The sequence below is a fragment of the Synchiropus splendidus genome, chromosome 3 (genome assembly GCF_027744825.2).
Source record: "Synchiropus splendidus isolate RoL2022-P1 chromosome 3, RoL_Sspl_1.0, whole genome shotgun sequence".
Lineage (NCBI taxonomy): Eukaryota > Metazoa > Chordata > Actinopteri > Syngnathiformes > Callionymidae > Synchiropus > Synchiropus splendidus.
This window is the reverse complement of record NC_071336.1, coordinates 18659295-18777500: the sequence shown is the minus strand read 5'-3', so window position 1 is coordinate 18777500 and position 118206 is coordinate 18659295. Positions and strand designations below refer to the sequence as shown.

Below are 118206 nucleotides of genomic sequence, written 5' to 3'. Positions count from 1 at the left end.
TAAAAAAGACAGCACAATATTAGTATTGTCTATTTGTTTCCTAACATGACGTGTTAATGCTCATCCTGGGGTTGTTCCGCTCAGTAATTTCTAAAAGCAGCTTTCATTTATCAGGCGCAGAAATGAAAAAAAAAAAGTGCCTGTGTAAGTGAGAGAAAGTAATGAGGAGAGCATTTAATTCTTCATGCGCACCATGCAAACATGAAGAGTTAATTCACAGCTCCTTTTAAACATCACTAATAAATATTTTGCACCGCTTTGTTTATTGCATCTCACACTGAGGGTGGGATTCACATTTCGCTTGGCAGCACTGTTTGTTAAAATGTTTTATTTCTGCACAAACTTTCCGAGCCTCCCCCGTCTGCTGTTTCCCCCATTTATTTATTTATTTCCCTTCTTTTTCACTTCACGAGGTTTCCTCCAGACTGGCTGTGATGGTGCATGCTGGAGCTTTTCCATGCATCATAATTGTCTCGCTAATTTAGTATGCTAATTGAGTAATTAATTCGGGGAACAGGAGATTAGAAAAGAGGGGGGGAGAAAAGACAAAAATAAATAAACAAGTAAAGCGTTGAGTGTTACCGCCGGGCCTAACGTTTCGCTGTGACATTAGGGATGCAAACCCAGTCATATACTGCGGTGTGTTTGCTTGCTTTGCCCAAGGGCAGAGACTTAACACCGCTCACTTCTCACCATGGGACTTGCAAACATTCCGCCACAAATTGCATGGAGGAAGCCATCAACTGCACTCCAGTGGTGTGGTCAAACTTAATAGTTATCACTGCGTGTACTTTGGGTGATTTAGCTACTATTTTAATGCTGAGCACAGTAAAAATGGGGTCATTTCTGTGTCACAGTCGTTTCCACAGCGCCACTTGTTCTTGGCGATGGGAAGAAGCAAGGAAGGCGGGAAGGAAAGCCACGGTATGTACATACTGAGAGGGAGTTTCTTCGACAGAGGAGTAGTAAAGCAATGAAAACATGCCACCAACTGTACAACCCGCTCATGGATGGGCGATAACAGATCACTGATCATTCAAATAGCGTCACCTCTACAACTGGAGTCAGACAACCACAACACCAACCAGGTAATTGTTAGAGTTTATTTGCTATGACAAAGACGCTTCACTCTCCCATGTAAGCCGTAATAAAAAGAATTCAAGTTCCGCAGCATCCACAGTGTGTCCCTACTCCATAATGTCCCAATGTTTTTCTGCTGTATGCAGAAACTATTTGTGTATTTTGTATTACACTTTAGATTGGGAACACATATTAACCATTACTAAATAAATTACATGCTTGGGTACTGCTCATAAGCATTATTTATGGTGCTGTAAACAGTGGCAATTCCAAGAGAAAATATCGGGAAGCTTATTAAGATGCTCATCAGTTCTTCACAATGAATAATAACTGGCTAATATGCTACTATTACACATAAGAATAAGTAGTTTGTATATGACAATATACAGTTCTACAATCTAAAGTGTGTACTTCTAAGTCTGTATTTCAAAGCTTAAAAGGTGGGACAACTCTGATTCATAGCAAAAGAATACAGGATCTATCTATTACAAACGTGTTTAGTAATACTTGTGATTTATGATATTGGTAATGTTTAAGAACCCTCAAAAATCCTTATTGTTGTGACTTTTCCCAGTGCTCGAAGAATGACGAATGAGTAAAATTGGTGTGAAGTGATGGGACGACACTTCATCCGATGCCTTCGTTCCCAGTAGGAAATACTAAACATTCCTCCCCAAAAATATATAATACCACAGCACCTTTTCTTAGTACAACATAACGTGATCTTCAGAATAAAATCTTTAAAAATTATTTTTTTTTTTTTTTTTACAAAATTATTTTCATTCCTCACAAATATGAAGAACACTGTGTTGCTTTCCACTCAGATTACACTGAGAACAGACTGAGTTGATAGCACAGTGAATGGCTAGAATATACAAAATTTCCACCCAAGAAAAGACTATACTTATATACTTCTTGGATGGATATACTACACTTATATCAAATTTCCCTCTTGAGGGAAAAAAATCCTTCGTCTGTAGTTGAGTTTAGAAACCACAAGATGGCACTCATTAAATCTAAATGTTGAGTAGGCCGCAAGAAGGGGGTAATAATCTATAATTACACAGCAACATTAAGACACTATGCTTTATTTAAATGTGAAACAAGAACATTTGTGACCAGTAATAAAAAAGAAAATGAACCCAGCGCTATACTTCTGACTAGCAAATATTATTTAAGAACTAATGAGTGAATTGGCTGGTTCTGTGTGACCTCAGGAATCCTTCACACTGTGAAGCATATTCTATCTATCAAGTATGGAATACCTGAGCAGGTTCATCTCAGGATAATAAGAAATTTAAAGAAAAATTCTGAACATGTTGTTCTATTTACTATTATATATTTTTTTTTTACATTGAACAAGGTTAACAGATCTGACTCTTAGTTCTTTACATGAGTCCTAAACGTACGCATGTTGACTAAAACATAATGTGCTGCACTAATACATTTTTTTTCTCTGCAGAACATTCAATGAGTCGATGGAGTGTTTGATAGAATGGAAAAGTACAAATTGTGTCAGAGGAGCAGAGCAGTACTGTGCTTCAGGTTGTACCTGGAGCTCAGCAAGATACTCACATTTCCTATCATCTACTCAGAAAAGAACCTGCTTTCTGAGTAAACAGTGGTTGCGTTGTGACGCAGTGTTGCAAGTGACATCAACACAGCCTGCGCATGCAGGGCAATAATGCGCTGTCCCCTATATTTCAGTGAGTCAGAGGATCAGGGCACTCACGGATAAAAAGCTCAGATATGTGTGACAGAGTGCAGACCTTCAAATGTCAGACAACAAGAGCCCCTGTATGACGCTGGTGTTATGAGTATTTCTGTTGTCACACCAGATGATGGTGAACATCAAATAGAAGCAGTGGTCATGTAGTGAGGTGTTAATGTGTTAAATACTTAACATGAACATTTAAAGAACTTCACGTGAGACTCTCTGTTCTCTAACTACTCCATGATTACTGCTGAGGAGACACACAGCACTGCTTTACAGCACTCCTTTCCGTACAATATCAATGTATGTTGACTTTACTCAACTAGAACAACAATTAGAGGTATTTAAACCGTCAGTTTGACTTGGCTCCAGAAGTAAAGAATGCATGTTTTGCCATTTCCTCCAAAGGCTGTCAAAAACAATCACAAAAATGGGATTTTAAACGGTTAAATGTGTTTAGCATTTCTATCTGATAATACATTGTAATTACATAGTAACACAATCTATGCAAGGAAGAACATTGTATTAATCCAGATTACACACCGCTTCAATGGAAAACTACCACTCATATACATGTTAGCGTCAGTTGTAAACATATGTTTTCACAAAAACACCAAAATGCATCCTCAGCATTACACAAATAGCAAGATGCCTCGCAACTGTCTCCAGATATTAGTTGTTGTTTTTTACCAGAACACATTCATGCCCGGGGTTGTGCATGTTATGATCTATATAACATGAAACAGATGTACAGGAAAAAAAGGAAGTGGCCAGTGGGAGTATGAATAACAGATTTTGTTTTGAAGTTCCCAAGTCTTGTTTGCGTGTACAGAACATGAGCAGAGTTTAGTCTTTGGTGAAAATGTGAAGGCGGCCTGCTATTTGATCCCTACTGATCCTAATGATCCTGAGTGGTTGGATAAACTTTGTACAAAAGTGTTTTTCTAATAGATGTCAAAAGCCGCAAAAACATTGCATTCGGAATCTATTCTCAAAACCAAGTTTGTGAGACATTCAACAGAAACAAGGTGCTGAATGTCATGCCATGGCTCATGGATGCATTCAGGAACCAAAGTGGTTTGGGCTGAACAGACACAAGCTGTGCAAGCTAATGCTAGTGAGAATCTATTGAGTTTCAGGAACGGAAGAGACCCATGTCCACCGCCAAAATATACAGACTATGTATCACTGGCTCATCTGCTCTTGTCCGTTACTTTAATAAGAAAACTATGGATTCCTTCTGCTATTTCCAGTGTACAGTATGCATGTGTTATACCTGGGGATCCACCAATATCGGTATCGGTCTGATTGACTTTAGTACTCGTACTCATCATATGGCCACCAATACCAAGAAACCAATAGCACTTCACGGCGGTGGGCAATTTTTGAATGTTAGTTGATGACAATATTGTTAAATTTGTGTTTCTACTGCAGTGAAACTGGTGACAATCACCCATATATATACCAGAACATACGGAGGAATGATGTACAAATAACAGAAAATATATATGGAAAAAAAAAAAAAAAGTTAATAGCGACATTTGTGTATTGGAATAAGTACACTACTTGTTTTGGGGGGAAAATGATATTGGTGCATCCCTTGTTATAACCTATCTATATGTTGGTTCGGTGCCATGTTGACATTCTTTATTTGTTCATTAATAAAGGACTTTTGGTTCCAGTTTAAAGAGTCTTAATGTCTCAGAGAACAACGTTTCACTGGCCTGGATGTTGTTGGCATTCAGGGGGGTGACAAATAGAAATCTTGACTCCTGAAAGAGCCAACAATGGGGCTCTGAGTGTGCCAGAGTTACACAGCAAAGCAAAAGAGGAAGGTGGCCTCCTCTCATGACTCATGCATTTCACGTAATTAAAACAGCTATATAAGTGACATGGAAAACGATTCAAAGTCAGTAGAGCAGTGGGTAATGTTCTGTGCGGAGCGACGCTCCAAGAATGGTTGGATTGCCAAAACAATAAGCACAAGGTGCTGCCGACAAAATTCTCCAGATAGCTTCGATCAAACACGTATGGTATGTGTTGAACAAACAAGTCACGGAGGTCCCACCCGGCTCACGACTCGGACCTGAAGGGTCGACCTTGATGCTGCAGTGGTTTAAAGAGACAGCCGTAATAGTGAACGGTGAGCACTACTGCGTGTTGCCACAGTTTCACAACAAACCTTACCAATGTGTTGACTTTTGAGTAAAAAAAAAAATCTTCATATATTATGTGGAGTTGGATTTTTTTTTAAGAAGAGAATATGCAGGATGAGGGCTACAATAAATCTAGAAATGGGTCAAACAGGGTATTGACTCAACACACACTAATACATAAGTAACAAGTAACTCAAGTGACTCACTCGACATTGTCACATTGTTTTTTAATATGTGTTTTCTGGCTGATGTGACCCACACCAGAAACAAGGCATGACTTACGGTGTCTACTCTGCAAGAGCTTTTATTAAGTCTGAGTCACGGCAAGCGATCTTCGTTAGCAGCGCTGACCCCTTTTTAACAGAAAGCTGAAGGCTAATGAGTCTGTAATGACACCGTGGTGATTTGGAGAGAGAAGCGAGATAATAGGGAAAATAAGAGAGAGAGTGAGTGTGTGTGAGAGAGAGAGACCTGGAAAGGGCAGGTACACTTGGGAATTGATGTGCTGCAGTGTCTCGTGTTCAAATCTATATAGGCCTTTTAATTCAATGAAAAATGAGAAGTGTGCAGTAACTTTGTTAGAAGTGGGTAGAGCTGCCAGGGGAAACGGGGCTGGGGCCAGTATCGCAGGCCTCCTGCACATTCAGTGAAAGAACTAACCTGATTTGGACTCTGCTCGCTCTGTGACCAATATCAGCCTCAACCAAAGCCCATCGGAGCTGATCAGATAAACTTGATGGACTGTACTTCGCTGAGATCTTACCTGCGATGTCACATTAGCATGTATCCGCTCAAGGATAATTCTGGGCCACTGCTTTAGACTGAGTACAAAAATAACATAGTACGCATTACTCAACATATGAAAAGGGACTGAAAGAGATACAGTTATTATGTTTGGGTGAAACAGCTTCAACCTGTCGTCTTGTCGTGGCTTGAGGCAACCAGTCATGGTGAGCAGACATCAAATAGGGGTGCCACAGGGGTCACTCTTTGGTCTGTTGAAGTTGAGTGTTTATGTGGCCAACATGAAGCTGACGAACAGCTGCGGATACATTTTAAAACGTATGTTGTGACGCTTTTTAAAACTGCCCTTGAGTGTACAAGGACAGAACATAAACAGCTTTACAAAAATTAAAAACAAAAAATATAATAGTTCATCTACACCCACTAAAATAACCTTGAAATGTAAGCAGTAGTAGTATTGCTTGGCTAAGCATTGTATGTGTTTGAAGTGGAAAATATATGATCATGGTATTTAAATCAATTTACTGAACGGGGGCAGGAGTCAGCATTTGCATGGATGCGGTTGGCAAGTCGTGGTGAAGTGTCTGCTACCCTCACTTATAGTCATGTAAAGTGGCACAAGGTACAAGATGTTGTGTGGTTGGGAAAAGAGTTGTGACCCTCATATGTGGAGTGAGTTGAGGCAGCACTCCTGGATCACAAGAAAATTGAATCTTTCAGGTCTCATATGAAGTGCCACTGTCTGAAATCAGCTACTTCTCTGAGATAAGGTCAGAAAGTCTGGCATTCAGCTCAGAGTAGAGCCTCATGTCTTGTTAGGGTGCAACCTCTTTTTCCTCTTTGGTCACGCTTTCCTGTGTCACCATGGCAATCCCTGCCTCTCCACTATGAAATATTTGATCAGTGGATGAGTTTAGTATTACTGTACACAATTTCTGAGCACCATTTTCAGGCAAAATAGTTTTCTTGATTCAAACAGCTTCTTCAGCTAGTGATTATCTTGAAAACTGAATTCTCTTTTAAGGTCTGCAAATGAACATATAGTGGCAAAAAGGGTATAATTCAGTGCAGGAGTACAACTGCCAAAATCCAAATTTCCATGACATACAGCAGCTCATAGGCGGGACGTTTTCTTTAGCATGAGGTGAGCACTGTGTTTGTGGTTTGGTTTACCCCGTGGTAAAGCGGAATCTAAGCTCCTTCAATCATCATCCGTGTCTTAGAAGTTCCAATTCACATAATCTGGGGGGAGCAAAAAACATTTTGGGAGACGGAGTGAGAAAATCCATGTACTTTTTTTTCAGTCTCCCACCGGTCATAATGGTTATTAAGATAACTGATGGTTACTGAGGAGCACATCCATGTAATGTCAATGATTTATTTCTCATTTGATGATGAAGATTTGGAAAACAGATTTTCAATTTCTTGGGAAATAGTTTCTTCCAAATGGTTTCAAAACAGCTTGGCCTGTGGCTTGCAGTGAACATATCCTAATAAAATAATAAAATACCATAAAAAAGTGCCTCATAATCTATTCAGCTCTACCAGCTCCAAGTACTTCTCAACATTATTTTTTTACTTGTTGCGTATTTCAGTGAGAGAAGGTCAGGATGTCTGGTCAGTGGTCAGATATGGTGGGCAGTGTGATCAACAGACTGGTAAAATCCCAGCACAAGTTTGTCCTGACACAGTCACAACATGCCCCAACAATTATTTTCTGCTACGGCTTCCAATGGACTAAAAGACGATGAGCTAAATTTCCATATTGACACTGACAACATTCGTAAAACATGAATGTAAAGACACAAATGAAAGGCATGCAGTAATACTTCCACTGTGTTGGTTGCAAGCGTCCACTCCAACAACAGGCTGTGTTGACCTTGTACTGTAGCTGGAGGAAGTGGCTGCCAAAAAAAACATGTCAAGCACGGATCTAGGAATTTAGCTTGTTAGACAGCGCGATGTTTATGGACGTTGAGTATAATGTGAGTATATAGTAAGGAGGTATCAGTTTGAAAAACAAGATGACATGGTATATCAGGGGTCGCAGAGGGGAAAAGGGGTCAAGGTATTTCAGCCCCGGGAAGAGATGAGATGCAATGTCTCCTTGTACGTTGGACGTGAATTATTCCGGAGACATCCGGACAAGTTGGCTGAGCCACCTGTTGAAGTGGAGCAGCAGTGGCTTTAATTTGATCCCCCCTGGATAAACAGCTTCTCACTGGCCTTACAAGTATATGCAAGTTATTCAGAGTGAGAACAGCATACTCATAGGAAATGATCATTCCAAATCTTTTCTCTACAGTTTCGAAAGTCACTCTTGATAATGAGATGGACTCCATGCTTCATTGTACTTCTCCTGTGTTGCCTGTGATTTCAGACGTGCGATAAGGTTTCATCAGTGTTGATGTGGACTGTTTCCAACAACAGCCGTGTCCACTTATCCAGCTCCTCCCGTCTGAATCCCTCGCCACTTTTGGATGATTAATTAGGAAAGTGTGTGGAATTAGTCCATCAGCATGTCGAGGGAGAGGAGGAAAATATTTACAGAGCACCCCGGAAGAGTTTTCATTAGGAGTTGCCTAGAGGCGCGATGCCTCCTCTCAACTCACGCCAATGAAGAGCAGAAGCTCTCGGTGAAACCTGATTCTGAATGTCGCTGGGGTTTATAGCATACAGGACACATGAGCAGATAAAAAGCAGAAAAATAATGTGTCCTGATGATAGATTCTCATTAAGAAATTCTTTTTATTTAAGCCGCTACTTTTTTCTCGCAGTCTGAACCCTGTGGCTTATACAGCAGGGCTAATATAAGGGTTTTTACAGCCTGAAATCAGATGACATTGGAGGCGATGAAATCAACATTCTTTACCATACAGCGCTCAAGATGCGCTGTTTTCGTCCGCATGTCCGCAGCTCCGACAACAGAGCTGATCTCCTGGAGGTCTGGAATCGAGAAGAAGCTGCTGACACCGGCTGTGGCGTCAGAACTTCAGACACACGAGCAAACAGCCCATTTTGAGCAGTGAGACAATGAGACAAGCGCATGATTCCAGTTCAGAGCACTGGCAGGTTTGGTTCAAAACTAGCTCAGAAGTGACCTGCATGCATTTTTAAGAACCGCTGACCTTTCTACAGCACAGACAGGAACCACCGCACCTGCGGATTATAAACCGGTGAGGCCGATGTATGAACTTAAATTTAGTGGGTGTGGCTAACATTCCAGTGCGCACTATAGTCCGGTAATTACGGTAATTCAAAAGTCATGAACAAATATCATTCAATTGACCCAAAAGCGGATGTTTTCAGTCCATTGAATTAAAGGTTGATTTCATAAAACTGCAAACCACTGACTGCAGCTACCAATGGTGCTCAATAACACACACACTCCCTGCTGAAAATCCACTCGACAACCACGATCACTTCTGTGTAACGCGGACAGACCTCCGCCAACATGTACTCTCCCTCAGGCAAGTGCACAGAACTTTCAGGGTAGCAAATATTATAGTTGTTGTCGCTCATCACTGAAACGATGAGGTTTAATGGTCAGTCGGACAAAAATAAATGACGCATGTGCAAACTTCAGAGCACATTTGCATATGTCTTGGTTGTAGAGCAGAGTTTCCTGTGATGCCAGAAGTTCACTATAAACCAGATTGTAATATTAAACGCAATAACAAGGTAGTTAGATCAACAATGCAAAATATCTCAGTAAAATGTGTTAATATTCTGGTTGAATTGGTGAGTTGGTTGGGATTGCTCACCTGTCTAATGCACAAATAAAGGCCCCATCAGATATCAAAATACATTTGTGTGGAACTGCTGAGAGAGCAACTTTTTTTTAGAAACCAAATACTGGGTGCGTCTCCAATACACTGAGCATTGCACATACAGTATTGTTGAATGACTCACAATGTGTGATTCACAACCAGGAATCATAGTAAACCAGCTCCTCAGAGATGTGAAGTTAAAGAACCCTATCAGTCCATCACCTTGACAACATAACCATATAGAGCAGTCAAGGTCACTCTTTAGGCATCACATAACAAGTGAACTCTTGAATCTGATGTTGATGCTAAAGTCCACCTTCTGTGTTGCATGTTGATTGTGTTGCTCCTCCTGCGTGATACTCAAAATAAGGTACTGGAGTTAGGACATGCAGCTCAGACGGATGAGTCTGAAAAAGTCCACTTGAAGAGAGTCACTATTTGACGTGTTAGGAGAGAGAATGTGTTGGAAAGACAGCAAAACATGTTATCTACCAAACCCTTTTCATCCAGTGGATTCAGTAAAGGATGCACCCAGAAGGTCACCTTCAATGTACCTTGGGTTCTGCCTGCTAGTGATTCGCTGACTGGTTTGAAATGAGTTAGACAGTGTGCAACAGGTCATCAGAGGTGAGCAGGGCGTTTCAATATGGTCGGGAAAAGGGTTGTGACCCTCATATGTGGAGTGAGTTGAGCAGCAATATCTCCTGGATCAAAAGAAAATTGAATCTTTCAGGTCTCATATGAATTCTGGAAAAATAAGCTAAAAGTAATAACTACACTCATTTCTATTTTCTTCCAAAAACAAAAAGCACTGCAAGCGTTCCCTGTTGAGCAACTGCAGCCCTGCTTCCAGGACAAAAAGGCCAATAAAACACCAAAAGCACTGATGCATCTGAGCTCATTCCTGTTTTCAGTTACTTTTTTCCTCTCGCAAATATCGGGCAAATATGAAACCAAGCCCAACCACCAGGCTGGGAATTCAGACCACAAGTGGAAAAACACTTCATATTCCACAAGTATCTACAACTAAGGCTAATTCCAGCCAGACTGAGCCCAGACAACGTTAACCACTCAGCGCTCTCAAGGGTGAACACATCCACCAACACAGCTTTGGGAACTCCACGAGCATTAGTCGCTGGCTAATGTTTCTCACTTTGTTGTATGTTGATTGGCATGAGATACCCTGCTGCTGCGTTATTTCCTCCAGCGCTACTCCTCCTCCCAGCCACTCCAGCTCTCACAGCAGGGCTCCACTGACCTCAGAAACACGCCGTATGAGCACCAGAGAGGCCTCCCCACGCTTCTGTGACTATCGGTGGGGAAGGAAATGCTACCAATTATGGACCCGATCAATAGACAGGGCAATATTAAATATATTTTATTTTTCTTCTCTTTGAGTATGGATTGTAACTGTGTTAATATTGATTTTTTTCCTTTAAATATCACTTCCGGACACATCTGTAGTTATATATATATATATAGATAGATAGATAGATAGATAGATAGATAGATAGATAGATAGATAGATAGATAGATAGATAGATAGATAGATAGATAGATAGATAGATAGATAGATAGATAGATAGATAGATAGATAGATAGATAGATAGATAGATAGATAGATATATAGATAGATATATAGATAGATAGATAGATAGATAGATAGATAGATAGATAGATAGATAGATAGATATACATTGTTCTCAGTGACATATTAACACGCAACAAAAAATGTCTTGGTTCTCTTGGAAAAGTGACATTTTAAAGCACTTGGGAGTAATCTGATTAATTTATTTATTTATTTCCAAAACTTGGACTCCCATTTAATACAAAAGTAACAGCAATGATGGAAATATTCCATCTGTTTAAAATTTGGGAGACAAGTCTAAAACCTCTGACAATGATGGATTTGTGGAAATATAATAAAAGTACTGGCACAATAAGCAAAGCTCAACATCAATTTCTTGTGTGGGAATGAAAGTTTCTCTTCAGGTCAGTAAATCAATGTGTTACAAAACCTTTGCTGTTCTGTTTTCTTTCTTGGCCTCCATTAAGTTTCCATCAACTATGTCCGCCACATTTTTTTATTATCATTTTATTATTTCAGAAAACTTCCATCCATCAATGTTCATTAACCGACTTGGCACTCGTCCTATCTCGTGTCGCAGCAGACTACAATAGCGCTCACGGGCACCATGGTGGTACCACGCCAATTTTCACACAACAAACAATCCATCAATATTGCACTCCAGTCCATAACAAAAAGGCGAACACATGACTTTAGATTTTCTCCAGTACATCTACAGCTTGATGACCACTTTCTGGGTCACTCATATATTCGATTATTCCTTCATGATATTAGGGGTACTGGTGGTTTTTTCAGCAACACACTGTAAGATGATCCCGGGAACAGGGTTGCCAGGTCATCACAGGGCACAAAGAGACAGACAGCCACTCACACACAGTCACACACTCTGAAGTCACCGATAAAGCACTTCGTTTTTGGACGGTGGAAGAGACTAAGTGCTCTGGGACCCAGCGCTGGGAGAACATTCTGAACCCACAGACAGGGCGAAGGCTCTCCCCGAGCCAAGAGGAGCCTGGAGCTGATATCAAATCGGGGGCCTCCTATGACATAGAATCTAATTTCTAGACAACCATACAAGCCACATAGCACACATGACTAGCAGGTACGGTCCTCGAGTTTGACTCATGCCTGGTGTCACACTGGTGATGACACTGTGCTGGTAAAACTGACTGACTAAAACACGAAGAAATCCAGGGTCAAACGATGAAGGAAAATACCAAAGAACAGAGCAAAGACTTCCAGAAAGTGTAACATCTGTACCAAATGATTTGCTTCACATCACTATTCAATCAAGAATTCCCTCTCTTGGCGCAAAATGAGTTCCTGGAACCAAATTCCAAATGTGATCGAACTAGCGGTCCTGCAATACTCAGTAAGCAGGAACCAGATGATGAATAAAAGAATGTTTTCATAAGAGGCAGAAAAGTAACTAATAAATGCTAGGGTACGATCACGTCAGGCTCCGTCGCTCCCATTTTGTCACAGCGCTACACAACACCCAGGGGATGAATCTGGGAGAAACAATTACAGGAAAATACGTTCTACAGGCTGAGCACTTGAAAAAACATATGATAGAAATAAGTGCAACAGAGGAATAGAAAATGTTTGGGCAGGTCTCCTAATATGGGAAAGAATGAACCACTTCGATGTCTGATTTCATAGCTCATAATCGAGTGTGAGTACCAAATATATCTCTGGAATTCAATTGTGACTGATCTTGGCGAGCAGTTGACCAACATATTTAACCCCCAAGAAAATATCTCTGTTGTGTGTGTGCTGTGTCGATTGAAACAGACGTGATGCAGTTAAAATATTGACTTGTGATGATGGATATTGAGAGAAGGTGAGAATAGTGTGTTCTTTCTAAATAAAACCATGGTGGCATGTTCATGAAGAGAAATGATACATATGCATTCTTTTTCATTTAGATGTCTTTAATTTGTTTTCTTTGTGATGCTTGAACACATGATGAAGTTAAATGTACCTGGTTGTGTGCGCCACAGGAAACATTTGAAACATAAGTTCTGAAATACATCACAGGCCGATACCCACTTCTGTCTTCTGCTATGTTCGCGACACGCTCCTGAGCACATGGGCTTAGCATGGAGCAAAGTCTGGAACAGAATGCTTGTACAGGAGCCATCAGATTTTAGATGCAGACTGATATCAGATTTTTTTTTTTTTGGTTAATATCAGACCAATATCAACTAGGACACACTTAGCAGTTCCTCATGTAGCATACTGTTACTGTATTCTGTAGTGGTGTGGATACATTAAGGTTTGTGCTTTAGTTATGTGACATTCATGTAGCTCTAGTGATAACTACAGTGATCCAGTGAGTATTGTGATTTCTTGACCACAAATGGAACTCACATATATATATATATATATATATATATATATATATATATATATATATATATATATATATATATATATATATATATATATATATATATATATATATATATATATATATATATATATATATATATATATTCACCACTTTGGTCCAAATTATCGTCGTAAATCCTCATAATCTTTGTGTGTGAATCAAATTGAATTATCAGACATCACTTATCACGTAGCATCTTTGTATACAGCTATGCTAATGGATGAGGATTAAAAGTAATCCAAGCCCATCCGTCAAATCTGTTTGTTCTAGAGACGAGGACATGACAAAACATTGCCAGCACGGGGCCAGTCACCCACTTCCTGGAGGACGGGGGTGTTTATATGGTCCGCAGGGCCCAGGAGATATTGACTCAGCTAAGGACACGACTCCCTTGCGGAAAAACTGGGTTCAAGTTCAGTTGAACTCTAGACCCTCTTGAACCGACTGACATAATACACGAACATATAGATTTTGGCAAGAAATGTTTTTTTGGTTAACATTGTTTGCTCTTGCTTATAATTCAAAATATTTGTTTTTCTTCAGTGTTTCCCAGCTCTTTCACAAGAGTCATGGCTGAGAAAGAAAACTCAATGTCGTTCACACGCTATTTACTTAAGGAAACCCTGGCAGAGGGCGGGAACAGGTTCCAGACGCTTGACGCATTGGTGGACACGCACTGACACACACTGACCAGCACCCGAGCGCACAGTAAAATCTCCATAAACACACGACGTCATATCTCCATGGCCCTAAATGGTCAGACAAAGACCACCTGGTCTGGTTTTTTAAGAGTGTATATGTTTTTACTTTACGATCTGCATTGTTCACAGCAACCGCACACACCTGCACCATAAATCCTACATAGGTACACAGTGAAGCTTGTCATCTCCTCTTTGAGCTTAACATATTTGCTCTTAACTAATGTCAGAAAACTAAAAAAAAAAGTATATGTATTGTAGTAAGTAGTAAGAATATGTACTGGACACTTAAAGTATATGATGGTATATGTATTTTGCTTCAACCGTAGTTTAACAGTTTATAAGAATGAACATTATTTGGTAAGTGGTTCTGTTAACTTTGCATTTATCTGAGCTGATTTTATTTCTGCTTCTAGTTAGTGTGGTAGTATTCAACACGAATCAAGTGAACCAATTCTTTCAGTTTGAAAACACTTTTGCAATGTTTTAATGGTTTATAAAGACTTGAGGAGAGGAAAATAAAAGATATTGAGAAGAAAAAAAAAAGAAAGAAATCCCCCAAATATTAATTTGATTGTGGGCTATGAGTCTAATGGAAATCGATGAACATACAGTACATAGAACAAGTTCTGTGCCAAGAGACGGTGGCGCAAATTTAATGTCTATTAAAGTGACCGCTGATGGAGGAAGCTGTTCTGGTGCATGTTTGTTCTCGTCCGTAGGGATCTGAGGCGCCTACCACACGGGAGCAGTTGCAGAGTCCATGTGTGGGGGGGAGGGTGGGATGCTCCCTGCCCTCTTTTGAGTCCTAGAGGAGTACAAGTCCTCACAGTGATGAAGGAGCACAGGAAGGACTCCATGACTGCAGTGAAAAAAATACAGCAGAAGTACATAGGTCACACCACATCTCTTCAGGCGCCTTTAGGAAGTACATCCGTGATGGGGACTTCTTGAGAATGGAGCTCAAGTTCTGCACCCACTTTAGATCCTGGGAGATGCTCAGGATTCACTGGGTTTCCAGGTTGGCTTCTAGTTATTATTAAGTTATTATTGACCCAAATGCCAAATCTGTCACTTGTAAATGTAGATTTGGAATGAGATGACAAAGAAGGTCAACAAATGGAAACACCATCCAGAATCATGAATGACCTCCCAGTTTAGTAGGGCTGTGTATGCTATACGTGTCCTGATACATTGTTATATATTGTGATACTGTAAGTTCAGCAATATACTGTAATAAGAGCCATCATTTTAAGGGGCAAATCAGATAATGCAGTACAATACTATGTGCATAAAAACGAGTTACTATGATGTCAATACATTTAGAATTGTAATATTTTCAGTTCCAACAGAGGAATGAATCCCTGTAAAGAAATATAGAAGTAAAATAGAAGCAATATTTCTGTTAAACATGTCCTAGATGCAGTAACATAACCAAGTACCTATGTATTAGATATTTATTAAGCAGACTTAGAATACCGTCACAATATTGCATCACGTATTGCGACATTAGAGCGAGACACTAGAACAGTTTAAACCCTGAATATTCCAAGGTGAATTTTGAAAACAATAAAGCCATTTCAAAAAAACATGGTAAGGAAAAGAAAAAAAAAACAACATCCAAAACGTTTACAACTGTGGCTGACTTCACTGCACCTCTTTTCACTGGCGTCACTATTGATCACTTCAGCCAGTAGCTGTCATGTTCAAGATTTACATTCTCAATGATATGTAATTAATAAATGGCCATCCAAGCGGAAGAACACAGCTCATTCACTTTATTTGTTAGCCATCTTTGCTTTGGTAACTATATTAAAAACCTATCTTGTGACACAGATAAATCCTTGGGTGCAGCTTCCACACATCCTGTCTTGAAGGCAACATTACCTCCTCCTCCATCGCTCTGTATAGCAGCTCTAGCTGAAACTCAAAAGTACCTGAGGGAAGTCAGCATAATAGCCCTCCATGACAGCTCACTGTTTTATTAAATCCAAACGTCAACCTGATAAACCTCACACTGCTGGAAAGAAGAATAAATGCTGTTTTTATCATTTGCCGATCTAATAAAGTGCATAAAATATTCATGAGCAGTTACAGCAAAGAACAACTAGTCCACCTCCCTCAGTGCCCCGCTCAGTATTTTCTCATCCTTCCCCGAGTGGAGATTTTAAAGGGCAACCTTGGGGAACTCGGCCCTAAACAATGTCACTCTTGGAGGCCCATTACTGGACCTTCCCACCACTTTTCCCCCAATCTCCAGGGTGCTTCCTGTTTGTGCAAAAGATTTGTTGTCTTTGACATATCTGTTCAGCAGCTCCAATTTAGAGGAGTGAGGAAGCCGCTCGCTTTTACATCACCAGAGTCGAGCTCGGGTCAATGATTTCCGTGACGTTTAACTGGAGTTACAAACCAGAGGAAAAGTTCAACCCAAAACCAGTTTGTTTACTGGTTGTATTACTGACTACAAATAAAATTGAAAACAATTTTAGCAGCTGCGATGCGTAAAAAAAACACACCGGTGTGGTGAAAGCATGTTGTGGGTTCAGGATATGGAATCGTGACAAGGTTTGTTTGAAGTGGGCGACGTCGTAAATATTTTCAGAGCCTTGACTGCACAGAGTGGGTGCTCACACTCGTCCTCCGGTCTGGCACAGCAACAGCACTGATAAGACATACCTGTATGGATCTGCATTTGTGCTCGGCAGGGTTGGAAACAAGAGACAAATGTCACGTGAACAGTGGCATTATTTAACTATTTTGATGTATGTATGTGGTATAAACAACTCTTATTGGTTATTACAATAACTTTAAATAATATTTGAATTTAGAATTAGAGAAACTGTGAAAAGTTGGTGACTGTTGACTACCATGTGTAGTGCAACAATTTTGGTCCTATTAAAGAAAGCTGAAAGTCAACGTGGTTCTGAAATCGACAGTTTTGACCTACTCACGGTACAAGTAGCTATAAACACTTTTAATTATGCATAAAGAAGCTTGGAAACTATATCAGATGAAGCTCTTTTGTGAAGTATGGCCGGATGTGACGGCAGCACGCCGAATCCCTCGGGAAACGGCAAAGAATATATAACAAGTAGGGTCTCATATTATTACTTTTGCATCTGTGTGACGTCGACAAGGAACTGTGTGTCCTCTTCCTGTACAGAGCATGTCATGTGCAAGTTACAGGAAGAACTCCAAAGAAAGTTACAAAGAAAATCATTGTGGTGCAAAAAGGAAGGCTATATAAAGTATAAATAACAGTGGAGACTATTTCAAGACCTGTTTGTTTGCGTTAAGTGTCCCTCAAGACCGTAATGGAAAGCTCATTGTTTTCGACTATAATGATGTCATGTTGAATATTTTGCTTCCTTTGTCTTTTTTCACCAAACATCTCATGAAAAATGGCCCAAAATGGAGTTAACAAGAAACTGGGCCAGAAAGCAAGATCACATAAGTTAGAGGTAATACAGCTGGGTCGGGCTACATGTTAATGTTCTGGGAAGGAGTAAGTACTTATTATGCAGCAGTCTGAGTCAAAAAATCAATTTGTTGCAGATTAGTTGAAACCAAAAACCAAACAATCACACTGACATGCCCATTCCTGCTTCAGCGTAGTTACAGCTGGACACTTAATTTACATATGTTTCGCAGACAAAGTGACAGAAATAACTTAATGTGGCGATACAGAAATGAGTAAAGACATGAATTATGAATGCAGAAGTACGGTAATACAAAAATAAATGAAGTATCCACATCCAAAACGTGAATTGATGAAATATAAAAATGCAAGCATAAATAAAAATGTAAAATGAAACATTACCATGTAATACTTTTACTGCATGCATTCATTTATTCATTTATTTGTTTAATTATTTATAATAATTATTTATGAATTATGTATTTATATTAATTTTGTATAAATGTTACCATTAATGTGAAAAATGCACATCCAAAACCATTTTTTATTTTTATGTTGAGGTTAAAGGGGGTTGTATTCAGCAGCTACTGAAGGCAACCAACAAACTAGCCTCTAATCTTATTTTTATTATTAGTTTTAAAATCAAGTAATAAATGAAATAAGTTCGATTTTTAAGGCAGTTATCTGTAAGAAGTGATTCGAATACTTGATCAAGGTGGTTGTACAGACAATAGAGATGTACAACCTACATATATACATATATATACAAATGAAATATAAATCGAGTCACATTTATTGAGGTAAGATTAGAAACAACACATATTCTGTCTGTTACGTATCATACAGTGCATTAACAATGGTGAAACATTTTAAACTCCTTCAAAAGTTACTTACAGTAAATAAGTTATTTAAGCAGTAACACTGGTTAGTCATTGATCTAGTCTCTCTTCAAGACACATCGGCTTATATTGAAATGAAGACTGCGCTGCAGCCTGCACTGTCCAAGCACAAACTGATCATCAACCATCATCATCAGGTGGTTCGGATGTGGTTTCCCATCACAAGCATTTCCAGTTAGTTTACGTCAGAAGAAGTTACTCCTTGGATTATGAAGGTTCAACACTCAGTCCGGAGTTTCGTTTCATCGTGTCGAATGACGCATGGAGTGCTTGGTTTATCCACCACATTCTGAAGTTGAGCATGAGCTCCCTCTGTGGTTTATCAGCCACATTTTGTCATTCATTGAGAAACAATAGATTCTGTTTTAATCAGACAATCCCTTGATTCTGGCCCTGATTCTGTGAAGCCAGTGCAAGTCTATAATCAAGAAAAAATGGTTTCATTTTTTTTGTTCATCTTATTGTAGGCTGTGGTTATATAAAATGATGTATGGAGGAGGTGCGCACTGTCTCAGCACCTTTCAAGGTTTTTGTGCTTCTTGTTGTCTAATGCATTTTGTTGCCACGTCTGTCTTGTTATAAAATACTCCTTATTGTTCCTATGTATTGTTTCTTATGACTCCAGATCGAATGGGTTAATTCACTTTTTTCCATTATGAGGAAATGGTTTCAAAACTTTCTGTCTTTAAGCAGCTTCTGGAATAAATGACATTCGAGGTCCGACAGTAAATACAACCTGACCTTGCGCAAAAAGTCTTGGATGAGCTCCAAGAAGACAAAAGCCCTGGCAAGTGGGAAACAAAGAAGTTCAAGATAGAAGGAGACTGTTTCGTAACTTTGACTCATATTAATTTTTTTTTTTTTTTTTATATTTGAAGTGTACTATGTGCTAACGTTAAATGAAGAGTTAATCCAGACGGATTGTTCTTTGAATTCCATGAACATAAATGCACAGCTTTACAGAAGGACATTAAAAGAGAGAAAAACTTGTTTTATCAAATTTGACTGAATGTCACAAACAACAGTTTCAGAAGTTCGACAAACCTGATGTTTATTATTCAGAAGTACAACATGAAAGCTTTCGAGTTTTGTTTCACTAATTCAATGTGTTGCTTCGGAATGTGTTGCATAAGAGAACTCTGGAAGAAGGTTCTAAAATTACACGGCGCAGGAACATATACCTGGCAGGATTTCTCAGAAAGAGGCTGAGGCTTAAAAAAGGGTAACTACTTCTAACCATGTTTCACTGAGATGCTGGTCAAAACAATGAAGTACAGAACATATATATTCTGTTGTTGTCACAAATATGACAAGAGTGAGTAGTTAATAATTTAGTAGAGCTCTTCATAACTTCTTGCTTCTGACCGTGAACATGAACTGACTGCAGATATTGCGAGGACAGACATGATCCTTTTGCTTTAAAACAATGCTGGCCTTGTCACTTCCGTCAACCTTTCGGTAAGTTCAACTCTGCAGGGGGTGAGGAGCAGCAATAATAAACTTCCCTCAGAAGGGAATTCAGAGCTGACATCTTCATGGATGCTCTGTCAAAGGTGAATTACTCGGAGAACTGATGGAGGACCAGTGACATTTCGTCAGAATGAGAGAGAAAAAGCACCAAAAGACTCTTTGAAAAAAATAAAAGAGGAGCCAATGATATAAAACAGAATAGTAAAATCTGTAATAAAAGTAGTATTGTACAGTATAAATCCATAAGTCATAGTGTGATTTTTGTTAGTCATTGTTGTCATAATAATAAATTGCATTTAAGAATTGCATTGGCACAGAGCGAGAGCTAAGTTACCTGACTTGGATTTAAACTTGTGCTACTTTCAAGATCAGTTTTCAGCAGCAGTGAGAGCCATACAAGTGACAAACCTTCAAAACCACCCTCGATCCACGTGGAAATACAGAACAACACACAAATCCAGTCCCAGAAAAAAACATGCATGACTTGAGTTATGTTTATAAGATATAGAAGATGCTGACAAGCACCATCCAAAACATGACCACCGCCTGCTGTATCATATTGCCACGACACAGAGCGAAGACTTCGCTTCTAACTTAACATCACCACAGCATTCTGCAGCAAATTACAATATTAGAAATGCAAGGTAGAGGTGTGGGACTAAAGGGTCATCAGAACTTTTTCAGGTTCCATACCCCAGTTTTCTGAAAGACAAATGCATTGCATAGTTTAGACAAAGTCTGTGTTACGGTATGTGCTCATCCATTCACTTAAAATAACCACGGTTAACAGACTGGCACCATTCTTGTTGACATTGAAGAAGTGCCACTGAGGGGTTCAGCGCTATGTGTGAGTTACTTGTACCAGTAAATGTACATTCATGAATCCCTCAGAAGCATTCAGATGACTATAGTGTTGGGATTGCAAAGGTTAACTTATGTGTTCACATAGTTTTTTCTAAAAAATACATATATATAATATTTAAAAAAAAATCCGACTGTTTGTCCTCCATGCTACTCTGCTTCTCGGTCTGCGACGGACCCACTGGTGTATTGTCCCTGGCGTGGTAGGTCTTGATCCGAAGGTTACACGTACATTAGGCAGAAAAAGTATAAATTACAGTTGAGACCTATCCAGGCTGAGACCTTTACATAAACCCAACAACATTAATACTACAGCGTGTTCCCCACTCCCAAATGCACACCTACACACACAAGAGAGTGATGGTGAAAGAAGAGTTTTAGACCAGCTGTTTACTTAACCGTTAACTCTAGATCAAGATCAATTGAGACTTACTTCACCATGAAATGGAGAACAGATTTCGCTTGCCATTGCATCACTTTCACAAAAGCTGTCCAGCACACTGGGCCTGATCCATTTGTTTTTTTCCACCGTACATCCACTCCGGATGACCTACTTGCCAGATAGTGATCCATTGACAGGTTACCGTAAGCATTATTTTCACAGAGTATTGCGTTTCTTTGGCAGGTGGTCGTTTGGCATTTCCCGATCATTTTGCTGTTGTTATTCTCTTGGGTCCGTTCTTTCCTGCAGTGATCTGTGCTCGCAGTGATTACCCCCGTCAACAATTCATTCAACTAAAGACGCGGCGCTCAAATGTTATTAAACTGCTTGGATCAATGAGAACATTAGTCACCATCAGACCTCTCGGATCTGAGCAATATTGACTGCTCAACATCACTCTGGCCCTATAACACATAGCTGTGCCTTCAGACAAACACCAACTCATGTATCTGCTCCTTTCGTTGCTGCTGGTGTGGAGCACCACAACAACCATTTGAGCCCACCAAGGTGAGGTCAGGAAGTAACGCATGGATCACCATATTTGGTCAGATTGCTATTACTGAATTTACTCCGACCACGAAATAACAAGTATCGGTTGTGCATTTGTAGATTCCATTTGACTACATTTCAAAGGTGCCAGTGGATTGAGATCGGAGGAGCCACTTGAATACATTCAACGTAGACCACAGACCAAGATCACAGAAAAGAAAAGATAAATAAATGAAGCTTTCTCCACTGATCTGACAAGATACATGAATAAAGTTGTAGTGAAACGCAGACTGCCACAAGTCATTGTATTGTAGTTATGAGCCTTAAAAGTTCCTCAGTCATTATGCCTTGCCACATCAACTCTTGCTTGCATTGAAAGGAAACAAAACACGAAATCATTATTTTCAATTTGGTGAAAGTATTGAAAAATAATGTCATGCCTTGCAATTTAAACACCGTAATGGACCTGAAATAACAGTAACAAGCAAGCAAATAAGACATTCTGTTTTTCAAGCAAGTTCTGGTGCCTATACACGTCTTTTAACATGATGCCAGTGCAGTTCTCAAAACTTCTTTGAAATTCCTCAACACTGCACATCACACATTCCACAACCCACCATCATTTGTTCTTTCAGAAAGAATTATGGAGTCCTTCTTCAGCAAATGATGTATGACTGAGCAAACAATCACAACCAGAGAGGAGCACAACCTCCTGTGTCAAATAAAAAGAAAAATCCTAGGGGTAGATTTCAACACCTCCGAAGTATTCTGGACTCTGGTTTTTTTTAACTATTAACATCTGTTTCTGTTTGAGTGTGAAAGAGCAAAGTAATGCACTATGTTGCAACAACATCCTGCCTCCACTGGGCCGATTTGTTTTGTTGGAGACCTCAAGCCTGATACATAATTTGCCACTCGCTTCCTGAGTTATCGGGATTCTGCGTCGGATTATTGCTGCAGACAATTCGATACCTCACGCTAACTGCCACCAACGCAGGATAAAAAACAAGATAGCGATCTCTTAATGGAGGAGCCTTATCTGTCACAGTAATTTAAGACATAATCGGGTCTGACAGTGATAAGGTGGAGGTGTAAATGTTTCTGTTGCGGCAATTCCTGCTCTGTTCTTCTGAACAGCGCGTTTTCTTTAACATTAGAGTTTAGTGCGGTCAAATAAGTTAGAAAGAACAAGGCAAAAAAAGTTGGAACGTGATTGCTCATGGTCCCGAGGGACATCATCATTAAACATGGCAGATGAATGAAGTTCCCATGAGCAAGTGGAATTTAAATAGAGCTCATGCCTTTTAGAATATTGCATAAGAGCCTATTTAATAAATCAAGAAAAAATGTCTCATGTCATTGAAGTTTTAACAGTCAGTATTAGTCAGTTGGATTGTCACCTGTACTTTCATTAGTTATGGTTTGCTGGACTTCATACTGTCAGGAGTCAATGGCTCCTATGAAATATTACTGACTAATTCACATAAAATAATGAATTCTTCCATTATGACACTTGAAAACCACCTCCATTTAAATCCCAAATCCTCAGATATTTCTAAATACTGTGATGATACCATACTATCATCAGTATCTAGTACATGCACCCTGGGCCAGTGACAGTCTTTGTACTTGTTGCCATTTGACCTAGATGGCCATTGAGGAATCTCTCAGCCCAAGTGAGACTGGTAAAAGTGATCAGTCAAATGGCATGGTCACCCATGAGTGCACAAAAGCCACCAAACAGGACCTCCTCTTAGACCTAAGTGTTTGTTTTTCCTTTCTTTCCTCATTTGCCTTAAACACAGGTGATGGCTCTCTTCACTTTCAACACGATGGACACTGAAACTGGGGGGGATTTAGCAGATGACAGCAACGCCGCCTCATCTGTCACTATCCATCTGGTTGACAGTTGCAATAGAGGCTTTGGACCGCAGCTCAGAGGTGAGCATGAGACCTACTTCTTAACAACTGTCAAGGCCTCATGAAAGACAAGAATACGGATAAATATCTTTAGCAACAGGCTGCATGTGATGAATGTTTGGCCATGCTATAAATAGAAACGCCTTTCAGACCATTTACAATCATGCCTATGAGAATTTTGAGCATTGTGTCAATAAATCAAGAGGTTACACAAAGTGGTATCACAATATAATATAATATATATATATATATATATATATATATATATATATATATATATATATATATATATATATATATATATATATATATATATATATATATATATATATATATATATATATATATATATATAAAGGGATCAGTAAGGATCTAATTATGTTAAGGGGTAGTAGTAGATTTTCACCCACATATTAAAATAAATAATAATAATAATCATAAGGGCCAGATTTACATTGTGCGTGTACATGACACACAACAACAAGGTAAGAGACAGTAAGCCAGCCATGCGTTTCTGAGGATCTGCCTCCACTGAGGAGGCAACACATTACCCTCTCCCCCAAAACAAATACGACCAAACTACCCAGCAACCCAGTCCACCCTGGCTCCAAATCCGCTTCAGGCTTCAAGGGAGACAGATGTCAGGCAGAGACAAAACCAAAATTAGATTTTGGAAATCTATTAAAATAAAGGTGTAGGAAAGAATGCATGCATTTTTCAATCTGACATCATACATATTATCCCCTTTCAAAATCATGATGAGTAAATTATATTATATGTATATAGTACATACAGTACTTCATCAGCTATTTTGTCAGTTTGTGTAACATTTTTTGTCAACTAAATCGTGTTTGCGTGAATCCATATTACACAAAGCAAATCTGTAAACTGCTTTATACACCGCAGGTGCAGTCGTGCAGTATACTCCGAATAAAGGTCAGTGAATACCATCTTAAAAATGCACAAGGATGCATGAAGTTGTTTCAACTTAGACTGATTTATGACGAAAGCAAACTAGGTGATGTTCTGAACACAAATCACGCTGCCAATGTAATTGGACCAATGACATCAGACTGCCTTCACATTACAAGCAGTTTATATCGATGCTCCCATGTGTATCCCCAATGGGGCTTAATATCTTGATGGCATTCAACGCGTATGATCTGTATTCTATAGGCAAACCACTGTGAATGGTTGACTGGACTGCAGGGTATTTGGCCAGCAGTGAAAAGGAAGGTTGACAGGTAGCCAGGAGCCATTTTCAGACTGTTATATTGAACTCTGTAAACAGTGATGGTGCTGACTGATGAACTAGATCTAGGTCTACAAATCGGTGCTTCACAGCGATGGTTCACAGCCATCACCATCATGGAGCATCATCGTCACCGGGCTTCCTTCGGAGGGATTATCTCATAAGTTTCTGACTGAAATATTCTTGAGATTGTGTTTTCATGGTATCACAAGAATGGTGGCTGTGGAGTGCCCCACTAACTTAGCAACCATGCTGACAGTTGCAAACGTGGTGATAATGTCATCATCTGAAACCAACAAATGAAATCTTCTTGTGAGAACGTACGATCAAAAAGACCTGAGTTAAGGACTTTGAAGACAAATCCACATAGCTGTAGAACATGGTCTTGTGAGTGACAAAACACAGGTGATATCGGGCTTATGTATCAGGTTACACACACCCGACTTCTCCATTGTATAAAAGTTATAAGACGTTATCATGAGACGGTGATTAGTCAAGGCGTTTGTTTACTTCCTCTGCGTAGCTGAAGGTGGTGCAGCCGCACTTCACCCAGTCCAGTCACCCAGTACACGGCTGGAGGCTCGCTTAGTCGAGCTATCAACCGCATTAGTCAGGTCATGTAGTCTCTCCAGTAGCCGGACCAAGCTGTTTACATGCATTTTGAAAGTCCAAACTTAGCAGAACTAACACAATAATTCAGTTTTCTGGGCTGTCAACACCCCATTCTCATTCAGTTCATTCTAATAGGCAGTAGATCAGAAAGAGCACAACTTTTCTTCAAACCATAATCAAACTACAACTTCAATAGAAAGGTACGCAAATAACACTGCTTTTGTTGATCATCTGCGTGTACAGTGCACAAGCTTTTTCATGCACACGTGCCATACCTTAATCTTGGTAAGACTTTTTGCAAGACTGTCACAATCCCACATGCAGGCCTTTCAGTGGTTTCTTGTAAACGGCCTCCAATATTTCTGAGGAAGACAGGGAGATGAAGGGCTTTGATATCACAGGCAGACAGAGATCTCACTATTAAATATAGAAAAAAAGAAAAGCTCATTTTAAAATGGATGGCAGTTAGAATCCTGCATAAGACATAAATAGCAGAAAAGGGTCTCCAGAGTTCTCAGCCATTTGAAGAGAGATTTTGAAAAACTGAGGTGCTACACAATCCTGTACAACACCCTCTACCTTGCTTATCATGACTGACATTTCATTCCAGTTCAGCTAATATTTTCCACAAATTGCTGTGATATGTTGTTGATGGCGTTCTACAGAGAATAAGTATGAATTTATATTTTTCTGTTCTGTATTGTTCTGCATTCCTATCAATATATATTTGATACATGGTATTGAATTTTCTGGGTGGAACAATACAAGATCAAAACAAAGCCCACTGAACGTCAAGCCTCAGTGTGTTTTCGACCATTTCTTTCCTAGGTAGCATGATAAAAAGTGTTTTTTTTTCTTCTCCAAATCCAGATAGCCAGGTGATTTCACCCACAGCTGTTCCAAAACAGATGGCACAGTATCCTAGGGACAACATTGCACCCTTTCCGAGAAAACTCTTCAATGACGCGCAGACAATCTCCAGCATCAATCACGAAAACAATTGACAGATGATTGAAAGCTGAATCACACAGGAAAAGTGGGAATATCCTCAGGAAGCTATACAATTGAAAGGAAAGCCAACTGTATTGCCCCTAAGAGAGCACACCAATACACCCAGGTCTGAGTCAAGGGCGAGCTATTAATACAGAGTGGTGACAACTCTAATCACAATCAGAGTCTAGTCATTCCTCTCATGCTGGGCTGAGGACAAGGATGAGAGACAAGCATTAGCTGGTGAAGAGCAGTGGCCACAGAAAAGTGAGCCTCCAAGTGTATGATCACATTCATGTGTGACTGCTTTAGAGAGGCTCACAATGTTGGGCAACAGGCGGAGAATCTGTGAGAATCAAACCAATCCAGTGGACAGCTTGGCAGCAGATAGTGAGAGTTCAACACTATTAATAGTGAGCCTTATGAGCAAGCTATGAATATGAGTTGTCGGCATATGAAAAATATGACAACAAGACACGCACACGTCATGTATTCATGTTTCATAGGTGCATTTCGTTGACTTTTACACATTCCCAAGCCACTCACCCTAAACCTAACCATCCAAAACAAATGACTAAACGTAACCAGGACTCTGAACCAAGCTTTCATACTCATATTAGGCTTCACCTTGTGGGACCGACAAAAGGTCCCCACAAGGAGGTGTGTATCCCACCAGTATAACTATACAAGTTTGCACACACACACAGGTATGTTGCACCATCTTTGTCGTGTTCGTTCATTGACCTAATGCTGTCACCCGCCTCTCAACCTAAACCATCCAAAACACATGGCTAACCTTAGCCAGGACTCTGAACCAAACTTAAACCTAATGACCCAGTTATTTTGAAGTCCACCTTGTGGGGTCAGGCAAAATGGCCCAACAAAGACCTAAGTACCCCTTTAGGGGGTGTTTTACCTACAGAAAAGACATAAGAAGTTTTGTTTTTTTGTATTGTTTCAGTGTTTTGTTTGTTTTTGTTTTTAAGAATAAATTCTTTCTCCCAAGGAACCCATTTTTCATGATTTGTGACTTCAAGGAACCTTAAAGTTACTTATTGAAACGTATGTATTCCATGTAATATTTAACTCATGCTCATGTATTGAGGTACCAGTCTGTAATCATTTAAAGTACTGTACATTTCTTTTCGAAAAACATCACATCAACAGTCCAGACTCACTTAAGTAGAAGTAAAAATAAATTTACATTATTCAATGTTATTCAACAATGAATAAATCTTCACCAAACTGCTCATTAAATGTGAAGTTAAAACTTGGGCAAACACTGTCAAAGCCCGTTGTTTTGGTCTAAAAAGAGTATATAGTGTTGAGAATAACCTTGACTGTCTGCTATTTGGGCTTGGAAAATATGCCATATAAATAAAGGGAAAGGAACGGGAAACGAAGAGGAAGGAGAGAAGGGGAGGATAGGTATTGTGTAAGATTGTTTGTGTGTCACCGGAGAGAGATGGTCCAGGACAATACGTGGCTGACGGGCTCTAACTCCAATATAATTCATTCATCTTTGTGTGTGTGTGTGTGAGGGAGAGAGGAAGAGGGAGAGAGAGAGAGTAGGGGGTGTCAAAGAGTGTTCCTGCTCGTCTCGCTCTACAAGTTAAATCAGAAGCAGCAACTGGGACTCCGTGGCCGTTTCAATCTCAGCTTGTCCTGAAAGCATCAGCCGCCTCCCTGTTCAGCGCCACAGGTAAGACCTCACATTACCACCTACTTGTGGTTGCTCAATAACTTTTCTTACAAAGTTGACTTAAAACTGTGACATGTGCTGACGGGTTATTTCAGTGTCTTCACACCTCGTGCTTTGGCTTTTGCTGCACATGGACACTGAACAAGCAGAATTCTCAAAAATGAAAGACAACTTGTAAATACAGAAATACATCTGTTTGAGTTGTTCATGTACACCCAAGTACAGAAAATCTCAATGTTAAAGATAACCTCAGGCGAAACTTTGAGTGGCGGATCATGTCCATCAACTTTCAGAGAGAAAGAAAGAGGCAGCACGTGCTATAGTCTTGTCAAACAGGCAAAGGTCAACACATTATCACATTTTAAGAAATAGAGGCAGTAGCTAGACTTCGTCACCGGCACTGTTACAAAACTACTTGGACTCAATCCGGTCAACTCCAACTCACATGGTTAATAGGAAGAGTGTATTGCTATCTCTTGAAGTTCCGCACCAGTGAAGAGGCAGTCATGGGTTTAACAATGAAAAAGTTTTCTAACCTCATGAGGAATAGACTGAGCCGACCACACACACAACTTAATGCTAACACGCACTATTTTATTATTATTTATGTTTCCTCCAATGCCAATATGTTTGAAAACACAACACATTGCTATAGATGGCCTAAAGATAGATAGCGAGAGATACATATAGTCAACTCTTCAAATGGTTTGCCATCATTTTAAAGCAATGAAATGCTCTTTGTTTGATTTTTCTCCTGGAGGATTATAAAGAATAACCCTGACACCTGCTAGTAACCTGTGTGGGCCTAGAGTAGAGAACAGGAAGACTTTCCAGACTGAGTTTGCTCTCCAAAGGTGAACGAGTGACGGGAAAGTGCAGCTTTGTAAACAGAAAAAAAGCAGACATGGTCTCTTAAGCTCATATTTCCATTAGCTGCACTCAGAAGTCAGGTCTTCTTCGAGTTCATGGACACTCACGGAAGCACAGAGTGGAAATCTGTTGCTTCTCTCTGCAAGCAAGAGCTAATCGAACCATTTATATAAATATCAATGTCAAAGTTAATAGTGACGTTTCTTTGGCCATATATTTCAAAAAGGTCTTGGTTGTACTACTCTATATTGCTTACACTATGTTTCAGGAAAGCAAGCTAATTAGCTTTTTTTCTGCACGGTAAATCACAAAAAAGGTCAAAAAGAATGGAAAACATTAAATTTTATATAGGACATAAACCATACAGTTTGTAACCAAATAAATAGTTCTCTTTATTCTCTTCACTCATGTTGGTCTTAACCAAAGGCATTTCATATCTGTGTATGTTTGCATCTGGCATGTTTATTGATTTTGGCCCGTGAGGATGTGTTTGACTCCCTAAAAATGTATATATCTGACCAATAAACAAGTCGCACTCCAAAAATATACTATTCATCTACTGCCTGTGTCACATTCACAAACCGTTCATTCATTTATCCCCCATCCATCCGTTCATACAACCTCACTGAAAAGTGAAGTCTCTGTGTTTTAGACTGCTTTTCATATTGGAAATGAATAAGTCGATACAAAGTTGTCTTTATTGAGACAAACAAGAAGCTAAGAAGCTAATGTGCTGGCACTGTCAGACTTATGGTTGCGCTGGTGTTCATTATCTTCTCAATGGTGAAAATCTGTTTTTCAATGTTGCTTTATAGCAGAGCTGTGTCTTCTTGCTTTGGTGATGACGTCTGCATCACAGAGACCATGCGTAACACTCACCCACTCCAGTGAGTCAACTGCAGGGGCTTGGGCACTCATCGAGTACATTTTTTTAAGGATTTGGCTCAGAGGTGAAACATAGCTGAATGACCAATAGATAATGCTCACGATACCATTGTTAGGAACTGATTTCAGTAGATTGTGCCAATGTGATCTATTAGAGACCTCACTACTGGGAAAAACAGTTGCACTGTCTATCTATTGATGGAACCAGGGTTAGGTTGGAGGTGTAGAAAAAAAACCTGGATCTGGAATGATTGCTTGCTTTAAACCATTCATTTTAATAAAGTGAAGTTTTCAGAGCTTCAACACAGCGCATTGAGGGACTTATTTCACAAGCAGTGTTTGAACAGACAACGATCATTAAAAGCAACTAAACAATATGTTGCATACAACCAAAAGGTCAAATACGAGTTAAAAAACAACCATCAAAATGAAGGGCAAACTAATGCTGAAGTCATGGGGGAAGATGGTGTGCTAACAGGGTGATGAACTTAGAGTCACGATGGGTCAGAATAAATCATTAACTCCATCAAGCCGACATGATGCAGTCTCTGTCCTCATGAAGCTCAGCAGCAGAGTGGTCAAACAGAACACTGGCTGCCTGAAATACCTCTGTTGATATGAACAGAACTTTGTTGTCACTTTAAGCCCAATTAGATTCGGCCAGGCCCCTTGCTTCAACTTCAAGTCTTCTGTGGCACATACCTCAGAATGGGATTATTAGTGAAATGTTTCCATTGCCCTTCTGGGGCCATCTGCAAGCAATGGCCCCAAACTTCCCCTGCTTCTTGATTTTATCATCCACTGCTGCGTTTACAGTCCATTGTCTAAAGAGCCAAGGAGGATGCAGCTTGCTCATTGACCTTGTGAAGTAGGTGTTTACCTTCCTGTCTATGGTCACCCAGGGGTTTATGGCTGTCATTCAGCAATGTGCCATCTTGCTCCAAACAGTAGCCTGCTGGACACCGCATCACCAAATCACCTACTTAACAGTATCCACCGCATTTACGATGCACACGCTTTCATATAGCGCCAGTCATAACGTTCAGTTTATGCCCACGCAACCCACATGTGCTGAAGCCCTTCATGGAAAAGTACTGATTCTGGTTCCAACCTTCCAACATCTAGAATTAAATTTCCCCTCCACTTCCATTTGTGGGCATCTAATGCATCAGCACATTGTCAGTTTTGTCTCAGTGAAATTCGAACCTGACTTTGTCACGCTCATCTCCAGAAGAACAGATAATCCAGGAGGTGATGTTTGGGTTGGTGGGTTTACCTTACTTGCACCAGTGTGTCTTTGCAGGAAACCCTCCGAGACATTTAATCGCCTGTTGGGCTTGGCACCCACATGTCTTCCACACTCGCATATTCCCCACATCTGCAACCGATATGGCTTGTTGCTTTAGACCACAAAGGTTTGCTTCTGTGGAAAATGAGAAGCCTCACTTTGAGATAGAGTAGGTCGCAGGCTTATATATGCGTTACGCCAACCAGAGATGCATAGGAATTCAGCCAAACATTTCCAACAAAACCAATAACAGAATAATAATGACACAAATTCACATACATCATATATGAAAAATACCATTGGGGTTACATTCTGGAACTACACTTCATGTGATCTTTCCAGAATTGAAGTAACTGCTACTCATAGCTGCAGAATGCTGCTGTATTAAAAACCCACAATATCTCTTTCTTCCAAATAAGTGTCATCATAAAGAAAGATAAATGGCTAGAACGCTTAAGAAACAGAAAAAAAAACACAAGTAAGCCATTTATCTGAGAACGGAACCGACGATAGAAGCGATAGACATTACTATATTCTTATATCGTAGCTTTTTTTTTATGTTTGGTTCAAACAAAGCGCACGGACGAAGACAAATTGGCTCTGGTGGGCTGAAGTATTCATTTGAGTTTTAGAGCGCCATCTTGTGTTCAGGATACAGAATCGCAAGTCACTTTCCGATCATATTAGTACCTGCAGTATCGACAACGACAGTACTTGCTCGTTTCAAATGTGATCATTCAAAAGTTTCACTACTATAAAAGCAAAATCGCTTTCCAAATTGCCAGAAACCGAGGGGATGAGTTATAGTGTTGATCACACACACTGATGGTTTCAAAGCCATGAAAAGACAATTAAATTGAAAGGGAAAATTAGTCTGTTTCTTTTTTTTTTTTTTTTATTCCATTTCGCATTCTGTTGATCCAAATAAACAAGGAAAAGTTGCCTCCGGCAATTTTTCCGCAGCACGCAGGTTTGATTTTCTCACAGAGCAAAGTTTCCGTGGGATCCCTGCTGTCCTGTTTGTTTAGGTGTGTGCTGATTAGAAGTTCTCATGCTGAGTACGATGCATCTGCACACCATGGGCTCCAAACGTGACATGTCTTCTACAGTGACTGGAGCTTCAACCCGCTCTCGCTCCTACCTCCGTGTTTAATGGCGTCATTACCAAACATTGCACTTTTTACTGCAATGTTCATTTACGCTGGTCGTAACAGCTCTGGCATAAATGCTCTTCCTTCCGGGTGCTTACAGTCCACCCAGATGGACCCGACATCAGCGCTCTACTCTTTTACTCTTTCCATTCATTAACCAGGGCTCCTTTAGAGAACGGCCGGAATAATTATTTCTGAAGACCATTTTTGCAATATTGAATAACACAGGACATCTGTTTTTCAAGAGCATCTTATTTGACTGAAATAACATTCAGACGGCTTTAATGTGCGGGCCTTTAATGAGCTGGTGTTGGGCGAGCACTTTCATGGCCGCTCGTGTGGATTAGCGTTTATGGGCCGTGCCGACGTAATGACGCTTCCCGAAGACTGACATTTGGCTTGTTTTGTGTGTGTCTGTCTCTTTTATAGGACTCACCAAGGCCCGTGCCCAAAGGCCCGCTTTGCCCGCGCCCCCCGCTGTCAGGGTCTCGTCTTCAAAGTACCAGGACCCGACGCTTGAAAGGCAAAATGCAGAACGTAACGACGGAAGCAGGGGACGGAATCAAACTGGCCTGCGGCATGTCTGGGAACCATGACTTCATCTTCACCCTGGTGCCTATTGTCTACGGCTGTAATTTCATCATTGGCATAGTTGGAAACAGTATGGTGGTCGCCGTCATCTACTGTTACATGAAGCTGAAGACAGTGGCTAACATATTCGTCCTCAATCTCGCCATGTCCGACCTCACCTTCCTCATAACGCTGCCCATGTGGGCTACTTTCACAGCCACGGGTTATTATTGGCCATTTGGGGGATTCCTCTGCAAGGCGAGCGCGGGGTTGATCATATTTAACCTCTACACCAGCATTTTTTTCCTCACAGCGCTCAGCATTGATCGCTACCTGGCAATTGTTCACCCTGTGCAGTCCCGTAGATTCCGCACCGTTGTGTACGCACGCATAACCTGTGTGGTCATCTGGCTTTTTGCATTCGTCCTGAGTGTGCCGACCGCAATGACCCGCGATGTCCACATCATCGAGAACAAAACCGTGTGCGCCATCCTCCACCCCACCATTCAAAGTCCCAGGATGAAGGAGCTGCTTCTGGCTTTGTCTTTGATGAAAAGCCTTCTGGGTTTCTTGGTGCCGTTCATCATCATCATCACCTGTTACTGTCTAATTGGTCGGGCGCTTCTGAGAGCGAGACATATTCAGAAAAGCTCCCGGTCAAGGGACGACGAGGTGTTGCGCATGCTAGCAGCAGCTGTTTTGGCCTTCTTCCTGTGCTGGGCGCCCCATCAGGTGTTCAACCTCATGCAGACTCTGACACAGCTGACACCCGGGGAGAACTGCCCGATCCTGGAAATCATCGACACGGCCATGCCCTTCACCATCTGCATCGCCTACTTCAACAGCTGCGTCAACCCCATCATATACGGCTTTGTGGGACGCAACTTTCGGAAAAACCTACTGCGCTTGTTGCGCTGCTCGCCCAGCGGCGCTCCTGGGCCACACCCCAGCATCAGTTCCAAAATGAGCACCTTGTCATTCCACACCACCGAGGCCCTGAGTCTTACAACCAAAAATAAAAACTCATCTGAAGTCAAGTGAGAAAATTGTAGCACGTTTTGGTGAAGGGGCCAAAGAAGGAGGGAGGTCACGTTATTTAAAAACCCCAACTGAATTAACAAGCACTGAACCATGCCGATGTTTATGTCAAGCTGAATATTCTTGAATACCTCTACACAAAGGTTGTGTTGGAGTGCAGGTTTTGTACACAAAATTGCTGAAAACACACAAAAGCAATCAGAGCTGATGTGTTACTTCCATCTACTGAGTTTGGTGAGTGAGCTACAGTTTGTCCTCGAACTCCAGATTCCAGTTGCCAGAACACCGGCCCACACCAACCTCTCTGTATGTTAGTCTGATCTGTAATGTACAGCTACAATATAAAGTCAAAACTTATTTTGGTTGTAGCATGGAGAACAGAATCACATAGATGTTGCTTGTTTGTTGTTCTAAGCAGTAAACAAAGATGCTAAAAAAATAAGTCAACAATATTGTGCCATGTACTATTGTGCTAGTGAGAGTAAAGAGGTTTGGTTACTGATGTTGACAGAGCTAACACACACAACAACCACCAACAAAACAGAGTCTTCGATCTATATATTTCAGATATGTGTCAAATATGAACCAAGCCTGGATGTGTAAGTGTAATGTTACACCCTCTGCATTGCATGTAATTATCATGTCTATAGTGGCTAAGATTGTAAATGTGAGTCTCTCAACATGGTGAGGATCCAGAAATCTGTCCTGTAATTTATGTACCGTGTGCATGCGCTGCAGGATTTAGCCGCAAATGCGCCTTGAGGACACCAAGCAGTAATACATCGTCCAGTGATGACCATTTTGTGAGCTCAGCAGCTCTTTCATCATTCCAAACAGTGATCAAATGCACAGCAACGACGCCAAAGCTAGAGAGAAATAAGTACACCAGGCATGTCTTGCTAGTAGCTTTGAAACAACTGGAAACAACTTGGTGAACATTCATATCGGCCATAAACATAACCTAACACTGTGGTATTGTCAGTGGCAACATTATCTAAAATGTGTTTGGGAGGCATGTGAGGCGCTTGTTTATTTGACACTTGTATTTAAACACGTTGATGTATATTTTTGTTTTTATTTTTTGTACGTTTCAGTGTTCAGATTGTGAAAATATCATGTTATGAATTAAATGTTTGAAAATCACAAGCATCGCATGGTACTTCTTATTCTCGCAATGGAACAGTGTGAGAAAACTAAAACACTTTCAGATTGCATTCAATGAAATTTCAAGATGCTGCATAGAAACTGAACTCTAGAATAGGCTGCAAACAACTGAAATTTGTGTAGACAGGAAATGGAGCGTATTGTTGTATGCTACGAAACATGAGCGTGGAATTATTTCTTTAAACTTGTTTTTATCTCACTTGAAACACCAAGGTCAGTCTCTGGATAAACTTGTATTTGCAGAGGTATTAATTATTGACTTGTCATCTTTAGACCTCACGTGGAACATGAAACACCTGATGTGGCTTTTTTTGGGATGGAATATTGATATCACTCTGTATCACTGACTGCGATTGGACAGTAGGCTGTGGATCAGGGGTTATAAGTGTGGTCCTGAAGTGACAGCAGTTTCACTGCCAACATGAAGGTTCTCCTGCTTTTGGGATTGGTGGCTGTTGCCCTGGCTGACGTCACTCGCTTTGAGGGGTACAGTTTTAATTTGATCAAATTTTATAAAGTGATGTTAGATTTTGATTTTGCACTCCGTGCTTGTGGTCGTAAAGAATTATGTTTCCACAACTCTTACTGACTAACTACTGATCAGCTTTATTACTGAGCATAATTCAAAAATGTAAACACACAACTTACTCAAAGCGGGAAAGGCAATGAATATTTTGAATTATGTTAAATAAAACAATGTACATTTTCACTCTTCAAGCGAGAAGGTCTTCCGCCTGAAGCCTGTGCTTGATGAACATGTGACCCTCATTAAGGACTTGGCTGACAGCATCGAGGTACGCACTGAATAATCCAGCGATGGAAAATATTATTAGCTGCTTAAACCTATTTTCTTTTCTTTAGGAGGATACTAATTTAAAACATGCCACTTAATTATTGTATTTAAATTTTCAGTCAAACATAAGCAATAATGATGTACAAATTGATGTGTTTGTTTTTTTCTAACGATATGACCAAATTGAAGAAATATAACAATATCTAACGCGGTATTCAATGCCGTGTTCAAACGTGGGATTGTGGCGCCCCCTGCAGGTCGATTTCTGGAGGCCCGAGAGTGCTGAGATGGTGACTATCGATATTGACGTGGACATCCACGTTCCCGCCATGTACCTGGACATGGTCTACACCATCCTGCAGCAGAGCGATATGGAGCACGAGTAAGAGCAGACATTCTGGATAGTTAGAGGTGTCTATAGTCACCAGCACGGATCATCTCCAGGGTCCTGATTGAGGATCTGCAGGCCTCCATTGAGCATCAGGCTGACAACGGTCCCACACCCAGGACTCACAGCTACACCAAGTACAACACCTGGGACAAAGTAGGAGTCCAAACATGTCAAAGATCTTTGCATCCAGCATTCTTTGAATGAACCTTGCGTTGCTTTTTAGGTCCAGTCATGGATCGACTCCATCTCTGCCTCCAACACCAATCTGATCAGCAAGCAGCTGATCGGACACACCTATGAGGGACGTCCCATGAATCTTCTCAAGGTGAGGGGCGCTGGGATTTGTGGAGGTACATAACACAAAATATTTTATATTGTGCAGCATTAGTTGTTGTTGTTGTTTTTTTATCTTTGAGGGAAAACCTGTTAGTTTCCATAGATCTGATTGATTTAAAATGTATATATATATATATATATATATATATATATATATATATATATATATATATATACCTATTGGTGCATCAATTTAAAAGCACACGTTCAATACCGTTGTCATGACACCCCCAATGAAAAATGAGTGTTCATATCAAAACCATTTTCATTTCTGCACCAAAGCTCGGTAAGAAGTCCAGCTCCACCAAGCCCGCCATCTTCATGGACTGTGGTATCCACGCCAGAGAATGGATCTCTCCTGCTTTCTGCCAGTGGTTCGTCAAAGAGGTGACGGCCTCAAACATCTGATCCTGTAGTTCAGGAATCAATCGGAACTGACAGGTTCTCCTCACTCTGCTTCAGGCTCTGTCCACCTACGGCTCCAACTCCGACATGACCAGCCTGCTCAACCAGATGGACGTCTATGTTCTGCCCATCTTCAACATTGACGGCTACGACTACACCCACAAGAGCGTGCGTAACTCACTGACGTCCACTCGGCTGTTAATCTTGCATTGCTTTTGCTTGACATGTTTGTCTTGTCCACTTGGGGACTACAGAACAGGATGTGGAGGAAAACTCGTTCCAGGAGATCTGGATCCAGCTGCATTGGAGCTGATCCCAACAGGAACTGGAACGCCGGCTGGTGCAGTAAGTGTTACCATATGGATTATATCTTAATGTGGCACGGCAGGACATGCAGTGGTGTGTGTGTTGTGTGTGTGACGATATATATATATATATATATATATATATATATATATATATATATATATATATATATATATATCTTGCATTGCTATATATATATATATATATATATATATATTAAAAAGCCCAACGGGGAAAGAGGAGGAGAGTAAGTTGAGTGATTATGAAAAACATGAAACATAGTTAAGTTGGAAAATAAAATAAAAAATAAACACTGACCTACTGATCAAACTCGATCTAAAATTAAGATGAGTGAAGGAAATTTCTCCTTCAACCACAGTTAATCAGACCGTGCTGCCACATTTCCGACGAATTCTACCTTGGTTTACATCGCATCATCTTCATCCAGCCTCTCATCTTCCTATCAGGCATGGGCGCCTCCAGCAACCCCTGCAGCGACACCTTCTGCGGATACTCACCCGAGTCTGAGATTGAGGTCAAGAACGTGGCCAATTTCATCCGCAAGAACAAGTCCAGCATCAAGGCCTACCTCACCATCCATTCCTACTCCCAGCTGCTGCTCTTCCCCTACTCCTACACCTATGAGCTGGCTGCTCACCACAGCGAGCTGGTCAGTAACCACCCATCATGCAGGGTTAAAAATAAAAAGACGATACACGGTAAACAGGGTGCCGGCAGCAGAATGGCTGTGCAGGTGCTGATGTATGTAGGATATTTTCATTCAAGAGATTTAATCAGAAGCTCGCAGAGATTGGCTCTCAGAAAGGTCGTAAATCACCTTTTGACAGCTTAATGAGTAATATAATAATAACTTAAATAGCTTTAATCCCTACAGACGCCAGTGATGATCTATTTGTGATACTTAGGGGGATTAGTATCTGGCTTGGGAACATATCAAGAAGGGAGAGTCATGAGAATTTCCAACTAAAACAAGAGACCTCAAACAGATGAGTAGTTTACGAGGATGATGATGATGGTGGTGGGCATCGAGGGTGGCATAATTCAGTTCATATACACATGAAATGACATGGATAACACCAGCAGTGTTGTGAGGAAAGATGGATTTGAAGTCTCAACTTTTAACCCGAGTGTTGGTGCCTCCGAGTAATGGCATCAATCTGCATCTGTCAAAACATGGCGAGGTAATGGGATCCGACATCAGACGCAACTTTGATCATTTTAAGATCAAACACAAGATTGCAGATCATTTTGGAAATATATGAGGAAATAATGACAACGTGAAATATGACAAGAACGTATGCGTTGTGGAGTTCCTAAGTGAGAACTCAGCCTGGTCCCAAAATGACTGTTATCTAAAGGCCACACTTAACTGCTGCAGAATCATTTACTCCCCACCCGTCTGCCTCATTCTCATGGCTCTTTGACTTCTCACCGGGGCGTCCGAGGGTGCTGCGGTTAACACTCACACCCAAGCTCCATCTTTCACACTCTCGCTGAGGCAGATCACGCATTTCTGACTCCTCACTTACAATTAAATCTGTCTTCTGACACTCTGAGCAGAACAAAAGAACTCTGGCTTTCTTGTCAAAACTTATCTTCCTGCTCAAAAACATCATTTCCTGCAGGGGCACTTCTCTCTGGCTTTTCATTTCCTTTTGGAATTACCTCAATATTTCCACTGGAATGCCCTCAGACAGACTGTGGTGTTGGCTCCCAGACCATTTTTTACATAGCTGGGGAAAAACAAATGCTGCAACACATGATTGGTGTATTGTATGAAATCAACTCCCACATCACACCTTGTTGAGAAAGGTGCTCTGAGTGGCAATCGGATTTTATTCAACGTATTTATATGTGCTGTGTCACCAAGAAAGTAAACAATAATCTGGTAGCTTCTCACACTTAAACTGCTAGAGCTGCGATTGTTATGTGACAAACTGCATTAATTGTATTGTGCATATTTTTAATACTTCAATATCTTTTTACACATCTTCGGAAATCAAATGTGTTTACCAGTTTTGTTTCCCTCTGATGTTTATTCTTCATATTCCAGATGAAGGTCGCCGTGGACGCCTCTAATGCTCTGCGTAGCCTGTACGGAACCCGCTACACCAGCGGACCTGGAGCAACCACCATCTGTAAGCACAGCATCATTTATGCAAAATGTATTCAAGCTACTACACAGTTATCAGTGAGGCTTTACAATGAAGTACGAGTTAATATATATGAATATAAGACAAATGAGCAGAAAAAAGGGGCATAGTGAGAAAGGTTCCTTAATCTCTCTTCTTCGCATGTAAATGCTAGTTTGCCTGTGTAGCACTTTTGGAAAAGTGATCTGAAAGGGTCTATATACATTTTTTATTATGATGGCAAATATGGGAACAGTGTACAGGGTATTAAAGTACATCCTGTATGTCGTGTATTACCATATCAACACAGACAAAGAAAATTATATCAACAAAGATTGAAGAAGACGAACGGTGACAGAAAGAACAAGGAACATAAAATGCTTCAATATAATTTTATATAACTTAAACATACATTTTTTTTAAATTGAAATAAAAGTCTCCTTAAACATCTGGATTTTTCAATTCAACTTCAGACAGCTGAACAGTTGAAGTGGACTCAGAGTCAGTGAACTGGCAGCCACCCTTATTAACAGATTTTTTTTTTTTTCATTCACAAACTACAAACGCAAATGATGCCAGAGACGTGAAATCTCCAACAATCAAAGGGTTTCTGCACCTCAAGCGCTCTGCTTCTTTGAAAATCTATTCAGAACACTGGTCATCCTCCTCCCTCCACACTGAATAATTCCCTCTCTTGTTACGTGCCGTCAGACCCTGCAGCCGGGGGCTCGGATGACTGGGCCTACGACCTGGGAGTGAAGTATTCCTACACCTTTGAGCTGCGTGACACTGGCCGTCACGGCTTCCTGCTGCCCGAGTCTCAGATCAAGCCCACATGCGAGGAGACCATGCTGGCCGTCAAGCACATCGCCAAGTACGTGCAGAACCACCTCTATTAAAGAGCCCAACTGCCAGGACCCCCACCAACTGAGCTCCTCCGCACCAGCCCCCGGCCCTGCCAACCTCTCAGCCATCTCCTGCCAGTAACCATGGTTACGGCCACCTCCTGCCATGTTTCCTTGCTGTGCTTGACAGAATGTCAAGATGAGTGCAAACAATAAAATCAATGATCCATCTCTAGGTGGCGAATCAATGTTGTATGTGCAGAGATGATGTCTGGTGCTGCTTTGTCATTTGCAGGGGAAACACAGTATAGAGCAACGATATATCATGTGTTGAAAAATGATACTTTACACATCATCACAACGGGAATCTTCAGCGATGCAAAAACAACATTTTTGTGCAAAGAATCTACAAATAATTTTTACTTTTCTTATATATTTAAATTTGGTTTTAAATCCATGATATATTCCAGCAACTTTAAATCCCCTTCAACTTTACATCCTAACACTACACTAGAACCTTCAAAAAAAAATGTTGTATGTTGTAACTAGCAAGGCTGATGTACCTTATACTTTTACCCATATTCAGCATTTAATGAATTAAAAAAAGATTATCTGATCTGAAAATATCAGCAATACTAAATTGCAAATTACCCCAGTGTAAAAAAATGTTTACTTTACATGCACGGACTTTTGTTCACATCATTTTTATTCATTATTCAAGAAGAAATATTAATTTCAACACAACTTTGAATATGTCTTTTTGCATTCTCAGCAGATACACATCCATAACAAATTACAGCTACAATATACATTAATCTAAGCAGTAATTTGAAAAATATTTCTATGAAATTACTGATTGGCGGCAGATATGTTTCTTCAGATATTTTGAGAAATTGTCTAGAAGCTATCAGGATCTAGCGGTACTGTAACTATACTAATATTAATAATCAAATGCTTTTATTTAATGAATACAGTAAAAATAATATTGCCAGATTATGGTCATCCTACCATCCATAGTTTTGGACATATGCAACTCATTGGTCAATATGAAATCAACAAAATATAAAAATAAGTGGACTGGAGCTTTCGACTTGAACCCTGCTCATCCTTCTTGGCCAGTGGCAGTGATCCAGCAGCCGAGGCTGGGAATAACATGAAGAACACAGAACTCTCCTTGGTGACTGTTAACACAGTGCCAAATATCTGTCAGTGTCCAGTAAACGCAGCAACAACAACAAAAAATCTGCATGTACACTGAAGCTGAAAATGAATTGATAAATTCCTCAGCTATTTTAAGGAGAATTTCCAAACACTATTCATGCAATATCCCACAGAGTTCAGGTCCAAGGCAAAGCCTTTTTACATCTAACTGTTCTAATGTATTTTTATTTACCGAGTTTATCCTCATGTCTTGGTGTTTAACATTGCTAATCATTGAACGTTAAAAAGGTGCAGCATTCATGAGTTGTTTATTGTTGAGTTTGTGTTTTGTTTGCTTTAAATCACAGCTGTTGATTTCCTAGCCTGCAAATAAATAAAGTGAAGTGAAAATAATGCAGAAGCACAGAAAAAAAAATGCAGAGACATCACTGTAATAGTTGTGTTTCCGTTTATATTGTGCTTCTGAATCCGATGTTGCACAGTTCAATGGGATGAGAGGTCAAATTGAGCTCTAACCTAATTGTTTCCTGTCAGTTGCCATTTCCACCAGCAGATGGAAACAGCGACCAACATTCCACCGGACCGTCAGCAGATCGTCGTCACCTCTTCCGAGCATCGTCTGAGTTAAAATGACCGCAGCGTCAGGCACTACTCTCTGGGAGATTTCCACAGTTATCATTGGGTCAGATTAAAATTGAATCCTTCATTAAAATAAATGACAAACAAAAAGAAAGGCTACCCCGCGTAAACAAGACGTTTGTACTGGTTTTGTCCCACAGAAGTGGGTGAACTCCCTGAACTAATGTGGGGCAGGTGGGTGTGTGGACGGTCACGTGACCTGGCCTGCTGTCACGCGTCTATAAATCCACGTCTGTATATTTAGCCGGCCCTTCGCCGCCACACCGCTCCACCGAGTCGGCTGCACGGCTATTGGCGTCGACTTCTCGCTCCCCGCCGTCATCTTCATCATCATGGCCGGTAAGAAACGTCTCTTTTACCCCTTGAAGCGTCGTCGCTACTGCGCAGCCGCAGAGCTGAAGAGCGACGTGTTGATGAAGTTGCACGGCGATGCAAATGAATTAATCCACATATCACCGGCGATTTTGCATTTTCGACCACAGCGAGTTGTTAGTTAGCTGTCAACAAAATCCGATTGTTTGATCGGTACGTTTATACCGTTATTTTTGTCCTCGACGCGACAGTTCGGCCCGATCATGCGCGGCTGTTTTGACGTATAAATAACCTCGATTGAACGTTTATTTATCGGCGTATTTATGGACAGCGATACTCGTTACTTGTATATGATTTGATCCGCAGACTAAAACACCTCTACATAAGCAACATGTGTGAGCAACCTTGTTTACCTGTATGTTTTAAATCGATTCACATAAACACATTTGGCCCTCTGTACAGTCGTTGTATTAGATCTTGGTGTTTAAAACGAGTGGTTATACATTAGAGTAAGTGGTCCCACACGCTCGGCAATAGTACTGAATACTAGCAAGCAGCCATGTTTGTTACTTGTCTTTTTTTAGGAGAATTTAATGCCAACGTTTTTGTTTTTGTTCACGTTTTACAATTAAGATATGAATATTGTTAGTGGCATTTATCTGAACAGGGCTGGCTTGCTCATCAATGCCATGCTTACTTCAAACATATTTGTATCGATACTTCAACATAGGCTTTCAAACTTGTGTCCACTGCTGGTTCAGTCCCACGCTACATACACAAACACCAGCAGTAAGACTCACCAATAGCAGAAGGGGGTGTCTCTAAAATGCCAAAAAATTTTGCTGGACCGGTGGAATGTTTGTCCAAATAAAACAGTTCAAGCTGAATGGCAAATTCTGGAATAGACTCAACGGTTTCCAGAGGAGCAGAAAAAAAAATTGGCTGTTGTGCATCCAACTCTTTAAATGCAGATCAAATTTTCTGTTTTACCATGGAACCTCTCAAAAGAAAGTTACTGCCCTGACGTGTGCTTTTGGCAGTTGACCGACAAACTTTCCCACCTGCTGTGAAATGGATGTGGAACATAACAGCTCACTAGTGAATGCACAGTGTGTACATTAAACTTAGTAATTAGCTGACAAATGCAATAAAGCGAAACTGCCACTCACAGCCATGACATGAGCAGCAGTGCTAAACAACTGGAATATACCAAACACTTCATTAGGTTTGGGGACGCTGTTTGGCTTAAATGATTATTTAAGAAAGTTGTCCTTTAGTTTTTTTAACAAGTGAGGGAAGGTTGGAAGGAGGCCTGGATTAAGTTCAATATTAATTTAACCTTGGTGAAGCAGAACAGAATCAATGCTCAGAGAGAAACTTATGATCAAAAGCTGCTTATCACTATGTGATGTAACTGTATTCAGTCAAAATATATTAGTAAAAATGTGGTTTTCTTACCAATACAGTATACACAAACATTTTCTGTCCATGAGAGCTTGTCCATTCTTCTCTTACCCTGGTCATGTCAAGCATTACTGAGGGATAGCCAAGCATCCCAGGGCCAGATAGGAAGTACATTCCAACCCAATGTCTCTCTTGCTTACCTAAGTGGAAAAACAATTTTGCTCCAGTCATCTCACCATGTCTGCACTCTCCTCTGTGCTTTCCTTCTATTTAGCTTTGGTGTGAAAGTGTGGAAGAGAAGAAGGATATTTAGATAATTCCGGTTGGTGATAAAAAAAATCCTTCTTTGAAAGTCTTTTTTAACAGTGCACTGTAAACACAACTCTAATTTATTGAAATAGATTTGATGTAAAAGTGACACACCATTTGTTCATTATTATTTTTTAGTATACCACAGCAATAATGTGAAATATCTCGATCCTTGGAAACGACAAAGGTGTGACAGGGGTTTGCATGGAACCGACCATAATAACCTCCTAAACCTGTCTTTGGTTCATTGTGATGATCTATCCTTGCACCCCAAGTTGGACAGCTCTCAACGCTTCAAGGCTGGTCTAGATTATCAAGACGTCTCCAAACATAGGTACATTGTGCTCGATCACGTGTTTGTCTTTTGGGCAGATGAGGCTTTTGTCACACTTGCCACCAATGACAGCTATGCCAAGGGGGCCATGGTTTTGGGAGAATCCTTGAGAGGCCACCATACAACAAGGAAGTTGGCGGTTCTCATTGGTCCACATGTGTCAGAGCAATTCCAGTAAGAACACATGACTCTACGTTTGTAAATGACACATGCATTGTTCCACAGCTGACAGCTTTTGTTGGTGTATCTGCTTCTACAGGTCGGTGCTAAAGCAGATCTACGATGAGGTGAAGCTGGTGAACGTGCTGGACAGTGGTGACACGGCACACCTGGCGATGATGAAAAGACCTGAGTTGGGTGTCACCTTCACCAAGCTACACTGCTGGACGCTGACGCATTACTCCAAGTGTGTTTTCTTGGATGCAGACACGTTGGTGAGCCGCAAACACAATGATTGTACTTTGTACTGTAAGGTACTTTGAAGTAAATTAGGATTTCTTTCCAAGGCGCTTTCAAATGTTGATGAGCTTTTCGACAGAGAAGAACTATCAGCAGCTCCAGATCCTGGCTGGCCTGACTGCTTCAACTCCGGCGTGTTTGTTTTCCATCCCTCAGAGGAGACGTACAACAAACTGCTGCAGTACAGTACAGAACAAGGCAGCTTTGATGGTGAGTTCAGAGAGACACTTCTCAACTGCTGCAGTCATGTTGGCTGCTTTAGTTGACGGACGACTAAACAAACGGTATCATAGTTTTAATAGATACTCTAGATGATAACTGGTGTTACAATGCTGTTTAAGTTAGATTCTATGTTTGGTGACATCACTACATGCCTGGGGTTTTGTTGCTACGATTTATAGTGGATTACTGAGAATTACGGCAGTATCCAGAGAGTTTTTAACAGTACTTAAATCAGCCATATACACATTTTAATCCCTCAAAAGGACTCATCTTTATTCTATAATGCGTCTTCAACACCAACTGACTGGTCTTTTTCAATCGTAATTATTGGTGAATATGAATATGAAACGTTTTCAGAACTACACTTGCATACAATTACATTGTCTTAAGTCAAATATGTATCTGGATTATGAAGTGGGAAAACAAAACAATACTTTAGCATTGTGCCCATTTATTGGTCCAAGAACTAATGTTAATATTATACTCTATAGCCTCCAGTAAAATGGAAATATTTTGAAAAAGTCTTGGTTAACCAAGGAATGTGAGTACCTTAATTTTATTGAATTTGCCGAAACCACAGAGAACTGGATGCTTGTTGAGATTTTCTGACAAAGATTTCTTCAGTTATATATATTCACCGGCCTATGCCTCAAAAGTTAAGTCATTTGTAAAGTCACAAAGTTACATAGTACATGTTTTGCACTCTAAATTACTAGTTCAAGACATACCTTTCACCACATGCTGACGACAGATGAGGATGATGTTTAACTTCAGGGGCACACCGTCTGTATAGTGCCCCTTTGTTTACTGTTTAACAGACCTGCATTTGAAGGAAACAGGGTTTACAAAACGCATAAAGCAGATGTAGAATGAAGTCAGAAGTCAAATGTTTTGGGCCCTAAAATCATTGACGTTTTGGTAACATCATGCCAAATAGATCTTTCGCGCTGAGTGAGGTCTTTATGGACTTTGCTGCCTGTAGACAAGACTCTTCTCACAGACTGTCCAACCCGTAACATTTCATTCTCAAGAGCAAACTCGGGTGGGGTAGTGGATGAATTTGAGAGTCCCTAATTGACATTCAACGAGTGACCTTCCTTGGGCGTACTGTACTGTAGGTGAATTTCAGTCATAAGAGGCTTCCACAAGCTCTCTAGTCGTCTGTTGGACCGAGGTAGGAAGAAAACAGTTCTCCTCAGAAATCAAACCAAGAAGCACCACTTTATTTCAAGTACGTATGAGTTTGATTCAGCAGTATCTGACTGCAGCATTGCACTTCTAGTATTACCATTTCAGTGCCGCCGTTTTAGCGGTGAATTGGGCAGAGCTGCATGTTTTTATTTGGGGAAACAACAGAATATAAAACATGGTTTGTTAAAACACCACAATCTGGCATTAACTAAATGGCTTTATTTACATTTTATAAAATGTGGCAATTCAAAGGCCATCTACAGAAAACATATTCAGCAAAACAAGGGGCTTCACCATGGCCGCGGAGCCCCGCCCACTGCCAGTGCTGTAACAATGCAGCTAGATGTCCTATCTTTCTTTCTTCTTATCTTTTAATTTGATGACATGGTCATAGCCATGTCATCCATTTCATGCAGTGCTGTCAGTCATGATCACTATCAAAAAAAAAAAAAAAGTGTCTTGCTTATGAGCAACAGAGTCACACATCACTTTGTTGTTTGGCCTTAATGCAGCTCATAATGTAATGATTTAACAAGGTTTATCTATCTTTCCAGGAGGCAAACATCATCTGTTGCCACATAAAGTAGTGGAAAAACAACAAAAGTCATTTAGCCCTGCAGTTTTTCAATCGACCTTACAAAATAAACCATCCTCGTTCATCTTCTCCACTGCATAACAAGCTTTGTCTCTGGCTCTAAGAGACTACAATAAAAGTCATTTGTTTGACAGGGTGCTCTAACAGCCTAAAACAGTAGTAAAAACTAAAATAAATGTGAAATAAACAGCAAGCTGTAGCAAGAGCTGGGAACCTTCCTGTCAGCATCACTGAACCTCTTTAACAATCCAGACACTGTTGTGCGACACCCCTAAAGAAACCCCATCGACACAAACACCAATTAGTTTTACCATCGATGCCAGTTCCGCTGAAAATTGTCTGCTCTGTGCCAACAGTAACATGACAAAGGCTTTCCAGTTGGGAGACTTGCACAACATTTAAAGTGACTTGGGCTCTTGTTTCAATTATTAAGTAATATCTGAAGGTGACTGCAGAAGCTCTATTCCTGCTGGCACTTGGATTTATTTATAGCACACTAGTGTCTTTCATGTGCGCTGGGATGTGAGTTAAAGTTGCTTTGACCTTTTGGCATTTCTGCTGTGTTAGAGTCGCTGTGCTTGTACTTGGGAAGTATAGAAAAACTGGATTGTGTGGGCAAAACGCTCCTTTTATAGAGTCCAGTACACCCTGCAGGCAAATTTGATGCCACGTCACATCAAGCTCCACTTCATCCCTTCATAGTAAACATTCAGGTTTTAATCCCATCTGTCTGAAACAGGTTTGAATAAGTCGTTTACCCACTTGTAAGTCTCTGACTGTCACATTTGTCCTGAGCCTGTATTAGACCACAACAGTAGCAGGGTTTAATCTGACCCAGTTGCATCGGGATCCTCTTTGTGTTCATGTACTAGGTGCTGCCAAATTCCAAATTGAGTAAACTACTCGTGGCTGTCCGGAAAGTCCATGAGAGTTAGTGTTGGAAAAATTCAGAATGAAATTGTCTATGGGGCGATGAATATGTTCTTGCCAGATGAGTCAATACAAAAAATATTATTAAAGATTTTTTTTTTCCTATTTTATTTGTGTTTTATTCACATGTATTTTTCCTTGCATTAACACATCTACAACCACTTCAGTGGTCTTTTCTGCGGCCACGTCAGTGAAAGAAATGATGACCTGCTGGAAGGGTATCAATTGAAACATCTGAAACAAAGCAACATCTTTTAAAGGCTGTGAACACAACTGAATCTGCATAGATACAGAAGTACAGGGGGAAAGAACTGTACTTCACAACAAAGCACCTGCAGGCACATCATTATCTCTGCCCAGGGTGGAGGTTATCCATGCTGTTGGTTTGTCTGTGTTAGTAAGTTGTAACTTGTAAAGAACTATCCAGATTTGGATTACATTTTCAGGATATACATGTAATGTGACACTTTTGCAGTGATGCGGCTCTCCATCTGTATCCAGGATTTTTTAAATGGTATATTTAATATTGTCATCAACATTTGCACTAGAATGGTTTAAGATCCAGGAGTTGTTTGTTTTTAGGGGCACATTGTCATTGGGAGGTCGTGACAGCTCACAGATGGTGGAGAGTTTGTAAAAACATTAGGACATAAATTATGTGCACTTAACTTGACCTCAGATTCTAATAGAAGTCGCAGCACACTTTGTGTAGATGCTCCTTTATTGGTCTTCTTTTCAGTATGTATGAGTCAGTAAGTATTCAGGTGCCCTGTCAATGTTATGTTGGTCAAGACAAATTGATGAAAAGGCTGTGGCAGGACCAAGTTCTCATGCCATCATTCTCTCTCTCTGAATGTTTTCATTCTCATGTTGCCAAATGTATATGACCACCAATGTTTGATATGAACCGCGCACAAACACATTTCCTCTCTGACAGGTGGAGACCAGGGAGTTCTGAATGGCTACTTCAGTAACTGGGCGACATCGGACATATCCAGACGCCTCCCCTTCATCTACAACTTGAGCAGTGTGGCCATCTACACCTACATGCCAGCGTTCCTGAAGTGAGTCCGTCTGTGTGACACGCAGTGTCGAGATGTAAGCAGATACGCAGATGAATGTGCAGTCACGCGCTGGCATGACATCAGGTTACGAAGCGACACAAGCAGCAAGATTCTGGCAGCTCTGGAGGAGCATTAGCCAACAGGCAACAGGTCTAGGTTTGGATTTCCAGCCTGAGCTCCCCCAACAGCTGATTGCTTATCCCAGAATAGTAGTGTTATTTAAAGATTTCATGTTTTTCCATAGACCCCATCCAATTGTGTCAGAAGAAATCTCTGAGAGGAGCATTTGCATGTTCTGGAAGCCTGATAAGTGACGTCAGCAGCACTGATTTTCTGGAAGTCATTGACAACATAACAGACAATGACTTTATTTTAACCTATTACAACGTGCACGTGTGGTTACAATATTTTATAGCTGCGACATGATACAGGATTCCTTGTCAAATATTTTTTGGGCGCTAAAATGTATCAGATTTGGCAACAACAATGAACTATGGGCAGCTGTTTGTGGCACATTTGTCTTTGTGTTTTCACCCACAATGTCTGTGCTCTTCAGAATGATATTAAGATTGAGACAAAAATCCTTCAGTACTGCAACATGGTCACTTTCTGAGCGGAAGGACTTTCTTTCTTCAATGGACATTTAGATTATTTTTTTTTTTTTTGCAAAATCACTTAAAAGTCTTATGGTGGAGTTTCATGTTTTAATAATGCTGAGATTCATACAAACAATTACTCGCTCACACATCCATCTGGAGAAAGCCACGTCCATTTGGAGAACTGAGCGTTCCCGAGAAACACAACTACAGCACCTGGTTCAAAGTCAGTCATGCAATCTCATCAAAACAGAACATCTAGAAAACTTCTTTCAATGAAATCCATCTGTATTCGACAGCAGACACATTTTGACTCCCCCCTCGCTCCCTCTTTTATTGAAACCATTGTGAATCCTTCTTTGTTATTATTTTTTTTTGTCTTGACCATGTGCTGCGGCTCTAACCTACCACCATGGCTTGTTTCAGGTATGGTCGCGATGCAAAGATTGTCCACTTCCTTGGACAGACTAAACCATGGAACTATACGTACGATCCAAAAACAAAGCAAATGTCCAGGGATGTGCACGAAGGAAGTGCACATCCCAACTTCTTGCTGGAATGGTGGAGGTTGTACTCCAGCAACGTGGTGCCAAAGCTGCAGGAGCAATACGGAGAACAGCCCTTCCACTCCGGCTGTGTTGAGGTGAATAATCTTAAGGTTCATCCTGCCGCTAAAAGCGGATATAGAATAACTGTGTGAAATCAATCATCCATCAACAGCTCATGTCATGGAGCATTGCATGTGGCTTAACATCTTCCTTTCTCGGAGGTGTTCAGAGTGTGACATTGCTATAGAACAAATGGAGAGCCGACCCATCTTGTCATCACGCTCCTTTTGGCTTACAGCATAGCTATCACAAAAGTCATCAGCATTTGTTTTCTTCAGATGTTCTTTCATTGCTTTACAGTCAGAGGGTGCGGTATGGACCTTGTGTATGGTTGTATAAAGTATTCCGTTCAATGTCTTTCTAACATGTTCTCAATTCAATGTTTTATGAAGTTCCAGTACGGTGAGATGGTAACATTGACAGATACACAGGTATGAGGATTTGTTATCGACATCCAATCGAATGCATCTTGATCATGCTGCGTGCTTTTTCAGAAGTTGAAATGTTGGTGAATAAATGTGGGACTCAAATACCAATTCATGTTTCAGGGTGCAACACGTAACAGGTGCACACGCACCCGTGTGCACCCCATTGTTCAGGCATGCAGCTCATTTTCTAGCCGAGGGCACTTGAACACCTAAACTCTTCTGTGCGTTTCAAACAAAATGATTGTGTTGTACTTGGATGCCGAATACATGTTAAACTAAACTCACTTCCTCTGTCATGGAAAATGCAAAATGTTTCTGGTGCAAAGCTTAAACTGTTTAAACGAGTACAACGAGAGTCTAGTTCTATGACCAACATTTCAACTCTGACAACAAGAGACATTACACTGTCGCGCCCTGGCGGTCATTTGTGTGCATGACATTACTAGTCCATCACTCTTCTGTGTTGTCTTGATGTCGTCATGGAAACAATAGGTAGAACGTTCAGTTGAAATTGAAAGGAACGAATAAAAAGAAAAATCTGAGAAGCTGGTACTTTGTAATTCTACCAACCTCTATTTCATTTTCTACATTCATTTTTAACAATGTTATGATCAGAACTAAACTTGCTATTATTTATCTATACTGCCATTATTTATCATTGACCGTTGTTTAGTCACTTTTATTCTGTGGTGCTGAGAGTCGAACTATGTGACACCCCAGTCAACACGCGCTCACAATGAATGTGCTGGCAGCCTCTCAGATATTGAGCTGGGCCAAGTGGGCTGAGACCGGGATACCAATGTGGGCCCCACAGGGGATCGAAGCATTTGAATTAGAGTTAAATTGAATCCAAACTAAATTGAATCGCAACCTAAAGAAGTCACATGAAGTCATGATGTTCTGAACAATGCCCAGCCCTAATGGCAAGGCTTCCTGACAGACACTCCAAAAAATGTTGGCAAGCAAAGGAACCTAAACGGCCATTGAGTCCAGTCATTTTTGTGGCTCCACTCCAACAATGGATCCACTATTAACATTACTAAAATAAGGATTTAATGACTTAAACACAGACCATTGTGCATGATTCAAATTTTCACCAACCCATTGTTTTAAACTGAATTTTTTGTGAAGTTTGAAGTTTTGTGCATGTGCGCTTTGTTATTCCCGTATTTATATTTGACGTTTGTTATTTTCTTTTCTTGTTGTTTCGCTCAGAAGGAAAGCATCTCCTGGCAAGCGCAACCTCAAGCATCAGCAGAAAATGTGTTGTCCTCGGTGGAACGGAAGCAGAAATGGGAACAGGGTCAGGCGGACTACATGGGAAGAGACTCGTTTGACAACATCCAGCAGAAGCTTGATACTTTCCTCAAATGAATGAGAGATGAAGCAGAGTATAAAGCAAGCACTTTTGAGTGTCATGGACTGATCCCAACAGTGTTCATGATGACGTTTGGTCACCTACCTTTTTTTTCTCATCTCGGGTTAGTTGAGTCGCACAATCACAACTTCCAGTTTACTCCAGAAACACTGTTGATAAAAAAAAAAAGAGAAATATATTTGAGGAAAATAATGTGAATGAAATGCGCACACTCCTCACATGAACGATTTCCAACAAAAAATATATATATTCAAAGAGTTTTTTTATTGTTAAATATTTATCCTTTTTAAGAAAGCAGATGTGAATTGCGCGAACAAGTATTAACGGGCTACAAACTTAGTTTGGTCAGCCGTAGCTGTGCCTTTACGACACTCTTTTGTCCTCCCTCGTCTTTACTGCCACTGCTTGTGTTGCTGGGTTATAGGATTTATAAGCTGTTTCACATGGACGTTTGCTGTATCACAGAGTTTTACATCTGAAGAATAAAGACTCTATTTGGCATATTAAATCAGCTCATGTGTCACAAGTGATCTAATGCAACACAACTTCACCTTTAGACTGTTATTGATGATGAATTTACACACATACACTGAAATTATTCTCTCATCTGGATCCTGTCTAGAATTAATTATTTGCAGAGAAATATAAATAATCCCTAACTCGAAACAATTGTGATTTTAAATGAAGCCTTTTTATCATTCAAATTCAGTTTTGTATTCTAATGCCTTATTTTCACTCCCATATAATCACTTTCAATTACACGCTAGTTCAATTCAGTTTTTTTCTGACATAGATGAAATGGAACTACAATAAATAAGAACATTTATAAGTTATTTGATAAATGTCTGACTTTGAATACAGAACAAATCAATATAACCACTGTTGGAGACAACCAGACAATTATTATTCATTCATTCATTATTCAGTACTGATATGTATATTTGCACAAGACTAATTTAACTTACATTAAGAAATGAAACGTTAGATATATGGCTAAAATATTTTTCTTATTCAAAATCCACAAGGAACACAATGACAAGTAGTAGAACTAGAATGCATCCGGACTTTTATTCTTTCAGTTTCCGGTTTCCACGAGAGTCGCAACGAACGTGAGATGTCTACCCTCCTTGCACTTCCGCTTCGTTTAACGCGCGGTTATTCATCAGAACAAACCGTGTTTTAGTTGAAGCAAATGAATTCAAAGTGAAATACTATATGGAACCTTCCTGTTTTAACTTTAGTCACATAAGCAACACGCTGAAGGGAAACTGAATTTTCAAATTCTGCTCAACTGGCACAATAAAAGTGTTTCGCTAGTGCAATTGGATTTGCGCGTCGACTTCATTGGCTCGACATTTTTTTTAACACTGCGTCGTCATGATACCCACAGTCGGTCCGTAGCTTTAACAGAGCAGGATGATGCTGTGGAGCCGGGGGCGTGCCGTGACCCCGCTGCAGGGGATGTAGCCCGCCTCGCCTGGAAAGTAAACACACACACCACTCCATCAAGATGGCTCCGCCGTCTCGGGTCCGAGTGGCACTTCTGGTGTCATTCTCGGTGTTCCTCACCGTCGTGTTGGGCTTCGGACTTCCAACCCTCTTAAACGCCGGCATTAGGATCTTGGGGTTACAAGAAACGAGCGTGACGGAGTGTATAGTTGTCCTGTACTTAGTTTTTGTGCTGTACATCGCGACGCCTCGAATTCCAAGAGGACAAGTGCAGGTGATGGACATCGACTGACGTCTCGTTATTGTAATGCTTGTTGTATAGGCGCACTGCCAATCAGCACTTGATAGAAATATGTTCCGAATATTGACATTATGTCCACATCCTGATCGTACAACTGGTAGAGCTCAAGCCACTTGAATAATAATATTAATCTGAATTCTGTTTTTATTGACCTGCAGGTGAGAGGAAAAGCCGTATTGATCACAGGTTGTGACCGTGGTTTTGGTCATGAACTGGCCAAACATATGCACAAAGTTGGATTTAAAGTCTTCGCTGGATGCCTGTTAAAGGTGCATTTGCTGAACAAAAAAATGTATTACGACAATAAATGGGGTGCATCATAACCTTGCAATTCTCACCTTGTCCACTATTGCAGGCTGAAAAGGGTGAAGGTGCGAAGAAGCTGGAGGAATTGTGCTCTGATCGCATGAAGGTTCTGCAGCTGGACGTCTGCAGTCAAGAGCAGGTGGACCGGGCAGTGGAGTACATCCAGGACAACCTGGAGAACTCAGGTAAATACTACGTTTGATTTTGTTCCTAACAATCTTATGAACGTGTTTGCCTTTGCTGTTGCAGGTCTGTGGGCGGTCATAAATAACGCCTCCTTGTCCACATTCGGGGAGGTGGAGTTCACCTCGATGGACACCTACAAGCAAGTGTCGGAGGTCAACCTGTGGGGCACCATCAGGGTCACCAACGCTGTTCTGCCCCTGATCCGCAGGGCTAGAGGTCGGTCCGCCACTTGTTAGGTTACAACAAGACATAAGAACTGTGGCAGTTTACTTGTGGATTTCATTGCTTTGAGATGCTGGGGATTATCATTGCAGAACAGTAAATACTTATCACATGGTTTATGCTTGGAATGTTTCGCGTAGAAGTACAGGCTGACTGAAACAAAACAGGCTAAAACATCAGCTAGCATCTCATTCTTGGAGGAAACATTGATGTGTCATTTGACCAAGAAGCTGCAACGTCTTTGTAGAACTGAAGAAAGCCTACGACAGTGGAGCGTAGCTCTGTTTGAGGAGCTTCATGGAAGTACATGAGGGTGTGTAAGCGGGCAGAAAGAGTGGTGAGTTGTGCTGCAGGAGTGACAGCAGGATGGGAGTTGGATTACATCAGGGATCAGATCTCAGGCCCTTCTTATTTGCTATGGTGATGAATACATGTGTGATCAAGAGGGAGTGCACCGGATTTGGAGTCAATCGTTAATGGACAGAGATGAGGGGAGGTGAAGAGGTGACTCATAAGGAGCCCTGGAAATGACATGCATGACTTAATTTAATCTTGTTATCACCGGATTTTGTGAATAAAGCTCTTTGTACTATCAGTTATTTGTGGGAGGGCAAGTGCCATGCACTGAGAGTGGCTGATCAGCTTTTATTTTTCATTTAGATATGACTCTCACGGAGATTCTGTGTAGCTTAGCCACATGCAGCATTATTTGGAGTAGAAGGCACTTCACTGACTTTGCAGACAGTGAATGAATGTATTGACAAACAGCTCCGAAGCCATGGGAGACATAGTGGTTGGTAGGTGGATATATACAACATGCTTCGCCAGAGAGGCAGTTATGCCTGCGCTTACATTTACAATTGTATATTGAGATAAAAATTATTTTTGAGATAGTAATTATCAGGAAATAAAAAAAATTAATAAAAGACATCACATCCAAAAAAATACAAGCATGTCACTTCTCTGGCAGAATCACACGATAAAAAATAAAATTAAATTAAAAAAAAATAAATTATATAGTATAAATAAATAATAAATATAGTGAAGCCAAGCTATGTTTAATAATATCCATTCAGTATGATGAGCAGTTTTTCAACACCACATTTCAACATGAAAAACTATCTTTAGAAGTTAACTACTTAACTACAGACACGTAAATATATATTTGTAAAAAGAGCTATTTTTCTTTTTTACCTTATTAATTACTATATATTCATATATATAATGTTGTTCATTTGAATTTGAAGTCTATAATCCACCTAGGAAGCTATCAAGTGTCTTTAGGTAAGACCTAACCCCCCTATGGGAACCATGGTTTCAGAGCCTGAGTTGAAACTGCTAGTGACCAAGACGGAGGAGATCAGAAGCGAGTACATCAGAGGGACAGCTCACGTGGAGAAGTTTGGAGATGAATAGGGAGCCTGCACGGTCACCATATTATGTAGCCCAGTCACTTACTGATGCCTGTCACTTAACATGATCCACACTGTGCTTCACGACAGGTCGGGTGGTGAACCTCGCCAGCGTGTACGGCAGGATGGGAAACGCCATGAGGTCGTCTTACTGTGTGTCTAAATACGGCGTTGAAGCCTTCTCTGATTGCCTTCGCCATGAGATGAAGAACTGGGGAGTTAAAGTGTCCATTGTTGAACTGGGTTACTTCAAAGTGAGCCGGGAAACTTTGGCCAGCACGAGCACCAGACTGTGGAGCGAGGCCACCGCCGGTGTGAAGGAGGACTACGGGATGGCACACTTTGAGCAGCAGATGGCGTTGATGCGTTCCCAGTGCAGCAGCGGCAGCGGACAGATGGACGTGGCCTCGGTTCTGGAGGACATTACTGACGCGGTGGTCTCCAAACATCCCTACACCAGATACACCCCCTGTGAGCCACACTGCTGGATCCGCGTGCAGCTGACGACTCACCTCCCCGCTGCTGTCACTGACTTCTTCTACTCGTAGAGTTGTTTGTCTTTTAGCTCTCAAATTACAGCCGACGTATTCCTCAACTTTGAAGTGCAACTTGATGTATTCCTTAACACTTGAAATCAACCCTTACTTTGCCTTAATGAGTCTTTTCATCCGAGCTGTTGCCGATAAGAACTGTAGTGCTGATTTCCAATCGAGTTGAAATTCTATTCTAGCATCAGCGAAATAATGGTGACCAGAGGTCACGAGTTTGACCTCTCTTAAGAATTACATTATCTGTGGAAAAGCCTGTGTTTAACATTGCGTCTTTCACTGCATAATATCCCTTCTGACCCAATACACATGTAGACATTGCATCGACACTAAATCTGACTGATAATCCAAGTAATGTGTTGCCTCGGAGGTTACACCAATACTTTGGGCACAGCCCCAAACTCCCAATGTAACAAAGAGAGCCGTGGTGAAAAAGACCCTTAGTTCACTAAGTTTTAGAATTGGTTGTGAAAATGAATTCACAGGTTAGACTTCCATTTCTGGTGTGTGAGTACTGATACTGATAATGGACAGTTTCTGTCAGTGAGACTGTCAGTGTGTGGTCATGTGTACGTTCGCACAAACTCACTTTCTCTGATTTTGTACAGCACTCGTGTAAACCAACAGAGCATTTGTATATTTTTAACATGTAATGTTCAGCGTCAGTTTCAAGAATTCTTTCAAATAAAATGTGGTGCCTCGCAAATGTGACCAGCCCAATGAATCTAGTAGTAGTAGTAGTAGTAATCGTAAGCGACCGGCAGGGGGCGCCTCAGTATCAGCCATCAGAGCACAGACGATCAGCCGGCAAAACTTCCTCCGTCAGACATCAGTCATTCCATCGTCTGCGGAAAAATGCAAGTCACATTCTTTCTCCATGCGGGATCCAAAAATAAATGGACGACAGCCTAAAAAAAAAAAAAAAAAAGATACGACATGTTTCACCAAGGCTTGTTTGACGGTCTGATGTCACGTCCGCAACACGAATTGTGAGTTCACAATAAATCATAATTCGTAACCATTCAATACAGATTCAACAGACCGTGAGTCATTTCCTGAAAGCAATTGTGTCAAATAGAATAATGTATTTACTTAACAGTCAATAGCCAACATTGTTTTAACATAAGCCTTGCGTTTCATTGAAGTAGGCGAATTTCACACTCAAATATCTTTGTGGTTAGTTTTAAAATAGTTGTTGTCCTTCTAACAGAGACAGACTATCATTGCATTCCCTTCTGCCTCAATATTTTAGTCTCTTTTCTGTTTAATTTCCAGATTATTTCATTATTATTGGATAGAAAACTGCTGAAATGTGAAGCTTGAGTGATGTGTTTGCTGTCATGACTGACATGCCAGTTCTTATTTGCCAGATTGAAAATGTTCATTTTTGTTGACATTTGACACCACAACTGATGCTTACATACAGGGTATTATTCGGATTTACAAAAGTTGGACCGGCAAGTTAGCAATTATTAAGAAGACATTTGTAGGGAATAGGAAAGAAACTACAAACATGACTGAGTCCTTCACACAATGAATAATGTGCTACTATAATCATCAAGCAACTAAAATATTCATAAATTAAAACAACCAGTTGTGTTCAGTTGTGTGAACAACAGCTTTAGTTGGCTATTCCTGGTAAACTCGGCGTGGTCATTTGGAGGAAATGCCACACATGTCGAGACTCATTGCTAGTCATTTACGGACCAACTTTCCAAAACCTTTTTAAATGGTGCCTTTGGTGTGGTGAAGCCGTCGATAAATCATCCATGCTGACCACTGCCAGACACACCAATAAAATCTGCTATAACATGCCATGATCCCTGTTCTGCTCACCGAAACAGTCACTAAATATCCAATAAAATATCCATATAACAATATCCACAACAGCACAGAGGTTTGATTTTATGGTGTTTATTATGACTTTTTCAACACTCTAATAAACTCTTCTAAAATATTACACCTGCCGACGACAACCCTCCCTCCCGCCATAAAAACAGTATTAAGAGCATGACATTAAATTTCACAGCACTGCCTTTATCATTCCGTAACACGGAGCCGCTGACTTCTCGAACAGGAAACAGAAACTTGGCGAGACAGAGAACACCAAAGAAATGGTATTAAGCAGCACAAAAGCACCAAAAAGAACAAGCTGTTTTGCTCTCGATATCATCAAGACACATTTGTTTTCAGCCTCTAAAAACAGTTTCTCGATAACGCAAGCAGACTTTAACTTCAGTACTTAGTGGTGGAGCTTTTTACAGTACATACTCAAATGGCCGAAGTGTTAAGGTGAATGTCTTGTTATAAATTACAGATGTATGTCTTTTCATTTGTGTACACAACTGCTCAGGGCACTGGTTCTTACATAGCGCTATGTAAGGTCACTTGATACAACGCACACATTATCAACTCTGGGCTTTACACATGACAAAAATAGAATGTTCCGCAGAGAATGAGGACACTTATTCGCTCACTAATCACACCCCACTGACACACATGCAAAGCTTTAACCAAAATGATGGGGAGGACGAGATATATTAAAAAAAAAAAAAAAAAAAAAAAAGCGGACTAAACCTTTGGTTGATGGAAAGCTGTGAAGGCACATGATAATCTCCCAAAATCCTTCCAACTAGGGCATGATGCGCTGGCCTTTTTATCACTTTAGCTCAAAGTTTAGGAGGAAAAGAAAACATTGGTGACTCAAAGTATATTACGCACACGTTTTTTTTGTTTGTTTTTCTGTCAAGAATGTCTGGCCATTTCAATTTCATGATGTGTTGGTGGTCAGTTTGAAAAAGTTAAGTCAGGTTTGAATAAAAAGTCGAAGCTCACGGTTCGAGAAACCCTTGAATGCTCCAAGCTGCTGTATCAAAGTTGGCTTCAGTCCACTTCACCGCCCAAAAATGACTGGAAGTGATATTCAAGACCATCACATCCTTCCAGGTCCCACCCTTCAATCCTTTTGTTTTGAGGGGCTGTTTTTCCATTTCCCCTCTGTGAAATCCCTCTCTCTACCTCCCTCTCTTGATCTGGTTCAACTGGCCGCAGCTGGAAAACTCATCACAAGCGATTGCAACCATCATCATCATCATCATCTCCCGGGGCTGCAGCGGCTGCCGGCCAACGCTGCTGCTCCATCCCAACTTCTCTTTAGCGTGCATTAATCGATAGGCACAAGGAGCAGACTCTGGTGACGCTCCAAGGTCTTAGTGCACAGAGAATCTTCTCCAACTTGTCAAGCACAGTCTCAACACCCCTTCTGCCGCATTCAAGAAGACACCAACTCCGACTTGGTCTGCTTGGTTCACAGTGCACCGCCGTTGTGAAGGCAGCGTCTGATGGTCACTGAGACCAATGCATTTCAGGTCCAGCACAAGAATCACACGTATAAACATGGGACGCCCTACCACTCCACTTCATTTAGCCCCATCAGGAATTCCCTCCAGTTCACATTCAAAGTCTTCCATTAATCTCCATGCTCATTTTGGACAATGGGAGGAAAGCAGAGTGAATGCAGAAGCACAAGATGGACATGCAAGATCTATACAGTAATAGTCCAGAGTGCAATTTCGAACTGAGTGCCTTTCACCAATTCAGGAGAAATGACATCATCACAGTGTGTCTGTGTTTTCCTTCACATGCTGCAGAAAACATCTGATATTTTGACCTCCGGTCTTCCTCTTTCCGCAGAGATACTCTCCCTGAGGCAACAAGAGGAAGCGTCAGCTGTCAGACTTCAGCAACTTTGACAGGTCACATGATCGCAGAAGGTAATACACCACAGACTGCAGATCTTTTCTCTTCCTCGCAGTGCCAACTTGATCTGTCTGCATCTTCACACAAGATCAGTTTCAGGTCTGAGGCTGGTCCACATGGTAGTCTCTGTCATCTCTGTGAGGTAACTGGGATTTTGTTTTTGTCTTTTAACGCAGCATGTTAAATAAGATGTATCGATACAGTGTCGCTTTTCATTTGTGAGGTTGTCTGTTTACTAAATAATGCATGACTAAAATAGCAACGCCAACAACAGCAGGTAACAACCTTCAGTCCCACCACCATTATTGTTTCTTTGCACGTAAAATTGAACGCTGCAATTAGAAATGTAGGTTGTTGCATCATAAATCACACCAAATTTTCACTATATTCAATATAACTGGACAAGTTACCATACTGAGGTCTCAAATACGGCAGCGGCACATCTGACTCATCTTCTTTCCACCAAAAACTGTGCAGATGATTTGACCATGACAAAGTTTCAGATGAGCGGGCGGGACAAGCCTTTTCACAGAAACAGCTTTGACTCGTCACATGACCTACAAGGATTGACATTGATCTGTCGAGTACTCGGCTCCATGAAGACAGCATTGACGTGTTCATTCGCGTGTACAGTCCCCGGACGTTCGACCGCGGCCGAACATTCACAGGTCAGGTGAATACAGCAACATGCCGACAAGCACTTCCTTTGAGCATTGGTGTGGAAGAATCCTCACAAGCACAGTGCGACATCTCCACCACCTGATAGAATCAATAAATATGTTTTGGTCACTCAAATGTTTATTCAGGGTTACGAGAGGTCACAGATTAGCGTGTCGAAAAAACATTGAGCTGTAAAAACCTTGTCGTGAAAAAAGCCACACGAGATTAGAAAAAAGATCACATTAAAAAGAAGAAAGGTAAAAAGATTATATATTATGAACAGGAAAAAAAATCTAAATGCTAACAGAAAAAGGTGGAAATAAATGGTGTGGGTGGTATTAAATAAGTGACCAAAAGGTCTGCAGTCTTAGGAGTCCATTGTTTCCGTCGCTCCTCTTGGAATGCTCACAAATAGTCCTGGTGGAGTTCTCACGCATTGAACTTTACCGTATGCTCTGCTGTATTTATAGACATTTATATATATATATATATCTATATATATGGATGCAATCTTGTGGATGTGTCACAGCGGGATCAGGAGGCAGCCAGAGCCTTGATCAGGTACAGTTTGTCCCCCTGCTCACTGGTGAAGATGGGAGCCTTTTTGTAGTGTTCCACTAGCTCCTCCATGGAGTTAAACTTGCGTTGTCCGATGCAGTAAAGGTTCTCCTTTAGCTGAACTTTGAAATGCTTGTTCTTGCTCTGGGCCTTCAGCGAGATGGAGAAGTCGTTCGGCTGTGGACACAAAACGGAGTTGGTCAGGGTACACAATGCTAGCAGAGAGTCGGAGGAGCAATGCGACTCTTTATTGCTTCAGAACAGAGAAACAGAAATAGATATGACCTCAACGTATCTATTTATATCAACGTCAATTCATGAATTTTCTGCACATGTTTTGACAGCATCAGAGCTGAATTGTGGCTGTGAAGTATTTGGTTCATTTACACCACAGGGCTACTGAAGCAGGACCAGCATGGGCACCAGACCTGTCCACACCTGCACAACTATGAGTGTTGACCCTCTTCCAAATACCTGCATGAGATGCCTTTTAAGTAACAATGCAGATTTCATTCTGACCAATATTTCGATGTGTGAAGAAGCATTAATGTATGAAAGCGCCCACAAAGATTACATGATACCTAATGCACTTGTTGCCATACAATAATAGTGAACATTTGAACATGTTGCACACTTAAATTGTTTGACTGACCTCTGCTCTGGATTTAATGAATCAGATTATGAACAGACTTGAGCTTTCCACACCAACTTAAACTACAATCAAATCATTCCTATATATGTGTACCACACGACACCATCATCCCGCACAACACCACATCCACTGCTCTCAGAACCAAAGTTTGCACCTGCCGCACGGATGTCTGAAGGAACGGCAGCAGATTGGTGAGATTAACTACCTTTGGAACTATAGGTAACAACTATACATTGCATTGGAGTTTAAGCAATATTTTTAAAAAAATTTAAAAACGGTCAATGAAGAAGGGAAAAAAAAAGTTGCGCAAGACTGTAATTCGCATTTTAAACTGGAAAGTTTCCGGAGAAACAGCACAATAGTCCTCCTTCAAAGTCATTTTTCCCAACATGACATGAAACTGAACAGGGCCAATCTCAAAAGTGAGCAGACTCAGTAACAACATTTTTTGATGTTTATTGCGCTGATGACAGCAAAACAGCTACTTCTAATCATGAGAAGTCAATAAATATCATTCATCTGCTGCCGCTCTCACCAGGTCCATAGCTTCAGGTGTCTGGGCTCTACACATGCACTGGTAGTGTTCCTGTCGTTTTATTATTACGACGGTTCTCTCTGGATTTTGTTTACATTTAAAAACACCAAATACCAACAGCATCATGTCCACTATATTAAACTTGCTACTTCCCACTTCTTGTGATGCTTCATCAGACCATATCCGGGCGCATCACAGACGTAATGCAATGTTTACTTATCTGTCATGTCGGTCAGTGTGAAATTAATAACATGTAAGAACATGTGAAATTATTTTTAATCGTACCTGAGTATTAGTTACACCACTCAAGTGACCAGTGAAACTTTCAAAATAATAAACAAACAACTTGTGTTTTGACTCACATCAACACAATAAATCTGAAAACTCCTCAACTGCATCTTTTTTTGACATTCTTTGACCGTTTTCAGAGCATATTATCAGCAGACATGAGGATTGTTTTAAGAGAGAAGATAATCAGGCATCCTTGTTTGGGATGGAGGAAAATCTGGACGCAATTTGCTGACGTAGAAGGCATTCCCCGCTCATTAAATAGATTTTTAAGACAACTTGAGCTTCAGCAAGAGGTGCTGTTGTAACGTCTGAAAGTAGCATGACAGTATCGGACGTGACACAGCCATGTAAATCCAAGAGACTCGAGACCTAATCTAGATTACCAACACTTGGTCTAATCCAAATAGACCACAACCTTGAATGGAATATAGGAAATATTACTATGCAGTCCAAAATAATATTTTGTTTGCTATAAAAACTGTCAAAAATACATCTAAATCCAGTTTTCAAGTCGGTAATAAAGAATCTCTATCAGTAACACACGACCAAATTATTGGTCCTGGATCTAGAGATCTGCCAGGCTTCCTATATAAGACAGCTATATCTAACTGAGTATGGTCCACATTGTTGCACTGCAACTACTTATCTGTCTTCGAACCAATGGAATCTATCTAAACTATCCTGACGGCAGGCCCAGCTGGGAAAGAGGTAGGTTAGTAACTTGAAGTCCACTGACCGATGACTCGCTGTCTCGTATGAGAAAGTCTCCCTCCGTTCCTCTCTGGTTAAGTGCCACTTCTGCCTGGTGACGCGTCACTTTGCCATAGTACCACTCCTTCCCTGCGAACCGGCCACTGCTCGATGGCGAGATGTAGTCACAGTCAGGTGTGGGAGGCCCAGCGGGTCCAGCTGTGGGCTTTTGGGAGGTCGAGTCCAGCACACTGACGTAGTTTTTAGGCACCAGGCCAAGCTGTCCATCTGCTTTACGGCACTTCCACCATTCCGGGTCATTCTCAGGCTTCTCCACCACCTCCATCACCTCCCCCCTCTCAAAGTTCAGCTCCTCGTCGTTGACGGAGCTGAAAGGGTAGAGTGCTTGGACTGTGTGCAACACCCTGTTACCATTTGTCGTGCTGTTCACCACGGCCGCCAGCTTCTCCGTTAAAGATCCAGAGGTGTCCCCGAACCCGCTGATTCCACCACCCCCCGCCGTCCCATCCACGTCTTCCGTCACGTAGTTCGATGGAAACCAGCCAGAACGTCCGTTATAGCTGCCGCGCCACCAGCCGTCGCTGCACTTCTCCATCACGATCACGCGGGTTCCTTTGACCAGGGACAGCTCATCCTCGCGCTCCGCTGCGTAGCTGAACTTGACCAGCGCTGGGACGTTTAGATCGTAGAGCCGCTCGCCGTTGTCTGCGTACATGTCAGTGTCCGAGTTGGAGGCCGTGTCTCTCAGACCGCCCTTCCGACTCTTCACCTTTCCAATTCCTAGAAGACGGAGAAATGGCAATGCTTACTTGTGAGCAGTGAAACTTTGGAAGGAAACAGCATATTCAAGTCATGTGATTCTGACTAGGATGACGCCAGCAAACACTGAGGTTGTGCACTCAACCACACAATTTAAGACAATACTGTCATATTGGTTCAGATTACAGAAAACTTCTTAGTCATTAGGGCAGCACAATGGTGAGCACTGCTGCCTCTCGTGCCTACGTGGGTTTTCTCTGGGTACTCTGGTTTCCTCCCACAGTCCAAAGACGTGCTTACTAGGTTAATTGGACACTCTAAAATACCCCTTGGTGTGAGTGTGAACGGTGTGTGTGTCCTGCGAGGGACTGGCGACCTGTCCAGGGTGTATTCCTGCCTCTCACCCAGTGACTGCTGGGATAGGCAACACTCCCCACAACCCTGAACAGGACTAAGTGCTGGTTCATTGACGATGTATGCATGCATGAATATTAAGACATTAACAAAGTACTTATCTACTTAAGTATTAGCAGCATATGAGACAGTTCCTTGAGGGTTCACTCTTAAAAACAGCATCATTACAGAGTGAGTTCACTCTTAGTTGGCTCACTTGGAGGTAATGTGTTCCCTAATCTTGAGTGGAACCTAATATTCAACAATGTCACGAGTGAATAACATCTCACAAACATCATTAGGTGGATTTTTTTTAAATTAAACAATCATTTCACAACTATTGTGACGTCGGTGACTGACCCAAACAAACGTGAATCACACAGCCTGATGGTATTTGTAAACTAAAAAGGAGTCCAAAAGTCCTCACTTGATGATGACATGCAACTGTGTACTGCAGCGTGTCAGCTTGTTGAGAACAACTACGCTGGTAAACGTACCTTGTCACACTGCAATGAATACTCTTGGTTGACATTCCTGGTTAAGGTGGTTTGATTTAAGGTGCTTACTTGTCTGATTAATCAGGGTGATTACACTGGGCACACCCCACCTGTCTCACTCCGATAATTACCTTCACCGTTACTTAGTCTGATTAAGATTCACTTCAAGTGTTGCCTTTGTCAGCTTGACTTTGGATTACTAGTCGGTGTAAATGTGTCCATTTAGGCGTGAGTGGAGCACCTCCTCCACACTACAGTGTCCAACAGCCTCGCTCACCCCCAGCCTCCGCGTACGCGCTGAAATCCTAATGCATTCTTGAGGATTAGACCTGGGTGCTCGGGAAACAAAAAGGCAACATTGGTGGAGTCCGGCACAGAAAGCGCCCTTTTTCCATTTCTATCATGTGAAACTGACGCAAAAATTCTAATCACACGAGCACTGACACCTGCTTGGGCCTCCACTAACTAGTAGCCAATTTACGAATCTGTGTTTCAGCAAAGTGCCACTTCCCAATGTTGGCCGGGGTGTGTGACTGACAATTAGCCAGCTGCACACACTCCGATAAAAGATGTAATTTCTGAACTGTTCTTCACCTCCGTCCAGCCCAGAAAGGGGATTAGCAGGCCTTTTGGCCCCTTTTTTTAAGGACAGATGGAGGTTTGAGGGGCGAGCTAGGCGGCCTGTGGTCATTGTGGTAATGGACAAGTATTTCCACTTGGAAGCCGGGTGTTCTTACAGTTGCAGGGACACTGAATCGAGCTCCGCCATAGTTCTTACAGAAGCCACCTGTCATAGATCAGTTACATAATCATTTTAGAAGCAGGAACAACTCATTTAGCAAGTATAGATGAACAGCAGGACGGTAGGCAATTGGAGAAAAACCATGCAGTCCCACTAACATCAAGGGTTTAGTGCGAGGGCTTGTTCACATCACTGCGCATAGATAGGTGAGAATTGCATTCCATTTAACAAAAATGCAGCCAATATTCAAAGAAGATAAATTGGCAAACAAGAAACACCATCAAATGGAAGCAATTGAACAGTGGATTGCTAACCTCAAGGTATGATTTGAGCTGGGGAGGAAACTGTAATCGCTAGAATCCGTGACTCATCTATTCTGACTTAAGGTCTGAAGTTTAGAGACGAAGTTTTAAGATGGAGAAGAGACAGGTCCACTTACTGGTCTTTCGTAGCTCATGAGTGCTTCGCTAGTGAGGTAAACGTGTTTTATCCAGATCAGAATTCGTTCAAGACATTCATTAGAAAGATCTAAAGTGACAGATGAACGCACAGCCCTTGAATGCACTCTCAGAGGGATAGGGGGATTTCCCATGACTCGATTCTTGTGACCTCCAACTGACATCAATGCGTCTGTCGCACAGGAAGACTTTTCAAGATTAATTCAACAGCATAGAAATGTATAACTTGACTTACAAACAGTATAAAATATTTTCTTATTTATTATTTTGTTAATTATTAATTTGTATGTCCTAAAAGTCTTAAATCAGTCAACATAAAATATATAGCTACCTAGTGTGAAAACGATAATAATTTGCAAACATGTCACTTTTCTTTAAGTATTCAAAAAAAATACCAAGACACTTTATGCTCGTTCAGCGCTCGTGTCAGACAGCCAACTGACTGAAAGCTGATGACATGTGCCGCTTGCATAATCCATAGACAGGTGATGAAATGATATGCGGTGGCGGGTTGAAGTCTATACGGCGGACAGAGCATGTTGTCCTGCTAATGGAACGCGACTAATGCGTCACCAGACACCCACCTCTAGCTGCTACAACAGAGATTAATTGTTCCCAAAAGGTGTCACAACTTGAGACGAGACAAATTTCATGGTAAAGTCAAATTGCTTCCAGGTCCAACATATTATTAGTCGCACCACCGTAAGTACAGACAGCAGACCGGCTGTTAAGAGATGATGACTGTGTGCGATGCGAGGCGTTGCTGTGACTCCAGTTAGCCAGTAGGCACCACTTTTTTCAGTGTCAACATGAGATCATGTTAAAGAGTGGCTTTAATTTGGTCGTTTATAAACAACATCAAAGACAGTTGTTGAACCGGTGAAGAACATCTTCAACAAAGCGTATAGAAAACAGCTGCCCTTGCCCTTGAGTGTAGTTCCCGTTCTGTGTTCTGGTGTCGGCGCCCTTGGTTCTCCATTCCTCTTCAAATTTGTACTTACTCGTCTTTGTCTAATAAATCTATTAATTTAACCTGTCAGCCAGCAAACACACTGCAAGCTCACGGTTTTTCTTTTTTCCTCATGCACTTGCTTAGCTTGTGTTGCTGAATTAAGCTCCCTTCTCACACAAGCTAAGCAAGTGGATGAGGAAAAAAGAAAAACACCGAGCTCGAAATGACCCTGAACGGTGATGGTTGGGCGGTTTTGTCCTCTGGCTGATTTGATAGAGATTAAATAAATCAGCTGAAAATTAAACACACATTCATTCTTTGTTGTTTTATTTGATCGAGGTAACGTTTTCCCTCACCAAAATTCCATCAATCGGCTTCAATTATCTCAAAAACGTAACTGATCTTGCGTTTTCAACATCCATGTGATAAAGGAAACTATATAAAATACCTTCTTAACAAAGGCACAAGAGGAATAGATACATGTGAACCGTCTGTCTGAATAGAGAATGCCATAATACAAAGGCTAGCATGACTTGTCAAAAATGAAGCAGTGAGGTTTATAGAAACAAAACTGGACATGTCAGTGCAGGCAGAGGCCTCGGGAAGTGTCTTCAGTGCACTTAAAAGTGACCTCGTCGAGTGCAAACAAAGGTTAAAAGGGTCGTCCTTGAATCAATAACACCAATAACGCCAAGTAAGTCCAATGATCTCGATCAAAAGATTCAATATGTTCTTTTATACAAGACGCAAGAGAAAACACTGGAAGTAGAGTTATTTAAAAAAAAAAAAAAACATTTTAAACACTCGTAAATGAATGCCCAAAGATGCAAGATTTGAAAGAACAAGACAGGACAGGATTTTCGGAACAGTCACAGGGAGGAGTGAAGGGCAATGAGTCACTGCTTCGTGGAGATGAAGTGTTTCTGGCATCACTGGCCGGCGATCTTGACCGTTTAACCGCTCCACCTGAGTTAGAAGTTGCAGGAATGCAGATCGTCTCTTAGTTTGAGGTCATTGTTCGTGGCCATGAAGAACACTGATCCAACAGTCAAGCTGTGGGTACAAAGACTTATTTTTCAAGCAGACAGCTAAGCAAAGTATGAGATCCAACACGGCACGATTAAACAAATGACACAATTGCTTATTTAGTTCAGTTACTCTTTCAGCATCAATAGAACTAAATTTAATTGAGTTCTCATTCATTTAAACTCATTTTGATGAAAGAAAGTTGCTGCCTTGGCAGAAATGATTATAACAATCATGAGTGAATCTGCTACTGACACATTTCTTATACCAAACTACACCAAGTCACCTAGAGATACAACAACACAAATCAGTCGAGTGAAGTATCGTGGTGCAAAGGTCACACAGACAGAAGGGTAAATGTTGGCCATTCAGTCAGGGCCCATCTGTCAGGATATACACCGAGTTCAGCAGATAAGCAGTGAAGAGCAGCCTTTGCTTCCTTTGACATTTTATCAGTCTCTTATCTCACTGAACTTTCACACCAGAAACAGAAAGGAGGATAGATAGAACAATAGAATGCAGAGCACACTGTTAACCACAGTCATCCCTGGACGTACATGCAAGTCCACATATAGTATGTGGAAGCATTCATGAAAGTTGTTAACATTATTAAAGACATGTCTGCATAAATATTACCTCTGCCACGAGTTGAAACCACATAATTTGAAAAGATCAGCCGCAGAAAACAAGAAGAGAACAGATTATTTACACAGCTATTATTAAACCTATACAGTCCCTGAATAACACTGTTTACATTTAAGATAAAAAAAAAAAACTGTATATGCACCTGAAGCAGAGATACCGCCCATAAAATGTCTATATTACAGAAAATGACGGTTATCTGTCAGAGTTCCTGAATTATAAATAAAACAAAGTTTGAAAAGAACAGCCACACAGCCATGATTTGCTGACCTGTGCAAACCTATTTAAAGGCAGCGTAACATGCTATCATCCAACAGTAACTGAAAGACGTTATGTTTGAAGACGAACATTGGCCTGTGAGGCGATCAAACACTGTGCAGCGCAGCCTGAGCGACGATTTTCACTTTAAAATCAAAAATGCGATGTAATAGAATGTGCTCTTCAAATACAGAAATGTGCGGCAGCGGTGAAACCAGCCCTGCGAGACTGCTAGCAAATTCGGGCAACCCACTGACAGGACTGACTATTTTAATATTTTGGATTTGATATTATTTGGTGTGATTCTGTATTTGGCTAAGCACTTTAAATTTCATGTGGGCGCGGCCACAAATCTTAATTTCGGTGCTTCACTACTTAACTAGTCATTCATGGATGACCATCATTCTTTCTCAGTTCACCACCTGTTTAGGTGAGGTACCATCTTGCTGAAGTGTGGATAATCCTTCAAACATGGAAAAGCATAATAGGGCCCCTTTAATATTACCTATGAACTCCTATTGCTAACAGGACAAGAGTGAAATATCAGGAATGAGGAACTAGCGAGTAGTGGAAACTTCACTCTTTTGACGTCAGATGCTTTTTCCTGTGCATTTCCTGCAAGTAGGATGCAGAGGAAGGAAATCGCGTTGCGTCAAAGGCCAGTAAATCACTGTGGAGAATTACACAAACCTGATACCTTTGAGACCTCCAAAACTTCACTTTCTGTTTATAGATGAGGTGGAGGAGAGATTGTTCAGCTACAAGAGACAGACAGGAACCCGTTTTGTTTTTTAACTCAGGGCATTGTCTGGCTCAACCCCCTCGACCCTTTAGCTTCCCTCCATTCCAGCGTTTTCCTCTATGGACGACAACACCCCGCGTCAGTCTGTCTGACACACCATCGCATCTCAGGGCAACAACAGCATATAGTTGGATGGTGTCCAAAAACGATTCAGCATGCTATTACAAATACCATTCCAAGGACTGTACCACACGGCTGAAATGGTGTTGTTTGTGACAGTAATTCATCCATCTATTGGTTATCAAAGTGATAGGTGAGGTAGCTACATTCCGTATGAGGATGCTTCAAAATGAGGGCACAACTTGATCGCATTTACGATTACGTTTTTGATGGTAATGACTACCATATTAACAATGTGATGTTTCGATCGATGTTGTCTTTCAAAGGGCCAGTTTAAATGTGCACAGAAAGTGGGTTTAGATTAGACGTTCACAAATATAATGACAGGCGTGACTTGGCATATCCCTCAGTGAGGATGTGTGGATCGCCCTTTTAAAGCGACAGCTTCAATCATAGTGCCGAGACGGCGGACTGATTGCGGCACAGGAAACATTGCAAAGCTCTTTCAACTTCACCATTTTGGGACTTCAAAGCGGGCAGCCGACGACTGTCTGACAGAAGTGGAGCAGAGTTGAGATCAGCTCCATTGGGCTGCTTTTGCTAAGCAGGAAAGTCGCAGACACTATGTCACAATCTAAATTATTTTTTAAAAACTGTGACGAGCATGAAGATGCTGAACAGAAATGTTGCCAATGTTGCAAGAAACCACTGGAGCCATGTGTTGATAGAATGGCACACAATAATCCTGATTTGCCAACTTAAACTCTGTGCACTCATTGCATTTATTAATGTCATCAAATGCTGGAGATGAGCTGCAGACCAAGACAAAACAATGTTGAAATTAAAAAGACAAATTGAAACACTAATTCTCATCTTATAAATTGGAAGAACCATGTTCAAAGTAATGACTTGTACTTTTATCGACGCAAACAGTCCATAAATATTGAAATCTAAATCACAGCGCGAACACAGTAATTGCTATTTGAAGCACACTCTGTGAACAAGACCACAGGTTTCAGCTGGTCTGCACTAATAACATGCTGACAATGGTTACTCTTTAACGCTGACCTGTTCACACTTCCTCCAGGCCTGATGGTGTGAGGTATGGTTGAGCAACGGCTATTGGACAGTTCTAACTTATCACTATAGCTACAAATAAATAAATAAATAAAACCTTGAGCCCCATTACATTATTCTTGTACAATTAACTGCATTTGTCTTACGTTAGGTCATCAGCAGGTTTGAATTTAGCTACAAGTAGGAACAAGGGTTTTAAACTGCCTGAAAAATCCTACAGTTGGAGCTAGCACAATGATTCAACTTCCTGCTAGCGTCTTACTTCCTGCTCTATTCCAATGCAGAGGGAGAAATGTGGCTCAAATTAGAGTTTCCGCTCACTGGGGACGCTCACAAGAGGAAAACAGAGGGAGGGGAAGTAGAAAAAAGTAACTAGCGGCTCTCTTTTTAACGACAGCAAAACACTAGCTCATCTACGCGCTTAAGACGGCACAACTGTACAACTTGACAGTTACAAAGAGAACATGGGTGTGCATCAAGGCCTTCGTGAAAAAGTGCCAGTGTGACTGTGAAGTGTCTGCTGCCCACAGAGCTGTCCGGACAATGACATTCTTCTGATAACACCAAGAGGTATGAGAGATGGGAGCCGGCTTCCATCAGTCGACAGAGACTCCTTCCTCCTCTGGACACAATGAATACAGTGTTTTACATGAGCACCCCACGTCCCTTGAACTGTAGCTCATGACTGTTGGGAGGTGTGGGGGGGGAACCTCCCAGACAGAGCTTACTCACCCCGAGGGTGGTTTAAAAGAAAACAGACTTTATATTGTTTCAATGCTCTGCTTCAAAAATTAACATATGACAACAAGGTAGACAATAATTTGATACAAACCAACCAACATTTAAAGAAGAGCCCAAGCTTGTTAGTGAAATTCAGATTAGAATTCAGTTGTTAAAGTTAGAAACATGACACCAGATTTTTAAGTTGTAGTCCACTCACTCTGAAAACTAGGGGTAGAGTTCATGTGTGTGCGTGTGTGTGTTAAAAAGAGACAGAGAAGGATTGCTGAGGCAATTACAGGCTTCAGCTCAGCAGAAGGCTTTTCAAAGACACATCCACCCAATCTTAGCAGACGCTGCCTCAGAAGCTGTCGCGACAGCCTCTCAACTACATGTTAGCGCAGAATCCAACCTCTGACGGCTCGGAATGCAACTTCAACAATCTCAAGACAGTGCAAGGATCAAAACCAGGATATGGATAAGAAGCAGGAACGCCACGTGATGGCTTTTAGAAAGTCAAAATGTAGAACAAGTAGAAAACTCACGGAAGAAATGTTTGAATAGATTAGCCATGTCCATGTTGGGCTCGCCGACTCTCACTAAGTAAGTGTATCCTTCCCAGCCCCTGTTCTCGTCCCGCTGCAGCTGTAGAGTTATTCCATGTGAACTCACTCACAGAACTGGGCAGATAGCGGAGGAGGGCAGCCCACTCCTTAAACCATGTGGCCAGAATAAGCCAATAGGAAAGGGGAAGAGAGAGGCCTCCAGTTCTGGAAGCACAGAGGCCCCATGGAGAGGGAAAGAAGGGGAAGGAGAATGGGAGGGGGAGCCTTAGAAAGAGAATGAAGGACAGAGAAGCTCAAAGAAACAGGATGTAAAGAACGTGAAAAAGCAACTTCAGCATTTTGTTCCAAGTAAAATCTATATTCTTTCATATTATTGGCAGAAAGTTAATTCATTTTGGGGGACGCGAGTCAATATTCACCTCAAACGACCAGTGCGCAAGGTCACATGATGGCAATTGTTTGCCAAAACACTCAACTTTACAACATCCAGGGAAACGTATCCTTTAACTCACACGCACAATAAACGCATCCATCGACAAACAACATTCTTTCAGATGATGACACAACTCCACACCCAGCAACTGGTGTGCTTTAAGATTCTTTCCTCCCACATTACATTCTAAGAGTGTGGTCATCAGCTGTTATCCACATGCAGCAAAATTATGTCTCAACTTCATTAATAGATCGTAATAAAGCTCACAAAAAGCAGAGTACTTAGGCTCACTATGACCTCTTAGTAATTTACGATGCCTTAATATGCTTCAGCTTGTGTTTTTCATTAGTCTGTTTTTATTGGGTTCCCAAATGACTGAATTGTGGGCGTCTCATATGGGAGACTTTTCCTCAAAGAATATTTGAAGGGTGAATGTACAGACAAGTTGGATGTTGTTGGCTGGCGTGTGAAAATACTTTTGAATGTGTTTTTGCCCAAACTGAGGCCCAATTAAAAGCTCTCTGATACTTCACCATCCACTTATCCATTTAATGACCAAACACGTATAGATATGTTCCAAACCATCAATTAGGACATATTTAAATGGGCCCACTTGAAATGTAAAACAAAAAATACATGTCAGTAACATGTATCGCCTGTATTCTTCCATGATTTAGAATTACGTCTAACCAGGATTTTTAGAAAGAAATAAAGTGACGTGTGCAGCCAGCAAGAAGGAGTGGCCATCCAACAGATAATTTGCACTCTGTCTTGAAGTCAAAGTGAAGACATGCTTCTGGTTTGCAGACCTCAGAAAAACCTCAGATCCAGACTGTAAAGCCACAGAGTCCACAACTCTTTCACGGAAACAAACCAGTGGAAATGTGAGTTGCGATTTTCACATTGAACAAAGACATATTCTTACGATCATAACAAAGCAAACTAATGAATAAGTGTCAGTGAAACTAATTCAAGATGAATATGGAGAATTACCTATTCAGTGAAGACAGCAAGTATTTTAATTCCATTTAAAACCAAAACAAACAATGGTAACCTTGGCATTCCCTGCCATTGAAATAGAAATGACTTAAAATGTGATACTTGGAGAACAAGCAGAGGTGGAGAACGAAATTCTTACCAAGTGTGTCTTTGAGGTTTTTGACAATAGAAGCTTTCCTTGCACTGCTTTTTCGCTCCACATAGTTCGAGGGCACAAAGCCTGTTTTGTTGGTGGCATTTCGAACCCTCCACCAGGACTTTGAGTCATCAAGGAGCCATAGGCGCTCGTTTTTCTTGATGTCCAGCTCCTGGTCCTGCTGGGCCATATAGTCAAACTTGGCGATGACAATGACCTCTTCCGTCATCTTGAACAGGAGGCACTGCATGACAAAAATACAAAGCCATTAAAAAGGTAATCACATTACCAAATTTGTTATCACTATACTTGCATTCATATCAATTATTCCTCAAATTATTCTGAACAATTCTCAATGTAAATTTGTACTGTGACCCGCGACATAATCACCCATTTTATTTTTCTGAGCTGAAAATGTGTTTACTTCTCTTTACTTCCACTCAATAAAGACTGTACTGACATCACAGACATATCAGCATCTATTTTAACCAACAGTTTCAAATCCAACAGTACTAAATTTGTCTCTTCTCCTGCCGTCAACTGCATCGCTGCTGACACAATCAAATGAGAAACCTTTGAATTGTATTTAGAAATAGATGCTACTGTACCTGCAATGCATCAAAGCTGGGAACTTCAAGAGCCCCAACAAGCCACCACTGTTCTCTCTGGAATGAGAAAGATACATATTTAGTACAAGTAACGTTGACCTGTCTCGCAAAAATATAAAATGATCAGTTTGAGACTCCAACATTGTAAAAGAGGTACACAACGGCAAGGAGTACAAGTAGCGCAAGCTTCTTATAGATAAGAAGAAACAAAAAATAAATAGATACAACCGTTTACTAATTTACACTCTTTTTTACAATTGAAAAATGGACCCAAATGTAGTAACTTCAAAATGTCAAAAACCAGCATGTTTGTCCGCAAGAGCCATTTATGAATAAAGATGCTATAAAAAAGATGAGGATGTTATGATGTGATTTGGTAAATAGATATTGGTTTAAAATGAAACCAGTCCAGAAGTCAGCCTGGATATGAATCTCATCTGATTCTTAACTTGTTAACTGAAACACTTATCACAAGTTCTGTTTTCTGAAGGCAGTAGTGTGATCCCACAAAACTCTAAACAATAAGCACATTCAAAAGCTGGTCTTATGACTGACACAGCTATTGGGCATGAAGATTTCAGTGCAACAGACACTTGGATTCACACTTGACCAGTGAGTTGGCTGTAATGCTGCTCTGATGTCATGGGAGTTTTACCTTTCACCTCCTTGACCAAGTGAACAGACCAGACACTGACCTCATTGATTGAAATCTCTTGGGGGGGGTGTCTAGGTTTCGGCTTCAACTGGCCTACACTAGAAACAAAACTTGATCCTAAGCAAACAAAACCATCACGGGGTGAAAACCAATTCTCAAACTAATCGCCACAAAGAGTAAAATCAATAAATAACAAAAGGTCTTACATTTCTTTTAATGCATATATATATATATATATATATATATATATATATATATATATATATATATATATATATATATATATATATATATATATATATAAACAGAAATGTCTCTTGCATCATCTTCAAAATGAAAGCGAGATGTAATTCATATTTCATGTTGCCTGCTATCCACAATAACTTAATGCCTGGATTAAGCTGCATCACACACTAGAGCCCATACAATCAAATGTCCAACCCAAAGGTTGAATGAATCTACACCAGAGAAGGGACTGGGCAGTGTCAATGTGCTGCTTCTTCATCTCTCACTTCTCATATCAACGCTACACACAGTGCATTAACTCTGGCCCGATCCCCCCCTCCACCCCTGTGTCTAGGGTTGCTAAGCGTTAAGTGCACATTAATGACAGCGCCGCTATGAGAGAGGATCTAAAAAGTTGGGCAACAGATGCTGAAAGCTAATCTCTTTGCTGCAAACTGAGCCAAGACTACTGGCCGCAGAAAAGCCCCGAACACATGGGCACCCAGGTCCAACTGCTCCAGTGGTGTCACGTTTAAGGTTTTACAGCAAGCCACCTGGCAAGTTTGCATGCACTATGAACATGTCCATGGGCAGAACTGCACACTAATGGTAAACGGTGACAATTAATTCAAGTTAAATAACTGATTCACTCATTATTGTACCAACATAATATAGTCATATATAACATAATATATAATACAGTGACATATAGTCAACAACATTGTCTCCATTTAGCAATTTCTACAGTACATCCAGCTCTATGACCAAGGATGTGTATGAAGCAGAGGCAGTAAAGTATGTGATGCACCAAAAAACATAATCATCAACATTTTTTGTGTATCTTCATCTTCATATCATGATCACGATTATGGCACAATTTCCAGTACCAAACTGAGACCAGTTGATCGTTGACATGTGACCCTGAATGGCCATGCTAGTACGAAAATGTGGATAATAGAATAGAATAGAAAATGTGGGAAATAGAGAGGGACTTAGCCACAATATTCCGAGTCGTGCTCTGTAAATGCTTCCATAGAGTTGCACTGTATGATTCCTTTTGGATTGGTAAGTATTCAAAGAGTAATATATAATATTGTGTAGAGCGACAAGAGAACACTTTCCAGGACCACTTTATTAGATGAAGTTCTCTCTTACAGAAGCATTGACAAATGACACTTTTGTTTACTTCCAAGGAAGTAACGCAAGCGCATATCACCTGGTACGATCATAGTCAACCTAAACAATTACAAGCAGGCAGGAAAATTGAGCAACTAACTGCAAAGTAAAATCTGACAAATGGAAATTTTAATTTCTGCTAAAGCACTGGGTGGGATCCTTGCTTATTATATATACTACACTAGCTTTCATTTTGTCACAATTAGTTCAGCAATAATAATAAATAAACTTAAGAATCCCCCCCCCCCAATATATCGACCCAAAATGCGATAGTATCCTCAGCATTGAGAGTTGTGGCGCAGTACACCCACAGACTTAGTCACCTAACCACTCATGTTCACTTGAGCGCTATCACTGATCAGAGTTATTTTGCAAGAGCAGTGTGGCCCCAACCACAATCTACAAAGGTTTTCACAATAATGTCATGGATAAGCTCAACAGGAAACAGTCGTGAAAAAAGAATAGTCAAGTAAACCACAACTGTAGAAAAACTCTCACACCACTAATGTCAAATCACGCCAAGGACACCTAGTGGTCCAGTGTGATACTGCCTCCTTGAAAGTTGTTTGAAAAGATTTCAAATGCAGGCTTAGGCAGTTTTTATGAGCTTGTCGCAAAGCATGCCATCATAACAACACCATACTGCTCAAGCCAGGTAAGCTGGCAAAACCAGCAACAGATCCCACATCCTATTTGCTGTGGGAGTAAAAGGGCAACTTGTGCTTACCAGGATCGCTGAGGCATCCAGGCAGCTACACCATGAGCTCACGGTGTCAGACAGTAACCTAATCCCTGTGACAGCCAGCTAAAATCACAGGGCTCTGCTGTCTTCTGGAATGTACCTTGTATACTCTGTGCTCACTCAGCAGCTGTGCCACTGCTGCACTTCCTCCTACTCGCACCAAAGCCTCAAACTGAGCAACAAAGCAGGTCAACTTCACATACAAATGTAGGTCGAAGACTGGAGCGTATGAACTCTTTGGCTTTCATTCATATAGACTTGCAGCAGCCAACTTGCATGAGGCCACATCCCAGCTGTATGACACTCTAAACTATACAGCAGCAAACAGTCATGGGAGACTTGGCAGGCCAGCTGTGAGACAGGAAGCTTGGACTCCAGGGTGACCGGATGATGGGAAAGTGATGCAATCTGACTGAGCGGGACCAACCTCTGGGTTCAGATGAGTTCAGACAACAACTCTCTACATTGATATTGGCAACCATAACTGCTTCAGTGTCACAGTTACAGTACTGTGGTTTAAACTTGTATACACAATGTGAAGTCATTTAGGGAAGCACATACACTGGTTGTATGAATATAGCTGAGCATACTACACTTTTCATGAAGAATAAAGTCAATCACCTTATGATCCACAAAAAGCTACAGCTACTTTACGCCCACAAAAAAGGTAAAAATCTATCTCACGTCATAAATGCTTGTTATTTTAACTATGCGGCTTATTCCTAAAACCACAAAAAAAAATCATGCAGTGAGAAAAATGTAGCACCATCCTCGACATGTATGTAAAGAACTTATTATAGCTGCAGGATTTCTTCCAACAATATAGTCAGCCATTAAAATTAAACAAACATCTATATTAAATCCATTTTTTGAAAGTCCAAGAAAAAAAAATCCTACACACAGATGTATCTATCCAATTATATACATTTTTGGTTATACTGACCAAGACTTCTATCCAGGAGAAAATGTCATTTGCAGCAAGGTCCAAAGCAAGACTTGAGACTCCTTGAGCTGAGCATGAATATGCCACCCATGAGTGTGTGAAAGCAGTTAGTTATAAACCCCTTGGGATCACTGTTGTGAGTTTAGAACCCAAAATAGAACATGGCTGATGGCCTTTAAGAATTTCCAGAGATTCACTTGCATAACATGGGTCATGAAGCATTCACTCAAATCATTTCCACATAAAAATATCAGGCTGTATGCTCAGAAAACTAAACAAGTTGGATCAATTTTAGATTTGGTTTTCTGAGAAAATATTAAATATTGATGTTTCTCCCCAGAATTAATATGATCTACTTATTTGTTATGACGTGAAAGGAAGTACATCTGAGAAAGGCCAGTGAGCAGAGATTCGTAGCAAGTGCAAAAAAAGCAGTGCGCAGGGATGCAAAGAACCGCGACATGTAGAAACGCAGAAAATAATGACCCTTGTCCCAAGCAACTTCTTCGACTCTCCCCAGTTGATTTGTCTGCAGTTCACATATGTGCCATGGCAATTAAACTCTTGTGTTTTCAAGTTACAGAGGAAACACTGTTACAGCTTTAAGCAGTTGCACTTGTTCTGAAGACACACAAGATCGCGAGTTCTTGCACATTGAATTGCAAACAACTGGCAGGGTTCCCTGATGTGCAAGTTCATTATTTTGTAACCATCACATATTATTTCTCGATGTGTATGGTTCAATACTTATAATAAGGCTAATAAAATCGCAACAATCGATACTACTAAATTGCTCCAAATAGTAGAACTGCAATAAATAGGACTCACAATACAAATCCAACTGGCAACAAGGCATTTAAAAAAAATCAGGACAAAAGCATATAGTCTCAGTCATGGCATATATTTAGAATGAGCAAACTTCTCTGTAGAGCAAACTCCTCGACTAACTCCTCATGGCTGCTTGCTCATCCTTTACAACTTTGCTTTTTACTTGTTGATGGACTTATGGCTGGAACACCAACCTTTGCTTCTACATGAGTTTACAGTCAAAACTAGCAATCTCCTTCAGCATTATTGACGGATTGAGTCTATGGCAGGAAGTTAGGGAGAAGGTCAGTGAAAAACTAAACGGACTTGCAGCTTCTAAAATGAGCTTTATGAAAGGATCTTGGAGAGGAATTCAGCCACCATTTTTCCAGCTAACTCCATCACAACATTGTCACTGGTATATTTATGAACTGCATTTATTATATACCCAAAGAGAGCAAGACAATGCTAAACACATGGCCTACTTGAACAGCATCATACTTAAGTAAAAGTGAAACCATAAATACACCCTGGAGTCACTGCTATGTTGTGTACAGGTTTACTGTCTAAAATACATTAGGGAGTTTATTATTTGTAAATGAGAATATACTCCATATTGATAGAATCTGTATCTTCCATAGCTTCTAAATACAATAGCTTTTATTTAGCTGTAGCTAAAACCCTAGATAAAGCACATAAATATCTAGTAATAAAAGATGTTAAGACATCATCTCAATATCTGGACAAACTACAGAAAGGCTCATCATCAAGGGAGCAACTAAATTAATCTGCAAGGCAACACATCACCTCAGAAATCTGGAGAGTTTACAAAACAACAGGATTTAGATTGTATGTTTCACTGAACATTGAAAAGTAACGCTTAACATTCATCTTCATTTTGTTTCTTTAAGTTACGAGAGAAAATAAGGAGTGTGGAAACAAAAGGAATAAACATCTGGAAAACATCCACATCAGTTGAAACAAGGCTATAGTGGATGTCAAAACAGCAGATCATTTGTAAACCACAAGATAATAATCCTGTGTCAGGGGTGAAAGGCATACACCGACTTCCTCTTCGCCTGCAACATCCTGACTAATGTGAGCCCTAGGGTGCTGTCACAATAAGGCTAAATAAGCCACTTGGGATACCAGTGACACGAGTTGAAACTTGTGTGCAACAGCGTGTCAAGAGAAGGATGAATTCCATGTCCTACATAAAAGTCAGAGATCAAGAGTGAGTTAGGACTTGACAAGACAAAACATTATTCGGTTGGCAGAAACACAACACACATCCTATTTTCTTTAAGAAAGGCAGGTCATATTTCTAACTATATTTGTTCAGAATATTCAGATGCAGGACATCAACTCTCACCCAAATGAGGGGCGGGTCGCAAGTATGTATGGTAGGCAGGGAGGTACTCTCCAATGTGCGGCACAGACGTCTGCTAAGCTTCAGATCAGCGACAGTTCTATTTCATACTTAGCTCCACATGCCACAGATGATCTTTCAGACAGGAAATAATTCCCACCAATGGTGAACTCAGGAAAATTTCATAATAAAACTGTATAGAAAAAAAAAATGTATAGATGTTATTTGCATTTCATGTAAAAGAGCAACTGGACTATTACTTATTATTATCACTATTTGCGCATACATAAGTACGGATGGTTCTAATTTCATGTGTCTTCAAAATGTTTTCATTACACTTATTGGTGTAAAAGCAGTCCAAATCACTCCATCACCTATTTGCAAATGTCAGCAGCAGATTCTCAGAAATATTCAGGAAAAAAAGGTAATCGGACTTATACTCACACATCCTCATTTTATTCCTCAAACTAACCATAAGAAAAAACCCAAAATGAATTAATGGACTGAGACAACTGAAAGTGCGTACTTCTCTCCATATAAATATTTACGGAAGTAAAAGGCTTAGTTTCGACCACAGAAGGTGTGGACTCAGAGTTTTGCAGAAGTGACAAGACTTACATTATACATTTAACACGTCTTCGGCGGCTAGCAGCTTTTGAGGCCCTGCGTAATCCATGACTGGATCTTGATTTTGGTGTGTCACTGACTGGAGTTGCCAACTGTGGTGAGGCAATACGAAAAATCATATCAAAAAAATACTTTTTAACAGTGGAATGAGAAAAAAAATGACATTACATTGCCATTCTCTGTTCACGTTTTACTTTTTGGCCAGTAAATTGCAGACATTGAGAAATGTACACTTCAAGCCACATTGCCTTTTTGGCAGTCTGATGAAAATGCTCAGATGGTGTTTAACTTCAGGCTGTAGGGACAGATTTGGCTCCCAGAGCCGTTGCTAGGAAATAGCAAGGGGGGTAACACTAAAGTAAACACAGTTAGAAAGAGGCCATCACTGCTTTCACTGCACTGGGTTTCATTAAATTACTCACAACACTTAATATGAAAGGGAAAGTTGTTCATGAGCAATGAGAAATCTTCTATATTTATAAATGATATGATAGGATCCAATATAATCGGAATGGTAACTTATGTGATGTCATTGCAGTTTGTAAGATGGTACCTTTGTCCTTTTTATGGATAGACTCAAATGCCTTCTCTGGACCATGAAGCGTACCCACCACCAGTTACTGGACTCCAGCAGAACCTTGAGAGTCCTGGCCTGTCCTCGTCCTGAGTTGCACCATTTTTGTATAAACTCAATCAATAGCAAAGACACTTTCTGAAGAAACTCCAGCCATTCAATGTTGTAAGTTGCAGAGCTATGATAACATACTGTATAATACACATTGGTGAAAAAAGGTTTTCAGAGATCCATGATTTCTACTGGGATGATGACTAATTTTGCTAGTCGATAAATTGGCCCATAAATTATTGCAGATATATTGTCATCGTTACAGTGAGACAAAATTCAGCACTGGAATTTTCTATCACTTAAAACATCTAAAATGTGTTGAAGGGCACATTTATAAGTTACTTAAAGCACCAGCAAAATGGATGCACTTGATGGTTGCAAGATTATATTTACAGAAGTTATCTAAGTTTTATAAAATCACAAATCAAGAAGTGCCAATGTGATCTCTCAATATGCTACTTAAAACTTGGCATTTGGTGGAGCTTTGTCTAAAGTAGTCACAATATAAAGAGCTAAACAAAAGGGGGATTAGGTTAATCCACAGAGTATGTTTACTACACACTCACTGGAGACACAAAGTCTTTCAAAACACAAACAATTCCATTATGAATGCGTGTTTGGTCAGCATTTAATATTAAATGCAGAAATCTTATTTAACAATTAATAACATCTTTACTGACAAAGATTTGCCTTCCGATGATATTTTGGTCTGTTGACATAGAACAAAAATATTCACTCAAGAGAAATTCCATACGATCTGGCTGCAAACGCAGGCCACCTTTAAAAGACAATGGAGCCAGTAAAAATGAATGGATGGAATAAATTGTACAACTAGTGAAACCTTGTCTACACGGCAACAGTGCCATCGTAAGCACATTTCTGCCACAAGCAGAAATGGGTGATGTTGTCGTACCTACGCCGGGACATTGAGTGTAATGTTCAGAAGCACCAAAGCAGGAGCTCTGCGTTTATTTATGAATGAAAATATTATGAAACATGACATGGAATTCACTGCTGATGCGTTATGTCGGTCATGCCATGCGGCAAACGTGCTCATCAAAATGATCCTCAATCAGAAGTTGATCACACAAAGTCATTACTCATCAGCTGTTGATGACTGCTGTAGTGAGCAACCTCAGAGCTGAACACAGACATCTCCTCACGCCCACTGGACTCAGAGAGAAAAGGCAATGGTGTACTTCAGGGGCTCAACCACATTATGGGCCACATTGAAGTTACAGTTGCGTTGTACTGTCCACCACTCCAATATACTCTTATCTGCAAAATCTTACTTTAGATAACGTTCTTTTTGTGTCTCTTCCATATTATTCCATTCATGTTTTCTGTATGATGCCTCGTCTTTGTATTGCATTGTTCTAGTTCACACTGCTGCTGCACCATCATGTAATCAATAAAGTTTATCTATTATTCTACATTACGGCAAAGATAGCGAGATAAGAGGAGAATCTGTGGTCCATGTGTACTATGAGTTTGTTGACTTTCCTTCTGAGAGCCAGAAATTAATTTTAAAAAATGCAAGTGAATGCAATATAATATATATATATATATATATATATATATATATATATATATATATATATATATATATATATATATATATATATATAAACTTTATATATAAACTTTTGAACAAAACAGGCTAAATTATGTGCTGCTCCGATACATTCATCTATCCATTGATAGCATCCTCGATACATTTCAACAGGTCATTTAAGAGTATCGGATGTAAAAAGCCATTTTATTTAAACCGTCTCATGGAAGATGAACTAAAAATGAGAGTGTATGACAACACTTCTTTGGTCATCCAAATGGGGGAGGACACTAGTGAATGGATTCATCGTTGCTTTACCCCAATCTGTCCTATTCCACAAGCAAGCAGACGTTGGATAGCATGAATAATCCACGTTCAGACAGGCACAGAAACCAAATCCGCTTTCATTTGTATTTTACATTTACGATGTCAGACAAAAGCAACATAAACGTGGTGCAATGCAGACAGTGGAACCAAGCATATTTAACTTACGCCTGACAGCTTCGATGAATAACCTACCGCTTAATAACAAACCGAGCAGGTAAAAGACAACCTCATGCACCTGGTTCCAAACATATTGCTCACAGAGGGAGCAGTTGGGGGATCAGTGTGTTGGCCATGTTGGCAAGGCGACAACTGCTTTAGTGTGTTCATGGTCCCTGCGAGCTAACAGCTAGTTAGCGGAGCCCCAGAATTATACCCAGACGTAGAATGTCTTACCTGCTCGTAGAGGACAAAATTCCGGGGTTTCCTCAATTGTATATTTCTGAATGGAGACGCCCCAAAACGGCGGCCTGGAGAAGCCGGTGATATCCCGACACCAGTTCTTTTTTCCACAGCAGAGAACTAGCCTAGCTGGTGAGACTCGGTGCCCCGCTGGAATACCATCTCTGAATCAAAGCATGTCATTGCTCAGCAGCGCGCCTTGAAGTCCCGCCCTCCAGCTACTGATTGGTTGGCCAGACATAGACGGGCCGGTCATTGGCTTTTGCAAATGTTTGTCATTGTACTGCAGCTGCTGATGTTTTGCATGCATCATGTGTTTTTTTTAGCCACTTTTGGCCGAAGGAACACCCTGATCACTGAGATGGAAAGATTGAGTAATACACACAACGTATGGTTATTGGTGCAGTCTTTTTCACAGAATTCGATCATTATCTTCATTAACTTGTGAAAGTGTTAATAAGTGCAGACTATGTTAATCATTGACGTACTTGTTTTTCCCTTTTTCTTCTCTCTTTAATTCAGCCCACTAAATTGAGTTACCTTCTTAATAATACTTAAGCCTGAAACTTGTTAATTAACTTGTGTAACAGTTTTGCTATTCTTCCTTCCTCAACTTTTCCTTTTTTTCCTACGTCTTATCCCAGTCATGGCGGTCACAAAGAGGCTCAGGCCGAACCCAGGTAGTTGGGACACAATGCAGGGGTCACCATGGAAAGGGCGCCAGTTCACCACATGGCAAATAGAATGAAATAAAGAAAAAAGGAAACTTCTAGACAGTGTTGTGGAAAAGACCGTGTCAAGACCAGAGCATACTGAGACCGAATATGACTGATTCTTTTGGAGTCAGAGTAATAGACTTGTGCTTGTGTGTTGTGCATTCAGTTGGGCCTCAGCCCCACCATTGGTCTTGGTCTCTGTTCGCTCTGGTCCCAACAAAGTCTTGTCACGGTCTTGACAACACCACTATACCAAGCATCGCAGTTTAGCATTCCTATTCAGTCCATAGTCATTATTCTTTCCCCCTTTGATGAACTGCAAGCAGGATAATTGTTTACATTTGTTCATGAATTTTAGAATTCACTTAATGCTTGGTAGCGAAGATCAACATCTTTTTTTTTTAACTTTAACTTACTTAATTCTATTCATCACAAAGTGCATTTTAAACACCAGTCATATTGATACAAAACCTTTTTATTCATCCCTAATTGATGTTTTACTCAACACAGCATAATTCTGGAAATAAATTCAATACATTTGACATACTATATGACCTCATACTGACTATCTATCTACTATAATTAATCTCAAATGCTCAGTCAGCCAAAACAGCCACAAATAGATGAAGAGCAGCATCCTCTGGGAATTGAAGACACCTTCATGAAATGTCAGTGGTGAAGGGAGTAACTTGCTGGTTGATGCAGTCTGCTGCAGGATGCAATGTGTTTCCTGCTCACGCAGATTGGCCAAACCACCCAGAACACACACACTTGTAATTCTGACGTTGTGGGGACAATGTGAGGTTTCTCATCGTCATAATGCTTTCCCCAGCCTCTCGCTCGAAACCTACCTATCCAAAACAAATGGCTCACCTTAACCAGAACCCAGTTATTTTTAAATATTTATCCTCATCTTTAAGTCATATAGTACAAGTAGGACTAAGAAGCCCCCTCCAGCCACCCACACACATTTGTCTGCAACAGTTTTTTACAAGTGCTTTTTACATTTTCCTCATTTTGCTGATGGATATTTACTTATATGTACAGTTCAAAGCTGCATGGCAATGGTGACTGAGATTAATATTGACTTTAAATATGATGCACAGTGGGGGATGATTCGTGATTCATGATTCATATTATTATGTCAGTGAAATTATCGCAGGTTAGTGGCCAAACATGCGTGGACTGACTTCAGACTGTAATAATAATGATGTATAAAGAACTTGGAGGTCGATGGATTAAATCATAATTTCTGCCATAAAATAAACATACAATTTTTTAGAGTGTAAAAATAAGCTTTTTAATAAATCATATCATTTGCCTGTTACAATTGTTTCTATTGCCCCCTGCTGGTCAGAAGGGGATAGAAACTTGTGTATTCTGTTGTGCAAGCAACCAAACATGTCTGTCCTCTAGCATCCATGCTGCATTACCATAATGTGCTTTCACCCTGGCGCTGTTTACTTCCCTCTGGGAATTCCTCGAAAATAGGCTTGTCAGCAGCTTTTTCGACATGGAGCAGAAAATGTGGCTGGTGCATCAGTGATTCATCTAGAGGGGTAGAAGAGGATGGCTTCTTACAGCCTGAGACTTTAATCGAACACGGCAAAGCTACTAGAGGCTATTGCTCATGTATGTGTTGATGTTTAAATACAGAGGACAGAAGCAGATGCCATCCGCTCAGTTCGACAACAGCCAGTTGCAGGTTTCAAGTTCTGTCGTTACTCGGATCTAAGAAGTGCCGGCCTGCTTAAAAAACATCTGTGCCATATTTATGTATATTTCAATTGAAATTAAAAAAAGTATATAAACTTAGTAAGGTTGAAGGTTCAGAATCGAGTGAGTTCTGGGATCTGGGGGAGACTCAAAGTGGAACTGCTACTGCTTCTCACAGAAGTTGAGGTGAGATGGCCATTTTGTCAGTCAAGTTTCCATTTAATCCCTTACATTTGTGAGCTTATCTATGTGTCAGGTGAAGGGAGTAGAATGGAGACTATGAAGAAGATGTAGCAAGTTGCCTCTTATTTATCTACAGAGGAAAAAAACAGCAGACCAGATGATATTACGGGTAATGTTGTCTCCATTGGCCAGGAAAAAGATGACTGGTACCGAAATACATATTGTCTTTAGATCAAGCATAAATTGGTGTGATAAATGGATAAAACACACCCAGTTGAAACAGTCCACTCATGTGATGAAGCATGAGAAGAACGGGATGTATCTGAGTCTCCCAGAAAAAGAAATTAATAATAATAATTTCATAAAATCCCAGGTTTACGACAATGACAACGTCCAATATTTCTGCGAGTGTGATCGAATGGAACCAACAATAGAAAAGCAGAGAGGTATTGAAAACATTCATGTGGTATATTGTTTTATTTTTTTGTGTCGTGTATGTTTTTCAATGAGTTCTTGGCTGACATCAACACATGTGACAAACATGGCAGTGTGCACCAGACACACCTCATTGTTTAGAAAAAAATAAAAAATAAAACAGACTGCCACTCACAAAACCAGAGTCAGAGCCAAAAACGATTCACTATTTTAAAACATTTTTTTGTTCAGGTTTTTTTTTGGTGTTTGATACACTTGAACATTGAAGCGATTGTGGCTGAGTAGCTGTTTTAGAGTTTTTTTTTTTTCCACTCACAAATACCAAGACTGAAGTTACACAACTGGCACTCATCGCAACGACACAGCAATACAAAATCAACCCGATAAAGATCCAGACATTCATTAAAATTGCACAACCTAGCGACAATGTAAACAGACAAGTAGGTGGTTCTGCCAGTGGGAGCTTTATTGATGCCTCATGGTGGATTCAAGATGGTACTCTAACCGGGGGAACTCTTGAACTTCTATCCTGAGAATTTCCAACATCCAGTAGACTTGTCAAATGCTATATTGCTGATATGTCGGAATTTTACGACAGTGTCTGAGGATGACCTTTAAGGGGGTCAATGTTGAGTTAGGAGCAAGACCAGATTTCACACCATGAGACGCTTATTTTACTGCTCATATTGAGTTTGTTGTCACATTTAAATTTCTGTAAAATTAAAACTTTTTTCGATCTTTTGCTTGCTTTTCAGTGGGTATAACTTCCCAATTTAAACTTATTTGAGTTTCCTCCTGTCTTGTACACTAAGTCTTATAACAGAACCTGGACATGTGCTGGCAACAATTGGATGTTCTGTGTGGTTGCCTGGGCCAAGGATAGCCCACACAAACGGTGCCTACGGACAGACTGAAGACAGATACTCATTTGATTGGTGAGTCTAGTATTTCTTGGTAATCTTGTCGAATGGCCCGACTCACCCTGTACAGCTTGACTCCAGTCAGCGTGAAGACGCTGACCATAATGACCAGACCTCCAATGACATCATATACAGAGGGGATCATCCTCAGAACGATGAGCTGGAGGAACATGGCCACCACGATCTCCAGGTGCTGCACGGTGCTTACTAAGGCCGGGTGGAATTTGTTAAGAGCATAGTAAACTCCCAGGAACGCGACAGTAGAGCAGATGCAGATCCCTATTAAGTAACCCCAGGTTTCCCCATCCAAAGGAATGATTGGCTCCTGCATGATAAACATTGTGGACGCGCCCCAAACCGTGCCCGTCCAGCCAAAAGTAAAGAGTGCTGTCCACATGCTGACACGCTCCTTTATGGCTCTGTAGACGATCATAGAGAGGGCGGCAGTCAAACCGGCCATTACTGTCATTGTGTAGCCAAAAGCCTCTTTCCAAAACCCCAGCCGGGATTTCTCCTCATCGGCAACATTTGGAACCATCACCAGACACAGGCCGAACACGCTTCCCACCACAGTGACCACATCTGTGTACCCGAGTCGCTCGTCCAGCAGCAGGAAGGCCAGAATTGCACTGAAGACAGTCGTGGACGCCCGCCACATGATGGTGCCGTTGCTGGGTGGTACTATGGCGAAGGACGTGTAGGCGCAAGTGATTGAAATGACATTGCAGACACCGTAGAAGAAGAGACGCAGCCTGTAGCCCTTCGGACCAAAGGGTGACTCGTGGTAGTAGAAGACCACCAGGATGGAGAGCACTTGAATGACTGAACGGATAAATAGGAGCTCGAGGGAGGGAACTTTGGAGCGGTCAGCTGCCAATCGTGTTATTAGTGCCACGCAGCCATGAGCCACTGCCGCCCCAAACAAGGCCATCCATGTCACCCTGGAGGCCAGTACATTCGCCTCCCCAAAGCTGGCCAGCTGACCCCCAACACCCTTGTCCTTGGGCACACTCGGCTGCTTTGGCTGGGTTTCCATAGTTCCAAAAAATGTCCTTCCACCTTTGCTGTCTGAGACAAGCCTCTTCCCCGAATTGGCCTCCGCAAAGGCACCGAAATCCTCAAAAGAAGGAGCGTCATCATAGCCCTCGTCGCCCGGCTGGGGGAAATGCGTTGCGTACTTAACAGTCACTGCGTTCGGGTGTATCTTGACCCGCTTTTTGGATCCGTACTGCATGGAGGATGAGGAAACATCCATTTTTCCTTAAGAGTCAAAAGGAATAATCTGAGAATGAAGCAGAGAATTGACAGGTTAAAACAGAACATGGTAAAATGGCTCAACTTCATAATCTTGACTCACAATGATCGTACAATGGAGTGTGAAGTAGAAGCAAAACATATGAGCTTCCTCCAGGCTACTACAGCTGTTAACACGCCCATAGTTAGTGCTTTTGGCAGTTGACTGTCTATTTAAAAAAATGAGGGTTGGACCTCGAAAGCAAGCAAGACTTTGCTATCTGTCTACATGACTACACTTGGGCGATCCAAGACACTGAGTCTTACTGGTATTTGACCATAGTCAAACCAAGAACACCCTGCAAAAGTGCGAGACAAAGAAACAAAGAACTAACATCAAGGATGACAAATGATTCCCGGCACAAGCCAAGCTGACTCAGTGGTAATTGCCACTTATTGTCTCTGTTGTTTCTTGTGTTTGCATTACCGAAAACACAGTATTTGGCAGGATTGTGCAGTTTAATTCCCTCAGACGCCACATCACATACTGTGACTGTTGTTTGGGGCTGAAAGGAATGAAGAAAAAAAAACCTCAATCTGATGGGGACATTTAGAACTCAGAAGTAATTTATGCTGATAATCTACTATGGGCAAAATGTATCATGGACTGAACATAAATATATCCCTTATAGGCTGCGACGACTGGTCGACAGTCCACTGTAATCGACTATACGGATTAAATCTGTTCAGGAGTTCACTAGTTGTGACGTCATCGCTCTCTCTTCCACGTGTGCACAGCTGAGAGGGAAAATGGCTGAGGCTCCAGGTCCATCTCAACCCAACACGTTTAAAGTATGGGAACATTTCAACAATTTAAGTTCAAATATTAAGTTTAAAAACAACATTTAACGCTACATAAGTGTTAACAACAATGTGCACATTTTTTTATTACTATCATATACAACACTACAATGAATGACGGTGTGTCTGTCAACCTTCACATGTCACACGCCGACTAACCGTTAAGGAACTTGGTGACTATACAAATATATATATAATATAATAAAACAGTATAACAGAATATAATTGAACGTTAATTTCACATTTCAGAATGAATGTTAATATCTGAAAAGATTCACACAACAAAGGGAAAAAACACTGAAGAAAGAATGTTCACGTTATATGTTGAGTTCAAACAGTAACGAAAAAAAATGAAGAAATGACTTCCAGCAGGGATATTATTACCCAGCTGTCAGTGCAACATGATTAATTTCATAGTTTTGCACTGACGCTTATATCCAGACTGTTTGTGGCCCCAGGGTCGTACCTATTCCAGGTTTGTTATTTAAGCTTGTCAAGTTATGACACAATGAAATAACCAGATTGGCTCAAGGGAGAAGGGTGAGGGCAGAGGTTTGTTGAAGATTGAGATGGTATGGATTGATTCATTCTTCATTTAGCCTCTCTTGAAATATGAAAGATGAAATATAGAATGGAAAGAGTTGCATGAATGTAACCTGGTTATGAGAATCTGCCCGTGTCACAACATCAGTAGATACAGAAACTTCCTTTTTAAATATAATTTATTGAGTTTTCAGTGGAGGGAAAGGAAATAAAAGAAAGTGACTGCTTCAATATATAAATATATATTTTGTTTATGAGGGCGTTGGCCCCGCCCACAAGGATATTAAAGTCGACAACGTGCAGACGTTCATGCATGCATGCACGCTGACAAAGCAGAGCCGGTCTCATTTACCTTTTTATGCCAAGTGTCCCAGTGTTGCAGCTATATATAGGCAATCCCATGCAAGCTCATACATGCCGAGAAGAAAACACTCTGAGGCTGATTCAGTCTGATGGGGATGAAATTACATAACAGGAAACCACACGGGGAATATGCATGAATGTGGGCCACTTTGAAAATAATAAAAAAAAAAGAGCAAACGTCAAAGTGCTGACGTAACATTCAAGAGCTGGGTAATAAAAATGACATTATGAAATGAAAAAGAATGAAAAAGTTAAATGTGTTATGTCAACCGGGACGGCTATGTAAGAATTTAATATTGATCATTACGGTTTCATACTGCATCGCAGAACTCAACCACAGGGAGGCGGTGGAGTCCTCAAATTTGCATTTCGTCTTATTAAATATGCAGTTTCTTGTTTTTAAATAAAAGAAAATAGACTAAATGGACGAGATAAATATGGGTTTAAATAAAGAACCTTTTTACAATAAACAAGTGGATAAATGTAAAGACGATTAGTTTAAAAAAAAACCCCGAGTAATATCGTTGTCACGTGTAATAATTCAGGTAGTTTTAATTCATCCAAAGCGGTATTTGGAAATCACATATGTAAAACTATGCATTTTAAACGCAAAGCTGTGCTTATATTTCATGGGAGTGAAAAGGCATCTTACCTTTTGTTTTTATTAAATAGTCCTTAATGGGGCGAAATCCAAGACGAGTGTCATAAATGAAGATTTGGGTAGGTTCTCTTCAACTGCCATTTCCCCATGCTCCCTCTGCAGCCACTGAAAATGCGCGACGCTTGCTGGAGCTCCTCGATCTGCGCTGCTGGAGACGCCGCCGATTATAGTGATGATGAGGAAGGTGATGATGAGGAAGCTGAAGCGGCTGCTGTGCTGGAGGATGAGGATGAAGGGGCAGAAGCGGGGGAAAGCCGGAGAGAGATGCAAGGCAGCGGTCCACTCCTCCTCCTCCTCCTCCTCCCTGTTCCCCACCTATACGCGCATTCGTCATCGGCCAGAAGTCTGAATGGATGTGCGTCGACATGACATCATCCACAGCCCCACCAATTCTAAACCAATTTAGCAGCAACTTTGATAAATCTACAATTTATGAGCCGCATTTCCAGGATTTAGCCAATCCACACGCACCTTCACATTCACCTCTGCAGTGGTCAGTACCTCTCTAAATGGTTAAAAAATAGTACAGAACTTCAAAAAAAGAATTTACTGTGTCTCCATATTTAAAACTCCCTTGTCTTTGGCACCCTGGTATTTATATGTGGGCATAAACCCTCATGAAAGTCTTTGTTTACAGTTTACGAGTCACTGATTTATTGACCTGTGTGCAGCACAAATAGTGGCAGGATTTCAACTCACAACGTTCGTATTGATATTCTTTGAGGTGAGATCTAACCTGATAAAGCTTTTTAAGATATTTATGGTCGTGCTTCTTAGCGCAATCAATATTAATGTATGAGGTCAATATGTGGAAGTGAAGTCAACTCCTTCAGCAAGTGGATGAAAGGTGTAAATTTACAGTCACTTCAAGACGGAGGAGTTCAAGGCACTAAAATTAGATTGCACACAGTTGATGCCCTCTGGACAAACAGCAGGATCTAGGTTGACTTTGTGATATTTATGGATCACAGTGCAGCGCGCCGTCTGTGCCTCTGTGACACGACCGCTGTTATTGATCATACACAGTAGCAGTGACAGAGATTTATTACATTGAGACAAATAACTTTTTTATGGTCAGAACAAAAAACACAGCAGCAGTACTGAGATTTATTGGACTCACAGGATATGTACTTTTGTTTTTTTCTTGAACCCATAATGGTTATGGACATCAACCATATGTTTTTGTTTTGTTTTTTATGGTCATTTCTCTTTGTTAAACATTGACAGAGCTACATTTTTACATTTACTACATTGCGTTCCATCGTTTTCCGACTCTGACAAAATATGTTTTGTCGACAATTCTAATGACCACACTGGTACATTTCATTGCCTTCTCCAGGGGTGAAGAAAGAATCCATGACACTTTATTGTACTTGGACTTGCATCTTAAGGTAAATGTGAATGTAGTGTGACACTAGATACCATGGTAGAGGAGCTGCAAACCCTTGCACAGGGGTTGGAGAGTGTATCTACAGTAGTGGCTTGTCAATAGGCGCCCCCAAACATGATTTAATGATGTATTCAAAAGTGGAAAGGCATAGTCTATGGATGCTATACAATGAACATCCAACTTACGACCTGCTCGACTTACGTCCACCCATACTTACAACTACGGCCAGCAGCTCATTTTTTTTTTTTTTTTGTTCAATATCTGGCACCGCAGCACAAAGTAGCATCGCGTACGACAGTTATGGCAGCACTGTATCCCAGCATCTCGCTCTCACACACAGCGATCTACCACTACAGTAGTACCTATAACCCTCGCCTCTGTTATTTTGAATGGCATTTGACTTAGGTCCAATCTGACTTACGACTGGTTGGTCGGAACAGATCCCGGTCGTAAGTCAGATGTTACTTGTAGTTACTTTAAAATAGAGAGAGCGTGATTAGAGCCTGTCAGAGGAACCCTTTTTTTTAATGCATGATTTAAAAAGGATGTAGTAGGAGAGAGAAAGGCAAAGAAGTGTACATACACTGTACAGCTTGGAGAGACTGCAAGGCTGAGCAGAATCTAGGGGTGGTCTTTTCGTTCTTTTCAGTCTAAATACTGGTGTATCTATGGAGGTGCTGCAACTTCAGGCAAGCATGTGATCCGAGGCTGCTTTCTAAAGCCCCATCTATGCTCCCTCATGTATGAAATTGTAGCCATCCGTTTCAAACAATATTGCTATCACTGATCACGTACTTCGATGCATTCTTTGTATTGGTATTGCTGTTCACCATAATATCCACCGGGGGAGCAGCCTAAACAAAGATCACGACTGTGGAAGAATTATTGAGTATTAAGATGAAAACGGTGGCAGCGTTGAATGGAGGACAGATAATTTCCGCCATCATTATGTCTTCTTAGTGTCTCATTTGAGCTGCTGCTGTTATTGGGTAGTAACAGCAACACTGCCCCATGGTTTCTGGTGGTACTGCTCTGTTTGGGCCGTATTTGTAAGCTTTGCGGAAATGTCCAGAAATACGGACGAAATGAACGCAGAGCATGGACAGAGGGCTCCGTCCGGATCCATTCACTAGATAAGTGGATCTTAAATGATTTCTTCTGATACAGTATCTGATCAAACAGATCTGTGAATTGGGTGATAACAGAACAGCTGAATGGAGCCGCAGCAGCCCCTGGCTATGACAGGCCCCATCAGGTAAGACATACAGAGCAGAGGGGAGGCTTCAGCTACTACTGACTTGAATTGTTGCCTTGACTCTGTAAACAAGATTGTGCCACTCCCTATGAGAACAGCTGCCAAGGAGCTGCAATGTAAATGGAAGAACTTAAACATATCCCTTCATGGTCGGACTACAGACACCTCAATTAAGTTTTCACATCCTCCAATTTCATTAAGTGATCTCAGCGCTGAGACAGTCAAATCATCAGCTCATAATCATGCTCATGTCCAATTAGACATGGCCCATCGCATCATAAAACGATGTCAAGTGTAGCGTTAGCAGTCAACCTGCAACAGCGCTCAGCCATAATTCTCTTATTAAGCGTCAAATTGAAGAGAATGCAGATATTAAAGGACAGTTACGGTTAAAAGGTCATTACTTTTCTTCAAAAGGTACAATCTTAGAGAGTGGCTGTTGTGTTTTTGTCAACATAAATGGAGTTATTTAAACCCAGCAAGTAAAATAGCAACGTGTTCCCACAACACAGGTACATTCTCTGTAACATCAGTAAGAGATGTGTCAAAAGTTAGAGTGGCCCTGAAGAAACTGCAACACCATGTGACTGATTCACTTGGAGAATTGATCAATGAATTGATCAACGTTTAAAGGTCACGATTTCATGGTCTTCAAGGATTGTGCAAACCAGACCACGGCCATTGGTAAACTATTATAAATAAGATTGATTGCAAACGTTTCTTGTTTTATTCATGAGAGAGCAGCAGAGGAGATTGGCTCCGTGTCACCTGGGTGGTCATGCACATCATCCGAGGGGTTGAATCCATGTTAAATGTGCGAAGTAAACAAAAGCACGGAAGACTGAATCACTGTTTTGACAGCTTGAGAGAAGTGCTGACAGATGAGTGTGCGACTGATGTGTGGATAGGCACACAATTTATCAAGTAATTCATATGATCCATGTGTCATTTGATAGTGTAACATGTAACTTGTGTTTATTTATTTAAAGAACAAATTATGAAATTTCACTGACAATTACGTTTCGAATCCAAAAGTTGCAACATTCAGACAACGCAAATAAACACAAATGAAAAACAATGTCACTCAAAGTTAAAAGACACACTAATACATTTTACAATAAATGAGTCTGACACAAACAGAGTATATCTGAGGGCTCAACCATTGGTCATGTCTTGTCTTGTTTTCATCTGTAAAACTAAGAAACAAATTTTCCAACACAGTATTTCATTTTAAACAATATTAGTGCATCATGTAGTCAAAGCTTATTCTCTCTGACCAGAGGGCAAATTTCATTCTCATTCAGTCTAACTTTGCTTTGGTGTGCAGGGTAATTCGTGTCTTTGATCCTTGAGCAAATGATTCTGTCACTTGATGTGGAGAGAAATGTCTTGTCCTGCCTCAGGGCGAAGGTAAAGGGCAAAGTAACCATCACTGTCAGGGAGAGTACAAAGAGCTCGAATTGGAAAATGGAGATTTTTAACGTTCCTGTGGGTGGAGATTCACATGTAAAACAAACTTGAAGAGTGAAGGAGCAAGCTTGCATAACCAGGTCTTTCCTCATGTAAACAACGTTGGTGAGAGATGCTCATTAGCGCTTGAACAAACATCAGTTTCTTTCTAAGCATAATTAATGTTTAAACCAGGCATCCGACATTTAAGTGCTGTTTTTCTTCAAAAGGTAAATTAAAAGTTTATCTCAAGCATTTTTTTTTAATTAAAGTTGTCCAGTGCTCTGTAGTTTTGTTTTGTTGTTTCCCCTAATGCATATTCCTTTCATGTCAAACAGGCTCGTTCAGCATTATTCAATTCCCCTTTTGGAAGCTATTTAAAAGAAGAAATGCCTGGCAATCCAGATGGGAAACGTGACCAGTTCTTTGAAATTAATCAATATTGAAAGAATATTCTCAGCGTGCAGCTTGACAATGAAATAGTGCTATTTAAGTGTATGACTGATGCCACAATACTGTCATTTTGTATGGCAATAAATATTATCTATCATCAATCTAAACATTTCCTGGATGATCTAAATGAACCCAAATATAATAACAAATATTAAAAAATACAGAATTTATTGAAGACAAAACCTCAAAGTGTATTTATTTATTTACTGTATTTATTTTCCTATAGATGCAAGATGGGAATATTCATGTATTCATGACTGTCTGAGAACTTCACCCTCACTCCCACATACTGTTGCTGAAAGTATTTGAATGAGGCATGGCGCAACTATTTTCTGAAGAATACACTCAAATAGTTCAGGTTGAGACGGTTCTTAATTTAGGTCTGTGCATTTAAATACAAGTCTCAGTTTGTCGCTGAAATGGATGTTTATTTTGGGGGTTTTTTTTTTAGTGGAGAATGTGTTTTTGTATGGAGTCGATATTCTGAAATGTGGAGTGTTTGTGCTGCCACTTGGGTTGTTTTGATTTTCCTGCTTATTTTCTTTTTATTTGTGCTTGAAATGTTTGTGTTCATATCTGGTACTGATACTCTTGAGTATTTTACTTCTAAGTGTGTGTGTTCGTGTTTTGCTGTCAACACTCAAGAAAATGACTTGTTTTCGTTTACAGAGAGAACTTGATTGATCAAAGCTTTCGCTCCTCTTGTCTTCCGTTTTTCAGAGCTGCGATTTCACACTATATTTTTTCCCACAAGTGTGATGTTATCAGCTCCTCAGATGAGTGAAGACGCAGTCAAAACTGCATGATGAAGGAGCTGCAGCTGTGAAGTCTATTCTATTTTTTCCACGATTGTGTTAGGTCAAGAAGAACGTGTCAGAGAGGCTTGTCAGTCTTTGCTTGGTTGAATCACCGAAACATTTGGAATGAAGTTAGTTTACTCTGAGCTGTCTGAGGAATACCACCAATGAAGCAATCCAATGTGAGTTCATGGATTCTGTTGTCATTTGGAAGAGAACCGTAAAGTGTTTTACTACATCATTACCTCTGATAAAGCGCTGTAGTCACTGTTAAACAGTGTGCTTATGAAGTACAAACAAAAGGCTCCAGAAATGTGACCTGTGATCAGCTTACTGAGTCTATATTTACGTGGGGATCAATGCTCACTCCACACATTTACAGGAAGGATGATCTGAAACTCTGGAAAAGCACTGCTATAACACTAATAAAGAACATCATCAAACCATATATATATATATATATATATATATATATATATATATATATATATATATATATATGAAGTCAGGTGAAGCAAAAGCACATGGTGCAACACTGCGTCAGTGGACAGAAAGCTTCACATCAGAGTAATCTTGGCAGTTCAGCAGTGGGGGTGTGATGGAGCATGATGTGGATTAGTGCTGCATCAGCAGCGATATCGGAGACAGTGGTGAAAAATTAGATGAGCCGTAAGATGAAGTTCTAGATTTACCAGTTGATTTACGTGGATCCACAACATCAGGCTATTAGGCAGTGATTCCAAGGAAAAGAAAAATCGGATCCATCTACACACACATTTTCCATCACACCGGACAGCATGGCTCTTCCAGTGAAACATCAATAAGGAAATGTTTCTCTGGTCACCGGCTGATGTCTCCTCAGGCAAGTATCTCCCAAGATGAGGATGGATGCCATCCTCCCCGACACTCTCAGAAGCATGACAGCTTCCCCGCACAGTGGCACAGCCACGTCTCCTGCATTTGTATTCGGAAGAAAATATTTCGACTCTGATGCAAACTCAGGACCAAATGAAAAGATTTCATCTCCAAACTTCAGTGGGCGCAATGACTTGTTCATAAAACCCAAATCAGGAAACGTCAAATACTCAGAAAGACAAGCAGGTCAGAGGCCAAATAGCCACACGGACATGAAATCAAGGGCTCTAACCTTCAGTTATTCAGTGTCACAGCAGCAGAGGATGTGAGTTGACAGGGATCAGATGAATGATCAGATGATCAAATGAAAACACGTCGACTGAATAATGCTGCACGACAATAATAGAAGTCTTCAGTGCCCAGAGTGGATGCAAGTCAGGCCAAGTGCATGAACAAATTATAAAAGTGGACAAAAATCATTTTCTATGTCAGTATCTCCAAATAGCAAGAACAATTAAATTGGAGTTTTGCCTACAGCAGTGAACGTATGATAAGAATTTGCCTGTGCCTTTGACACAGTGAGCGCAGCACAAAACAGCCTATGATGAAAAGCCTCTTTTAAAAAGCATTTTCAAACAGAAAACTGCAATAATGCAAAATAAGTGTCCTTGTTAAGATGAAAGGGAACAATAAAACTGTATTAGCCCTCAGCTCATGCATTAGGATCATGTGAGGTAAATCTGTCACCCATGTCCTGGGCCTGCTCCATGGCCTCCTCCCAGTTGGACATGACCTGAGCACCTCACCAGGGAAGATGAGACATCCGTAGAAGTAGCCTTAGTTGCCTCAACTGGTTTCTGTCAATGCGGAAGTGCTGACTGAGAGAGAGAGAGACCAGATACCCCAGAGTGACTGTCGCTACAGATGGGGGTGGAGCAGGGGAGCGTACATCAATATCAATAAACCGAGAGGTTTGCCTTTTGGCTGAGCTCTACATTCAGCACTGCATCTATCTTTCCCTGACTCATGACCAAGAATCTAAAGATACTTCTCCACTTATGAAGGATCTCGTCGCCAACATGGCCAGCACAGGCACATGAGGCACTGATCCTCATCCTGACCACTCCACTTGGTTGAACTGTTCAGGTGACAATTGGTGCTCTCACTATGTTAGCATCAACAGCATCACATTATCAGCAAGTCGTATCTGGAGGTCACCAAACCAAAACCCCACCTTGCTCAGGCAACGTCAATAAAAATGAAAGGGTAACCTTAACAGAGTGTTAAATGGAAACAAGCGTGGCCGATCGCTGGTAATGACCAAGACTTTGACAGTCGCCATATATGGACTGCATAGACTGTGTGACCAGGTTCAGTTCCCCATGCTTCCAGAGCATCTGGCAAAGACCAGGCAGAGTAACACAGTCAAATTGATTTTCCAGAGGAATTCAGATGAATGACCCTGCTGAGGTTTCAGGGCTGATCTGTTCGGCATTTATGTGTAGCTGGTTTTGATCCTGTTCATAAACCTGACTGTAGTGCTTCATATCACATCTCATCCACCAGACGCAAGTTGGGGTCTTGCGGTGAGAAAGGACGAGGAACCAAGGACTCTGGGTAACACCACAATGGACATTTATCAAGATTCCATTCCTTGTAACAGAGCAAAGAACGTGCTCAGGGTCCAGAGGGAAAACTATATTGTACGGCGACTGTTCTATACATAACAGAACAGCCAGGACACTACTTTGATGTCACACATTAGAAAAGTGGGAATATCTCAAGACATCTAAATAAACCCTTACGCAACTCACCAGCTGCCTGTTTCCGTTTTGGAGTCACTGTTCAGTGCAGTCCAGGAACATGCAAACAGCTCTACGACTGCGGGTCGGTTCATATTTTTCTGGGTATAAATGTGTAGTAAAAATTGATTTTCAAACTTGAATTTTAGGTGTCATTCAGTGGATATAATGGGGAAAAAAAACATGTGACAGACATGTATTTTATGACCTAAAATGTCCACCAGTAGCTTAGCGGCCTTCTGACAGAATTTACAGCATCGTCGTCCATAATGGAGAAGATTAGAAGATCCTCAAAGGTCGGAGTGTACACGAGCTGTTATGTGGCAGGTGTAGGGTGAGGCCTGGAGTAAATGTGCAATTAAAATGACTCCACTCATCTTGATGTGACAACATTCCATTAGACAAGGCACTGTGAAATTAAACATCAAGCTGTTCCTCATGAAGCACAAGACAAAACAGCATCACCAGGCCTTCACTGATGGGCTGTGTTTTTGAAGAGCCTTAACCATTATACAGTATGCACAGAGGTACCGATCGATGTTATCTTCTTTATTTGGGTCACTCCTCTTGAAATTCTTCACCAGTGGATACACGGCACATTTGCACGTCACCTTTATTTCAGTTGCCATGACATGACAGGCGTTGCTAAGAGATTTGGTGTTGGAGGGAGACATTTGACAAGAATCAGATCCCCCTACGTGAGACCGGGTGGTGAATGGCACAAGATAATGGAGCACAGAACGGGAAATGGTGTGCGGCAGTCAAGGACCAGAATGGTGAGGCAGAATCCCAATTTCAGCATGGCAGTCGTTAAAATTGATCAGTGCAAATGACGGTTTCATGTCGAGAGCTAAGGAAATCTCATTGAGGTTCTTCTTGGCTGCCCTGTCTAGGAAGTGACTAAATGGCATTTTTCTACATTAAATCCAAATGGCCACTGTTTCCTGATCGGGCGCACCAGCGTGCTGCACCTTCCGATTTTCTCACGCCTCCGGATGAGAACCTCATCGATCCAAGAACAAACCACAGGGCAGATTGACAGGCTATCTGTGCCTGTGGCCATTATCTTTATTGGCTTGTCGCCAGATGGACGGACGCAAAATTGGCTCTCTAAAAAAAAAAAACCTGGTTACCTCCTTTGTGCTAACAGATGGACCATGAGGAGCGGAGGCAACACGCACGGAACCAGAGAGGACGCATGAAGCAGGCAGCCATCAGGCATTCTGGGCCGCAGAATGAGCACAACCCATTCTTTGATGCAAGACTCCAACCAAGGAAATGCCATAATGCAATGTTTTACAAACAAATCTTAGTACTAAGTCCTGACAACATTAACAATATTGGCAACTTCAGTTAGTATTTGCAACCATATTGGAGATGTCAACCTTTTTACTGGGACAGTAAGTCACCTCTCTGTCAGTGAGGAAGCAGGATCAGCACTGTACTGTATGTATCTCCTTGCTCCCTTTCTTTTTTGAAACCTTGACTTGGACTTTCAGGGCATTGAGAAGCTGCAGCTCACCAACACTGACAACAGTTGCAGTAGCTTGACTAAGGCAAGAGCTTGATTAAGCTGTTGAGTCCAAGTGCAACACGTCCTCACAGTTTACATACAGAAATACTAGTGGAAGAAGACACAATGAGACATTTCAGACTGGTAAATTGAACTTTGTACACAGCAATCGTACCGACCAATCAGGCAGTTTAACTGAAGGATCAATGTGTTGGCGCGACCGTTCAACGGCATCATGAAGTCGTCTACATTGTTGATGCTCTTCCTTTGACAAATTTCTGGGTTGGAACTTGCTGGTTTCTGAATAAAATGAGTCAGAGGAGAGTCTGTTTTCTTTGTATTGCAAGAATGATCGATGTGGAGTAACAAAAGCACACTATCGCTTTACCTCATTGACGTGTGTGTGTGTGAACCCCGAAGAACTTAGCAACCATGCAATGTGGTGGCAATGTCTCCTTAAACCGATAAATCATGTCAAACATGAGTGCAGGATCTTCATGTCTACAGATCAGCATATTCGCAAGTGACCACAAGTGACAGAGTTGCACAGCCAATTCTCGATTGTATATAATATTAGATCATCTTCACTTCTAAGCAGCAGTTTGTTGACTTCCGTTGTGTAGCTGAATCTTGAGCTGCTGCACATCACCCAGTCTTGTCATACTCAAGCTAAACAGCTACATGCAGACTTAGTCGAGCTATTACTACTTTGCACACTTTTTAAAAGTTTGAACTTGGACTAACGCAATAATTTGGCCAATAACGGTTTTCTGTGCCGTCATGTCACCATGCTCCATGGTGCCAAACTGGCTGTTAGCCAATGACAGAGAGCATTCCCAATAGAAAAAGTTTTCTGATGATGGCACCGACCGGGCCCCTCCTGGGGCAGCATTTCCTCTGAGCAGTTAACAATAGTAGCTAGCATTTTTTAAAACCATCTCATCCATCTGACCTCCACCAGGGGGCCGTGTGACCAATGACGGTGCTCACATCACAAAAGCAAGACTTCAATTGGTGTGTTTGTGTGAAAACAAAAGTCGATTATGGGACAACTTGACTTCAAGGAAGCCTAGTTTAGTGGGGCAGAAAGGAGAGCTGCATACAACTGTAGTACACTGGCACTATTCACCATCAGCACAGATACCAGCCATGATATCCTCCTGCAGCCGATATCTGTCGCTCCTGCAGCCGATATCTGTCGCTGTTATGTTAGAAAAGGAGAACAACTACCTTGAATACAGCTCACTGTGATATTAAAACTGGATTTACAGCGAGCAATTCACTCAGGCTTTTCCTCAACACAATTGAATCACCTTCTGCCTACAGATAATCAAAGGCTAAATCACATTGAGGAGATTAAGAGCTGTAAAGTTTCGTCGTCTGAAAGCACTTTTCCTGCCTGCATGTTTGAGTCATGCTCTCCCTCGAGTCTTGTTTAGCTTATCCAAGGCTTTGTGTGTACTTAAAGGATTAAAATCAGCAGCAAACTACTCAAACACAGACAGCAAGCTCCGCTGGCCTGTGTCCTTTGGCACCAGCTGTAATTATATTTGATCAGAATAGAATTGTCGATGACCGAGTCAGACATGGACGTCCCAATATTAGCCAGGTCCTTCGCTCACAAGACTGTCAAACAAAGGAAGGGCTGAAAACAGTGGCTCCTGTGCTGGTGTTCAAATGCTGGGGCCAACAGATTCATGCCCCGGGGTCAGGCTCAAAGAGGCCAAACCCCGAGATGCAAAGCCATGCTATGTTGCCCACAAGATCTTTGAAGACAGTCTGCTCATATTGAGTCGGTGATAAGGAGTGCAAGTGGTGTATTTAGACATTATCCAGACATGTGTTCTACAGAAAATGGACTCCAATATTTCCAGAGCAAATTAGATTAGATTCTTTATTCTGGGGAAATGCAGTCTGTTACAGCAGCAGACAAGACAGACAATGGAACAACATAATCATGAAAATAACAAAAATGTATACACTTAAAAGACTTGCATTACCACTAAAATCTCAATAATATGAAATTTGTTGGTGGCATGTTAGACTGCGTGCGTTAAGTGAGTGTGAGCCACCTGGTTTAGCGTAACATAACCCACCCTCTGCTTCAAATGACACCACAATATGTGATGGATAGTTCATAGGAACTCTTAGCTATAATTGGATTTATTCTGAGACACTTGAGAAACGTCTGTATTCTATTTCCTGTGGACATAATCGTGAATAGTCAAGAACACAGAGATTCAGAAGTTTATTTCAAGTAGACATTAAACAACTCTCCCAGGAGCAGAATTGAATAGTTCTGATCATTTCTGCCCTTCCTAAAAGGTCCTATTCTTTTCCCAGAGAGATTGTCAGCTTTAGTTTTTGATTTCCAGAGTCATGCGAGTAGACTTAAGCCAATATTATCTTCAGTAAGAGCTCAAATGTAGATCACATGATAAGGGGGACATCATGAAATGATACAACATGAACCATATGGTTACATGACTGCTCACAGGCCTCATTTTCGACAAGCCAACATTACAGTAACCAGAAGTACTGAACCCAAAGATCAATATAATTATACAAAAAAAAAATAAATACAGACGTGGAGGAGAAGAAACAAACCAGATGTTTGCAACAAATATGGCAAAAGGAGAACACAAACCCCAGCAGAATCAAACACTGGTAGAACAACAACTCTCACACACACTAGACAAAGATTAGAAAATGCATGCAGTGGAAAAACTCAACACTTACAACTGGTATCAGAGAATAAGAAGGTTAAAAAAAAAAAAAAATAAATAAAACTCCAGAGAACACAAGGAGTTCAAGGAAAGCCAACACTACCAGCGTAGGAGCATGGATGATCTGACACCACAGAGTGGAACCAGGAAGCTTATTAAGGCTCACAGGTGATTGGTTCCAGCTGGGTGTCATTACCTGTCAATCAAATCAAAGGGAGAACATGCAGGAAACACAACAACAGAATAAAAGCACATACAAAACAGACCATCAGACAACAATCGAGATTCCAAAAACAACACCAACAGACATTTACACAAGTGGAAACCCTTGAGTTGGGAGATTGGAAGACAAAACACTGTATCATCGATCAATATTGAATCAGCTGTATTTTTTTTTTATCATGAGATAGAATTAATGAAAAGGGATTAGACATAGGGAGGGATTCTGAGCTAATCTCCACCAAAATTCTGCGGTAAAGGAAATGTACTGTGGCTCATGCTGATTGTTTCTGACTCCATCTGTTTCCTGCTGTGATGCATGGCCTCAAATTATCAGTCAAGCTGATGAAAGGAACAAAATATTGGCATATGCAGGACAAAATTATTATATATATTTTTTTCTTCACTGAAAAAAAAACAAAAAACAAAAAATGATAATATGCAATGTAATGATAGTGACGTAGAAAAACATGAAATAATAGCAATAAATGTCATGAATACTTTTACAGTGGCACTAGTTATTATTTCTAGGAGTAGTAGTAGCAGATGTAATGCATTCTTCTTAGTTTTAAGTGCTGTCAAATAGAAGAGGTACTGCTACCACACCAACTACTAATATGAGGACCGTCATGTTTATTACTCATACAATCTCAGGAGTTTTCGACATGTGAGGAGCCGAGACAGCAGGTCACCTTGAATGGTTCACAACACAAAATATGATGGCAATTGTTTCATTTTTGACCTCAGATGCATTTCATAATAGTAATGTTCATGGTGTTTTTATTTTTTATTTTTTATTCCAGCGGTTGCTCAAAACTTTAATGAGTGAAAGCAGTGATGTCATGTATTGTAAATAAAATAATTTGTATTGTATGAGGACTTTGTTATGGGAAATCAATGAAAATAAAACACTGGAGACCCACACAGTGGCGCGACAGCAGCAGCTGAGGTCACACTGAAAGACACGCACACAGACACTGCAGTTGTAACCGGTATAGATGCTTTGACACACACAGACAAAATCACTTATTGGACACCAAAGGCCGGCCACGGAATCGCCTCCTATGGATTGAATAAACAGGAGTGACACTTGCGTTGTAGTGATGGTTGCAGTGATATGTCTTATAGTGGTGTGTAGTGTGTGGACGTTTGGGTGAGTATTTATGGTTGCTATCTTTGCTATAATAATGGTATTAAATGTTCTGTTTCTAACAGCCAAGTTGCACTGAGCAGGATTGTGCAGTGTAACCCACTGTCGGGCCCATTTGCGTGGCCCTTGTGAGGTCAAAAGAAATTGGACTTTTTCATCATCCTTTACATTTTGTACTCTAAAGATATTTGAGGTATTTCTAAATAATACATTTGCTACCCCAACACTTTATGTCTGTTTTCCTTCCAACGTAGCTAGTAATAGTTAATTTGAAATCATAAAAATGAGCATTACTCCTCTTAAGAGTGCAACAATATTTCAATGTAAAGAACATGAGAAAAAAAGTAAATATGTTCATAAAAAATGAATATAATATAGTCCTTGCATGAAATGGTGTTGAAAATAAATAGGGTAAAAAAAGAGAAAAGAAAAGTAAATGCTAAGTGCTGAACATTTAGAAACAAACAGTGCTGATTCATAAATCCAAAACATTTGTAGAATAAGATAAATACAGGCAAAGGGCAGCAATTTGCCCAAGTATGCCACAGAACATAACCAAGACACTGACCATTTAAATTAGATATTCCAATATGCATGACCTATATTGAGACTCCTTATGTAAATGAAATGAAAACGATCAAACATATTACCATGTCATTTATCCGTGGTTATAGTAACAAAATGGAAGTTAAATTTAAGACCCTCACGACAGTTGTAGCACATTATGTGGCCACTATGGAAATTTAGTTGCCCACCCGTGGCATGGACATTGTAGCCATATATGTTTTCTATTTTCTCTAGTGTGTATTATATGAGCAGGATGGTAGTATTTAGCAAGGACAATATGATGGATATGATATGAGCAGTTTTGTGGTCAAATTCTAAAAGGCCGCTGGGTCCTACTGTCTTATCTGTATTCAGTACACAGGAGCTTGGCCTAAACTGACACATGGCACACAGATGTCAGCCTTTACTGAAGAGTGGGCAGCGATATCAACTGGCCTTGTTTTGGATCTGCCACCTCTGTCATCACAGAGCCACCTGAGCGTGTCACAGATTGAGAGAGATCCACACTTCACTGGCATTTATCACCCTGTGTCTTGTTCTCTCTGTGGGTCCGGCCTCAGGAAGCTTAGTTATGTGACTTGGCAGCTGTCAGTGGGGCAGGCTGGCAGACTACAGAGGAACCTGGAATGAGAAAATCTATTTCTGGGAGCTATGATGCCACAGAGTGAATAGAAAAGCGAGGCTGTGTAATGAGGTCATGATACTTTGCTGTTTTCACTAACAAACAACCTTGTTTTTGAAGTCTGCGTGTGTCCCACTTTCAGCTTATTACAGCAGCACTCACAGTTTGAGAGCAGCAGGACTGTTTGTAAAAGCACCATCACAAGCACCTATATGAAAGATGAAAGGGAGCTACACACGGATACATAAGGGGGAAGGGATTAAGGGAAAGTCATGACAAGAGTGAGACGTGACTCATGCTGGTGATGACGTCGACAGGGTGTTCAGGTGCGCAGCCACACACCGACCTGCAAAACCACCGCCAGATGACATGCTGTTATCAGTTACGAGAGCAGCGCACGCCAGCAATGTTCAGCCTGATGGATCATGTCTATTGTATTACCCCCACACACCAGGCACAGCATGTCTACACCTGAACATAGAGAGTCTAGAGGGTTGTTTTCATTTAAGTAACACAATAAAATATATTAAAAAAGAGACGCCGATGTTAAGGTCGAGATTTGTAAAAGAAGGTTATGTAAAGGAATTGTAATATACTTCCATTGATTGAAAATATTGTGGTGTCATTGTAAGTGGTGGCGAACTGAAGATGCATTTATGTACCACCATAATGTCTTTATAAGATACTAGATGAGCAACAGAATGCAATCTGAGAATTCTGGCTCTCCTCAAATGTGGCCTACATAATTTAAAACTCCGTGTCTCTTGTGTCAGAGTGCATATTTACCCCATCTGACATGACCAGTAAATTAAGTACTGTGGTTCAGATTAAATGCACATCTGAATGGTATAGTATGTCATACAAACAAAGATTGAACCTCCTATCAGAATACTTACATTCAGTTACCTTCCAAGTCACTGCAGCTCATCTGTACTGTGATATACTGGAGGCGCTAACTCGCTACAAGGCTAGCGTGTGCACGAAACGTACTATTGAAACTGTTCCTATAAGGCTCAGGATACAGCTCTGTATCTTACAAGCTGCAGTGTTTTGTTGGAAAATGCTTTTGCTTCCGTCGAAAGCGCTGACCAGAGGCTGGTTTACAAAAGACTGTCAAGGGAGGAATGAGCAAACAACATCTTACTGCGCACAAATATTTTATTTGCTCATTATTCATGCATTTTCTTTCGGGCCTTTTACTCTACAAAAGTTAAAGCTGGAGTCACAAGCTTGAGTTCACTTGAAATATCACTACATCCTTTTCTTTTTTAGTTGAATTGATGTGAAGAGAAATGAGCTTTGATGTGCAGGAGCTAGTACACAAGCTCTGTTGATACGAATGAGTGAGGTCGGTTACTGAGCGCCCAACCTGAGGTCCAGTTCAGACGCTCATATGGGGGTGTAAGAACAGAAGCCAGGTGCAGGTCTGCTTAATCCTCCATTTGTGTTTGTTGATGTGTCTGAGGGGGAGAGGCGACGTTACAGCCTTTTTATTATTGAATCAACCAGGGGAGGTAAAGGCCTAAGCAGCAGATGGAGATAAAAGCCTCTGGCAGTCGTCTGAGAGCAAGAATGAAAGAAAATCAATCATTCTGACCATTGAAACAGATCCCTATTGGATACATTGACATTTAAAGCACTAGCTTGAGTATACGAAGAAGGAGATCAACGATCACACATTGGTTTGGCTCTGTTGGAATATTCAATGTATTTACATATGGACATCTGTAATACAGCTCTAGCGCTCCATCGCTCACTCTTATCTTACTCTGTGTGTAGCCTGGTGTAGATAAAGGACCATGTGACCTCTATTCAGTGGCTGCAAACCAATGTAAAAATAAAGTTCGACATTTAACGGTCAAATGCCAATTACTGTTCGGCAGTTGCTGCGTTGTATATTATTTCATTATTACTCACGAATCATTACACGTTAGCTTTCGATCGACATGAGAATTTCTCCAGTGGGTGAGCAGATGAAACTATTGAAACTCCCACTGTTTTCTTCAATATGGTCTCTTAAACATTGCATGGATATTATTCTTTTAAACATCCAGCATGACAGCTGATGAAGAAGCCCATGAGCAAGTGTGGACAAACATAATTATACAGGAGAAACAATGTCGTTGCCATCCCACTTGGCTGCTTCCTCTCTATTTAAACGCTATATAGATACTTTGAAGATGTGTACAGTGAGGGGCAGGAATGGGATGCTACATGCTGGCGATCTAACAGATGTACTTTGTCATTCCCTTCCATTTCTACAAGCAAGCTTCCACATGACATCTTTAATAGTCTCTTTTAGATTGATAGTTTTTGTGGTTTGGTGAGGAATTACAATCACGGCAGCTGTGGAAAATCAAATCACAGATCCTGTACAAATCCATATTAAATATAGATGCTTTTCCTTAGAGTAGATTTATTATCTTTCCAGTTTCAATGTATGATGTCAAGTTATATTCGCCCTGAGCTTAAAAAAAATGTTTGCTCAACAGAGGAGCCAAACACAAGTTTAATATTTAAGGCAAATGTTTCAAACCTGAATCAAACAGGAACTTGTGTCAAATGTCTAACAAGGACCCACATAGTTACTAACATGTCGATGTGTTCTGTTAGCCGCTGCTCGGTATCCTTCCTGTGAGGTTGTAGATGCTGAATTAAAACCATGTGACCTGTGTTTGGGATGTTGCATCTACTTATTTCATGCAAAATGCTGAGTGTATTTAGAGTGAATAATACTCTTTCTAGAGTTCTATACACAGATTGTTGATGGTATAAAAGTAAACATTTCTACCTAGAAAGGCTATGAAAACTAAATGAGATTATCTTAAAATATAGCTATTTATTTGGAGACAGGATGTTGGACATGCTTTTTCAGTTCAGATCCTGGCCACGTGACCGTGCGTACGCCTGAAAGGTTGAGAAATGGAGCTTAGCCAGTTCACACTTTCAGAGGCATTTTATGTGAAATGTGCTACACTTTCCACTGCGAACAAGTGAAGGTGTTGTACACTTTTGAGCATTGATTATTTTTTCTATATATACTGTTAAGATTCAACTATTGTTTTTAGGAAAAATAAATAAAATCGCAATGATCAATACTATCAAATAGCATCAGCAGTATAATATGATATATGAATAGAATTGTCACACCACAAAAGCGCTGATTATAAATGTCTGCAGTGAATCTAGATATTTAGAAAAAGCCAAACCCTCAGTGAAAAGTCAGTGAACAATCTATTTATTCTGAATAAAAATATTTCATGGAGTCGAGTCAGTGGTGAAGGAGTACAAATGGTTTATTTAACCAGGGATGGATGTAGATATTAGCCTCCAATAAAGAAAAGACAGATTAATATTCTGTTAAGCATTCGGTTTTCATTTCCTGCGCCAATTCATACACACATAAAATACATTGGCCACTGGGGCTGTTGCGTTTGTACCGCTGCTCTAACCCATTTGTTCGAGCTCAGATACAGAGGGAACCTCAGCCTCACACGTGTGGGTCACCACTCTGTGTCTGAAGCTGATGCTTTGATTTCAGCTGCCAAGGTGAGCGGAAGAAGCAGGCGCTGACCAATCTCTGACTGGAGACCTGAAGCGGTGGCCCGCATTGATCAAGCATGGTCACCCCCCACTATTTTCCAACCTTGTCTCTCAGAGCGTCCTCCAATTAAATCCTCCAATGAACATTCCTGAGTGACCATCTTGATGCCTTCCAGCAAACCAAACATTGTGACGTTGCTGTCACATCAAGCACCGCACTGCTGCTTTTAAGCCAGTGCAACACAAGGAGTGTGCGGCTCGTGCTCTGTTTCCACATCTATTACAGTAATTGCATGTTTCCTGAAGTGTCGTGACGGGGAATCTAGGGCTGTGAAACAGCGATGGCGGGGAAGGGAAGGTTCTTCGGCTGCCAGCTGACTAACTTCAGGGCACGCTGCTGCAGTCACGCCCACACAGCCCTTTCCACCATCATGAAAAGAAGTAAGAAGATCCCTAATCTATGACGGCTGAGAAAGCTAGTGCATGCAAGAAGACAACGGTATTTCAGCATCTCTCCACAGCCTCTCATGACGTCCTCCATTGTAATTGCGGTTGCTATGGGGACAGAGACAAAGCAATCAATTAAACCACGCACTGGTGGAGACAAAACGCTGAAGTGGAGCGAGTTTGATTGCCTTTAGGCATATTGTATTTTTTATTCAAATTCAACAAAGGGAGATTAGCAGTCACATAAATGTGGAAATGAACAAGCTAATCTTGGCGGACCGTCCGTCTGGAAACAGCACGACAGTAAAAGATTGAACGTGACATTAGCTAACACTTATTCAGTGGTCACCCTGATGTGGCCACCCTGCTTCAAAAGCTCAGGTGTGGCTCAGGTGAAGGTGGAACTAGCCACACTATAGCAAGGCACACAAGTGAATCCTAGCTTAAAGGTGAATACTAAAAGAACACTGTTAAAAACAAAGTATCAAAGACTGAAAACTGAGATAAGGACATGGTAGGAGAGTGTAAAAAAACAGTCACATCTGCAGTTTGGGTCGTGTGGGAAGCTTCACAGCTCACAGTTAAGCTAATGCTAAGGCTTGGAATAACATTAGCTGCGAAATCGGAAAGGTGCGGCTAACCTGCAATAACTATAGAATGATGAGGACCGTCATAAGTGCCTGTATAAAACGACCAATATTTTTTAACTGCGTCGACAAATATAAACTTTCAGCAGCTTGATACGGACATCGTGGCCTTTGCATCAACAAAGCCTGAGCCTTGTGCGTGTGTGGCCACAGCCACTTCACCGATGGCCCTATTGCTGACCGCAGCGGAAAATTGCCATCAGCACCTTGAATGACGTGCACTGCCGTTTCCTTTTCTTCATCCTGCCTCCAGCTCTTCCCGCTCGGGGGCCGGTGTTGACAGTGGAGGGCCGCTGATGACTCACGGGCGGTTAACTGAGCATCTGTGAGTCAGCCAGGCTCTCTGATCTCTATTTATCACAGCGATTGAAGGCGCAGGCAGAGTCATGAACCCACCTGCCGACCTCTGTTTGCCTTTTTTCTCGGTAAATAGACTCTTTATTTTGTGTGTTGGCTCAGCACATAAACACAGGCGTGGGCTTCTCCCTGCTGACTACTCAGCTACAGGAAACCGCAGTTCATTCATGCAAGCCGTCTAATGGATTATTTATTATTCACAGAGTAATGAAATAATTATCCAAAGTTGATATGTGGTTTCTGCAAAATGAATATGTACCGCGGCTGTTTGCTACTTTGTGTTCAGATGGACAACAGCGAAAGCTCTGTTGCTACAGACGAATCATCCGAGTGACTTTGTGGATCCAAACCCGGATTTGGAGGTGCTGATTCTCATTCAGTGACAATTGAATCACGCAGGTTCTTCAATGTCACCCAGGCCTGATTCATACATTGTTTAAATACATGTGACTATGATGTCTCCAGGAACCATATTGACATCGGTACATACTGGACTGGATGCGGTCATGGGTCTTTGCCCGCGAGGAGGAAGTCGTTCACCAGTTCACTTCATTTCACTCAAGCCTCCAAAACATATGAGCAAAGATGGACCTAGTCGTTTCCAAAGTCAGGGCTCAAAAGGAACGGTGGCAGAACCTTTCCCACCTCACACCAGCGTCAGTATGTGACCAATTGTCTCGTGCAGTTTTGGTGACAGAGGGAGAATGAGGAGCAGAATTGCTTGATCCTGAATAACCACCAGTAAGGTGAATCCTGAGACAAAAAATGGTGATGAACGATTAACTTAACAGTTTGTAAAGCAGATTAACGGAGTGGATGAGGCCAGACTGATAACCTCTAGATGACATCTATTAAACGGAGGGGAAAAGAGGCGCACAGTTCACGCAGCAGGAGAAAAGCACATCTTGTCTGTACTTCGCCTTGGAAAAGTAATTACTTAAAAAAAAACACTGTCTCAAGAGGAGGCTGAGTGTTGGGACACTTTGGCTGGACTCAGCTGATAAAAGCTGATTCGGACTGTTGTGAGCAAAAGGCACACAGAATTGCTCCCTCAAATCAGGAGATGCTTTTAGAGGCTCTTGTGTGGTCTGACCCTGGTTTGTCATTTGGGCCTCAGGAGCGAGCATCATTTGATCTGCCGTTGTGTTGAAAATGATCACTTGCTTGTCATGGAAGACTGAAGCGGGGCATATGATGTGTTTCACATGTCAGCGAAATAGTTTCACTGTAATTCTATGGAATTTTAAAATCCACCTGCCACCTCAGATAAAAGGGAATTTGACTTCTGCATATGTGCCAATGTTAATCCTCTCCAGCTCTTTCATTCCACTCTTGAACTGATAACACTACCATCCCCCACAAACACACTGCTGTCAGGTACAGCCCTGGTTTTCTCACATCCACAGTTTGTGTTTGTTCCAAAGCATATTAAGCAGAACAGTCTGACGTGCGTCATATTCTGGCGGTGTGCTACTGACGGATGAACATTTCGGACTTGCCATGTTTGCGCTGCAGCATTTCCAAGCACACGAGGGCATGAAGGCCATAATGCAAGACGCTGAATGCATTTGGAGCAGAAATGCAAGTGTATGCAAATGATCCTCCACCACAGGAAACTGAATTCCATCTCCAGAGTGTACCAACCCAAATGAGGAAAAACTGCTTATTGTTGAAATGCAGTGTCTTGCAAGCCTCAAGAAAAGGGTTCATCTTTATGCAAAACCATTTCCCTTGTGTTTCTCACAAGCGCTGCCTCATGACCAAGTTAATGGCTTGGAAAGGATACATTAGCGACGACCTGTGGTGACGACAATTGCAAATTTGCGTAATGAGTATGGCGATTTGTTGTTCGCATAATTGAGTCCATCTTCTGAGTGCTTGTCTGAGGTTGGGTCGCAGGGGCAGCAGTCATAACAAAGAGACCTAGACTTCAGAATCACACTTATTGTTTCTGTGGGATAACAAGGCACTTCTGCAGACGCTCCTGCCAACTTTTGTAAAGGAAACATTAGTGGTTAGGACTGAGGAAGACAATCCAGAGACATCTCCTGGCCATGGTGGACACTGGTCTCCAGACAAAGCTTGAAGAGGTAGGTTGCAAAGGTAGAGTTTACTCTATACACAGGCATGTGCACAGACATTTTGGGGGCTGGTGCTCAAACCAGGAAAAAGGGGCACACATCGTAAAAAAATAGTATCGCTGTTGTTGTTGTCCTCTGCGTGGCATGAGAAGGAGTGGGAGGGGCCACTGTACAGGTCGGGGAACAATTCTTACAAGGACTCAAATGAATGCCCCACTGAGCGCCCAAATACATTTGGGTGGAATTGATGGGAGAGTCATTTTTTGGTTAGGAATTTTACGATGAAGAAACCGTGCTTAAGCACCGCCAGTGGTCTACCTGTGCATGTGCCAACCTCTAGATGTTCCACAGAGTCAACCACTGAGACAAGTGTCCATATCCTCCATGGCCTTTCCTGCCATCCAACTCTCCAACTCGGACAATTCCATTTACCCAGTATGGTATTCCCGGAGCAACGTGAATTGTAATCCCTCAAGTGTCCTAAGTCTGTCCCATGACCTCCATCCATTTCTACCCAAAGTTCATCACCATGGTTGAGGATAAGAATATGCTCAGTTGACAGCACTTGGCTCAGATCTTTCTTCACAAGCACAGACTGATACTGAATCCTTATCACTGAAGATGCTGTCTGACGGCTTCTTGTCTAGCTTGAAGACACTTGAACTCCTCTGTTGGGGAAGTTCACACTGTAGTAGGTTTTCCAACTTTTTTTCCAGTCAAGAATCAGGATTTGAGTGAGCCCATCTTAGACCCGAGCACAAACTGTGGAAGGTTCCGGTGACTGTTACAAGTCACTTGCAGCAGTGAAACTCCGAGGGCACTAAACCAGGAAGGCTCTTCAAAACCATTCCATAAACCTACCCTACATGCAATTCGTTTGCCTTAAGGCAGTTATCCGCACCTCTAGATTTAGCAACCAAATTCCTTAGGACGTGAGATTGGCGAGTCAGATCAGTATCATTCAACAAATCAGTGATATCTTGGATACAAAAACAGTTACCACGTTGACATTCAACCACGATATAAGATGAAAAGAAGAACAACAACGCTGAATTAGCATTGGCATATTTCCACACCAGCGTGTACGATTGTATATGTTGGACAAGGTCACCCCTGAACGGCCCAGGGTGGCCCCGCTGAACCAAAAGTGAGGCTAACTTTAAGAGACAGCTCCCTATCGGGTCATGACCAAGCCTCTGTGTTGGTGGGAATGTCACAGTAAATATGTCACAGACACAGAGGAACAGCAGGCGGCCTGGTGACTCGCCTTCCTACATCCACTCGCGGAGCCTGTGGGAGAGGAGGCAAACCCTTATCTCATCTGCTGCTCCTCGCCTCAGCAAAGAGCTCGACCACACGACAGAAGTGAGAATTCGGGGTGTACAAGAAGACACAGTGGTCGCTTGACATTTGAAAGAAAAGGGCAGCCAAATGTTCCCACTCTAGTCCGCCTGGTTATTTTCTCTCCAAGATGATTTTAGAGGAGAGGGAACATACTCATGTGATATTTTGAACATCAACATGCCAGAGCCATTTCACCGGACCATCACAACAGGAATGATGTAACCGCCTGGGGGATGGCAGGATTAGATAACACGGTCTGTTTAGACCATAAGAAGGACAGGGAGGCTTATATTCAATTTTTCCTCACAGTTTGGACGAGCATCTTGACGGATGAGCAATGTGTTCCGTCCTGAAGGAGCATCGCCTCACCCTTTTGGACGGCAATTAGGAGTGGAAAGAAAGCAGGGCACCCTCACTTAGCTTCCTGTTTGCCTTTTGCCATCGGGGCCACGGTATAGATCGAGCGCAGCTGCTTCGACCACGGAGGCAAATGAATAGATACAAAACATTTGTAGAAACCACAGCACGGCAAACTTTCACGATTCACATTCTTCTCAGTTCTTTGACAGCTCAGAAGCTTGTCCCTTGAGATTTGGTTCAGTGCCCCAAAACCCTTCACTCTCAAACTGCTGTTCTGCATAACAAGCGCTACACAAAGACATTGAATAATTATCTTTTTTTTGTTGTTGTTTTTTGGGGGGTAGCGAGGATGGTTATTGACATGACCAAGACTAATAAGAAAATCAATTTCATATTGAGGAACCGGTTATTATTATTGAGCACAGTGTCATGTGGAGCATTATCCCTGCATCCTGACTATCATCCCATCTTATAAGAATGTGAATCTGCACCTACAGTGGATAGAAAGATAAAATATAAATTGGGCTTTTTTGTGCAGCGTGTGCTGTTTGGATTTTTGTTGTCGTGCTGCCGACCCTAATTGAGCATCTGTTCATTTTGGGAAAAAAAGGTTCAAGCTGCTGATGCAGGACAAGTCAGCAAGGAAAAATAAAATCTGACTTCAGATCCAAACAATTTAAATGAAGGTGCTGTGTGGTACGGGGGTGTTTTTTTTTATATTACTCCAACAATGGGTTGGAGTAAGGGTTCAATTGTAGTTGACAGATGAAATCCAAACATGCTGCCATGTTCGCCAACTAGGTCGTATATCCATCACATCCACTCCCACGTATAGAGCTGGGGCAGCTGGGGCAGCTGTCTCAGCGAAGAGGCCCAGACCTCCCTCTCTGTACTGGACACACACCTCTCTAGGGGAGCCTCCTGGACACATAGGGACAAGACGTCAGAGCCACCTCCCTGATCCAATCGCCACCCTGCAGTCAATTCACGATCGTCTCAACATATTCTCCAATAAAGGTCAGAGTCCATTAATGCATTTCCAGCTGGGTCCTCATGACTGAAAGCTGCTTGGATCTGTCTGTATATCTTCACCCAGGACACGAACTCACTCTCATTGAGAGATGGTTGTCCTCACACATTTTTGGCAGAAGAACCATTTTCTCTGGTTCAGACGATGTGATCACAATCCCAGCTATACGCTCAGCTACATGCTATGGCAGTTGGACAAAGCCACATCATACAGTATGCACGCACCATCTTCATCTGTCATGGTTATGACAGCAACCGCTGCAGCTGAATCAACCTGAGCGGATGTGGTGACAGGACTCAGTGCTGAACCAGCAGGGGGTGGTCTGACCAAAATGGGAAGAGAGGTCTTGCCAGTGGTCGTCGTAGATGAGCAAGAGCGTGAATTTGATGGAGCCTCATGGCTTTATAGAGCAACAAGGAGATGTATGGTGCCCTGTTATGGTGCTTTGACGCTGCCAAAAGTGAACCCAAAACATAAAAATGGAATGAGACAGAAATGCACTCACGACGTCAAAATATCTAGGAAATATTCGAGACATAAAACCCTGGTTGTAGTGGTGTGCACAGGCATAATGTTGTCTCTACACGTCGTGTGAAAGCAGCCTAGTGATGAATGACTCCCAGAGCCATGTTCACTTGCACCAATGAATATCATGACAGAATGAACATTGGAGCTCTGTAATCCAGCTGTACACTCGCCTGGTGAGAAGGATATTGCGTATAATTCTAGCTGCTAGCGGAAAACCCCACTCTGCTATCTGTGAAGTTGTTGGTGAGCAGAGAACATTGAAGTGTGAGGTAATTTACAGCCATGCTGCCAGTGTTTCTAAACCTCTTCTCAAACCCCACGCCGCTGTCGTCCCCCTCGTTTTCACTGTAGATATTCTAATCCACAATTTGTCACGCTGCAGCGACAGGCGGAGGCAGCGGCCACGATGCTGATGCCTCTGAGCCGAGACTGCTTGAGATAAAGCCGAGCTGACAAGTGGGCTCATCTGCGTCACATAGTCCCTTGAAAGAGTGTCACGGTTGGAAAATGAGGAAGGAAAAAAAGGGAAAGTAAACACTGTAAATGCAAGCAAGGGTGCATTCATCCAGAGGTCAACCACTTTTGACCCAGAGAATGAGGCTAAATAAAGCTGTAACATACACCCTGAGGGTTCAACACTGAGTAATTACGGAGATTTTATTTTTGCTTTATGCACAAGCTGCAGCTCCTGGGCTGCCACTTTACCACCTAATCCTGATCTCACACTCTCAGGTGTAGCAGAGGGAAGCGCCCTTAAGAAAACGAGTCATCCTCCAGGGATGAAGACAAATCTGACTGCCTCTTTTCTCTCTCCCTTTCTCTCTCTCCCTCTCTCACCAAACAGGCTTTTCTTTCCTAGCATTCCCATCCCCCTTCCACTGAGGAGTGCCCTGGTAAATAATTGAGGCATATTCCCCTTCTGCAGCAGCTTGCTACAGTAGCCTTTCAAATTAAATTGATTTCCCCCAAATTATTTTCTTACTTGGCCATGGCCATGATCCCTTTCACACCAGTGGAGTGAGGTGCAATAAGGAACTGGCTGACAGAGCATGTGATGTGGAAGTCTCTTTAGGATCATGTGAAAATGATTCCTCCTTTTGAAATATGAAACATGCACAAATGCATGTCATGCACGGACGTCGCTCAAAATACGGCGCTTAGTTCATTTCAACAGACTCCACAGGTGACACGTGCCGTAGAAGACGGACAGAAAGGCAACGATTAGTTGACAAAACCGAATCATTTTTGGA

The 118206-nt window shown here is 41.1% G+C and overlaps 6 protein-coding genes across 8 annotated transcripts; 4 read left to right on the top strand and 2 right to left on the bottom strand.

Annotated features, from left to right (window-relative positions):
• The first annotated feature begins 27903 nt into the window (after positions 1-27903).
• agtr1b (angiotensin II receptor, type 1b) lies at positions 27904-35081 on the top strand. The gene is made up of 2 exons (XM_053860923.1): positions 27904-28200; positions 32824-35081. Exon 2 carries the CDS (start codon positions 32923-32925, stop codon positions 34003-34005), a length of 1083 nt encoding a protein of 360 aa, XP_053716898.1. The 5' UTR covers positions 27904-28200; positions 32824-32922; the 3' UTR covers positions 34006-35081.
• Positions 35082-35562: 481 nt separating this feature from the next.
• cpb1 (carboxypeptidase B1 (tissue)) lies at positions 35563-40643 on the top strand. The gene is made up of 11 exons (XM_053860922.1): positions 35563-35652; positions 35885-35960; positions 36217-36341; positions 36404-36503; positions 36574-36675; positions 36969-37073; positions 37149-37259; positions 37346-37436; positions 37865-38067; positions 39472-39556; positions 40262-40643. The coding sequence occupies exons 1-11, from the start codon at positions 35588-35590 to the stop codon at positions 40447-40449; spliced, it is 1251 nt and encodes a 416-aa protein (XP_053716897.1). The 5' UTR covers positions 35563-35587; the 3' UTR covers positions 40450-40643.
• Positions 40644-42369: 1726 nt separating this feature from the next.
• Positions 42370-52519, top strand: gyg1b (glycogenin 1b). 2 transcript variants are annotated; one of them, XM_053860943.1, is made up of 8 exons: positions 42370-42534; positions 44593-44728; positions 44814-44988; positions 45061-45223; positions 48889-49015; positions 50038-50254; positions 50612-50650; positions 51863-52519. In XM_053860943.1, exons 1-8 carry the CDS (start codon positions 42528-42530, stop codon positions 52019-52021), a joined length of 1023 nt encoding a protein of 340 aa, XP_053716918.1. In that variant the 5' UTR covers positions 42370-42527; the 3' UTR covers positions 52022-52519. The 2 variants fall into 2 exon arrangements, with proteins under 2 accessions (XP_053716918.1, XP_053716919.1); XM_053860944.1 differs by lacking the exon at positions 50612-50650.
• Positions 52520-53522: 1003 nt separating this feature from the next.
• On the top strand, positions 53523-57147 carry bdh1 (3-hydroxybutyrate dehydrogenase, type 1). The gene is made up of 5 exons (XM_053860177.1): positions 53523-53748; positions 53934-54044; positions 54131-54266; positions 54331-54483; positions 55992-57147. Exons 1-5 carry the CDS (start codon positions 53536-53538, stop codon positions 56447-56449), a joined length of 1071 nt encoding a protein of 356 aa, XP_053716152.1. The 5' UTR covers positions 53523-53535; the 3' UTR covers positions 56450-57147.
• Positions 57148-58367: 1220 nt separating this feature from the next.
• Positions 58368-84341, bottom strand: nck1b (NCK adaptor protein 1b). Of its 2 annotated transcripts, XM_053860395.1 has the most exons (5): positions 84185-84341; positions 74744-74800; positions 74139-74379; positions 63641-64395; positions 58368-61603 (listed from the first exon to the last, which is right to left on the bottom strand). In XM_053860395.1, exons 3-5 carry the CDS (start codon positions 74362-74364, stop codon positions 61403-61405), a joined length of 1182 nt encoding a protein of 393 aa, XP_053716370.1. In that variant the 5' UTR covers positions 74365-74379; positions 74744-74800; positions 84185-84341; the 3' UTR covers positions 58368-61402. The 2 variants fall into 2 exon arrangements, with proteins under 2 accessions (XP_053716370.1, XP_053716371.1); XM_053860396.1 differs by lacking the exons at positions 74139-74379; positions 74744-74800; positions 84185-84341 and adding an exon at positions 72547-74096.
• Positions 84342-87273: 2932 nt separating this feature from the next.
• Positions 87274-92112, bottom strand: slc35g2b (solute carrier family 35 member G2b). Its single transcript, XM_053860018.1, has 2 exons — positions 91813-92112; positions 87274-89442 (listed from the first exon to the last, which is right to left on the bottom strand). Exon 2 carries the CDS (start codon positions 89413-89415, stop codon positions 88165-88167), a length of 1251 nt encoding a protein of 416 aa, XP_053715993.1. The 5' UTR covers positions 89416-89442; positions 91813-92112; the 3' UTR covers positions 87274-88164.
• Between the last annotated feature and the right edge of the window lie 26094 nt (positions 92113-118206).

Coding starts and splice junctions, on each gene's coding strand:
- cpb1 (XM_053860922.1), top strand. CDS start 35,588: ATGAAGGTTCTCCTGCTTTTGGGATTGGTGGCTGTTGCCCTGGCTGAC. Junction 36,342..36,403: donor CAGAGCGATATGGAGCACGA/GTAAGAGCAGAC, acceptor GATCATCTCCAG/GGTCCTGATTGAGGATCTGC. Junction 36,676..36,968: donor GTCCCATGAATCTTCTCAAG/GTGAGGGGCGCT, acceptor TCTGCACCAAAG/CTCGGTAAGAAGTCCAGCTC.
- nck1b (XM_053860395.1), bottom strand. CDS start 74,364: ATGACGGAAGAGGTCATTGTCATCGCCAAGTTTGACTATATGGCCCAG. Junction 64,396..74,138: donor AAACCTCAAAGACACACTTG/GTAAGAATTTCG, acceptor TCCGTCTTCTAG/GAATTGGAAAGGTGAAGAGT. Junction 61,604..63,640: donor TACGAGACAGCGAGTCATCG/GTCAGTGGACTT, acceptor TTGTGTCCACAG/CCGAACGACTTCTCCATCTC.
- gyg1b (XM_053860943.1), top strand. Junction 49,016..50,037: donor TACATGCCAGCGTTCCTGAA/GTGAGTCCGTCT, acceptor GGCTTGTTTCAG/GTATGGTCGCGATGCAAAGA. Junction 50,651..51,862: donor TAACATTGACAGATACACAG/GTATGAGGATTT, acceptor TGTTTCGCTCAG/AAGGAAAGCATCTCCTGGCA.
- slc35g2b (XM_053860018.1), bottom strand. CDS start 89,415: ATGGATGTTTCCTCATCCTCCATGCAGTACGGATCCAAAAAGCGGGTC.
- bdh1 (XM_053860177.1), top strand. CDS start 53,536: ATGGCTCCGCCGTCTCGGGTCCGAGTGGCACTTCTGGTGTCATTCTCG. Junction 53,749..53,933: donor TTCCAAGAGGACAAGTGCAG/GTGATGGACATC, acceptor ATTGACCTGCAG/GTGAGAGGAAAAGCCGTATT. Junction 54,484..55,991: donor CCTGATCCGCAGGGCTAGAG/GTCGGTCCGCCA, acceptor GCTTCACGACAG/GTCGGGTGGTGAACCTCGCC.
- agtr1b (XM_053860923.1), top strand. CDS start 32,923: ATGCAGAACGTAACGACGGAAGCAGGGGACGGAATCAAACTGGCCTGC.